At 50.9% G+C, this 116,813-nt stretch overlaps 7 protein-coding genes across 9 annotated transcripts; 6 read left to right on the top strand and 1 right to left on the bottom strand.

The window, feature by feature from the left end:
• Positions 1-5,922: 5,922 nt before the first annotated feature.
• SLC25A1 (solute carrier family 25 member 1) lies at positions 5,923-19,392 on the top strand. 2 transcript variants are annotated; one of them, XM_066331368.1, is made up of 9 exons: positions 5,923-6,078; positions 15,641-15,748; positions 15,865-15,964; positions 16,188-16,326; positions 16,737-16,821; positions 16,956-17,060; positions 17,421-17,536; positions 17,856-17,929; positions 18,025-19,392. In XM_066331368.1, the coding sequence occupies exons 1-9, from the start codon at positions 5,988-5,990 to the stop codon at positions 18,137-18,139; spliced, it is 933 nt and encodes a 310-aa protein (XP_066187465.1). In that variant the 5' UTR covers positions 5,923-5,987; the 3' UTR covers positions 18,140-19,392. The 2 variants fall into 2 exon arrangements, with proteins under 2 accessions (XP_066187465.1, XP_066187466.1); XM_066331369.1 differs by lacking the exon at positions 5,923-6,078 and adding an exon at positions 12,472-12,764.
• A 355-nt stretch (positions 19,393-19,747) lies between these two features.
• On the top strand, positions 19,748-22,114 carry LOC136368904 (somatomedin-B and thrombospondin type-1 domain-containing protein-like). Its single transcript, XM_066331371.1, has 5 exons — positions 19,748-19,980; positions 20,692-20,874; positions 20,965-21,070; positions 21,452-21,625; positions 22,009-22,114. Exons 1-5 carry the CDS (start codon positions 19,773-19,775, stop codon positions 22,112-22,114), a joined length of 777 nt encoding a protein of 258 aa, XP_066187468.1. The 5' UTR covers positions 19,748-19,772.
• Positions 21,945-35,988, bottom strand: LOC136368903 (tRNA (32-2'-O)-methyltransferase regulator THADA-like). Its single transcript, XM_066331370.1, has 31 exons — positions 35,885-35,988; positions 35,264-35,441; positions 35,004-35,090; positions 34,729-34,756; positions 34,264-34,412; positions 33,975-34,097; positions 33,617-33,737; positions 33,222-33,373; positions 32,648-32,732; positions 32,207-32,343; positions 31,723-31,920; positions 30,669-31,359; positions 30,430-30,582; positions 30,230-30,339; positions 29,974-30,134; positions 29,589-29,755; positions 29,128-29,313; positions 28,522-28,673; positions 28,037-28,180; positions 27,649-27,753; positions 27,247-27,447; positions 26,877-27,027; positions 26,529-26,763; positions 26,147-26,386; positions 25,808-26,033; positions 25,480-25,686; positions 25,051-25,289; positions 24,666-24,848; positions 23,942-24,208; positions 23,644-23,849; positions 21,945-23,529 (listed from the first exon to the last, which is right to left on the bottom strand). Exons 1-31 carry the CDS (start codon positions 35,986-35,988, stop codon positions 23,237-23,239), a joined length of 5,679 nt encoding a protein of 1,892 aa, XP_066187467.1. The 3' UTR covers positions 21,945-23,236.
• Positions 35,989-41,397: 5,409 nt separating this feature from the next.
• On the top strand, positions 41,398-43,448 carry GSC2 (goosecoid homeobox 2). Its single transcript, XM_066331083.1, has 3 exons — positions 41,398-41,707; positions 42,555-42,802; positions 43,347-43,448. The coding sequence occupies exons 1-3, from the start codon at positions 41,398-41,400 to the stop codon at positions 43,446-43,448; spliced, it is 660 nt and encodes a 219-aa protein (XP_066187180.1).
• A 901-nt stretch (positions 43,449-44,349) lies between these two features.
• On the top strand, positions 44,350-51,543 carry ESS2 (ess-2 splicing factor homolog). Its single transcript, XM_066331367.1, has 10 exons — positions 44,350-44,543; positions 44,848-45,016; positions 45,936-46,031; positions 46,346-46,512; positions 47,307-47,424; positions 47,881-48,014; positions 48,149-48,251; positions 49,234-49,343; positions 50,258-50,373; positions 50,922-51,543. The coding sequence occupies exons 1-10, from the start codon at positions 44,397-44,399 to the stop codon at positions 51,205-51,207; spliced, it is 1,446 nt and encodes a 481-aa protein (XP_066187464.1). The 5' UTR covers positions 44,350-44,396; the 3' UTR covers positions 51,208-51,543.
• A 4,972-nt stretch (positions 51,544-56,515) lies between these two features.
• Positions 56,516-99,204, top strand: DGCR2 (DiGeorge syndrome critical region gene 2). Of its 2 annotated transcripts, XM_066331366.1 has the most exons (11): positions 56,516-56,855; positions 76,892-77,014; positions 84,724-84,766; positions 84,839-84,849; positions 85,981-86,191; positions 87,169-87,245; positions 89,127-89,303; positions 90,659-90,862; positions 95,203-95,355; positions 95,796-96,032; positions 96,825-99,204. In XM_066331366.1, exons 1-11 carry the CDS (start codon positions 56,777-56,779, stop codon positions 97,064-97,066), a joined length of 1,557 nt encoding a protein of 518 aa, XP_066187463.1. In that variant the 5' UTR covers positions 56,516-56,776; the 3' UTR covers positions 97,067-99,204. The 2 variants fall into 2 exon arrangements, with proteins under 2 accessions (XP_066187463.1, XP_066187462.1); XM_066331365.1 differs by having other exon boundaries at positions 84,724-84,849.
• Positions 99,205-105,476: 6,272 nt separating this feature from the next.
• Positions 105,477-111,979, top strand: LOC136368719 (carbonic anhydrase 15-like). The gene is made up of 8 exons (XM_066331082.1): positions 105,477-105,744; positions 107,265-107,300; positions 108,966-109,136; positions 109,326-109,486; positions 110,139-110,231; positions 110,503-110,569; positions 110,771-110,937; positions 111,534-111,979. The coding sequence occupies exons 1-8, from the start codon at positions 105,678-105,680 to the stop codon at positions 111,750-111,752; spliced, it is 981 nt and encodes a 326-aa protein (XP_066187179.1). The 5' UTR covers positions 105,477-105,677; the 3' UTR covers positions 111,753-111,979.
• The last annotated feature ends 4,834 nt before the right edge of the window (positions 111,980-116,813 follow it).

Genomic DNA, 116,813 nt, shown 5'->3' with positions numbered 1-116,813 from the left:
GCGTGTTTTCTTCTTGGTCACCACACTATGACAGCAGTGACCAAGGTATGCAGTTCCTCCTTCCTGATGCATGCCAGAATGCCCAAGTGTTGCTGTAACAAACTAACCTCAGCTTTGTACTGCTCAGCACTCACGGCTCAGCTTGAAATGCTGAGCAGCTAATGAGTTCAGGTAAATCTCCACTCTGCCCAGACTTACTCATTGCAGGAGTTAGCCAGGTAGCTTGCCATATTCCAGGAAAATAGTACTTCTATGTTGTAACCAGTTCCTTGTCAGATGAAATAAATTGGGTGAATCAGCTGGGACTGAAGACCAGCTCTAGTACTAGTATGACTCTAGGACTTTCCATCCTGGCAATTTAAAAACAGGCTCTGGCTTTATAGCAGCAAGTGCAAGCTGATGGTGAAACACAGTGAAGTGCTAGATCAAATACTGGAACAGCTCCTGACTGTAGAGAATTGATCAAATACTGGAACAGCTCCTGACTGTAGAGAATTGAAGGTAGCCTGGGGATCCTTAATAGCCTCAGTCTAGAAATCTAATTACAGGAGTGACTGAGTTCTCAAGGAAAGCAAAACTGCCAGCTCTGATCAGCAGTCTTGCTTTAGTTGCTCTCCTGGTATTTAAGCTCTTGCTGAGTAAAATGGCTTTTATAAATTATGTGATCTTGCATTCTAACATGCATTCAAAACAGGCTTCCTGCCAATACAGTGCGTGTGCACCTAAAATGTGGAACAAACTTGTATACCAAGGTACTTCTCTGCTTTTCTGAAACTGAAGTCATTCACACCAGGAAATAACAACCCCTATTTCAGGTGAAGAATTTACTTCATTTCATGAATTTGTAATGTCCAAGTTTTTGAAAACTTGGATAAGATCATTTTGCAGAGAATCTGCTTTAAAACTAAGCTTCTTGCTAGTTCCCACCCCAGGGACACAGGACTGGTGCTGTCCTGTAGAATGATGTGCTCATGGAGAACCTGCTGCAGCGTGCAGCATTTGGAGACCAACATCCAGGCTTATGTCAGAGGGTAAATTGCTTGAGACTACACATGGGCTTTTACTGCCTCATGGTTTTCTGTGAGAAACAAGAGTATGGATCTCCTTCTGTGTAATGGCTCTTGCTATTTGTCAGACCTTAGGGAAATCTTCCCTGGTCTGTCAGACTTTGAGCACATACAGATCTGGCATCAGAGAAGACAAGCATTTCTCAAGGGGAATTCAGGAGGAATGCATCACTGGGGTAAGTCCTGTTTCTTATTTCATGTAATGGTATGGTATTTTATGAGGCTTCCATTTCCCTTCCCCCCTCTTTAGGACTCTATCATTTAATGGTAGTGTAGCAGAAGGAAATAATCTGAAGTAACTTAGGTCCTTAAAAAATAGATTCTAGGCAAATGAAGTCTGTTGAAGTTTGTGGAAACAATAGGCATGATACAGGAAAGACAGTAGTAATGGTAGGGTCAAAAGTCTAATTCTGATTTAACAGTCTCTTAGCAGCTGCAGTGCTGAGTGCTGGCTCTTAGAGCACAACATGGATCCATAACTGGGCTGTGAGAAACAAGGAACAACTTTTTTTTTTCTCCCCCCCCCCCCCCCAGCAAATCCAGCAGCAGTTACTCAGAAATTTCCTTGGTTTTTGAACACTAAAACTGACAAACAAACCTTGTCAGATGCCCAGTTAAATGAGTGTGAGTAACTTTAGTACTTTGGCAAAGCTGACTGTCAACTGCTTGTAATGAATCCTTATGCTTGGATGTGTGATATCCTAATTGGCAGGCTAGGACTTGGCCTCTGAGAAATTCCTAGTGGGACTGAATCAACATGACAGTTTTTCAATCTGCTGAAAAAAAATGAGGTGACAACTCTTGCAAATCTTGGGACAGGTAGCACTGGATGTGCCAGGTTCTTGTAACAAGCAGTTTATCAACTGTATGTATTACCTTATGACTGTGTTATTTCTCATCTGTAAAGCTTCTTGCAGTCTTTCTGGGTCCCTTCTGTTCTATAATGGTTTGGCTTTGCAGTTGGTTCCAAGCAGACTGTATTTCCTTCTTTGCAGAGTAACCCAAGACTGCTTCAATCTCATTTGTTTCCAGATAAGGACATAAGGCTGAAAAATGCTTGACAACACCGGAGAGCTTTGTGACAGTCATGTGTATTTAGGTTGTGATTTGCCAAGTGAATGAGCCTTGCTATAGCAACCTGCAGGTGCACCAGTCCAGTTTAATGGATCTGGAGTCATTATTGTGCACCATCTCCTGCTTCAGCAGGTGTCCAACCTCCAGAGAGTTTGTCACTAAGCTGGCTTTCTCATTTTCCAATACTGTGCATTTTCTGTGGGCACCTTTCCAAACGTATTGTCAGATCCTGATTCATGTTGTACTAACAAAACACTGCAAAATTCTTAGCATGGGTATGTATTTCAGTTTGTCTGGAGCCTTTGCAATCTTTCAAAAAGGCAACAACATCCATCTGTTTTCTTCCAAGCTAATAGAAAGTTGACAGCTTTTAAGCTTAAGATGAATTTGAAAACGCAGTCAGTAAAGTCCTGTTTTTTGTGTCAGAATTTAAAAATCCTGAGTCAGGTTCTGAGCTTATTCAGTTATGCATTTCCTGTGTGGTTCAATGACTCAAGATTTTTTTTTTTTTTTTTTTTAATCAAGACTGTAAAATTTGTTTGCCTAAAAATCTCCATTTCTTCCTTCCCCCCCAGTGGTTATGAAAGGATTACAAAGTCTTCTGGTATGTTGTTTTCCACAGCACTGAGTTCTCCAATATTATGCAGAGCACAAATTCCCCAAGTACTGCTTATCCAGATGGGGAGCTAGAGGTGAGTTTGGGAAACGATGCTTAATAAATCTTTGAATTGCTCTCCTTTTGTAAGGTACTTTTTTTTTTCACTTAGGGGGTGGGGAAATGGCCTCATCAACTGCTGATAAGAGTTTGTCAGCTGGAGTTGCTTTGTTGAGTAATACTTCATACTGTGAGGGATTCATGACCATGGCCAAGTAGCAGAATGATAATGGTGCGTGGACTGTGTACATGGTACACAGACCTCACTCTCTCCTGGGATGAGTCAGGCCACGCAGATGTGAACGTAACAGGGACTTGTGTGGTGCTCATGAGAGGCTCAGTCCTGGTAATCCCAGTGAATAACCATCAGCAGCAACAGGAGCTCTTTCTGCACGTGGGAATTATCATCCTCAAGTGGGAATTATGTTGTTTGGAATAGCATCATCTTTCTTACAGTAGCTCCTGCTGCACACACTTCAAAGCTCGGGAAATGCTGACTCAAATCTGCAGCACTTTCACTTCTTGAAGCCAGTTATGTGCATGATCTGTTTTGCATAAAGGAATTGTTTGGTCTTGATAGGCAACCTGAGAGAAAATGAGTTTTCTTACTTTATCATAAGACCGCAAATGATTGGAGATTAATAATGCATGAAAAGGTTGTAGTAGTTGATGAGTTGTAACAATTGTGAAAATACATCTGTTAATTCAGTGAAATGAAGAGGTTCCCTCATCCCAGGATATATAATAGGAAGTTGTGAGCCCCATACTGACCACTCATTGTCTCTGAAACCACGGTGTGCTGTCTAGTGCCAATTAAATAAAAGTAATAATAATCATTTTAGGGAGGGGCAAGGCAGGAGTAAGTTCGAACTAAGTGTCATCATGTAAGCGTGTGCTTCTAAGGCTCCAGAAAATCCTGTCTGCAATTGCTGTTTGTGTTTGAAAAAATAAATTGTGGAAGTTGTTTTCATTTTCAATAGCTCTCTTTAATTCTCATTATTAGGGCCTGGAGAGGTGCCATGAGGCACACAGGCTGCAGCAGCACTTGACTACATATTTCACAATTCTTGTGTCTTTGTTTGCCAGCAGAAACAAGCACCAGCCACCAACACGGAAAATGAGTTCAAATTGTCAGAGGGTTGCTTCCATGAAAATTCCTGAAGCGAGGGCAGTAACACAGTGGGTTTGATGTTGTGTCTGTAACAGTAGTTGCTCTTCTATGCATTTCTTAGGAGATGCTCTTGACCCTGTGAGCCTGGTCAAGTATTTACTTTCACACAAGTAATGGGATTTAAAACATCCTCTTGCAGCCCCTGGTATTTCAGGGATTGTTTATCTTGCTCCACTGTTTCTCCTTCAGGCTTTCTGCTGACAAGAGGGGTTAGCAGGTCCTTGGAGGTCAGGTCCTTGCAGAAGATGGCTTGCAATCTGCATGTGATTAAATATTAATAATCCTTGCCCTGTTCAGCAAGGTAAGCACTGCTGTAAATCCCACTGAGGCTGATGTGAATTAAGCATGTGGTGTGGTACGTTCTTGGACAGGATGAGGTTGTGCACAGGCCTTGATGACTGGGGGATCTGCAAGAGCCAGTGTTTGTTGTGAAGGTAATCATGCCCCCACAGCACAGGGTGTCTCTGTCTGCAGGCAGATGTAAAAGCCACGATAATTTGATGGAAAAGTATGAGGAGTTGCAGAGGTTAATCAGAAATCCAAATGCATTTATTTGCCATGTTTATCTTATCTTTACCATTCTAATAATGCTAACCTGAACAGGAGTAGCTGCTCTGCATTTGTGACTGGGACTGTTTCTTCCTTCCCTTCACGTGTTAATTCCTCCCCCTACTTTACCTCCCGTGTTAGAGGAGGGGGGGCCTTAGACTTGGCATGAGACCACTCTGTGCCTATTTTAACTCTGTTGTGAAACCACATACAGCTCTGATCTCACCTGGGGGCGAGTTCTGCAATGCAAGTTTGTTTGCTTTTAACCCTGGCAGAATAAAGGTGCTTCAGTTTCCCAAAGGGTTTTTCTGCCAGTGGTTCAGCCATGAAGCCAGGGCTGTGCAGCTGCAGAGTGAGCTTTTGGATGGGGCTGGCAGCTGCCGGATTGCTGGGTCTCGTTAAGCAAAAACCACGTCACAAGGCACACAGAGAGCAAGTCTGGACAGGAGCATGTTTTATGCATAGCTGGCGGTGACTTCTTGCACAAAATGTTCACTCTTTTGAGTAATGTGGCCGCTCCAGGTGTAAGGCAGACCACAGTTCTGGAGAACATCTCCAGTGTTCCCTGGTTTCTGTGAAATCCTGGATAGAAATTACAAGAGTGTTGGTTTCTTTCCCTGCATCCTGTAAATACAGCTTTTGGACATCAACTAGAGCATAGCAGTCTTCCTCTGCGGATAAAGCAAAACCACATCCTGGTGCAATTTGCACAGCCCAATTATTGAGGAGCAATAGCCAATACACCCCCCCACCCCAAAAAAAACCAACAACACACCAACAAAAAAAACCCACAAAAACAAAAACACCAAACCAGAACAATCAACAACCAAGCCCCACCAACAACACAAGCACCAACCAACTCTGGCTAAGCCCGGAAGCCCGGAGTGTCATTGCACTCACAGCAGCCTTTTACTTTGAGAATGTTTTTGTTTCTCTTCCGCCTGCACTGGGCGTTCACATGCACTTCCTACCCCCGGAGTTCCTGGTCTCCGTTCCTCACGGGAACAGAAAGGATTCACGCCAAGGGCCCGAGAGGAGCAAACCCTCCCCTCGGACGGCCGTGACCGCGCAGGAGCGCGCTGCTGTCTCCTCGCTGGCCGACGCCTCTGGGGCGTTCAGAGCCTGGCCTAGGCGTGCCCGGAGGTGCCGATGCTGCTCAGAGAGGAGACGCTGCTGTCCACGTCTCTCCTCCGGCCGGCAGCTCTCCGAGCCCACGGGAGGCTTTTCCCGCGGGCTCCCGGGCGCGGGCTGAGGACCCGCATTCCCGCAGCACCGGAGGCCGGGCCGGGTCGCCCCGCCGCCCGTCTCCAGCCCCGCCGCTCCCCGCAGAGCCGCCCGGCGGGTCCCCACGGGCCGCCCCCGCCCCGCCCCGGCGAGGATGTGACGCCACGGGGCCGCCCCTCGCGGGCGCGGCTCTGAAATAGGGCTCGGCCGCCGCCGCCGGGCAGCGGAGCCGCGGAGCAGCGCGGCCATGCCCGTCCCCGCCGCGCCCCGCAGCCTGGCCGCCGCCGCCCCCGCCGGCAAGGCCAAGCTCACGCACCCCGGCAAGGCCATCCTGGCAGGTAAGGGGCTCCCGCGGCTCTCCTGGGGACCGCCGCTGCCAGCGTGGGCATCCGGCTGGGCGGGGGCTGCCGGACCCGCCCTGGGGCGGCGGCGCTCCCGCAGGTGATGCTCCGTCCCGGGACTGCCGCCCCTGTCCCGCTGCCCGCGGAAGGCGATCCCGCCGGACCGGGGTTTCCCTTCAGCTACAGCCGAAGAGCTCCCGCAGCTGCATCCCGGGCAGTGGACGCTGGCTCCGGAGCTCCCGCTGCCCGCGGACAGCCCAGCACCTTGCCGGGCTGTTTCTGTACCCGGTGGTGCAGACGGGAAGGTGCCGGTGGGCTCGGACATGACGCGGGGCGAGCGGCGCTCGATGGTTCGGCAGGAGGGAGCGGAACTGATGGGAGAGGCTGGTGGCAACAGGGGCCCCACATGCTCACCCGCGGGTGTAATGGGACAGGGCTGAAGCAACAGCAGTCAGTTGTCCTTGCCCCAGCTGTGTCCCAGATGCTGCGCTGGTAGTGCTTCTCTCAAGGCTGCTCGGTCACTCCTTTGTGCCTGAGCATCAGTCGCTATGGATCTGGGCGTGTTTTCCCGTCCGGTCCTGACCACTTCCATGGGATGAAAGCAGGCTCCGGGTGCAGCAGTAACGGCAGAGTTAACGGTCTGCCTCCTGCTTGTGCCTGTTTCGAGCTCCGAGCTGAATGGAGTCCAAGACAGTCGCAGGCTTGTTAAACTCCTTTGTAGCTGTTCATTAGCTCCCTGTTTTCTCCTGCCAGTCGCAGGACGATTCCCAGAGTGGAGATTAGCGTCTTTGTTTTGAAATGAGCCATCGAAGCCTCGACATGATCGGCATGTTTAGAGCTTTTGTGTTTTCCAGCTAATTCCCCCTCCTACGATCGTGCCTTTGTTTGTCTGTCCGACTCCCTGCTCCCCTCCAGGGGCAGAGCTGCGGGCTCCGGCCGCGGCCCCGGGGAGCAGCGGGCTGTGGCCGCTCGGGCCGTGCCCCCGCAGCCGAGAGCCGCCGGCGGTGGGTGCCGAGGGCTCCAGGGCCCGTGTCCGGGAGGGGACTGTGCTAGCACTCGGCTGCCTGGCCCAAGGGCTGCGGCACAAAGCAGGAGGGCAGCCTCCTACCAGAGGGAGCCTTCTCGCTCAACTGAGCCCTTCGGTGAGACCGGGCTCCCTCCGAGCTCTGTGTCCCTCTCAAAATTGGTTGGCTTTTTTCAGGCCTTTTGACTTAAAGATCTTTTAAATAGGATTTAGTCCAATGTTAAGATGGGAAGGACAGGATGCTTCCTTCTTGTCCATCCTTCTCAGTCTTCCCCAGCTTGCTGTCCATGTACAGTGAATGCATTAGGTTGTGACTGCCTCGACCATTGTACCAGGATACTGCCACAGATCTTGTGTAGATCCGTAATCAGGATCATCATCTTACCAGAGTCACCTTCCTGTGAGAGAGGATGCAGCAGACTTGCTCTGCTCTCCCTGCCAGAAGAGTTGCTGTGGGTATCCCTGGAAGCTGTCCCGGTGTAAACAAAGGGACATGGTGCTTGTGGCCTTTGCCAGGTGCCAGGCTGGGCAATACAGCCCAAAGCTGTATGTGCACCTGCCCGGGGGGGCCTTCTGGGCTTATGTGAAGCTGCAGAGGTAGAAGAAAAACCCTATTGAGATGCTGGTCTTCTCCTCAGAGGCCGTAATCAGAGTAATTGGTTAATGGGCAGAAGTCCAGCCGAGCCTCTGTGGCATCTAATTGTATTAGAGAACCACAGAAATGGGAGAAAGCTGCTGTTAACTCCCTGTACCCTGGTCTGCTCAGCTCTCCAGCCCCTCGCTGGGGGATGCAGTGCTGTTTGTGGCTGTCTCTGCTGACTTCAGGGGGTTTGCTGATGCCCTCAGACTTTCTCATCTGACATCTGTCTGCACAACAGGGGTATGTGCTTCAAAGCTCCATGTTCTGGAGAGCTGGAGGTGTTAAGATGGAACATTCCTGCTGTGCCTGTGCTGGTGGAGTTAAATAAGCCATCATCCCACCCTGGGTGCGTATCTGCTCCCAGACCCTGTGTGTAATTGGGATCCTCTGCCAGGGAGGCACAGCTCCCTGGGCTGCCCAGACCTCAACTGGCTGGGGTTGGCTCTCTTCTGAAGAGATGCAAGTGAAGTTCTGTCTGCCAAGAGCTCTTCTCCTTCAGTTGTCGCAACAGACAAAACACAAGGTTAAAAATTAATTTGCTAATGGGCTCTCCTTTGTCCAAGCAGCTGTTGTGTGCCAAGGCAGCACTTCACCTTGCAGTGACAATGCTGCTGTGGCCATGTGTGGCCTGAGCACATGAAGGCAGCTCGGCCTATTCTGCTGAGTAACAACCTGTTAGCAGGCAGGCCAGGAGGCCAGCCCTGTCTCCAGCCTCCCACAGCCAGCTTCCCCATTTTGTGCCATGGTTTCCAAACAGCCCACCAGACTCCTGTCCCTCCCACAGCATCCTGAAGGGCTGGGTGCTGCTGTGCTCCTAGCAAAGGGCCACACTCCAGTGGGGAGCTTGAAATAAAGGTGGTTAAGTGGTGAGACAGGAATGCTGGTGGCAGGGCTGGTGGGACAGCCATCAGTCACCTCTGGGATTCCTGAGAGTGCTCCTTCCGTGGGTTTTTAGATGCCACGTTGGGTCAGCTCGAGTCTTCCTGCAGTGTAGGCTATTTCCTGCCCAGCACAAATGTCTTTGCCATTTGCAGGCAAACCCTTGCACCCCTGCCCTCCTCTTGAGGACTTCGCTCGTGGTTAGCAGTGCTCATTTGATGAAAGGCTCTGCCTGCCCTTGCCAGGGTTAAGTACAGCCTTATTCTGTTTTTAGCCAGCTTTAAATGCTGGGGTCTGCTCCCTCCCACAGAGAACTCCCAGCTGCCTTGCTCTCTGCATGGTATCTCTGCTCACCCGGGGGCTGTTGCACAGTTGCTGTTTCTACCTACACCTAATCCTGCCTGGCCAGGGAGGCAGGACGCCTGGATGCTGTCCTACACAGTGCTGGATTTGGAAAGAGCACACAGGGGCCGTGGCTGCCACCCTGGTGTTGGGTACCACTGGCAAATGGCAGTGATGGGCACCAGAGTCCTAGGGGGAGCATGGGCAGGGAGAGGGATTCAGGGAGAGAGAAGGGCCTGAAGAGAGGGTAGGGCATGAGGAGGGTTCAGCAAGGGAGCCCAGGCTCCTGAACAAAGCAGTAATTGGAGCTTCAGTTTCCTCTTCTTTGTTAATCCTTGATATTATCTTTCTTAGGAAAAGCTGTACCTGCAGAGGAGAGGAGTCACTGGGTGTGAAAGCTGAGACTTGCCTCTTGCAGAGCAGGTCTCCTTTGCCCAAAGTCCCAAGTCCATCTGGATTTCCAGGGCCTTTGCTCTCAGGAGACAGTGTGAGGGAGGTTATGGTGCTGTGAATGGCTGTGATCCAGCACACTCCCTGATTTTGAGATAGATGCCTGGTGCTCACAGCAGAGGGGGGGATGTTTCCCCCTTCATGCTGAGCCGGGTGGAGGCTAAGTGCAACCAGGGGGAAAGATTGGTGAGCATGGAGGGAACCAGTCCTGCCAGGTCTGCTGGCCCTCAGCACATCACTCCTGCAGTGGTTTCTCCTGCAGTTGCCTCCTGTGGCTGTCATCTGTTTGGGGCACAAGGACCGTGGTAGCCTTGGGTGAGTCCCTGGCTGCCTGGGAGCCCTCATGGGCTGCAGAGGAAAACTGCAAGAGCCCCAATGTCCTTCATGGGAGGGGGATGTCAGCCCCAGGGGTGTCCCTTCGGTCTGAGTGGATTCTGTATGAGCTGGGGTTGACCCTGGGCTCTGAAATGTGAGTTTCTGAGATTTTCACATACCTGATGCTCTGCTTGACATTCTGCAGGCAACCATTTTCTCTGGGCTGATGTAAATGATGGGAAGGAGTCGTCCGTCTTCCCCAGACAATGAGCACCATGAGCTGACAGCTTGGGGATGTTGCAGCATCTCTCAGCTCTGACAGCCTTGTGTGGTGCATGCCAATGCAGCCTCCCTGCTCCTGCTTGTGCCCTGAGGTCTCAGGTCATCTCTTGACAGCAGGGATTGATTTTTGGCCATCTCTTCTCTCACCCTGTGCTCCAGTGCTCGGTGACAGCAGTCACTTCCCTGTGCTGGGGGCTGGGAGATCAGAGCCTGTCCCCAGGGAAATCTCAGTCCTGGCAGTGGCTCCTTCATCCAGCTACAGGGCTGTGCTCGGGGTGCCATCCAACAGCCTTGGGCTCTGGCATCAGCTCCCTGGTGTGTGTCTTAAGAGAGTTTTTGACACTTGAAAAGTTGGTGTTAAGGGGGGAGATGGCCAGGAGGCAGCTCATGGTGACAAACATGAAGTCTTGAGGTGTGCAGGGCAATGGGGAGAAGGTGACTTGAGCAGGACAAAGAACCTGGCAATCCCCAAAGGTGGAATCGACACCAAAGGCAGAGGATGCTGTGACTGCAAGCACAGGGAAATGGCTTCTGCCGTCATACTCCCAGTTTAAAATGTAGTAATGATTAATTGTCGTATTAAGAAATAAATGCAAAGAGGTGAAGAATGGGTGAGTTGTGAAAGGGCAGCCTGTTCAAACAGGACAGTTCCAGTAAGACTCAGGACAGATGATTTCATGCCATCCGTCGCGTTATCTGCCGCGCTGTTTGCACGGGGCTGTTTACCCACCGTGGCACAGGGTACAGGGGCACCTCTCATGTTTGCCATCCTGTATCCCGGGGGGGTCAGACTGCCGCCAGCCTGCCTGCAGCACGCTCCCGTCACCAAAGCAGCAGTGAGTGTGTGTTTAGTGCTGGACATGCTGAACCCCTGGCCTTGCCCCTGTCAGACAGAGACCTTCCTAACCCCAGCAGGGACAGACACCCTCTGAGCCTGCTGACCTGTTGCAGGACACGTTTTTTCCCTTCTAACCAAAACACAGGTAAAACTTCTGGCAGCCTGGTTTGGGGAAGCAGCCTTCCCCATCTCAGCACCGAGTCAGACTTTTGGTGGCAGAGCTGCCCCCGTGGTGGTTTTCCAGAAGGATGTGGCTGCGGATGGGTGGTGAAGGACTGTCCGTGGCCGGAGGGAGGACGGCAGTGCTGGAGCTGTGCCCGGAGCCAGCTGTCCTGGAGAGCTGCAGCCCCAGCGAGGCTCTCACAAGATGGCCCGTGCTGGAAGTGCCGGGCGGGTGGAGCTGTTGAACCCGTTTCCCCGCCGCAGGCAGGCAGGGCAGGATTGCTCCACGGCCGTGGATGGGTGAAGAGCAGCCTGGATGGCTGCCAGGGGGGTTGGTCCCTCGGTGTGGGGAGCAGAGACCTGTCACAAGCTGCTGGTGGGTGTTTCTGCCTTCCTGGTTCATAGCAGCCTGATGGTCTTTGGTTCTTGGGGCTTTTTTTTCCCTTATTTCCCCATGTCTAAAAGCTGTGTTGGCTAATGGGAAAGGGCACCAAGTCCCCTTGTGAGAGCAGTGCACGCTGTAAGCACAGCACCCAGGAGCTGGGCAGGATTGCACCCGTGTGTGCTCCGTGTCAGCTGCTCACATGGTCAGCTGCTCTGCTCACCCCGTCCTGCTGCACGTGGGCTGGGAGCCCCCAAAATGGGGAACTCAGGGCTCAGCTTCCACTGAGAGCCTGTTCATGCCTTCCCACCGTCCTGAGCTGCCCAGCTGACAGAGCTGAGAAACTTCAGGAATGGGCCCTGGGAGAGCTCTGCTGCTTAGCTTCCAGACCCTTAGGAATAATTCCCTGTGGCCTGAAAGCATCCTAACGAATCTGAAGTTAAAAGGTGCTTTTTATATGGAAATCAGGTGCTGGTATGTCAGCATGTGAAATTACTCTTAAAATGGAGAGACTGAAATTGCTCTCCAGGTGCTCACTTCTCATCAAAGCTGCACAGCGACCTGCTGCTCCATCACTGCAGGAGCAGGATGCTTTTGCAGGCACAGCCACTTGCAGGAGTGGCAGAGGGGCCAGTGCCACCTCCTGCCCCTCTGTGGCTCCCAGACCGGGCAGAGTGTGTTCATTGGGGCACTTGTCTCTGGGTAGGAGTTTGCAGTGCCAGTCCTGAGGTTTGTGTCAGTGCTGGGGCTCTGCTTGTCTTCCCCATCGCAGCTGCATCCTCCTGCCTTCAGCACTGGTCTGGAGCTGGGGTCCCTGGGTCGGGGTCAGTGGTGTCCCAGAAGCTGGACCTGCGTGTGCTAATGCCATCACGTGTTGTGTGAGCTTTGCAGGGGCAACACCCTGCCACTGTCCCCAAAAAACCCTCTTCTCCCTCCTGCCAGCTCTCCCCAGTTGTGCCCAAGGGCTGCAGGCGTGTCGTCAAAGGACAGCCTCCTCGGGCCTCTCCGCTGGGGAGAGATAAACCTTTTCTGTGAAAACTGCCAGGGTATTTTCCCTTCTCTCCCTTCCCGCTGAGCCTGCAATATCAGGATGGCTGGCAGCTGGAACTCCTGCAGGCTTGCTGCAGGCAGGGAGCCATTCCTGCTGCTGGGAGTGGGATCCCCCCGCCGGGGGCAGCTTCCCTGGGGCCGGGCAGAGCGACCTTCCCTGAAGGACATTCCCTGTCCTCCGGCTCTGCTGCATCCAGCGAACAGCCAGAGCCTTGGCCCGGCGTCTCAGCTGCCCCGTGTGCTCTTTCACCTCCTGAGTGCTGCTGTCCCTGCTGACTCCGCGGTGTTGCAAGAGCTGGAGCTGCTGTTTAAAGTCCGGGTAAACAGGTTGCAAAGTCCCCGAGCCCTGGAGAGGGAGGGGATTGGACAAAGCTGCCGCTCATGAGCAGTGGAGTGATTTATTTGCACAGAGTGAGGTTTCTTTCTGCCGGGGTAAAACTGTGTGGGGAGAGGAGATGACAGCAGAGCAGGACCTCTGATGGGTCTTGCTTCCAGGAGGCTGCAGGGCGGGTGGCCTGTGCCTGTGGGCAAAAGAAAAGGGATTAAAATTGCCACAAGTCATGGAGTGTGTCCAGTGTCTCTGCTCTGTGCACCTTCCCATGGGATTTGAGGCCAGAACAACACTGGGGAATAGGGAGGGGACCTGGCAGCATGGGTGCCCTGTTCCTTCATCCTTGGCTAGGGCAGCCTCATTGCCCTGGAGGCTGCCAGTTCCCAGGAACAACGTGCTGTTCCTTAGCTGGCCTCCTGTGGATGGCTTTACCCGTGGGATGCTGGGCAGAGGCTCTGCCTCCCCTGCACCCAAGTGTGGCTGCTGGGCTGAGCAGGTTGCAGGAGGTGCAGCGTCTCTCCCTGTAGCGTTTGGTGTGGCTGCCATGAGCTGAGGTGCTGCTTGCCCCAGGACTGCTGCTTGTCCTGGGTGCTTCCCTGCTGTGTGGCTCCTGGTTGTGCTGGGGCACCGAGAGAGAAAAGATATTTATGGTGCTTAAAATGCCCAGCATTTCAGTTCTGCAGTGTAGGAGGGAGGGCAGTGGCCTTGGCAGCACCTGGGGCGTTGATGTGGCTGTGGTGGCGTGAGGCTGGTGACACAGTGGTGTGTGGAGAGGTGCCAGCTGTTGCTCAGTTTTTTAGGGACTGTTGCACCCATCTGGAAGACATTATTGCTCATGGAGCTGCTCTCTGCTCCTGCAGGAGAAATTAGTGTTCAGGTCTCTCCTGCCGTGGGACCAGCAGTGTGTGCCACTCTGACAGACACGCCAAGGGCAGGAGAGCGTGGAGGGGGCAGCAGGGGTGCTCTGGGGGCTGGTGGCTGTCCTGCTGTGATGCCCCAGGGGAGCTGTTGGCTGGCTGCAGTGCAGTGGGCTGGCCCAGAGCAGCGGGTGCTGCGGAGGCTCAGGGCCAGCAGTGGGCACCCAGCCCTGCCTCCTGACAACTGCCCGCCTGGGCTGGGCCGGGCAGCTCCAGCCCCCTGCGAGCACAGTGGGAAACAAGGAGCCTTTGTTTGCTGTGGCAGAGCTGGGCTGGCCTCGTTCCCTGTCCCCACGGGGCCGGGATGCTGCCTGGCTGGGCTGGCGTGTCCTGCCTTGGGTACTCAGTGTCACGGTGTCCCCATCCGTGCCGTGCCAGTGGGAGGAGTGGGATGCTCTTTGAGCACGAAGCTGAGCTCTGAGCTTTGCATTGCCTCGGTGCTGTCGAGGCTGGCCTGGCTTCTTGGCTCTCTGGGTAAGACGGTGCAGCCTGGTGCTTTTTGTGCCTGGAGGGAAAAGCCAGCTTAAGGCTGTTTTAAGATTGGTGCTGCTCAGCTCTGGAGGAATGTGGGGAGGCTGCTTTTCCCTTTCCCCTAGAAGGGCTGGGCTGAGAGGAGGCAGCAGTGCTCCTGAGGATGCCAGTTACCAGTGGCATTGACAGGGGGCAGCCGGCAACTCCAGAGAGATCTCTTGCACACGTGGAGTGCAGAAGAAATTGGACTTTGTGAGAAAGACTGCTGGTCCAAGGAGTTGGTGCTGCCTGCTGTTGTCACAGGGAGCAGCCATGGGCTGTGGTGTCCCCTATCAGCATCCCGTCATGGGGGTGCTGATAAGCAGAGCTGTGCCACGTGGCAGCAGCCTGTGCTTCACTGCAGAGCAGGATAACAACCGCTCACCCAGTCCCAGCCTCTCCTACAGAGGCAGTGTGTTCCTTGCTGGGGTGTCCCCTGGGCCGTGGTGGGGCTGCAAGCCTGGCAGTGGGGGCCACAGACCTGCTGAGTCACACCCAGGACACGGCCAGGCTGGAGGAACCACTGGAGGCTGTACAGGGCACTGGGAGCTGGCAGCCCACCTGACCACACACAGCTCCTGTGGGCTGCAGCACGATTCACCTTCCCTGGGCAAGGAGCAGGGGTGGGCTGCTCACAACACCGCTCAGGGTGGTGTTGACCCCAGTGACAGTGCCCTGTCCTGGGCTGGGCAGGGTTGGCCCTGTGTGACCTGAGGGAGCTCAAAGGGCCCCTGCTGCTGGGCGGGAGCTGGGCACACTTTGATGTGAGGAAGTGCTCTGTGATCCATCCTGGCCGGATGGGCTGAGCTCAGCTCCCCCAGCACAGCTGGGTCCGGCCATGCTGAGGGGAGCCCCAGAGCTGAGAGCCAGCGTCCCTTGCTGCCCAGGCCATCAGGAAAGGCTGCAGACGGTGTAATCAGTGCCCAGCAGCTGCCACTGCAGGAGCCCGGGGCAGCCAGACAGGCTTGATGGTAATTGTGCTTCCTGCCAGCACAGCCAGGTCTGCAGATGGGCTCCTGCTGGTGTGGGAGCGGTGCTGAGCTGCTGCAGCACTGCTGGGTTTGTACATCCCAGTGCTGGCAGCTCACCTGGAGGTGCAAGGCTCCAGGGAAGGAGAGGTACCTTTGAGGGACACCACACGAAATGGGCAGCCGTGTGTGCGGTGTTTTGCCCTGTTTTCCCACCCCTTTGCCCAGACTCCTTGACAGCCCTTGCCACGGTAGGGCAGTGACACCCATGAAAGGCACCAGGTTGGCACAGGGTCCTGCTGCTGTGTGGAGTCCTCGGGGTTTTGGTGAGGACAGGGATATCGTGTCCCAGCCCAGACGTGGCTGCCAGAGGTCCCAGGCCCAGCTATCATGGAGCTGAGAGCAGCCATGTGGCACTGAAAGGGCACAGTGCTGCTCCTGCCTCAGTGTCCCTTCCTCTCCCGTGCAGGTGGCCTGGCTGGAGGGATTGAGATCTGCATCACATTCCCTACGGAGTATGTGAAGACACAGCTGCAGCTGGATGAGAAGGCAAACCCTCCCCGCTACAAGGGCATTGGTGAGAGCCCCTCTCTGGCTTTGGGCCTCCTGGGGAGCCTGGCTGGTGCCGGCGGGGCGGTGTTGGGTGTCCCCTGGCGTGGCGGGTGACAGCGGCCCCGCTGTGCTCTGCCGCAGGGGACTGTGTGAAGCAGACTGTCCGTGACCATGGCATCCGGGGGCTGTACCGGGGGCTCAGCTCGCTGCTGTACGGCTCCATCCCCAAGGCTGCCGTCAGGTACGTGCCCCCAGGGCAAGGGGTGAGTGTGGGGACAGCAGCAAACAAGGGGGTGGCTCTGCCCTTGGTGTTTCCATTGGCATTTTACCAAAACCGTGTGGCTTCCCGTGCAGGGAGGGTCCTCTCACAGGGTGTGCAGCTGCTCCTGGAGACAGACCCAGAGCCAGGGGGATGCCCACCCCCATCTGGGGGCCCAGGGGTTGGCACAGTGGCTCCTTTGCAGGTTCGGGATGTTCGAGTTCCTCAGCAACCAGATGAGAGACGAGCAGGGGCGGCTGGACAGCACGCGGGGCCTCATCTGCGGGCTGGGGGCTGGCGTGGCTGAGGCTGTGGCCGTGGTCTGCCCCATGGAGACTGTGAAGGTGGGTGGGTGTGGCTGCCACTGTCCCCTGCCTTGGCACCCCTCGCTGGGCTGGGCTGGGAGGGGGCAAAACCCAGGGATGCCCGACTTCTGGGGACCTGAGGGCTGCACGCATTTGCCCAAGACAGTTTTGTAGGGGAGGATGTGATGCTGGAAAACCCTGTGGAGGTCAAGTCAGGTGGCCCTGATCCCTTCCCCACTCCAGGGAGGAGCCCCACATGGCTGCTTTCAGCGCCAGTTTCCCAGGTTTGGGACAGGCTTTCCCCATGATCTCTCCCAGAGCTGCCTGGCTCCACGGGTCGGCTCTGGTCTTGGGACCGTCCCTGGAACAAGGCAGGAGGTGGCTGACAGCCCTTGGGGCCATCACATCTGCATTACCTCAGCCAGGACAAGTGCATCATCTCCTTGTAGGTGAAGTTTATCCATGACCAGACCTCTCCCAACCCCAAATACCGTGGTTTCTTCCATGGCGTCCGGGAGATCGTTCGGGAACAGGGTGAGTCCCAGGAAAGTGGCGCCCTGACTCCCTGAGTACTGCCATGCTGTGGGGACAGGGTGGGACACGTGGCCTGGGGAGATTTTTCTCTGCCACTTGAGGCTGATCTCCTCTCCAACACTCTCTTCTTGCAGGACTGAGGGGGACCTACCAGGGTTTGACTGCGACTGTCCTCAAGCAAGGATCAAACCAGGCCATCCGCTTCTTCGTCATGACCTCCCTGAGGAACTGGTACAAAGGTACGGTTCCCTTGGCCCCCCAGGCCACCCTGCCTGTGCCTCTGGCTCCCTAACCCTTGGGAGCCATCTACACATCCCGTTTCTCATGGCGCAGTTGTTTTGGGGGAAAATGAATACCAGGGCGGGGTGGCACAAACTTGTGGGGCTGACAGGTCCTAGTGCTGGAGCATTTCACTTTGACACCCACCCTAAGCCCTGTGGGGCAGCGTGGGCTGTGTGGGGCAGGTGCTGCTGGATGGATCCCACCTCAGCACTGCACCCTGACCACAAGCAGCCAGACCTGGCACCTTCCTTGCAGGCTCCCTTGGAGCCTGTGGAAATCCCACCACCACTCTGCCCTCAACCTCTCTTCCTTCCCAGGGGACAATCCCAACAAGGTCATGAACCCCTTCATAACAGGGGTGTTTGGAGCCCTTGCTGGAGCTGCGAGTGTCTTTGGCAACACCCCCTTGGATGTGGTGAAGACCAGGATGCAGGTACAGTGCCAGGGCCTGGTGTGGGACTGTCCTGTCTGCAGCAGCCTGGGGGCACCCCCTGCCTGGGGGCTGTTCTGTGCAGTCCCTGGGGCAGGCACACAATGCCTGCGAGATTTGTTTGGGGAGATGTCTGGGATTGCTCCTGAGCCATGGGGAGTGTTTGCATGGAGGTGGGGACATCCCTGTGGGCTCTGATGTTCTGCAGCAGTGGAAAGAGATCAGTTCCTTATGGCATACCCGCAGCTCTCTACCTCCCCCCCAAAGTGCTCCAGATGCAGCCCTGGCTCTGGCCTCTGATCCTGCTTTTCCCTTCCCACAGGGGCTGGAAGCGCACAAGTACAAGAACACCTGGGACTGCGCCTACCAGATCATGAAACATGAAGGGCCCCTGGCGTAAGCTCTGCGGTGGGGGTGGCTGGTGGGGCACATGGGCAGGGAAGGGGCTGTGAGAGAACCCAGCCCCACCGCCCCCTCTCTGTCCCTGGCAGGTTTTACAAGGGTACAGTGCCTCGCTTGGGCCGTGTGTGTCTTGACGTGGCCATCGTCTTCATCATCTACGATGAGGTGGTCAAATTCCTCAACAAGGTGTGGAAAACAGACTGAGGGGCTGGGCCAGGCAGCCCCCGCCTCCTGTGCTCTGCAGGGCTTCAGCTGGAGAGCAGAGACCAAACCCACACCCACCTGTGGCGCTGCTGGGGCCAGGTCTGCCCGGCACACCCCAAACCTGGCCACCTTTATCTTTAGGAACAGGCTCCGGAGCAGGTTAATTACTAGTTGTGTGCTGAAAGGAGCAGGGAGGGAGCAGCATTCCACCATCCCAACCCCCACCATCCCAGTCATGCCCGTCCCAATCTGCTGGTGACAGTTTTCCCCAGCCCCACATCAGCTGTGTGTGCTGGTTAAGCAGGCTGAGATGTCCCTTGGATAGTGGCCTTGGGGCCCCCAGCAGCCAGGAGCTCTTGACTGCCTGGGGAGCAGCTCTTTTGGGGGTGCTGAGAGCCCCCTTGAGCCATATGAGTGCAATGCCAAGCTGACAGTGTACATCACAAGCTGACAATGGGGCTGATGCCACTGGCAGGGTCACAGCAGCTCCTGGAGGGGGCCCAACAGCCCTGCACCCCCTGGGATGGGAGGGCAGTGACCCCCTGGTGTGACCCAAGCTCCTTCCTCCCTCCCTGCCAGCACCAAGACCACCGGTGTACAACATCCCATCCCATCCCATCCCATCCCATCCCATCCCATCCCATCCCAGGGATCCTGCTCAGCCCCGGGCTGCTGAGCAGCGGTTGCCCAGAGTTGCACATACAGCCAGGCCTTTAGTTCTGCTCACTGTGGGCTGGGGTTGGGGTGAGCCGGGTGCCCCCTCACCTGCCGTTTACAGCCGAGGCGTGTGCGAGCCGGGGCCAGGAGCTGCAGCCCCACGCCAGGCTCAGCCCCTCGGCCAGGGGTGCAAACCCCTTTCTTCTGCCACATTCCCCGCATCTGCCCTCCTGCCGCATCTCTGTGGTGCCGTAGGTGATCTCGTAGCTTTTGGAGCTTCACGCTGACTCACTAACACACGTGGCTGTGGGGCTGGAGCCCTGCCCTGCCCGTGCCAGGCTGGCCCCACTGGATTTGTGCCAAATTTCTCCCTGAGGGAGCTGGGGATGCAGGAGCCAGGGCTGAACCCATCCCTCCTCCCTCTTGAAGCCAGCGATGAGCTCAGCCTTAACACAGGAGGGTGAAGGAGGAAAGCCTGGGCACGGTTTACCTGCGGCTTTCGGCTCTGAAGCCAGTGAGGGTTGCATTAGGTGTTTTTTTTTTTTATTATTATTCTGTTTTACATTCGCAATTTGAATAAAATCAGTCTGGCTTTAGCAGCTGTGTTGGCGTCTGGGCTGTGCTGAGTGGGCAGAGTGGCTCCTGCCCTGTGGGTGGGGGACACAGCTCCCCGTCATGCCAAGATGGTGCTCCTGGGGCAGCATCCGCTCCAGCCCAGCAGTGCCCAATGCTCCCAGGCAGGGCTGTGCTGTCTCATGCACAGTGCTTTATTCATTACCCTGGTTAGCTGTATGAAGTCCTTGCCCTGCCACGGAGCCGAGGGGCGGTGGAGCAGAAGAGAACGGGCTTTGTCCCCCCGCCCAGCCCGGGGGCGGTGCGGCACGGCCGGAGCTCCCCCCGGCTCAGCCCCCGCTCTTCATCCCTCGGCCGGTGCGAAGCAGAGCCTCGTCCCGCGGGCTCGCCGGCTGCCGGGGCCATGCAGGGCCCGCTGCTCTGGGCGGGATGGCTGCTGGCCACCGGCTGCCTGGTTTGTGCCACGGGCAGCTGCCGGCACCGCTGCTGCCCCGGCAGGAACAACGCCTGCTGGGCCCCCGGGACCCGCCGGGCTCACTGCTACTGCGACTCGTACTGCCAGAGGACGGGAGACTGCTGCCAGGACTACCTCGCCACGTGTCGCCGTGCCGGTGAGTGGCGGAGGGGGTGGCACTGGGGACACCAGCCTGTGCTGCTGGGCTCGGTGGCGAGTGTTTGCTGTTACCTGTTAGCCCCGTAGTTTGAGTGGTAACAGGATGTGCCTGGGGATGCCGGCTGGGGTGGATTTGTAGCAGTGTCCCAGCTGTCCCCTTTTCCCCATGCTGAATGTCTGGCTGGCCCCAGCGCAATGAGAGAGCCCGGAGCGGTGGCCTCTGGTCTGCAGCTGACGGTAGCGCTGTCACTGCAAGCCTGAGCGCTCAGTGTGAGACAAGTGCCGGTGTCATCTCTGCTGCTGTCACAGGCAGCGCCGTGCACAGGGACAGGGGAACCGGGGGCTGCACTGAAGGTGCCAAACAGGGCTCATGGGCTTGGGGAGTGCAGAACCAGCCTGCCCTGGGGACCCGAATCTGGGCAGGCAGGCGCCTGCCGCGGCCCCCCGGACAACTGCAGCGGTCAGCCCTTCCTAATCTCCGGGGAGATTAGCAGGGTCCCAGCTCAGCGCGATGCACACAGGGATAAAGTCCTGCGGAAGCAGCTCACAATGCCCCTGCACTGGCAGGGGTCGGGGGAGAGGGGCTGCTGGGCTCACCCTGCCCCTGCCCTTCCTCCCCTCTCCCCGTCCCCTTTGCTGCATCTCCCCTGCTCTGCTCTTCCCAGTGTTCATGCCACTGAAACTCTTCCCTCTCCTCCGTCCCTGGCAGCGGTGGGCTGTGCTGTGGGGCCCTGGGGGCCGTGGAGCGGCTGCAGCTCTCCGTGCGGGGCTGGCAGCAGGGCCCGCAGCCGCCAGGTCACTGTGCCGCCCCGGCACGGCGGCGAGCCCTGTCCCGACCTCAAGCAGCGCCGCGGCTGCCTGGGCCAGCACCCGAGCTGCGGGACGGCCGAAGGTAACGCGGGCTGCCTGCTGCCCTCCTGCCTGGTCTTCCCCGTGTGCTGCCGGCCCGGGGCGTCTCTGATCACCCCCGTGCCCCTCACAGCTGCTCTTCTGCCAGAGGTAGCCAAGATACTCCCCAGCTCCTTCAGCCAGGACTTCCGAGACCCCTGGCGCAGAGCTGGGCTGCCGCTGCCGGAGGAGCCCTCTGGGTATGTGGAGCCGGGCCCCTCTGAAACGCCCGTCCCCAAAGCCGGGCCCCTCCTGCAGCCCCCTGCGGTCACGGCCTCTTTGCACCCCCCCAGACCCACGGCCTTTTTGTTTCCCCCAGGCATTCCTTTTCTCCCTGCCCCAAACCATGGCCCTTTGCACGCCCCACAGAGGCACCATCCTTCTCACCCTCCAAACCCGGATCCCTCTGCACCGCCCCAGCGCCATTACCCTTCTCACCTCCCCAGCCGAGGCCCCTCTGCCAGCCCCCAAACCCGCATCCCCTTTATACCCAAATCCACCAAAAACCCCACCACAACCTCTGCCCTACCTTCCGACCACCGTTTCCCCTCTTTTCTCCTCCCATTTTCCCCTTTCCCCAGCTCTCCCCTCCCCGGCCACTGCGGCTATTTCCGCCTGACGCAGGTGGGCCCCCGGTGCCGCGGGCGAGCCTGGAGCCGCCGCCTGCACCGGGACAAGCAGGTGTGTGTGCAGTGCTGGGGACACCTGTCCCACCGCCGTCCCCACTGCACCGGCCACGGCCTGCAAGGAGCCAGGTAGGTGCTCGGTTCTGGCATCCCCGCCCTGAGATCTCTCCTAAGGAACATCTCTCCCTGCCTCTAAGGCATTGTCCTTTTATGCTGTAATTATAATATTTGTATACAAAACTATAATTATGTTAAAATATGCCACAACATTATAGCGTACCATCATATTATTTAAATGAATTAATAATACATTCTATAAACAAGGTTATAATATAAAAATAAACATATTTAAATAGAGTAGAATATCTCTGTTGGAAGGGACATACAGTGATCATCCAAGTCCAACTGCTATTATTTTATATATATAATATAAACCCATATATATATATTTGATTTTTAAAAATTGTATTTATTAATGGCACACCCCAGTTCTCACTGATTTTCCCTTCCAGGACGTTTTGGGTGGCTGCTTCCGTGGTGGGGTGCCAGGGCTCGTGGGTGCAGGAGGGCCTGCAGGAGGGCTGTGTCTGCTCCCCACCAGCTCTCATCTTTGTGTAGGATCACCCTGGGAAGGTGAGCTGAGCCTCCCCATGGCACCACTCCTTGCTAGGGAGGTGGGGAATGAAATAAATACGTGGTCTCTTTCATAATTTCACCCTTCTGCAGGTTTGCTGCTCGCCCTTGGTGCCAGCTCCCTCTGTTTTCCATTAAATATTTTGCTGAAGAATGGAATAACCCTTCTTATAAAGGCTAAAAATAAGGGAATTGCTGAAGTGCAGTGAATAATGGTAAAAGAACAGCATGATGAGGTTAAGTCTGGGTGAGAGATGATGTGGTGGTGACATGGTGTGATGATGTCACACTCAGCCATGACATCATACTTTCAATGAGCTGCAACTGGCAAACGACGTGAGGATGGAGGCAGCATCCTTCCTCTTGTCTGAGCTCACTCACTGCAGGATCAGGGCAGCTCATCCCTGCTGGGCTGTGCAGACAGAAATTAAACAGACACCCAAACTCTGTGCGTGGGCGACGGTGCCGGTGCCCAGTTCCAGCCGTGGGGCTCGGCAGCCTGCACTGGAAGGAATGAGGCTGGGCTGGGTGCTGCTGCCCTTCCCCTCTCCTCACCCAGCACGACATCACCTTGCTGGTGGGGTCTCTGCTCCAGCTTTGGGTGGTGGTACCACAGCCTGTGGTTGGAGCACGTGCCGTGCCAGGGCTGGATCTTGCTCCACTGCAGCCAGTGGCTGCTGCCTGTTTGCTGCCCCAGAACAGGTTTGGCTCCTGCAGCCCACTCCCACACCACCCTCCTGGGCAGGGGAATTAAAAGGCTTCAACACTGGGAATGTTCTTGGCCTCTTTATTTGGGATAAAAGCCCAGGTTGGCCAAGGACCAAAGTGCTGGCTAAAAAAACAGGTGGTGGGAATTGAACACGAGGGGGTGTGAGAGGTCTGGAGCACAGGTCCCCTCCTGTCAGCCAGACAAGGAAACCGTGGACATGGGCCAAAGCCATGCTGCACTGGAGTTGTCAGCTGGAGAGTTACAAACCGGGAACAAAAGTGAGCGTGTCTCACACTGTGAGTGAGGTTCCCCTGAGTTACACCAGCAAACCTGCAGGCCTGGCTGCTGGTCAGAGAGAGCATCCTGGAAGTGGAGAAAGATGGCTGCAGGATTTTGTGTCACACTGCTGCATGCCTGGAGCTGTCAGTCCCTGACAGCGGTCCCAGCTCTCCCGGAGCATTGTCCTGATTTGGCACAGGGGCCAGCCCGTGCTGCACCAGCAGCCCCTGGACCAGCTCCAGCTCCTGCTCCAACTCCTGAGTGCCATAGCCCAGGTCTGGCATGGTGGTGGCACCTTCTCCCAGCACCTGCAGCACCTGTGCCGCCAGCCGGGCCCTCACCAGCAGCACGGCCAGGGCTGTGTGGAGCTTGGCACAGCCCAGCGCCTTCATCCCCCAGTGGGCAGCAGTCCCTGTGGAGAGAGTGGGCGAAGGAGCCGTGAGTGTGGCTGGTTGCCTCTGGGCAGAGCTGGCCTGGGGAACAAGGACACTGTCTGCTCATCCCAGGCACTCCACGCTTGCCATACCTTGGCTCCAGCAGTGTTTGCAGTACTGCAAGTCCCTCAGCACACCGGGGCCTTTGGCTTCCAGCCACTGCAGAGCTGAGGCACGGAGTGGGCTGCCAGAGGGAGCCTTCTGCAGGAGCTGCACCAGGACAGGGAGCAGCTGCTGTGCCAGGACAGCTGGCTCCGCAAAAACGTTGGGTTCGTCCTCCTTGTACAGGCTGGCAGGTCTGGGGGGAAAGCAGAGGTGTGAGTGAAGCCAAGGGCTGGCCCCTTGGGACCCCACACTCCCTCATGTCAGTCCACAGGTCCAGCAACTCACTTGTTGGCCTCCAGCTCCTCCACAACACTCCTGAGATCTAAGATGGGGATGTGCTGAAGTAGTGAATTGAAGGTCTCAGGGTGCTCCCCAAACTCTCCCAGAAGGAGCCCCAGGAGGCTCTGGAGCCCCACATTGTCCTGCACAAAGATGCAGCCGTCTTGGAGCAGCTCCCCTGGGCTCTGCCGCAGGAGGCTGGCGAAACCTGAGGCCTCATGCCGGACCTCTCGCTCCTCATCTTGTAGAAGGTGAATGGCCATGTTTATCAGCCTGAGGAAAGGGAAGAGAAGGGAAAGGAAGCATACTGCAAGCCCCAAAGCATCCCAGCCTGCTTGGATGGGAGGGAAGGATGAGACTTCAGAAGAATGCTTCTCTGAGGGACTTTTCTCCTGGAGTGTGAAAGACTCAGCCACCACCCAAGAGCTTGGAGCCTTGGGGAGGTCAGGGGCTGTGCCAGAGATTGAGGGACTCAGCAGTGCCATCTGCTGCTCGTAAAGGACTGGCTGCTTATATTAAAATGCCACCCACACATATTTTTGTAGGCTGTGAGCTCCTGCGTGCTAGTGATTTTTGAATGAGTGGGGTTTTCTTCAACAGCCTTGAGTTTCTGCAGAGGACACCTTTCACAGAGTCCATTAACCTGCAGCAGGCTGGGGCCGCAGGGAGCAGTGCTGTTGGGAAGTGGCTGCAAGCACAGCCATCCCCAGAGATGGGCTCAGTGACCTACCGCAGAGCCACGGGGACGAGCGAGGGCGGGGCAGCACGCAGCGATCTCCGCACCACGCCGGGCCCCGCCGTCTGCAGGCAGCGGGCAGCCGCCAGCCGCAGCACCTCCGACCACCTGCACCGGCTGCACTCCTCCACAGCCGCACACCAGCGCTCCACCAGCGCGCCATCCTCGTCCCCAGACCTGCCAGGGGACAGGCAAGGAGAGAGAATTCAAGTGAATTCACCTTTCTGCTCCATTAGGGGACCAAAGGCCACCAGCTGCCCAGAGATCACAGGAGCCAAGGTGATTTATGAGAGAGAAGTCATGGCTCTGTTTCTAGTAAGGACTAAGGAAGGATCTGCTGGAAGAGTTGGGCAGCCCTCCAGCAGCAGCAGGGACCTACTGGTGGGCGAGCAGCAGGCTGGCAGCACACAGTGCCTGGAAGAGGAGATCAGGCCCAGGACACTCAGCCTCCACCATGTGCAGCAGCATCTCCAGGCATGATGCTGAGGAGCCCTGGAGCTTACTGGAAGCTTCCTGGGACCATGACGAGGGATCTCTGTAAAGATGCAGCAAAGCCTCAAGGTACAATCTCAGGAACTCTTTGTCCCTTCTCTCTTGCAGCACCGACCGCAAGTTCTCCTAGTTGACAGCGGGAAAGAAGGTACATGGTTAGTGGTCGTAGCACTGCAGGACCAGGCAAGTGCCCTGCACCCATGCACCCTCAGCCTGGGGACCACCAAGCTTCTCAGCAGTGGGATCTCAGGGGTCCCATCTGTGTGGTGCACTGGGGCCCCCCTGCTTTACTTGGTGACTTTTGAGCCCATCATACCAGTAATGTCAGCCCAAGGGCGTTCTCCACCTCCTTGCACGTTCCTCCCTCCCCAGCGATCACCCAGCTCAGGATGGCAAGCTGGATGTCATGGCTGGGCTGCTGGAGAAGTGAGCAGACGGCAGCAATCCGCTCGCTGTCCGCCAGCCGGGCTGCCTCGCTGCACATGAACTGGGCCATGGTTTGGTGGAGGATGGCTGAGCCCACCTGCAGGAAAAAAACAGGATTCTCCTTCCAGTGCTCAGCCTGCAGCATTGGGTCACCGTGTCCCTGCCCAGGCTCACTGCCAGCTGGGCATGGCCACGGTTTTCCTGGCAGGAAGCGGTACCTGTGGCTCAGCACAGCCTGACATTCCCTGCAGCGGGAGGCTGCCCAGCGTGGTGCTGATGGTGTCACGGATGTACTGGGCGAAGCCGGGGCTGAAGGATGTGGGCAGGAGGGCGAGCACCTGGAGGAAGGCGGCACGGACGAGGGGGCAGCGCTGGGCAGGGGTGAGCAGCCAGCCCCGCGCCTCCAGCTGCAGAGCCACGGGGTGCAGTGCCTCGGCCGACAGCCTGCGTGGAGACACAGCCTTACCACGGGGCACAGCAGATGGGCTCCCTTCTATGGCCAAAGGCTGCGTTTGGCACAGTGACCCCAGCTGGGGAGACAGCACGGCAACACTCACCCCCTGGTGCCCGTGGCGGCGGCCAGCAGTGCCCGCAGCTGCAGCAGGTGCCCGTGGACAGTGTTGTGTGAGAGGATCTGTCCGGGTGCCGCAGGGAGCTGCTGGGCCAGCTGCAGGAGGAGCCTGCAGCGCTGGGGAGGGGGGACAACAGGCACCAGAGCCTTGGCAGCCATCGCTCGTACGGCGTAGATGGGGCTCTCTGCCAGTCCCAGCAGCGGCCCCAGGAAGGGAGCAGAGGCACTGTGGAGTAAAAAGGGCACTGTGGTGATGCTCTGGCTGGAGCAAAATCCCACAAGAGCCAGGGCCAGCCTCAGCATCCTGGGAAAACCTTCCCACTGCAGGAGCCCTTGGCTGAGGCATGGCACCCCCACTGCCCCCATACCTGCCAGGACTGTCCGCGCCAGGCTGCAGCTGGGCCAAGAGGGTGAGGATGGCATGGAGTGCAGGGTGCAGGCGGGGCCCCCCTGATGTGGGTGCTGTGGCCACCTTGAGCTCTCCGAGCAGCACAGCACCCAGCTTTGGGTGCTGCCCGAGGAAGGCATGCAGGCTCAGCCCCTCTGATGGGCAGCCATCCCTGTGGCTCCATGGCTGTCCCAGCAGCCGGGACGTGAGGGCACCTGCAGGGACAGAGAAGGCAGTGTCAGGTCCTATCCAACCCCGCCAACCCCCTGCACTTCACCCCACGCAGGCTCCAAACCCTGGGTGATGTGGGATCTCTGTCAGTACTCACTGAAGAGCTGGATGGCCGCGTTCCTCATGGCCCAGCAGGGCGAGCCCAGGCCCCGCAGTGCCAGGGCCATCATGGGTGTGGCATGGCACAGCACTGCCCCACCCAGCCCCGCCCCGCGGACCAGCGTCTGCAGCACGTGGAGGGCACACACCTGGGGAGAGCACACGGGGCTCAGCGACACCACATCAGGGCAGGAGGGTGGGAAAACCCAGGGGAGCCAAGAGGCATCAGCTCTGAGGCTGCTGGGCTGGACAGCACGACCAGAGCTGTGGGTTTTTGCTCACTCTGAGTTCTCATGGTCTCACGCTGGGTACCTGGCACAGAGCACTGTTCCCTAAGGGGCTCCCGCAGCCGGGAGTGCCGCACTCACCTGCGGGAGGTCGAGGGTCTGGTCCCAGTCCTGTGGCAGTGCTGTGGCAGCCAAGGTCAGCAGTGTCTGGATGCAGTGGGTCAGGAGGGGCCGTGCCTGTGCCGGGGGCTCCCCGCTGACGATGCAGAGGAAGAGCATGGGGAAGCCGGCAGCACGGCGTGTGATCGAGCTGCTCCGGGGCCCACTCAGCGCTTCCAAGCCCTGACAGAGAAACAAAACCCACCTGAGATGTGCCTGGAAACCTGTCACTTGGAACCTGCAGCTGCCCTGCCAGGTGGGCACCAGCTCGCACCAACATCTCAGCTGCCAGGAGGTGCTTGCCCCAGGGAGTGGGGACACTGAGAAACGACCCTGGTGCTCCCTGGGGCACATAGGAAACAAGGGCCATGATGAGTACTGTACCTGCTCCAGTACAGCCCGTGGGATGGCCTGCAGCTCTGGATCTGGGTGGTTCAGCAGAGCAGCACAGAATTTGGTGAAGCCCATGCTGCAGCCCTCCACTGCTCCCTGGGGCAGAGTAGTGTCAGGCCCAGCACCCCAAAGGCTGCACCTACCAGATCCCCATGGCCCCAGAAAACTCTTTTTGAAGGGGAAGAGCAAATGAGATGACATGACAGTGTGGGGATGTGATAGGGTCTGGCACTGGGATCCCAGCCAGGGGACTTCCAGCCATCCCCGTGTCCTGCCCCAGAGCTGACCTTGCCCCACTGCACTCGCCCTTCCTCCACCCCAGTATGCCAGGGCAGCGCCAGGGCTGGAGGGATGGTGCAGGGCTCAGATCTGTTCTTACCCAGTGCCGGCACCGCAGCAGGATTTCCTGGAACACCCTGGTGGCCATCTGCAGCGTGGGGAGTGGCAGGAGGGGCCCCAACTCAGCAGGCAGTGCTGGGGATAGCAGCAGCTCAGCCAGGCCCCCCAGGAGCAGCCCAATCTCCTGGGAAGAAGAGGAGGGTAAGCAAGACTGCCAGGGAGGAGGAGAAGCTGGGGTGGGTGTTAGCAGGGCTGCAGGCCTGGCTCTGCCACAGCAGGGGACTATCAGTGTCTGGGAAGGAGCTGGGCTCCATAAGGGCAGGCAGGGAGGGGCTGCTTTTGGGGAGCCTGGTAGCTGCATCCTTCCTGGAAGGGGGTGAGGATGTGTGAGAGCACTGAGGTAAGGACAGAAATTCCCCCATATTCATCCCCAGAAGGGATGAATGACGCGAGGGGAGGTGAAGCAGCAACTGGGGTAGACTGGATGATGAATGCCATGCTCCCAGTGCCATGAGGAGTCCTCACCTTCACTGACACCCAGCAGCACGTCAGGATCAGGCTGTGCTCCTCTGACAGCAGGACTGAATCCCCCTCCTCCTCCTCTTGCCCTTGGCCCTTCCCCAGCATGATGAGGGAGCCAATGGCGTTCCCCATCTCTGCAAATGATGGGGCAGCAGCTGCAGAAGGAAAAGCCAGGTCTGAGCAGGGTGGTGCAGGGCAGTGGGAGGGGGGTGCTGCTGCGGTTTGGGAGGACCTTCAGTCCTGTCAAAATGCACACAAATGGCAATGGCTCCTGCTCTGCCTCGTGCCCCACTCAGGAATGCAGCTGCATTTTTCCCACTGCTCTTTCCAAGGCCTCTAAGGGCTTTGCCAGCCCCTCCTTTCCCAAGTGTTCTCATCTGGCAGATGCCTCACTACTTGTGGAAGGCTTTTGCTTCCAGTGCTGCTCTCCAGGGAGCCAAAGCCAGGCCCAGCTCCACCATTGTCTCCTGCTAGAGGCACTGAGCCCAAAGCCAAGTGCATTCCCTTTGGGCTGGAGGGCTGCTGGCCAGGAGTGACTGTGATGGAGTTGCCAGTGGCTCCCAAGGCTGGTTCCCAGGGCTGGTTCTGCCCCCATGGGGACACGCTCACCTTGCTCATCAGCACTGGGGCCTTGCTGGCTCTGCAGAGCACCCAGGAGAAGGGAGGTGATGTCTCTCACTGTGGTCACGAGGCGAGTGAGGAGCTCCTGCCAGCTCTGCACTAACTCTGCTGCCCGCATGGAGACGGCCACCTCTGGCACCTGGAGCAGGCAGCGGCGCAGGGCTGCGATGGCTCCTGCAGAACAGCCACCTCTGCTCACTGTGGTGTCAGCACAGCCCTGGCTCTCCTGCCTGGGCCCACAGCTGACAGGGTTCAGGGGCAGGGGAATGAACAGGGCCCTGGGTGAAGGGTGTGCAAGGCAGGGAGAGTGCCAGAACAGGGAAACCCAAGGCAAGGATGTGGCACCAGCAATGAGCTGTGGCCTGAGTCCTGCCATGGTTCTGGCCTGCTCCAGTTCCCAGGCAGCTGCTGCAGGAGCTGCTCCCTGCCCTGCCCAGCTGGGGCCGTACCATGCATTGGTGCAGTGGCTGCTGCCCGCAGCAGGTCCTGGCATGCCACCTTGTACTGGGCTTGCAGCATGTGGAGAAGGTGCTGGGCGAAGCACAGCCCTCGGCTGGGCAGTGTCAGGGCTGCCTCAGCCTCCAGGGACAGGCTCTTCATGGTGCCACTGTCGGACCTGAGGCAACAGGCAGATCCTGCCGTGAGTACAGGGAATTTCCTGCCCATCCTGTGCTACACAGACTCCTGTACCTCAACCCTCCCCAGCTTCCCACTGCTAGGCTATTGCAAACCCCATCGATGACCACAGACTGGTGAGGCACCAGTGCTGCCAACACACTCTGGAGGGTCCTGTGCCACTGCAGAGAGAGGGTGGGGGATGCCAGAAGTTCATACTTCTGCAGAATGGTCTTCATCAGCACAGCTCCAGCTTCAGCCTCCTGCACTCGGGGGCTGCACAGAGTGTCCTGGGCCAGCTGGAAGAGGGCCAGGGCAATGGGCTCGGGGAATGTGGCAGGGAAGTAGCGGACAAGCAGCTCCGAGGCCAAGTCTCTGATCTGCCAGGAGAGAGAAGACATGGGGAAAAGTGGGACATGGGAGAATGGGAAGAATGGTGAGCTTCCCAGCTGAGCTTTGGCTTTATGAGGCTCACCTCATTGGTGCTGTCCTGCAGGCAGCTCAGCAGTGCCAACAAATTGGGCTGGGAGAAGAAGTCCCAGCAGCCGTCCTGCCTGGCGTAGCTCAGCAGTGTGGCCATGGTCCCTGTGATGGGGACACAGGATGGTGGGATGGGATTGGCTGGGAGTATCCCACAGCTGCAGGTGATACTCCAGGTAGCTTGCCTCTACTCACGTGGGGGCTGGCCCTTCTTCCTGTCGGGGCTCCAGGTGTCTGTGCAGGTCTCCAGAACAGTGGCCAGGAGGAGCAGAGCCGTCTTCTTCCTCTGGTAGTTGGAGCCTGGGCTGAGCGAGGCGATGCTGAGCTGCAGCAGCCATTCCACAAAGCCTGTGGGCAGAGAGCACGGCAGCAAGGGATGCCGAGCACACTGGATCTCCCAGGGCTGTGGTGAAGGTGCTGGGTGGCCGCCTCACCTACAGCCCGGGCCAGGTGCTCAGCTCCCTGGGCCGGCCCGGAGCGTCGCGGCACCTTCCCCCGCAGCCGGGCCAGCGAGCTGTCCCGCAGCCGCACCAGCGCCTTCCGCACCGCCGCCTGCAGCAGCTGCCGGAACGAGGAGGAGTCGCAGTTGAGGTTGAGGGGCAGGAACTCCCGCAGCAGCTGCACCTCGGTGCCCGAGAGGGGCTGGTTGGTGTTGGGGCTGCAGCAGAGCAGACCGAGGGCTGCCAGCCGAACGCCCTCCTCGCGGGTGCCCAGGCAGAGGGAGAGCCGCTCCAGCTCCTCACCCCCCAGCGGCAGAGCCCCTGTCACACTCTTCTGTGCCTTCAGCAGTGACACCCAAGCCCGGAGTGACGTTGTGTCACTAAACTGAGCGGCCAGCAGTGCCTGGGTGGCTGGGAGCTGCCGCAGGGTCCAGGTGAGGAGGTGGTTGGCAGCGTTGCTCTGCAGGATGGGCAGGGGAGAGCAGAGGGCCTGGGAGAGCAGGGGGAGCCAGCACAGCGCCCAGTGCTCTGCCAGGGCCACCTCTGTGCCCCGCTGCCCATCGCGCCACTCGCTGCACTGCTGCCGCACCAGGACCTTGTACACCTCGGCAGCAGCGGGACACAGGTGGTTGGTGGAGAGGCAGCTCAGGAGATGCTGTGGCAGGTCCGGGTAGGCATCCAGCACCTGGGAGAAAAGCAGGTGACCCTCATCTCCCTGTCGGGCTGAAAGCTGCATTTGGGGGAAGGAGAGATGGGTACAGGACGCACTGCAGTCACCCCTGGCACTGAGCATCTCTGGGAGCTCAAAGCTGCTTTTGGCTAACTTTTGCTGGGCACAGACAGGCAAAGCTTCCCTTCCCACTGGCACCCCTCAGGGATGCCCTGCTGTAGCTCACTACCCCAGGGATGCTAAAATAGTCCCTCCGGGTGAGAAGGCTTCCTGCCCAATTGAGCTGGGTAGAAGGTGACAGGAAGTGGACAGAGGCTGTGCCACCTCAGCAGCAGAGCCAGCTGACACCAAGACTTGCCATACCCCTGCCTTCCCTACCTGCTGGCTGCCCACGTAGGGGACGATGGCACACAGGGGCACATATCTTGCTTTGATCTGCCATGGCATTGAGACCACCCTCTGCAGCATCTGTTGGTAGAGAGATCTCTCCTGGTCTTGGAAGTGCTGGCACTCCAGGTGGTAGATCTCCAGGAGCAATCGGAAGGAGCTGTGGATGAACTCAGACACACCTTCCACCTGAGGACAGCAAACAGGGGGTTAGAGTGGGCTCCCTCTCATGTCTTGCTGTCCCATGGCAGGTGGAGCACCGGGACAAGGCCCTTTAAAGCCTGTGTGTGACAAATGCCACCACCTCAGCAGTGTGACTGCCCCTGCCCTGGCAGCTGCAGGCAAGGGAGTGTATTTTGCTGATGGAGCTGAAGCAGGCAGGGATGTGTTATGGGCTGGGGACAGCAGCTGAGCCAGGTGAAGGAAGAGCTGTTCCTGGCTGCCACATTAGGGCCCTTTGTCACCGTGTCCTTACCGGGGTCTCTGCGTTGTTCCACAGCAGCTGGGTGACCTCCTGCAGCAGCTCAGAGTCCTGGGCCAGGATGCGGGTCCCCGTCAGGTGCCAGAGAGCAGCCAGGCCCTCCTGCAGGCGCTGCAGCCACAGCGCACAGGCTGCCAAAACAGAGAGCTCTGCTGCAGCCCTCGCCCCAGACTCACCTGCACCAGAGCCAGCACAGGCTGGGGGCTTAAGGACCCTGTGTGCAGGAGCAGCAGTTCCCCTGTTAGGCACACAAGACCCCAGGAGGGTAAGTGTCCATTGGGCTGGAACAGAAATTAATACCAGTTTCCAAACCAGTGACCAAGACCCAGAAAAGCATCTTCCCTGGGACAAGCTGAAGCACATAGGGACTCTGTCCATCACGAGCACAGTGAACCTTTCAACCCTCCTCACCATGGCATGGTCACAGTCTCCTACCTTGGAAGCAGTAGTAGTGGCAGTCCTTCTGCTCCCTGGTCAGGGCACACACAGCAGGAAAGACCATGTCCAGCAGCAGGCAGGCCTGCAGGGGCACAGTGGCTCAGGGAGTGGGCAGCACAGGATTTCCAGGGAGAAAACCCTGCCGTGAGACAGGCAAGGAGAGTGCTGCCTAGTTCTCCTGCTCTTACAGAGCTCTGCTTCCTGCCTGGAAGTCCTCAGCTCGTGAGGACTTGGGAGAGGCTAGAGGTGGGCAGAGCTGAGGCTGTGCTCTGCAGGGAAAGCCCCAGGTTTATGCCATGAGAACACAGGGTGAACACTGCTTTGCTTGTGTTGGGGCTTTTGGCGTCACCGTGTTTCCCAGTCCCCCAGGAAAGAGAAATCCCTGCTTGGATGTGTTTGGAAAATGCAGGCTCCTTGGCTAACTGGCTGTGCTCAGTGGGATGCATGGAGCTGCTGGTGTGGAGGGGTTCAGCCTGGTTTCATTCCCCAAGGATCCACAGGCCCACAGGCAGCTACCAGCCCTCTCCAAGGGCTTCCTCAAGCCCTGTCTGCAAGGTTTGAGCTCTCCTACCTTGTGGGGGAGGCCCTCCAGCTGGCAGCTGAGGATGTCCATCTTGCAGCATGTCAGCAAGCCTCTGGTGAGCACCAGTTTCTCCAGCCCGTCTGGTTCCAGGACAGAGGGCACTTCCACCACCAGCTCCCCAAACTTCAGCTTGCCAGTGCCTGTCGGAAAATGCTGCACTGGATGGAAGGAAGATGGCGAAACCAAACACTGTTCTAAGAGCAACTGCCATGGCTCATTCCAGAGTGTCCATGGGAGACAGCTGGAGACAGCTGGACTCCCAGACCCCGAGAGACAGGCACAGCAGCAGGGCCCAGCTTGGCACCAGCCTCTGTCCCTTCACATCCAAACATGCCTGTCACCCTTTGCCAGAGGTTGTTCCCAGCTCAGGATGGAGCACGCACCTTGGCCGGAGAGCTGGAACAGGGTCAGCACAGCACTGGCCCCATACTGGGGCTGGGGGGCCGTGTTCACCAACATGCTCAGGGCTGTGCCTGCCAGCAGCCTCGTGTCCTTGTTCAGGGCCTGGACTCACAGGGAGGCAAAGGCACAACTCAAAATGCCATTTAAACTCCAAACACATTTAACTGCCCCTGCAAGCAGCTACATGGGGTCTCTCAGCCACTGAGTGGTCTCTCAGCAGACACCGGGCTGCCCCTGCAGGCTTGCCTTGGGGAGGAGAATGGGGAAAGCACCCGGGAAGGACAGCACTGCTCTGCTCCTTGGGACAGGCAGCTCCATCCCTCCCAGGGCTGTACGCACCTTCCCCCAAGTCACCTCCAGCAGCAGTCCCAAAAGCCTCTGCAGGGTCTCACTCTTTCCTGATGTGCTCCACACCATGGGGGCCACGTCCTTTGGCAGCGCCTGGAAGACCTGGAGGCAGGCCTGGAGGAGCAGGAGGTGCCACAGGGATGATCAGTATTCCTTACCTCCGAAAAAGCAGCAATGCCCCAAGAACAGGCACTCAAGGCAGCTCAGTGAACATCCCTGTGGTGCCCAGCCAGTCCTCGCAGGTACTGATCCTTCCCCGGCTCCCCAGAGTGGCTCTCACCTTGATGACCAGGTATCCCCAGGTGCTCCCGGGTGCAGGCTGGCCCTGCAGCACCCAGTGCAGGGTGCTGGCCAGGCGCTGCAGCAGCAGGGCCAGGTTCTGCCGCCAGTGCTGCCGGCCCAGGCTGCTCTCCTCCAGGAACATGGACACTGCAGGAAAGGGGAGCATCAGCCCCCAGCCCTCCTACAGCCAGCCCTGCTCCCAGCTCAGCCAAGGGCTGCCCTGTTGGTAAGTGAGGTAAGAACGGGGCTGGGATGCAGGGCATGCTTTGGCTTGTCTGGTTTCCAGCTGTGGGTGGGCAGAGCTGGGTGCTGCTGGGACCTCTGTAGAGGTCACATGGATCTGGCTGATCCCCGCTCCCCTCCCATGAGCACAGAGGACCCAGTTTGGGTTGGCAGGAAGTGTTCTGTGCATTGATGGTGTGAGCTGGGAGAAAACCCCGGAAGGTAAGGAATAGAGGCTGACCTGACTGAAGGTCCCCAGGAGACAGCACCTGCAGGGACAGAAGGATAGTTTGTCCTGTGTGACAACATGCTGGGGTTCAGTCCCCAGGGATGAGCAAAGGGCTGGTGTGATAGGCAGCCACATGTTGCCAGCTGCAAGCAAGGGCAAATCCCCAGAATGGTGGGAAGTGAAGTGAAGGACTGGAGGCAGCCCAAACCAGGAGGTCCCTGTCACACATGGTCTCCAGCCAAATCGCTGTGAAAGCCAGTGCCACTGCACCGCCAGGGTTCTCTCACCTCTCCCTGCAGTGCCAGGCCAGCCAGCAGCGTGTCCACCTCCTGGGCCAACAGGGCTTCCTTCCCCACTGCCAGCTGGGTCACCATCTGCCGAGAGACACCCCAAGTCAGCTGCTCTGCCCAGACCCCTGGGAGACACCAGCTGCCAAGTGCTACTGGAGCAGCCTGCAGCACCCCTGAGCCACTTTGCTGGTAAGGATGCCAGAAAGCTCCAGAGCTGTGCCAGGAGTGGGCAAAGCCCAGCCGATTGCCTTACAGACCTGTTCCAGTTTCTGGAAGGAGCTGGAGCTGCTGGTTGCCTCCATTTGGAAAGCCAGGACACAGCGGAGCAGGGGTCGTGCCTCTGCCTCACCCAGCGCCTGCAGACCCTCGCTCAGCACCCGTGTCAGCTGGAGAGCCTCCTCCAGGTGCTTCTCTTTGCATCTCTTGGCAGTACTCCTGGAACAGGACAAGGAGAGGGGTGAGGATACCTGGCTCGGTGAAGTTTGTAGTGGGGGAACACCCCGACTCAGCGGGATCTGGGATTGGGGTGCCCCAGCTTGCGGTGCTCCTCTCTCCCAGCTGCACTCAGCATCGCACTGGAGCGGCGGCGGCGAGAGCTACACGAAATCCTCAAAGCTTGCATGCATGGCCTTGGTGGGGCAGAAGTGCCCGAAAAAACCTAAACCCTGCAGCCCTGCTGCTGCTGGGCAGGCCGGAGGGGAACGGGGGGGCACATGAGCTCGAACCCCTCGCCGGGTATCGATCTTCGGACACGCTCTCCCCTCCTCCCTCCGGACCCGCGCCCGGGGCACGCACGGGCGCTCCACGCCGGGGCTTTTCCCGATGCACCGGCCACCGGGGGATACCCGGAGCTCCGTCCCCGGCGCCCGAGCCCTTACCCCGCGAAGTGCCGCAGGCAGCGCAGGCAGGCCAGCACCGTGGGGGCGAGGCCCCGTGTGCCGTAGAAGGCGGCGCAGGCCCGCGCCTCCCGCTCGGCGCCCATGGCGGCGGCACCACGGCGCCCGGCCGCTCCGCGCTCCCGGCGCCCCCTGCCGCCGCCCGGCACAGCACCGCCTCAGCGGCCCCGCCCGCCGGGAGCCGGCATCCATCCTGCCTCCATCCCGCCGGGAGCCGGCATCCATCCCGCCTCCATCCCGCCGGGAGCCGGGATCCATCCTGCCTCCATCCCGCCGGGAGCCGGCATCCATCCTGCCTCCATCCCGCCGGGAGCCGGCATCCATCCCGCCTCCATCCCGCCGGGAGCCGGGATCCATCCTGCCTCCATCCCGCCGGGAACCGGGATCCATCCTGCCTCCATCCCGCCGGGAGCCGGCATCCATCCTGCCTCCATCCCGCCGGGAACCGGGAACCGGGATCCATCCTGCCTCCATCCCGCCGGGAGCCGGCATCCATCCTGCCTCCATCCCGCCGGGAACCGGCATCCATCCTGCCTCCATCCCGCCGGGAGCCGGCATCCATCCTGCCTCCATCCCGCCCGCCGGGAGCCGGCATCCATCCTGCCTCCATCCCGCCGGGAACCGGCATCCATCCTGCCTCCATCCCGCCGGGAGCCGGGATCCATCCTGCCTCCATCCCGCCGGGAGCCGGGATCCATCCTGCCTCCATCCCGCCGGGAACCGGGATCCATCCTGCCTCCATCCCGCCGGGAACCGGCATCCATCCTGCCTCCACCCCGGCCGGGAACCGGCATCCATCCTGCCTCCATCCCGCCGGGAGCCGGCATCCATCCTGCCTCCATCCCGCCGGGAGCCGGCATCCATCCTGCCTCCATCCCGCCGGGAGCCGGCATCCATCCTGCCTCTATCCCGGAGGGAACCGGGATCCATCCTGCCTCCATCCCGCCGGGAGCCGGCATCCATCCTGCCTTCACCCCGGCCGGGAACCGGGATCCATCCTGCCTCTATCCCGGCGGGAACCGGGATCCATCCTGCCTCCATCCCGGCCGGGAACCGGGATCCATCCTGCCTCCAACCCGGCCGGGAACCGGGATCCATCCTGCCTCCAACCCGGCGGGAACCGGGATCCATCCTGCCTCCATCCCGGCGGGAACCGGGATCCATCCTGCCTCCATCCCGGCCGGGAACCGGGATCCATCCTGCCTCCATCCCGGCCGGGAACCGGGATCCATCCTGCCTCCATCCCGGCCGGGAACCGGGATCCATCCTGCCTTCACCCCGGCCAGGAACCGGGATCCATCCTGCCTTCACCCCGGCCGGGAACCGGGATCCATCCATCCCCCATCCCGGCCGGGAACCGGGATCCATCCTGCCTTCACCCCGGCCGGGAACCCCGATCCATCCATCCCCCATCCCGGCCGGGAGCCACGATCCTTCCTTTACCCCAGCCAGGGACCCCCGCCATCATCACAAGCTGTTTCTGTAGTCGGTAAAAAGCACGATAACCAAAAACTTCCAAAACCTGTGTGCTCTCTGCCGAGCACAGAGGGATTTGGACAGAATGGGGCAGTGTAAGATCTCTGAAATGCCAACTGGAATGTTTCAGGGTGAAGCAGTTGTCTGGTTCCATCGTGGTTCATCACAGAAGAGGAAGCTTGGCACCCCCCAGTCCTCCTGCTACACCACAGACACCCCATCTCTGACTGCCAGCACCACTATTGGTGGCATCCCTACTAGTAATATCACTAACAACACTACTACCCAGTGGAGAAATTCCACTTCTTCCTATGGAATGAAATGGCCTTTGGGGAGAGAGACGGATTTATTGTAATTACCATCAAATCAAAATGAGTTTATTAGAGTTCTTAATGTTGGTTGGTAAAGGGTTGAACAATTTTAATAGGCATGATTTTAAGATCATCTTTAAAGGTCTCTTTCAATCCAAACCATCCAATGATTTCCCCATTTCTGTTTTTTTATTAAACAGAGTTTTAACACCTGATTGGCACATCCCACTGAATTTCAGCTACACAGAAAATGCTTCTTGTTTTTGATCTTGAAGGATTGTTTTTACCCTGGGTTGTTTCTCACTGTGGCTCTGGAGAGCGTGATGGGCATGATTCATGGCACAGGCAGCCCAGGAAAACACAGCTGGCATGCACCAGTGCCTGCACTGAGTGGCCAGGAGGACCCTGAGGTGTGGACCATGGCCTGAGCACTTCCCTTGGGGATGGAAAGCCCCCAGACTGTAGTTTGTGGCAACATTTGTCAGCAGCCTCCATCCCTGTTCTGCTTGAGAACTCAGCCTGGAAACCCAAATCCAGCCAGGGGTCCAGGTTTGTCCTGACTGTTGTCAATGTCAATGAGGGAAAAAGCCCAGGATTTGTCCCAGGTAAAGCAGAGGAGTGCAGGAGGATGGTTCAGGTCTGATCCTCCATTTCCTCAGCATCACAGCCATCCCACACAGGTGATAGGGAGTGGGGAGAAGCAGAGCCAAAGGGGAGCTCCCACAGGTGCCAGCACACAGGCAGGGGCAAGGCAGAGGGGAGTGCTGCCATGCTGTAGGGTTTCCAGTGTTCCTGTTCCCATCACCTTGTGCTGCCTGCAGAAGGGAGGGGCAGAGGAGGTAAAGGGGGATTTTTTTCTTGTTTCACCATAGGAAGGATTTTCAAACCCTATAAATTCACTTTTGACAAGTGAACAGCTAAAGCAGATTAACCTTTTTGCTAATCCTCTATAATGGCTTTGGAATCTCCTTAACCAATAAGAAAATGATAAGAGCCTGTTTCTTTTCTTTTTATCTATATCTATATTGTCCTCTCTTGTCTGCATGTTTTTTCTTTCTTGTTTTATTTTCCATTCCTTTTCTAGTATGAAATAGTCCAGCGATCCTATCTCCCAAAGGCTCAGTAAACAGAGCATCAGAAATCCCTTTCCTTTATTCCTCTCTGGTAACAGGGTACAGAGAAGTGTCTGCCAATTGGGATTTGATTACCAGCAGCTATCAAAAGTCTCTTTGTACAATCTGGGTCCTAAATCCCATAATTCTTTGATAAAAGCAGTATTACCAGTCCATTTTCTGTAGTGAAAGGTACGGGAGAAATGAAAGAAAGCAATCAGTGGAGATCCTAATAGGCTAAGTGCATGTGTGGTGGGAAGGCAGGGCTGGGACAGGATGCCCAGGGAAAGGCACCCTTTGTTAAGGATGGGGAAGGAGAATTAATCTACTTCAGGCATATGAACAGAACTGGTCAGATCCTGCACCTGCCCATGGCACGTCCCAGCTCACCACCCCTATGGCCCCTCTGGACCAGCACAGTGCAGAGAGCTGAACCTGGCCCCACATCCACCTCTTGTGTCAGTGTTTGGGTACATGCACAAAAGCTGGGAGCAGTTTTCAGTGATCTCTGGAATCAGGGCATCCCCAGTGCCTCTCTGGAGCACTGAGACCTTGGCAGGGCAGCAGTGAACATGTCCAGACCGAGCAGCTACAAAGGTGTCTTTATCTCAAAAGATAAAGGTTTGCAGAGCTTAGTTACAATCCATGTTACACCACTGGAGCAGCTGAAGGAGAGGAAAATAAAGGGATAGAAGGAAAAACAGCAGTTTGGTTTTAACTGAGTCACAAGTAGAATGGCAATGGGGAATCTCTTCCTAGCACAGAGGGACCCACAGGTGAGGAAGGGCAGGCAGTGAGCAAGGATGAGGGGAGAAGGGAGCTGAGAGAGGCTCTCCTGGGGACTGGCTGTAAGTTTTGCAGGGTGCTGGAGGCATTGCTGGGCTGTCCAGTGTGAGGATCTTTGCTGTGCACTGGTTTCACAGCACTCACCTGTGTGTCTCCTTGGTGTGCCATGATTGCTATCTTCACTCCCCTGCAAGGAAACGCCAGGTTCCCCACGTGAGCTCCTGAGGCCTTGCCACTCACCTTGGCTTAAATCACACCGAGGGCAAGAGGACTTGGGTTTAAACCTTGCTAAGCAACCTGATCTCAACCACACCTTCTCTAGTTTATTCCCAGCTACTCATGTCAGTTAAAAAAACAGGATCTAAGATGTTCTCTCTCCTCCTGGGGATCACAGCTGCCAGGACTTGCTGTCTGCCCTTGGGAGGAGCAGAGCCAGGCTTCCCTTCCTGTCCCAAGTCTTGGCCATGGCCTCTCTCCAGTTTCTCTGGCTGGGCAGGAGTTAGGAATTGACATGGCTTTGGGAAAGCTTGGCTGTGGCACTGAGTCCACACTCCTGCCTGGGTGGCTGTGGGGCCTCACTGAGAGCACATAGAGGCAGCAGCAGCAACAATCCTTCCCTTCCCTTCCCTTCCCTTCCCTTCCCTTCCCTTCCCTTCCCTTCCCTTCCCTTCCCTTCCCTTCCCTTCCCTTCCCTTCCCTTCCCTTCCCTTCCCTTCCCTTCCCTTCCCTTCCCTTCCCTTCCCTTCCCTTCCCTTCCCTTCCCTTCCCTTCCCTTCCCTTCCCTTCCCTTCCCTTCCCTTCCCTTCCCTTCCCTTCCCTTCCCTTCCCTTCCCTTCCCTTCCCTTCCCTTCCCTTCCCTTCCCTTCCCTTCCCTTCCCTTCCCTTCCCTTCCCTTCCCTTCCCCACACAGAGCACGGCTCAGCTGCACTGGACGTGGTTACATGCCACTAAGCTGTGGTGCAGAGCTGCTGCAAGCAGCCAGTAATCTAATTTAGTAAGGGCTTTGAATCCTTACAAAGAGTATGTTGGATACATGCAAAGCATCTGCATTTTTACAGTGATTAGGGCAGCAAAGATGGGGGAAAGGGGAAGGAGGGAAAATACAATTTCTCTGCTTTCAGCAGAAAATAAATCAACTTTCACAGAGAATTCTGGCAAAGCCAAAGGCTGTGCTGTCATTAAAAAATGATTTTTTATTAAGCTGAACTCTCTCTTCTCTCATATTGTATGATATGACAGCTCTCTTTTGATGGGAAAGCTTTCATTTGGCCAGAGAAAGGGATAATTTGCTTCTTTTAAGGAGTTAATCCTCTGGTCCATTTCCGGGCTGGGAACAGCTATCCTCCCCCTTCCTTGGATAGGAGGCTGCAGCACAATGGAGATCATAACCACCTCAAATCTACACCCGAGATGGAGAAATCAGATTTCCTTCTCCAGTCATTTTTGTGGGATTAGCTAAATCTTAGATCCACACTAACCCTTCACAAAGCTGCCAAGATTAGTTAGAATTTATTTTATTTGCAGGGGGGTTTACGGTTTTCTTTCCAAAGGGATTATATCTCTCTCTATATATATATTTAGAGTGGCTTCAGTCATAACACAGCTAGGTCAGAGGGAGGAAAAGAGTATGTGTGTGTATAAAATAAAAACTCAGCTGCAAGAATGACAGTTACTTGAAACGCCAAGACAAAGCAGTGGTTCTGAATGGCTTTGCCAGTCCATTTTAAAAGCCACATAAGCTGTCCTTTCCCCAGCAAAACCCCTCAGCTGAGCTGCCTGTTTCCCCAGCCACAGCTGCTGCTGGCACAGGATGTCTTCAGAGCCAGTGTCAGGTTCTGAGGCCGGCAGGAGAAGCCTGAAGAAGCCACGTCCGTTCAGCATCGAGGACATCCTCTCCAGCCCCGCGGAGAAGAGCCCCCAGGTCTTGGTGCCACTGTGCCTACGGAACATCTTGGACTGCACACCCAAGCGGCTGTGTGAGCTGGAGGCCATCCCAGCCAGCTCCCTGCAGGAGGAGGAGGAGGAGGAAGAGGAGGAAGAGCTGGAAGGGGCAGGCTGCAACTGCTGCTGCTGTTCTCACATGAGCGCCCGTTCCCTGCAGGACCTGCCAGGTTGGCTGGGTGAGTGTTGGGCTGGGTGAGTGTTGGGCTGGGTGAGAGTTTGGGTTTGATTCGGCTGTGGGGCTTGCAGAGAGACTGGTGACAGTGCTGTGGGTGGGGGAAAACCTGGGTGTTAAGTGACAATATGGAATCTGGCCACGGTGCTCTTGGGCCCCAGGCCCAGCAAACCGAGCTCTGTTCTCAGCAGGGGTCCTAAGAGTGGGCACTTCCACCTGCAATGCTACCAGGGTTTGAAAAGCAGAAGGGGCTGACTATTACTGCATATTATTGGTTTAGTGTGAAACTCTTGAGAGAATGACAATTCTAGGGATGCAAACTCTCTTGGAGAGTGGGGCCCCACAGTCATGCTGCCCATGAGCAGAGCTGTGCCTGTGCTTCCTGACAACACCAACCCCGGGGAACCTCACTTATCCTTTAAGGAAAAGAGCTTTGGCTATGTCTAGCAAAATTACTGGGGGGGGGGGAGGGGGGGGGGGAGTAACAAGGCCTTAAAAATGCAGTTCAACAGCATCCTGAAAGTTCAGAATTCCCTTGTGTCTGGGCTAAAACAACAATCTTTGCTGGGCTCTGAGTTTGCAGTTATTTTCTGGAGCTGGCCATAGTGCAACTGGTAAGTGAATAAAGAAAACCCAGCTAGTGCTCACCACCTGCATCCTTCTCCCAGAGTCATGCCCTAAACTCTTCTCCCACTTGGACAGCGACCACTCAGCTTGCCACTCACTCCAGGTGACTGGCTGCCTCCTTCCAAACAGTAGCAGGGATGCAACTCGTGCCTGAGCTGCCTTGAGCATGACGAGTGTTTCAGCCCCACACCTCTAATGCTGCTGCCGTCCCTGCCCCCTCGCAGATGCCCGGTTCCCCTGGCCCATGCGGCTCTTCCACCCCGCAGTCAGGGTCTGTAAGAGCTCCCAGGAGAAGCCAAGGGAGCTGCAGACCTTCCACCAGATCCAGCGCCGCACACGCCGGCACCGCACCATATTCACCGAGGAGCAGCTGCAGGCCCTGGAGACGCTCTTCCACCAGAACCAGTACCCCGACGTGGTCACTCGCGAGCACCTGGCTAACCGCATTCACCTGAAGGAGGAGAGGGTGGAGGTGAGATTCTGCCACTTGATGAAGGGCTGCTGGCTGCGGTCCCCCAGGAACACAGACTGGGGCATTGTGCTGTCTTTTCTGGGGGAGCTGCAGACCCATGGCCTCATTTTAAAATCCATCCTTGTGCATTTGACCAAAGAGAGTTTAAGTTTGGCAAGCAATGGAGGAATATAAACCGTTTCAGCTGGGCCAGTTTGTACTGTGGGCATCCAGTCCCACAGACTCACACGGCTCCTCTCTCCCAGAATCACCTATGGCACACAGACATGCCCAGCTCAGCTGCTCACCCCCTGCACCAGGCGTGTATTCCTCACCTGAGTGATGTGTGTGACTTCTGAGTTTGTCATGGTGGGGTCCCAGCTCCCTCCTGCCCCTCACACGTATCTGAGCAAGCACATATCAAGCAGCAAGGGACTGATTACATTTTGCATCACGCCTTTATATTACAGTACCTTACAGCCCACACAGTACAGGCCAGGATGGCTGTCCCCCTGCCAGTAACATGTGACATGCAAAAGCCCTTTTCTTGTTTTGCACTTTCCAGGTTTGGTTTAAAAATCGTCGGGCGAAGTGGCGGCATCAGAAGAGGGTGACCGCCTCAGCGCTGCTCCTGCAGCCCAAGCAGCCCCCCGAGGAGAGCTGTTAGTGCTCTCCTTGCAGAGGAGCACCGAGAGCACACACTGCCCCTGGCTGACGGGCTCAGGGGGTAACCCGAGGGGGCTCAGACAGCAAAAGGGAATCTCTGTGATTCACACAGGAGGAGGACAGGTAAAAACAGACATGGCACTTGCACAAGCCTCTTCCAAACCTGATTCACGTGGCAAGTAACTCGGCAGGAAGGATGCGCGGGGGACAGAGCTGTACCGGTGTAAATGTGTGTGCTTTAGCAGAAGGGCAGACTCCCCTTCTTGTCTTCGCTCCGTGCACGTAGTATTTGTGCTTGTTTTATTGATGTAGATTTGCAAAATACCCTGCAAATGAATGTTTCCTGTTTGCAGCACCTCAGTGGCATCTAGAGTTGCTTTTGGGGTCGAACTCGCTGGACAAGCGATTAGTTCCATAACAAAGACACACGGGTTTCTCCCCAGAGCCCCGGGGAGAGGGGATGAACCTGCTGTGCTGAGAGGGCTGGCACAGGCGGCGTTCGCCTTCACCCCTGCTGCCAGCCAGTCCCTGTCACAGCGAGCCGTGCCCGCCTTCCCGGCGGGGACAAGGAGAACCCACGGGCCGGAAAGCAGCGAGATCAATAAAACTGCCCCGTCACCCCGCCCGAGCAGCTAGCCGGGCTCCCGCTCCCCGGGAAGCCCGGGGTGTTCCTGAGGAGGTCTGCAGAGACGGTGGGGACACTGTGGGGATCCGCCCGGCGCCCATCCCATGCCCCATCCCGATTCCCATCCCGGTTCCCAGCCCGGCCCTCAGGCCGAGGTGCCGCCGCGGACACGGCGCGGGCCCGCCCGGGTCCTCCGCGCCGGCAGGGGGCGCACACGGACCCGCACGTCTCCCGGGGCGGGCGTTCCGCTCCCCGCGGCGCGGAAATGTGACGTCAGGGGCCGTCGCGCTGCCGGAGGCGGAGGAGCGGGGTTGTTGTGACGCCATGGAGGCGATACCGGTGCCCCCGGCCTCTCCCGCCGCACTGGTGCCGGCTACCGCCGCGGGCCCCGTCGCCGTGACGGGGAAGGAGGTGGTGTCGCCGGCCCCGAGGCACTCGAAGAAGATCCTGGATGAGGACGCCTATATCGAGGTAAGGCGGCGGGCCCGGGCCTAAGCCCGGGAGGTTCCGCTCCGCCGGTGCTTGAGCCGAGCGCTTCCAGCGCGGCGGGGCTCGGCTGGGATCCACCGGCAGGGTCGGCCCGCTGCAGTCCGAGGAGTGCTGCGGCGGCCCCTCGGGCTCCCGGCCCTCCTGCGGTGACAGCTGTCAGCGCTCTGCCACCGGCGCTGGGCCCCGGGGCTGCTCGGCCTGGCCGTGGCTTTGGACTGCTGGCCCCGAGCCGAGCCGGCACTCCAGGGGTCTCAGCGGGGCATTGCAGTTGTCTCTCTGATTGCAGAGCTTAGAGAAAATCATCCAGCGAGACTTTTTTCCCGATGTGGAGAAGTTGCGAGCGCAGAAGGACTATCTGGAGGCTGAGGAAAACGGCGACTTGGAGAAAATGAGACAAATTGCTATCAAGTTTGGCTCTTCCTTGAGCAAATCGTTGAGGGACACACCTGCGCCTTGTAAGAACTGGCTCTGTGGGGCATGAGGGCTTTGTGTCTGATATTGCTACTCTGCTTTATCTAACTTTGTGCAGGCTAACACTTACCTTAAAGATTCGAGGTTGATGTTGCATGAAAGCTAAGTGTACCAGTTTGAGCAGTAGCCAGTGGCTCATGCTGAATTTCGCTTTGATGGTGTCTTTGGAAAAAGCAGCCTTCTAATAACCATTCCTTATAGGGATATTTTGCCAAGTTTCTGCTCCTTTGGGAATATTACATGTTCTCTACTATGAGAAATTGTAAGCTTTTTGTTTTGAATCCTTATTTTAGTTTGTAGTTTTAGGGGTTCTTGTTGTATCTATAGACATTTGAGATTTTCATGTATTAGCAACAGGTGTGGTGAGGCTCGTGGTTATCAGAGGTTCCCACAGCAGGTATCCAATGTTCTGTTTTATGTTTTCTTTCACTTCTAGTTCAGGTGTTTCTTAAAGCCCAACCCCTGCAGTGGGGTTTGGGTAAGTGGCTTTCTTGTGACAAAGGGCACGTGTCACCAGGTGGTGTCCCTTCCTCCCCTACTGCAGGTGCTGGCCCTGGCCTGGGCTCAGTTTGATCTGCTGCTGTTTTTGTTAGCAAAAGCAGGGTGTAGAGTGACAAATATACTGGGCTGTGGCTCTCCTGGGAATTTCCTTCAATTTACTAAATACACTCCTTTTACAGCAATTTTCAAGGAGAAAAACATTTTAGATGAGGCCAAAATCTTGTTTGGAGGTTGAGACAGAATTGAATAGACCATTTTGGAGTTTTTTTCTCAAGTTTTTAATTTAATTGTTTTTCTGTTGATATGCCCTCTGTAACTCGTTTGGTACATGATTTTTACAGCAAATCCTGTTTTGTGCTCCATTAACGTGGTGAACTTTTTTTTTTTTTTTTTTTGTGGCAGATGTTACCCCAGCCACGTTTGAAACCCCAGAAGTGCACCCAGGTGGCCTTGCAGCAGGAAGTAAACCTAAAGCTGGCATCAAGACTGCAGAGGAAGGTAGGAAAATTATGTTCCTCTAGCTGAATTCTTCTAAAAATAAATTGTCCGTCAGCAGCTGGCCACTTGTACATTTCACCTTTAAAATCAATTGCTATAAATGCCATAAAAGGGTTTATTGAAAGTTGGTTGCATGTATTCCAAACCTGATTTTTTACTGCACCACTCTGTGTGGATCTGTTCCTTTGAGCAAGCTTGGTGTTAGTTATTGGTGTGTCTGTGGAGGGCTTGCTGCCAGGAGGGTCCAGAGGTAGCTACAGTGCTCTCATAGAAAGGCATTAACCTTCCTCAGGTTTCTTCCCTTCTCTTGTTAGGAGAAGCAGAAAAAGATGATAAAGATGCTCTTCCCAGCCTGGACACCTTCTTGGCAAAGCACACGAGTGAGGATAATGCTTCCTTTGAGCAGATCATGGAAGTGGCCAAAGAGAAGGAGAAAGTGAAGCATGCCTGGCTGTACAACGCAGAGGAGGAGTACACCCGGGTAGGGAATTGCCTCTGCTCTGGCTCTGCTCTTCCACAGAGACACTGCAGGAAATACCATTGCACTGTGTTTCTGCTAAATTTCCTGGGTCCTGTGACTGTTCTTTGCTTCCTTGTGCAGTCCTGTTTTTCCCCTTTTGTCACACAAGAACACTGCTGACTTAGACTTGCTGAGGCTTTGTTTCTTCTGAAAGCTCTGAGACTGCAAAGCACTGCACAGAGTGCAGGTACTGCTGTCCTTGGCAGCCTCTTCTGTAAGCAGCAACACCAGGGAGAGCAGCTGAGCACAGTTCCTCTTGTTTGTCCATCAGCCCTTCATTATTTGCAGTTCAATTGTTTGTCTTATTTCAGTTTTCAGTTTCTGTGATCAGTAATAACCCACTCATCTGCTGTAGCACAGAATTTCATGAGCATGGCCGGGTGTGCTGCCTTCTCAGCTACCTGCAGGGGAGGTCCAAGAGCTGTTCTGGGCCTGCCTTGTCAGCCTTTAACCATCAGCAGTGAGCAGCTGGCATAGATATGTCATTGATGGATGTGGGATGCAATGCCTTTTAATGAAGTTTGGCTCTGACATATGGGGTTTTGCTGCTGTTATTTTGAGGGAGTGTTATTTTTTTATCCCAACCATCTCTCAGTGTCTGTAACATACCTTATGCAGAGTGTTCTAGGGCAGGTGGCTGAGCTTGTGACTGAGCTCTCCAAGTTGTGTCTGCCTAAATAAAAGGTTGCGGGAGGCTGCATCAGACTTTTTTTGATTTTTCACCTTTTAAAATTTTTTTTCTGTTGCCCTTTCAGCGACAGAATGAAAACCTGGCACTTCCTTCAGCCGAGCAGCAAGCTCTGGAGAACGTGAAGGCTGGGCTGGATACCTGGGAATACACAGCTCGAAACACCCTCATGTATTATCCAACAGGTGAGGCAGGCATTGCTTCTGCATGGCTTGGCTCCAAACAGTGCTTACAGCATTTCTGTATGAGACTGAGCAGCTCTTACAGGTAATGCTGTGCTTTTTTATTTTGGAAAGTTGTTTTTAAGAAGTGAAGTTTTTTTCCTTTTTTTCCTTGGCCTCTGATTCCAAAGTTTGGTTATGTTCTATTTGCCACTGAAAAGCTTGTCTGCATTATGGAAGTACTTGTTTTCAGCAGCCAAAGCTCTTTCCTGGTCTGTCTTCTTTATGAGCACTTGTCATCTTCATTCATTGTTTTCTTCTACTCTTGGACTTGGTAGTTTTGTTTGTTGCTATAACATATATATATTTTTGTAAATGTAGGGGGTTTTTTTTCTGGCTATAAATGTACAGTTGATAATTTCTGTGAACCAGTGAAGTAGAGAAATGAGCCCTTTTTTAAAAGATATTTGATTTTTCAAGGTGTACCTGAAGAAAGTGATGTCTTTAAGAAGCCCAGGGAAGTTGTGCATCGAAACACTCGTTTTGTGAAGGATCCTTTTAGCCAAGCTGTGAGCAAATCACAGCTCCAACAAGCTGCAGCCCTCAATGCTCAGGTTGGATAATTTTACTTCTTATTCAAGCCTGGTTAGGCTTTGCCCTCTGGTGTGGTTCATCCCCCAGGAGAACAGTGTGTGTGTGCTGGATACAGCTGACTCTCACCTTTCTCCACATTTCTTTTTTATTTCAGTACAAACAGGGCAAAGTGGGACCCGATGGGAAAGAACTGATACCCCAAGATTCTCCAAAAGTCAACGGGTATGGTTTTGTGGCTACCCCCTCTCCTGCCCCAGGTAAGAGGGTTTCCTTATTTCTTCTGCCTTAAGAGGACTATGACTGAACTTACTTTGAAGCTCTGTTCGACACTAGGGTGTCATTACAGGGTTCGATGAGGAGGTAGAATCTCGTGCCAGCTGGATGCAGGGCTTAAATCCTAGTCCAGTACACTGGTAGGAGAAGTCACACTGCACCAAGAGGCTGTGATTCCTGTGCCATTGCTCAGGAATCATTTAGCTGTAGGGTACTTTCGGTTAGAACAAACTGATTATTTTTCTTTGAGTTGGAAAATGGTATCTGAATTTGTAGCTGTTCTGCAACAGCCATGCTGCTTCCCTGTTTTATGTGGTTATGGCAACACCTGAACCTACTGTGGCTTTCCCTCTGGAAAACCTGTAGGTGGCGTTTGGAGCACCTCTTTTCTCCATCATAAATGCCTTTTCCAAACCCTGGACAGTGGGATTTTCCAGCCAGAGACTTAATCGAGCTCTTAGAATCCTTTTTACACCTGTTAGACAAGGTGCAGTCAGTGTTTGGTACAGGCTGCCCCTGAGGTGATTAGAGGGTACAGTTGTCTATTACATGTTCCTTTAAGTCCTCTGCCTGTTTTCTTACTTTTAAAGAGTTTCCTGTGCTGAAGGAGTTTTCATACAGCAGCAGAGGGGAGGACTAGTACCGTAGAGGGAAAAATTAAAGCATCACTAGTCAAAAGCTTAGCAAATGGAAAAATAAAGACATGGGAAGGGTGGTGCTTGGTCGTTGTAACTGAGAGGGTGACACAGCTACAGGCAATCTCTTTTAATGGGAGCCACATATTACCACTATTCACCATTGGCTGTGATTCCCTCTGCAGTGGAGGGGCTCCTTTTTAATGAGTTTGCTGCCTTTCCTAATGTGCTTCTCTCTCTCTCTTTTTTTTTTTTTTTTTTTTGGTGGTGAATGAATAGTCAGATTAGTCAAATGTCTTGCATGGGCATAACTTGTTTGGTTTGTTTTTAGGTGTGAACGAGTCACCTTTCATGACATGGGGTGAAATTGAAAGCACCCCTTTGCGTCTGGAAGGGTCAGAAAGACCTTATGTGGACAGAACACCTGGACCAGCCTTCAAGGTATTTCATGTCAGCAAGTCAGCATGACATTCTTTTCTGGGGGGAAGAGCTGAGAAGGGAAAGGCAGGTGGGTAAGTGATAGATTAACATGGAGTGTGACACATCACTGGGTGGTGTTCCCAGTCCTGGAAACTAATCAGCTAGTTTGTGCTTGGAGGGTGGAGGTGAGCATGGATCCACATGAAATCTTCTTGGTGGAGCTACCTGAGGTGGCATACACGCTGCTGACAGGACAATGAGATTCTGCATTTGGTGGTGGGCACAGACAGAGGGGCTTTAAGAGGAAGCTGAAGACATGCTCAATTTTTCTGATTTTAATGTGTGAATAGGTGGAATTTTTAGCATTTTCTTCTGTCTTTATCTTCTGTCTGTTGCAGCCTGAGGCAGGTATACCAGTTGAGAGTAGAAAAGACATTCTGGCTTTGCTAATGGCACCTAACCCTGCATGCTACTTGTCTCCTGCTGGTGCCTTTGAATGTGAGCTGTCTGAGGCTCTTAGTTTAAGAAAGGTGTAATTTGATGTATGTGCCTCTGTTTTGTCAGACTCCAAAGGCCTTGACTGGTTCTCCTGCTGTTTAGCAATGTCTGTGTGTGCCTGAGAGCTGGCTGGCTACAGGCCAGGCAAGACACAGGTGACATTGTTTGTCTAGGAGAAACAGCAGGAGGAAATGCCAGAGGTAATGGCTGCTTCCTTGACTGGACTGGTTTTACAATTTTTGTTACTTGCTAAGGCAGGCTGAAGGTCTCTGTGTCCTCTCTGGGTTTTGTGCAGCAGCAGAGAGGTGCGAGCTGACCCCACTTCTCCCTGCTTTAGACCCCTGTACACTGGGATCCAGCTTTGAAGGTGCTTTGACTCATTTTCTCAGCACTCTTGAACTTCCAGCTGGCAAATGAACTGTGTGATGCATTTATAGATCCTGGAGCCCGGGCGCCGTGAGAGGTTAGGACTCAAGATGGCCAATGAAGCAGCAGCTAAAAACAGGGCCAAGAAGCAGGAGGCCCTTCGAAAAGTGACAGAAAACTTGGCCAGGTGAGACTTCTGTTTTGACAGCAGAACTGGGGGTGGATATTATCTGATGAGATGTAAATCAGCACATATAGAAAGGGAGGAATGATGGTAAGGAAGGACACTGGAAGCAGGGAGAGGTGTGTTTGGGCTGTAACTCTTTAGAAATGAAAAAAATTAGAATTTAAAAAACTTAATTCCTGAGGGAAAGTGGCTGGTGGCTGTCCCTGACACTCTTTGTCAGCATTACTGCTCTGCCCTACAGCCACCCAGTGATTCCTCTGGATTAGTGTCTTGCCTCATTGCAAAGAGGAGACACGATAAGAGTTGCTTGGGGGAGTCACAGGAAGGACAGAATGAGCTCAAAGGAAATGTCTGGCAGTGCCCCTCAGGTTTGGGAGGGATGTAGGAGGTTTTTCTGTCACTTGTTTCTCTAGAGGGACAGGCTGCATTTACCTGCAGGCAGAACGACTTCTGTGGGGGGGATCTCATGTAGGGAGGCAGTATTGCTTTTCCTGATAAAGGCAGGTCTGTTACTGTAAAATCTCTTAAAACTGTTTATTCTATTTCAGCCTTACTCCAAAAGGACTAAGCCCAGCAATGTCACCAGCTTTGCAGAGACTTGTAAACAGGACTGCAAGTAAATACACTGACAAAGCCCTGCGAGCCAGCTACACCCCCTCCCCAGCCCACACAGGAACTCCTGGTTACAAGACTCCAGCCAGTGGGCCTCAAACCCCACAGAGCACCCCACAGTCCAGGACAGTATCTCAGACACCAGTATCTCAGGATACTACATCCATCACGGACAATTTACTGCAGCTTCCCAAAAGAAGAAAGGTGTCTGATTTCTTTTGAACATTCCAATCACCACCAAGGTGATAGTGATCTGGCTGTGCTCAGTGAGCTGTGGACTGGTTACTGGAAACTGGGAAAATGGTGATAATTTCTTAAAGATATATTTCTGTTTTTAAGAGAGACGTGCATTTAAATTTGTTTCTGTACAGCCATGTCTGTTTCTTAAGTGGGGTAAGCCTTTTGAAAAGGCTGAACTGGACTTGACTCCAGCTTGTCAAACCTGTTTGAGTTTGTAGTTTGCAGAAGAGGGGACACAACCATATGTATACTGAGGCATGACACAGAATTTTAGAGTTTCTCTAACTTGAATTTAAACTAATGCACAAGTTTGACTAACTTTGTGATCTTGTTAAAACCAGCGTTCTTTAAGAGGACCCCGTTTCCTCCTTCACTTCTTACACTTTGCAGAATGGGATCTGCCTTGCTGCTTTTGCTCAGGCTTTTCTTCTGCAGGTTTTGGGCTTGCCCTGTTCTGCAGAGAAAAGGGATCAGATTTATTTTATGGCTGCTCTGTGAGTGACTCCAGAGAATTGATGATCACAATGCAGGGGCCAGAGACAGTCCTGTGTCATCTACCAGGATGACAGTGCCATTCTGAAGGACAGAAGTGATACTTCTGATAGCCGCACTGGGGCTTTTGTTTGGTGTTTTCCTCCCATTCTTTGAAACTTTTGGCTTTAGTTTTTATAATTGGCCAAGAAATGAAAAGCAGTTTTAACCATACATAGCCTGCACTCAGTGCTGTGGTTAGTGCATATGAGCTGACCTTTGTGTGTGGGATGAGCCCTTGTGTGGTGTGATCCAGCCTGGGCAAGCACCGTGCACCCTTTAGGAGGAAGCAGGTGTAGCCAGATGTGGTGCACTTCTTGCACCACACCTGAGTACAAGACATATGTGTAACACTTGGCAGTGTTGGCATTTGCTATAGTCAGGTGATGTTTTACTGAGGGAACATCCTTGGAAAGTTTTACCCAGCAACTTGGAGTGTCTGCAGCCTTCTCTGAGGTCTGGGGTGTTGGGTGCTGTGTTTGTCTTGGTGGAGAGCTTCCTTTTGTGTGGTTTCCTCTGCCACTTCCAAAACTCGTGTCTCTGACTGTGAACAACCCTTCCTAGGGACTGAGTTTTTATAGTGCGCCTTGTGAAAATAAATTGTTCAACATAGTGTTGCTAGGAATCATCACTCAAAATCTAGTAATTTTTACCTTTTTAGTCCAGTAATACTTTTGAAGGCTCTTTTGTTTCTTTAAGCAAAAAAAAAAAAATATTCTCAGGTGCTTATGAATTAATGTAAAAGGAGTGCATTTAGTAAAGTTTTCATGCTTTCAGAATTGTTCTTTAGGGACTAATTGTGAACCAAGTTCTTAGGTAATTTCAAATACTAATTATTTATTTCACAGTGAAATGGTTGTCTCCATTGAGCATAGGACCTCTCTGTTAGGTACCCAGGCAGATGGTCAGACCCTGGCCTACAGTTTGGGTCACGAAAGGGACCAGGAGCAAGGAGTGGATGTGGGATTCCTGTCCGTTTGTGGATGCAGGAGCTCCTCTGGGTGTGGGATGCACAGAAAAGCTGAGCATCATTCAAGGGACTGGATGGGGTGTACACATGGATCAGGAGTGGGATGTGACATCTCTCTGCCACAACATTTCAAACTGGCTGTGCTCGTACCAAAGTGTAGCTGGAATAATAGGAGAATGTGATAACTGAGGATGGTTAGTTCCACGTTGTGCAGTTCATGCTTAAAAGCAGACCGCATTAAATATCCTGTGGATGGTGTTGGTTTTGTATTTGCCCTCAAGTGAGTTAACCTAGACAGCCACACTAAAATCACAGTCTTCATTCTGCCACGCTGATGGGCCTTCACATGTTTGTTGGAAATGGAACTTATTTTCAGTTATGTGCTGTAAAGCTGGATCTGTTGAAAGGGCTGTAGTGCTCTTCAGATTGGCTGTTTCTGTAATGCCGGCTGTAATGTCTGTTCTCTGCTTCCTGCTGCAGTTCAGCCCCTGCTATCTGTAATTAGTGAATCAGTAAATTCTTCATTGCCAGATATTTTGTGCTGCTGTAGCAGTGGCAGATAATGTGCCTTACAGGCCAAATCCAGTGTGAAAAACCATCTTGGTTCTTGATGATGGGTGGTTTTTTTCCCCTCACATTTTCAGCAGGTTATTTTTCTTTTGCTGTTGCAATATGTCTGCATTTTCCTATGTGCAAGCCCAAGCACACTTGCTCCCTCAGCCATTATAGCACCTGGAGCTCTCCTGATGCTGCAGAGGTGGCCCCAGGCCTCTCCTGGGTGGCCAGGCTGGCTGTGGTGTGTTACTGGGTGCTTGGGAGTCTTGGTGGACCTGTGTCCACTTGGTGTGAGCACCATCACATCTAGAGGTTCTGGGGGCTTGCTGTGTGCAGCCTGGGCCTTGGCTCTTTGTCCCAGGCAGGAAAGAAAATGAGAGACCACAGGAGATCCTTGTAAGTCTAATCACTGAGCCCCAAGTCTAATCTGAGCCGTCCACCTTCAGGGCCAGGAGCCTCTCCCTGGCCCAGGGGTAACCATCTCTGCCGTGGTGCAGGGCCTGCAGCTTTTCACCCACCCAAAAGCAGGTTCCAGTAAGGGAACTGATTATTTAGGTCAAAAGGGAAGCTGTGGTTGGAGCTACTTTGTTGTTTTGGAGGATTGGGCTATTTCTCTGCAAAAATAAAGGAAATGGGTGCACTCTCTCAGGGGAGAGGGAAATGGAGCAATTCTCACTTCCCCATATTTGCATGTGTTGCCTCGCTCCCAGCTCCCAGCTGGTGCCTTAACAGCAGCTGGTTATGAGCTCCAGCTCAGAGTCAGGCCAGGGCCAGAGGTGGGTTCAACCACCCTCACCGTGAGCCCCTGTCCCCCACCTCTCTGACCTGGCACAATCTGGGGCAGCTGTCACCCTTCCTTTGGTGTGCTGGGCCCTTCATTGCCCCTTTGCTCAGGGGTGCTGAGGGGCTGCCAGGCACACGGCTGTGCTCCAGAACCCCCTTTGTTCAGAGCTGGGGGTGCTGTGGCACCTGGCATGGGGGAAATGAGGTCTGCCTTGCCTTGGGACAGAAGGCAGGGAGCGGCCTGTGCCTTGCTCATACAGTGGAGGCATCAGAGGATGTTTATTTATGCATCACCCTGCATGGTGTAATGCCCAGGCCCTGGGGTGAATAAGGATAACCTGGAGGAGTCTGGGGTTGGCCTATGAGGCTGTGCTGCAGGAAGCCAGACTCAGAACAGGCTGTCCCCACAGCATCCCATGGGAGGAGCAAAGCTGGGGAATCTGATGTGCACATTTTGTGCTGGAGAATGTTGTCATACTTGAGGTCCCCACAGGCTCTTGGATCGGGACAGTGTTTGGCAGCACATGAGACTGAGAAAGTGGGTTTTGGCCTAAATGTTCAGGCACTGCCCTGCTGCTTGTGACGCACTCCAGTGGGTCCCCAGGCACATTCCTGGCCACACAGTGCCCCTGAGGCCTCCAGGGCTCACAGCTCCAAGCTCACACTTGCTCATACCCCAGCTCCGGGAAACTCTTGACAGACACCAATTTCCTCTCCCATGTTAAACTGCACGTTTAGGTTTGGAAGAAGCACCTCCCTGGAGCTACTGACCTGAGCACAGCTCGAGAAATCCCACAGAAGCCCCTGTACCCTGCCTGCAGGTTGGCAGCTGACCTGAAGGGGTGCAGGAGCCAGGAGAGAGCAGATAGTAGCTGTACATCCATCAAGAAACCCCTGGAGAAAAGTTTGCTGCTGGGTGTACTGAGTAATTTGTTTTAACTTGGAAACAAGCAGTTGGTAAAATTGGGTCAAAATGGTTCTTATTGGAATTGCAATTTTTTATTTGACAGCTACAAGTTGTAGCAAAAGAGAAGAAATCACCTCATTGTAAATATTAAAAATATATAAACATTTCCAAGGCAGCTTCCCAAGTTTGGACTTTGAATAGGTTATGCTAAAAAGCTGGAATTCCCTGCAGAGGGAAGTGACAGCTCCCTGCTGACTGTGGGTCAACCATTGTGCCTGGCCCCTGGCTGAGCCTTTGTCCTAGTGCTGCCCAAAACACCCCCTTCTGAGTGGAAACTCCAGATGAATTTGGGAAGTGGCTGAAACCGCCTTTTGATCCCAAAAGCCACCTGGGCTGCCCTCCATCCAGCACCAGGAGCGTTGTGGCACTGGGGCTCCAGCCAGGGACAGCCACCACTCTGCCCGTCTGACGTGCAGCAACACCCCGGGTCAAATTCCTGCAAATTCCTACAGGCACCTGTCACGGGTAGGGCCACTAACAATGACCTGAGCCACACGGTCCGTTTTCTTTATGCATTTTCCCTCTATCTGGGCCCGAGAACCGGGACTGGAACGTTTCCAGGAGCTGTGGAAACACCCGGCTGGCTCTGGCAGTGCGGGGTCTGGCTGTGGCCATGTCCCAGCCGCGGGTGCTGCTTGTCCGTGCCGCCCTGCAGAAATGAGAACAGGGACTGTCTCATCCCGCTGTGGGCAGGGGGGACAGAGTGAGGAAGAAAAGGATGGTCAACCTGGGAAAGACCAGAGCTTGGTGCCTTTTTGCGGGCCAGGCAAGGTGGTGGCACTGGGAAGTCCCTGCAGAGGCCGGGAAAGGCTGTCGCAGCAGGGATGGAGGGGACCTGGAAAGGCTGTCCCGGGTACAGAGGAAGCTGGTTGGGGCAGCCCCAGCGGGAATGGGAAAGGCTGTCGGGGGGTGATAGAGGTGAGCAGGAAAGGACACTCCAGCTGGGGCCAGGGAAATGCTGTTCTGAGGGGAGGAGGGGACCGATAGAGGCTGTCCTGGGGAGGTGGAGCGAACTGAGCAAGCCTGTCCGAGGGGAATGGGGCTTCCACTGGTGAGGACTGAGGGGCCGATAGAGGCTGTCCTGGGGGATTGTGGAGGCCATCCCCGGCCATCCCGCGGGGCCCAAGGGGCCGGAGCGGAGTCCCGGGGATGGCGGGGTGCCCGGGGCCGCCCCGTCCCCGCCCCGTCCCCGCCCCGTCCCCGCCCCGTCCCCGCCCCGTCCCCGCCCCGTCCCCGCCCCGTCCCCGCCCCGTCCCCGCCCCGTCACCGCCCCGTCACCGCCCCGTCCCCGCCCCGTCCCCGCCCCGTCCCCGCCCCGTCCCCGCCCCCTGCCGGCGGCCCCGGCCCCTCCCGGCGCGCCCACCGCTGTGGGCGGGGCGTGCGCCGATCCGCGCGCTAGGCCCCGCCCCCCGAGTGCCGATTGGGCGGGCGGCGCGCGGCGGGAGGGGGCGTGGCGGCGCGGGCACGGCGGCGGGGAGGCGCGGCCGCCATCTTGTGCGCCGGCGGAGCCTTGCGAGCCGCCCCAGCGCGGCCGCCCGACCCGCGCCGCTCCCGCCGCTCCCGCCGCAGCCGAGACCGCCGGCTCCGCCCGGGGCGGCGGCGAACGGCGTAGGGAGGGCAAAGGAAAAGCTCCGTGCGGACCGGGGCCCCCCGCGGGCCCGGCGGCGGCCCCTCCTCCCGCCGCTCCGCGCGTCCCTCCCCGCGGGTTTGTGGCGCTGTGCCGGGGGAGGATGAACGGAGGATAAATGGTGCCCAAGGCGGACAGCGGCACCTTCCTCTTCCTCTTCCTCCTGGTGCTGAGCATCACCGAGCCGCTGCGGCCAGGTAGGGGCGGCGGCGGGGCCGGGGGAGCCGGGCCCGGGCTGTGGGCAGGGTGAGCCCCGGGGTGCCGGGGCAGCGCGGATCGGGGTCCCTGCGGCGGGCTTCGGGCTGTGCTGCTGCTTTGTGCCTTTAAACAGAGCGGGACGCGGCCGAGCATCGGTCCCCTGTGCCGGCTGCCTGGATCCGAGAGAGCCTGGATTTACCCGCGGAGTCAGGGTAAAACGTTCGTGTCAAAGTGTGAAGGCTTGGCTAGAAATCTGCGTAGCCCTACGGGTAATGAGTGCAGAAAATGTGGTGACTAAGTTTTCAGGTGCTTGTTACTTACCTGCTTTTATGCTGTGGGCCTTGGATGCCTACACAGCCAGACAAAACGCTTGCTTTCGAAGTGCCATTTAATCCTGCCAGAAATAGAAAAAAACCTGCTGCACCTGGTTCGCCTTTCTGGTTCTGTTTGTGCTTCTTTTAGGGAAATAATTCAGCGACGGAGTTTGTTTGCTAGCTGCTAGGCATAGTGCTTAGAATCTTAAGATGATTAACTTAGGAGAAATGGTCGGGTTTTGGGGGTAGAAAACTGTAGTTTTTCTAGGTGTATCTCTCAGCTGGGGTTTCTTTTTGGGCGCTCTCTTGGAGCTTGGCAAAGCCCTCGGGTATCATGGGCAGCTCTTGCCAAAAAGCATCAGTAGCCAAAGCGTGAGGCTGCCCGGGGTGGCTTTGCAGGTTTGGAAATCGCCCTCCCAGAGCCAAGCCACTGTTCCTGGGTGATACGTGCTCCTGGTAAATAGGAGAGTAAGACCCGTGGTGTACTTTGAAACCCCCTTGTTCTTTCTCCTCGAAATAACTTTTATGATCCAGACTAATAAAACGTAACAGTATTAATGAACTGTGTCTAAGTGAGTTCCCAGCAGAGCTGAAACACAATTGGGTCAGTGTAGGCAGAGTTATTGGAATAACTAACTTGGGTGTTGAAACGTCTCTGTGTCTGCCTTGTTTTGTTTTAGCTTGTTTTTTTGGCAGTGCAGTGGATGTACAGGGCTTATGATATGCACTTAAGCAGCCAAAAAACTCTTGTTGTGTTGGTAGCCTTGTATTATTACAGCTAGAGGCTTTTATGGCTGAGAAGGTACTATATAAAACTGATCTCAAGCAGCTCCTTTTTGCTGGCACTAAGTGCTAAAGGCTGCTGGATTGCTGGGTGAAAAGGTTCCGCTTATTCGGAGCTCTCTCTGTGCTTTTACAGGTGGATAGACTTGACCCTGAACTCTGTTGGTGTTGAGCATTGTAGCCGCCTAGAAATTCAAAAAATAGCATTTTTCATATTGTGTCACATTTGTCACTCCAGTTTGATATTGTACCTCTGTCAGCAGCTGATGCTTGATGGATGAACACAAGTTTTTCACTTAGATTTGCTTCGTTAAAGATGAATGATACTTTTCCACTGGTGCTCTAATGTACCTGCTTTAGAGATTTGTGGTGCTGTAGCCTTGCTGGCAGAAGTGTCCTTGTGAGCAAACCTTAACTCGTCTGCTCTGGTTCTACACCACTGGCTTTGAAACTTGTAGTGTTAGCATTCCCCTGTGGCAGCTCCATAAGCATTCCATGAATTTTGCTCAAACCATATGTATTCCTGAACTTGAGGTGAAGTAATGCAGCTGGATATAGTGTTGCAGCTGGAATTCCTGGCTGTGTGAGGAGTTTCTGAGTTCCATTTGGAATATACTCATCCATCCTGTTTAGGTGGTGGCTGGGGTTGAGTGCGGTGGCTGAGCTGTCCATGGTGATGCCTCTCCCTCCTCCTCAGAGGAGAGCCCATCACTTCTGGGTGGCCTTACAGCTCTTGGCCAATGTCATCTGGGTTTTTTTTTTGTTTGTTCAGTTAGTATCTTGAATTTGTCTCAAACAAATCAGCCATTTGATAGATTAATAGCACATGGTTTGATCTGAAACGTGAGGTGCAACTCAGGAGAGCCTGGCTCATGCAAGTACAGAGGCCATACAGCACTTATCACTTTAATCAGCGATGAAGAAGTCTCCCTAGTCTTCTCTGGGGAGGGACAGCAGAAAGAGAACAGGACTTGGACTTAGAATTTATTTCCCAGGTGGTGTTTGCTTTACTTTTTACTTGCTTAAACCTGTGTGTTGTAGCAACTGTCTTTTTGGTTTAGGAAGGACGCCTGCAGCTTGCTTAGCTTAAATCCGTACTTGGAACTCTCAGATGAGTGCTGCAGAGTGCTGGGAGGTTTTATGTACTCGGAGATGAATGTGTAGTCCCTTCACAATTCAGTCCCGGCGGATCAGGCATCTCTTTGTATTTCCATGTTAATTTGACACTAGCTTTGTATCCATGTTCTTGCTGTGCTCTTCAGACAAATAAAACCTTCTTTTAAGCCTCCTCAACTGTAGTATCTTTTCATGCAATCTGAAAGGCAGCGATTTTACATGGGCCTATTTTTTTTTCTGCATTTAGGGTGAGGTGGGCTTTAGTAAATTACGGAGAAATTAATTAAAACTTCTTTTTTTCCCCCTTTTTTTCTCTCTTGATGACATGAGTCTGTTTTGTGCTACTGCCATCACTAATGGCACGAGGTGCTTTCCACATACCATGACATTGGCCCCAGCTGTGCAGACCTGAGTTCCTGAAGGCACTGTGGGCAGTTGGATTTTTCTGAGCCTGTGGACTTGTAATGGTAATTTTGAGCCCTTGAGAATTACCACTTGGATTTTTTGTCCCAGTGTTTCTGTCTTTCCTGTTCTGTTTTGACCATATTCTTTTTGTTTTGACTAGTTGCCTGCTTTGTAGTGCATTTTAAAAAGAGTTGGTTTTTTTTTTTTTTGTTTTGTTTTTTTTTTTCCAAAGTAGGGCATTTCTTCTTGAGCTGTGTTACTCATTGTTGGAATCTGCTAATGTGAATTTAAGCTGAATGTATCAAACTCTTCCAACTATATGGGTGTAGAGTGAAGGGCTAACTTAATATTTCCTTTAAACACTTGCTGATTTTAATCTATCTGTTGCTTTTTGGGGGTATTTACCATAGTAGAGTTTAATTTAATAAAATCTTTTCCAGGACAAGTCAAACCCATCTGCTTCAGGTTATCTGAGTAGCTGGCTGAGAGAGCTGTTGTCTTTGTGTAGGAAATATTTCAGTGGTGTGTTAACTTTGAGTTGCAATAAACTGTTCTGGTACTAGCTTAGATTTTGTCTGAGTTTCTGAACCAGTGCAATTCTGTTGGTTGTTGGAAAAACATCAGAGATGTAAATTGTTATGAATTCAGTTTTTCACAGCTTGAGAGCATTTAAAAAGTTTCTTTTTCTGTTAACATCCCAATGCATCCCACTGAGAAGTGGAGGTTTTGGTGTCTTTGTGTAGCATTGGGAGCTTAAGCAATCCGGAATGACCACACTGACATGTTTCAGAATAGTATTTAGAGGATTAATTAAGATCATCATCACTAAAGACAATAACATGTTTTCATATTTCTCTAACAAGATACTGCTGCTTGCTAATGAAAAACACTTAAACATGGTCAGGCTTTATATTGGATTTTGTAATAATGGTTTAGTACAGAGCCTTGTGAATGTAGGTCATCGGGCTTTCTTATTAGAGCACTTGCCAGGCAGCTAAAAGCCAATTGAGTTCTTGTTCTTGCAGCGTTTTTTCTCCACTTCAAAGCCAGCTAGAGGAAGTAATTTTATTACCCAAGTTCTGTTTCAAAAAAAAAAACATTGCACAACATACTTAATCTGCAATGCTTAGAAAGACTTGCCAGTGCAAGTGGTCTGGTTAAAACCCCACACTCCAGCTCACAGTTGGAACTTCCCACACGCTTTGGAGCTTGCTGGCAGCTGTGGTTATGCTCTTACAGGTGGGCTCTTGGTGTTTTGACACAAAACAACTGACAAGCGTGTTCCAATTGCTAACTCTTTCTTATCATTCAGTCAAGAGGTTATGGTCTTATGAGCAAGGCAGAACTCACCAGAGTAGAGGTCTAAGCAAACCCATGATCAGCATAGTTTCAAGGTGATCCACTGGTGTGCTGTGACTGGATGGGTCTGGTTTTGTCCAGTTGAAGTGTATGGATGAATTCAAATGGAGACCCAAATATATCGGTCATAAAATTTGCTCTGGCCGGTGTTCCTCTGCTCTGGGGAGACTTTGTTGGTAGGCAAATACCAACCCTTATTTTGTTCTTTGTTCACTGTCTCCACCTTAGTGAGAGCTGTTGGTGAATGATATTTATTCAGGTTCGTGTCACTGATAGCTGCAGTTCCTGTCTGTGTATTTAGGTGAATTCCCAAGTGGAAGGTTCTAGGAGTGAGGGGTAGAAGGGTTTTTATCACACCTCCTCAGTTAATTTTGCTGAAAGTAGGGCTTGGCCTGTCTTCCACTCTGGTGTTTTTCCTCCTCATCCCTTTGCTTCTTAATCTATTGGTTTTAAGTTTTATTTTTCTTCCTACTGTTACCTGTTATTGAGTTCTCATCCTGATGTTCCTTGCTCTGCTATTTGCTGTTTGTACAGCTGCAAAGCGAGGCTGATGGATGTGAAAAAGCTTTTTTGTGGCTGGTCTCAGTGTAGCAGAGAGACAAAGCAGAAGGCATCAGATCTTATTAGCAGGTCTGATACTTTAAGACTGGTAATTCCTGATGTTAATTATAAAGCAAAATTTTTGAGGTGCAAGTAGATTTGCTGCTAGCTGTGGCTACTAAGTAAAAGGAGAAAAAAGGAGTCAGTAGGCAGGGCTGTTTGCATTGCTTTGGCTCTGAGAAGTAATAAACCAGGGGGGCACTTTGGGGGTTTGCACACGCCACTTCTGTGTCCCTACAGTTGGTTTGGGGGCAGGGGAAGGTTGGTCCAGAACAGAAGTGATGGAGAATAGAGCATTGCTTCTCTCTGCAGCAGGAGGAGGCCAGTTGTGCTTCTTTCTTGGTACATGAGGGGAAAGGCACAGCTGGACTGAAGAGAGAGGAATTTTAGATACTAAGTATGAAAGATAGAAAATCCCCATGTGAATGTCAGAAAACCAGTCAAGACTTCAATGAATCATTCTGTCCCCTGGCATTACCTTTGTTAGGGCTGGTGTTGATGTTGAATTGTAATGCAAGCATGGTGGCTATCTCTGTGGTCCATCTTTGAGTAGTGCCTGGGTCTCTGGGTTTTTACGCGGTGATTTCTTGCAACTTTTATAACTTCTTGTTTGATTCTGTGAGGTGCATATGAATAACAACTTCTGTGATTAGCAGAACTTCCCATTGTGCAGTGCAGACCTATGTACCCTAAATGGAGCTTTTGATACCTGAAAGTTCTGTCTGGAGCAGAACCGAGAAGGAACTGGGTGGAATCACAGCTCCTGCCCTTCAGGGATTAATGTGTGTGGTCAGGGTTGTTTTGTATTTTGAAGTGGACATGTGCATCGTGTTCTTGCAGTGATAGCCTGGACAAGGAACAGCTTAGATAAAAAGGCAACAGAGCACAGCTAATGAGAGGCAATGCAGATCTTTGCCTGGGTGATCTGAAGGGTTAACCTGTGATGGGAAGAGCCTTTTGCTAATCTTTTATTCTGTGTAGGCTGATAGAAAGTTATGGCTAGAAGGAGTATAAGAGACTGGATCGTCCATCTTCCTGTCCCCAAAGAAAACCTGGCAAACCCAGACAACTCCTGAAGGTGTTTGTCAGGCACATTGTTAATGATTTCCTGTAACAGACCCCAAACACCAGATTCTTTCTGTAACTCTAGTTGCCAGTCTGTTTGTTGTGCAGTTATAGCTTATTATTTGTATAAATGCAGTCTAATGCCCGGGTCCCTCATAAGCTGCAGTTTTAAAGAACAGATTCACAGTTTTCCAGGACAGTTCAGGTGTCAGTTTTTCTGTGGCACTGAGTGTGGTGGGTGTGTGTCAGAGCCCAATCCTTCCTGGCTTTCCACTCTCTGGGAGGGTTTTTGTTTCATGCTGGGTCCTTGCATGGCAGGCTCATGTGTTCTCACTGCAGTTCCACGGTGGTTTTTTAGAGGACCCTCAGTCCAGGAGGAATCATGGATCACTTGGTGAAGTCATTGATTTGCTGTAGCAGGACTTGAGCAACTTAGTTGCTTAAAACATGAGTTTGGGATTAACCTTTAATCCATATTCCCTGAACTGTGAAATCCTCTGGCATCTTGTGGTTTCCTGTGAAACTTTAATTTTTTTTCTTTGTTTTAAAGGGTCAGCCTTCTAATTCTGGGTTTCATGAACAGCGTTTTAATGGTATGTGCTATATGGAACTCCTAAGAAAGTTATTAGTAGTGTTTACCTGCCATTCAGATAATTTAGTAATACAGTTTTAAAAGTAATGTCAATTGGTAGTTACTTCATTACCTATAGCTAAACTAAATAACATCCAACTTCCTACTTAAATAAAATTAAAATTGCTTGGTCTAACATTATATTTAGCTTCTGTTCTGTTTATTGATTATTGTGCTTGAGAATTATCAGCCAGCTCAGGAGGTGGGAATATAGAAGTAGCTTTAGGTGACTGCTCTTTGAATATGCTCTGCTCTTTTGTCCTTTAACTGATTTTTCTTTGTCATATTTTGGTTTGTGTTACCCATTTGTCTTGTTTGTGTTGCCTTCTCTTTCATACATGACCTCTGTTGTGCTTCCTCATACCTTTCCCACTATAGGACCAGTTACTTGGGAGGCCCAGTAGAATTATTTGAAAGTCAGAGTGAGTAGAAAAATGGGATTAAGTGCCATTTCTAGTAGAACGCTGCTGAGTGTTCTGGGCTGGCTGCAAAACTGAGTTAATGTTGTCCCTTAGTATTTCTATGTTTGCTCTGTGTTAATATTTCTTTAGCAATGTAAATAAAAAGATTTTTTGGGGCTTAAAAGTAACTTATCCTCTTTTATACACTTTGAAAGAAAACAAATAATCCTGCTTCTAACACCTGCTGGGTTTGAGTTTGTGTACAAGTGGCATTTTCCCCTGTATATGTTAAACCTCTAAAACTTACTGCAGCTTGCTTTAATATAGGGAAGGTCAAAACTGCATTTGTGTTTTCTCTCTTTTGAATTTGTGGAATTATTGGATACACTTAAATTACTCTTCACTGTTTAAAATCAGTGATGTAAGAGTAGTCTGTTAATGAGATCTGGGAAAATCTTCATGAAATACTGGGAATCTTGCAAGAGGGGGATCAGAGACTTAAGCAGAAGCATCGTGCCACCTCAATTCTGGCAGTAAGCAGGTTGGAGGAAATGATTCAGGAATGCTGTAGGGCCCATCTTTGTCTTTCTGAGCAGCGATGGAATTGAATGTAGTTTTTCTATGAATGTTAAAATGGCAAAGATCAGGTTTTGTGGCATAGTACTGGCATAATAGGTGTTGAAGAGTGCTGGCAGTAGTTGAGTTGTTAGAAGGTGTGGGAGATGAGAAAACTACGCTCAGAGGGTTACATGGCTTTTTGCAGTTGGGTTGGATCCATATTTGCTGACTTCTGGTAGGACTATTAACATTGGGAGCTCAATATGAGGAGTTTCTGCTCAGGTGTTTGTTTTGCTGGGGAAGAGGGAAGCACAGGATCTCATCCAGACTGGACTGATGTAGCTGTGGCTGACACTGGCCACATTCCTGCCGTGTTCAGCCTCAGTGGAGCAGGGGAATGCTATTCAAAGCACCAGCCTTTGCTCCAGTCCACAGCAGGCACTGCACCAGCTCCTGTGCAAAGGGTAAAAACTGGGTTTCTGTATTTGAGGTCATTATATTTCTGTGTGTTGAATTTACGCTCTTAAGTGTTCGAGGTGCTTGCTCATCGAGTCTTGTACAAGATGTGAAGAACAAAATTGAAACAGGAGCAAAAGCTTTTTTTGGTGTGACCTGCATTTGAGTAGTGCTCAGGCCCAGCTTTCTTGTCTCTCTGAATTGGTAGATTCTTGTTTAAGATGAACCTTCGTAGGGCCCTGAAGAGAACTTTTTCCATGTTTATTTGGTTTTAAAATTAAAAAATGATGTTAGTTTTTGGAGAGTGGCATAGTTAAAAAACACCTGATTTCATAGGTAGAACTTTGTCACGTATTTGCTTTAAAGACTACTGCAATTCCTCATATTTTAGTTCAGCAAAGTTTTTAAAGTACATACTTAGCTTTAAATTTTATATTTTCATTAGATTTGCTAGGATTGCTCATGTGCTGAAAGTTTATATGCTTAAATACTGCTGAATCGTGAACTAAAAAAAAAAAAAAGATGAGATAGGAACTTTTTTGTTTTCCTGCAAAGAAGGAACATGTGTTGTCTTGCTGAAAGTAAATGGGCTTGCTAAGTCATACTGCTGAAATCTGGCAATTCCTACTTTCAATTTAATGGTGGCTACAAATTAGCCTTGATTGCTCTGACAGTTCTTGAATTGCTGTTATCATGTTTCATCTGGGTTCTCTTCTTGTTGAAACGTGATCTAAAGAAAATACTAATTCAGTTCATGTAAAATTTTGGATTTGAATTTTTTCCTCTGAGGAAAATGAGTTTCTGTAGAGTATTTGTTAGCTTTTAGTTGTGTGGTTGGGGTTTTTTTGTGGGCTTGGGGTTTGTGTTGGTTTTGTTTATTTGTTTGGGGTTTTTGGTTTTTTTGTACACCTACAGTTTATTTGGTCAAAGGGAATACAGCCTCTTCCTCTGCGGATTCTTAGTTAAACTGTTTTGTGTATGAACAAATACTGATCCAAACTGACTTGGTAGGATGTACTAACCTTGAGAATACGGGGAGAGGAGAGGAACCATCTTGTGTGCCTAGATTTTTTGGGGACTAGTTCTGGGTGGGCAGCTACCAGGTAATAACTTCAGATATAGAAGTACTTTGAGCTGTGGTACCCAGGTCGTTGAAGGATTTGTGGTGTGGGATAATCTATCTGCCCTGCCCTGGGATATGGAGTGTAGGGAGAAAGCACTGTTGTGGATGGTGCCCTTTTCTGGACACATTCTGACTGACTTGATGAGTATATCGTGGCTGATGTTGTTCTTAATGGACTTTCTCTCTGTTACTTTGTTTCTTGGCAGAATTAGTATGGTGTGTGTGTGGCTGTATTTAAATTCTGTCTGAGGAATAGTGCTGTTTACTTTGCACTGTTTCCTGTGAGCATGTTTCATAAGCGGTGGGGTTTAATGAAACCTGGATTCCAGTGGGCCTGTGTGTGTCCCTGTACCTCCTCTGCTGTGGTACCCTTGCCTGACACTGATTTAATAAGGCCATATCTTTCCTGTGTCCCTCTGCCTATCCACAATATGTGCTCTGGCATGGAAAAGCTGGGTGTCCTGCAGGGTCCCTGCAAAGGTTCAGTTACCCCAGCTCACCGCTTCCCTCCGCTGCCAGCTGGGAAACCACCCCCGGTGGGGACAGTGTGACACCCAGGTGTCCTGGTGGGCTGGCACCTGCTGAACAGTGCAAGCCACGTGGGGGTCTCCTGCCCTCTGAAGCTCAAGAATAATTTCCTTCCCTTGTGGAAGCTCTGGAAAGACATACACTGTCTGTTCCTGCTCTTGGCTTCTCTCAAGTTTGCTCGAAATTCTTTAGTGATTTTGTGAGGTGTGATTGACACTTTCACTCACTAGATTTCTTTAGGGAAAGGGTTAAAAATTCGGTGCTGCAGAGGTTTAAGTCACTTTAAGTCACTGTTGTACTAAAACACTGAAATCCTGCCTAAGGCTGTACAGAACACTCGAAGTCCTGAGCAAGGTTGTTAGTATGGAGGAGCAGTAGGCTTTAATTTTGAGCCGTGTTAGAGGTTTCTCAAGTACCAGTGGCTTTGGTTTTGTTTATACTGACTGCTCTTTGTGCCTGTGCTGTATTTTGCTTTTCCCTTTTGCCTCTTTACTTATTATCATAATATAACAGTTTCTTGGGGGGGCAGAAGCGCAAGACTGTTGCTTAGCTTGGTATTCTCACGATGAAAATAAACTGGTTTTCAGTCTGGAATGCTGCATTGCCTAATTCACAGTGTTCTTTCCACTTAGTTCCAAGTAGCAAGTTTTGTTTTCTCTTTGGTTTTAGTGGTGCCCGCGAATAGGGAAATACATTTTTTCTGTTTCAGTCTTAGGAATAAGTCAGCTTCACTTTTGAAGTGAAGCTCGAAGTCTTTATTTTCTAAGTCTTAAAAAATTATAGCCAGGATTCCCATTCAAGAAGCTCTGATGTTGTTGCTTTGGCTGAATGCCGTGTCTCTTCCCTGCCTTTGCTTTTTTATTTTTTGTAGTTATTTCTCTTTCTCTTTTCCATCCTTCCTGGCCCTGAGTTTGCCCTCCAGACAAAGAGCAGACAATGAATTGCAGTGAATGACACTTGTGAGCAAGGAAAAACTGGGTCAGTTCCAAGCTCGTGCAGGGTGTAGGTATAATAAATATAGAATCTTAGGATCATTTCAGTTGGAACAGACCTTTGAGACTATCTAGTCCAAGCATTAACCCAGCATTGCCAAGTCCACCAGTAAAATGTGTCCCAAAGTGCCACATCTACACCTCTTTTACATACCTCTAGAGATCGTGACTCCATTTCTCTGGGCAGCCTCTTCCAAGGCTTGACAGCCCTTTTGGTGAAGAAATTTTTCCTAATGTCCAATCTAAACCTCCTTTGATGTAATTTAAGGCAAATTTCTCTTGTTGCTTGTTACTTGGGAGAAGAGGCTGATCCCTACCTTGCTACCACCTGACTCCAGATAGTTGTAGAAGGTGGTAATGTCTCTCCTGGGCTCTGCTATCTGGGAAGTTTTTAACCGAGTGCGGAGGATACCCTCTGAACCATGAGCAGCCAGTTTATCCAGGAGAATGCTGTGGCAAGTGGTGTCAAAGATATACTAAAATCTACCAGGTGAATGACATCCACAGCCTTTCCCTGGACCACTAAGTGGGTCACCTTGTCCTAGGAGGAGATCAGGTTAGTCAAGCAGGACCTGCCTTTCATAAACCCACGCTGGCTGGGCCCGATCACCTGCTTGTCCTGTGCGTGCCGTTCGTGAAGGATGATCTGCTCCATAACCTTCCCTGGCACTGAGCTCAGACTGACCAGCCTGAAGTTCCCCAGATCCACCTTATGACCCTTCTTGTAGCTGCTGGCTGTCATACTTGCTGATTTCCAGTCAGCTGGGACCGAGTTAGCCAGGAGTGCTGGTAAATTAGAGAAAGTGGCTCAGTGAGCGCTTCCACCAGCTCCCTCAGTGTCCTTGGGTGGATCCTGTCCAGCCCTAGACTTGTGTGTGTCTGAGTGGCCACAGCAGGTCACTGAACATCTCCCCATGGATTATGGGGGTTTCATTCTGTTCCCTGTCCCTGTCTCCCAGCTCTGGGGAGTGGGTACCTGGAGAACAAATATGAGAGAGTGAGGGGAAGGAGACTGCTGCCATTCCTTACTGTGCTGTAAAATCTCTTGATGGATGTTGAGGTGATCTAGCATAACTTACTGTGACAGAACACTGAGTAATACTGAATGTTGATGAGTGTTATACATTAAGGATTTACAGTTTTCAGCTGGAATGCTGTCACAGTTTTAATTACTTCATGAAACAGCATGCTGAGGTCATGCAGAAAATGCCAATGCCTCTAACATGTATTGTTTATTTATTTTTGGAACTGATACATTCTTATTTAATGGGATTATAACTTCAGAATCTCTAATTTTCAGGAGCTGGAATTAGATTTGAGAACAGATGTAAGCTGTGTTCTGGCTATGAGCATATTGTGTGGCTTTTTCCCTCCCCCTCGACTGTGTTAGTAGGTGCTGTTGTGCTTTCATCCTCTCCTGCACATGCTTGGCCATGGTGAACCAAAGCTACGTGATCTAAGGGTACTTTCTAAGCATGTTTTCAGTGTCACGGGTGAATGGCCAAACATTTTATCTCCTGTGGAACTGGACATGAAAATGGAATCCTCTGTTTTTCTCTAGCTTTTATTTCTTCTGAAGATTTTTAATTATTCTATAGGCATTGAATTTGAAGGACAGTAAATGGAACCAGTTTTATTGAGAAACTTTAATAATAAACTATCCATAAAATGGATAACTGATGGTGACACATGAGCCTCACAAATAGTTTTCTTCTGTGGAAGAAGGTGGTGTTATAGTCTGCTTTCCTCCTACTGTGACTTAGTTGTAAAGTACTGTGTGTATTTATTTATTCTGCTACACTGAATGCAGCAGTGGGTGGTATAATGATAAACTCAGAAATACGTAATGGATGTCAGATCCACCAAGAGACACAAAGACCTGCTGGGAAATGAATGGTCAGTGAAAACTTCTCTGAGAACTGGAGCTGAGGGAAATACCATTTACGTATGGCTTCTCTCCCCTGAGAGCAGAGCCCCTTCTATGGGCTTGGGGGTACCTCAAAGACAGGTTAAAACCAAGAAAACCTGTTTGAAGACTGAGTCCAGAACATGCTCCAGTGCAGTTGGTCGTGAGCTCCTCTGTCCCTGAGAAGTGTTCAGTAACTGGTGTTGGCCCCTGCGAGCAGAGGCGGGGCAGGACTGCCCTGCTGCTTACAGGCTGGCAGATTTTCAGGAATTTTGTGAGAGATACACTGTACCTGCTCCAGTGAGCTTCACCTGTGCACTTGGGAGACATCCAAGTTAGGGAAACTGCTTTTTAAGTACGGAGGATTACCTTAAGGACAGTTTTTTTCATGTATCAGCTGAGGACTACATTATGATAACCATCGTGATATTGTTGTGTCGGAAGTATTGAGAGTATTTGAAAGTTTATGTTACTGCAGTAAATAGCAGTCTAGAGCAATATTGATTGTGTTATGCTTCCTCTTGAGCATAAATATTAGATATAGAGCTGTGTGTGTTTGTTTGATGGTGGTGGGTGTGGTGTTCCTTCTGTTGTTTTTGTTTCTGGTGCTTGTTTGCAGGCATTTGGTGAGCACTGGTGTTCAGCAGAATCCCCAGGAGTGAAGGACTTGGGGAGTTGGCTTCTTGCAGGCAGGGACTGGGATCCGATCATACTCATGCAGTGTAGCATGGCTTAGGTTATATAGAAACTGTGAATTAAGAAAAAAAATCAATTTTAGTAAACTTGTTCCTAAATGTGTTAAAATATGAAAGGATAGTGCAACATGTAGGTACAGGTCTTAAGTATGTAGGTTGACTATTATAAAACATAAGAAAGACCTGTTGGACAAGTTAAAATCTGAATAAGAAGAGTTACTGGTCTAAGCACTTGTAGTTAGTTTTTGTTAATGCTTAATCAGCTTTTGATGACTGTAATTGCCTCCTGAAATCTGAACAGAATATTCCTTCACAGGTTGGTTCATCCAATCCGGGACAATGAGTGACTTACACTGAGAAAGGAGGAAGTATTTTTGTCTTTTGTTTTCCTTTGGTCTGTAAATAAAAATGATGCCAGAGGATCTACCATGTCCAACCTTGAGAAATGTGATCAAAATAAGCAAAGTAAGTTTGATGTACACAAAAACCTGCCATTGGTCATTAAAAGCTTGCGTATAAAACAAAACCATGTACTTCAAGTACAGTACAAGCTTCTCTCTTCCAGTACATTAATTTCACAGTAATAGCTTATAATTGAAATAACATTAAATGCTGGGTGTACATTTAATCAAATCTCAATTTCCATACAAATGAAGCTCAGCAGACAAGAACAATTAGTGTAGCAAATAAAAAAATGACATTTCTTTGTATTAAAATCTGAAATAGATTCAAATTTATATTTGCTGTGTAAACATTAACATCTAGCACATCTGTAGCCTTAGCTACTAAAAGACTATCTTGATGTATCAGACTGTATTAGCTGGTGAATCCTTTAACGAAGAAAATTTCAGTATTTGCAGCCAGAAGAGCCCAAATTTTTGTTATCAGTGACTGTAGTCGCTAAGTTTAATTTCTGTATCAAAGCAGTTGAATCAAGAGGTATATTTAGAAGGCTTTAGTTTCAGCCTCTAATTCTCTGAATTTGTGAATTGCTGTGATATCAAGGTTTTTGTGCTGCTGGAGGTTTGTTTATATGTTAAAGCTAGGGACATAGGGGAGGGGAATGTTCTGTTTGCCAGGGATACATTTCTGCTTAGGATCTAGTGCTCCTTTTTCCACAATTAATCTTCAGTGTCTTGAAAATATAAGGTTGAGATTTAGATTTGGAGAACTTTAATGTGTTCACTTAATGCTTTAGAGTAGATGCTTATTACATGTGCCCAAAACAGAGCCTGTGTCATTTTTATTGGATGTAACATTTCTTCCAGCTGAATTTCTTTTGTAACTCTGTTTTCAATTGAAGGAGTATAGATAATCCTGCTAAGAGAGTATCGAAGTTTTCTCATTTACCCAGCAGCTTATCTTTGCAGGAAGTGTGTACAGCTGCTGGCTTTTGCCCATTGCCACGAGCTCTTTCCAGCCCTGCTCCTTCTCTCACCCCAGAGTGTGTGACCTGTACCAGCCTTTTGTGCCCCAGAGCTGCCACCCTGGTCCTCACCTGAGGCTTTTCTTATGCTGTGGGGGTGAAGGTCCCAACTTTTTAAATGTTTCTATTAGAACAAATATTTAAAATGGTAGACACGTGAGTAGATGTTCTGTCTTTGGTGGCAGACAACTATTATGATGCCCCAATTCCACATTAATGCATACAGGATTTGTACAGCTGTATTCCTGCTGAATTAGCTGGAGCATGCAATCTTTCTGGTTGCAAGGGGACTAACCAGACCTGATCTGACTTAATGTGGGCAGACAGTAGCTAATTTGATCTAAAGCTTGCTGTTTCAAAGCCAACTGATCACATTCATTTAGGAAACTGAACCAGCAAGGTGAACTTGTTTTGAATCAACACTTTGTCTCATGTGTCTGTTACAGCCTTGCTCTGGTATTGGAAGCTCTAGGATGTGATGTACTGTGTTGAAGAAGTAGTTTCACATACTGCATATGGATCCTCCCTGCCTTTCTTTCAAATAAAACAATTGTTTTGAATAACCATTCATCTCTTATGTCTTGCATAAAAAAGGGGGAAAATTAATAAAAAATTAGTTGCAGTTTAGATGTGAGCAGGAGGTGTCTTAGTCCAAATGAGCCTCAAAAGTCTTGAAAAATGATGCAGAAAATACAGGTTTCAGGTAGTGTAATGCTCAGGGCAGCTCATTGACCAGTTACATCTGCTGCAGGAAGGATGCACTGCAGCTTCTTAGCACTTGGGCTCCAGGAGGAAAATGTTCTCAATTACACAGAGGGAGTATATGAGATTGTTAAACCTGAAAGGGCTTCCTGGATCATTTTATAGTGGCCAAAATGTTTGTTTTGTGAAACACATGAAGCTGGCTGGAAATTAGAGGGAGCAGGTGTGCGTGTGTGTTTTATTCATCTATCATGAAGTCCTTCCTGTGGATAATGCTTCTAGTAAATGGGGTTTTTTTTTGGTGTACTTAGCAGAAAATCAGGAAATTATCCTGCTGTAAAGAAAATTCAAAAAGCTAGTTGACCCCTGTGTTGAAATACACGATGAGTTCTGTGAAACAGCTGGCATTCAACATGCAGTGGGCAAAATCTTCAGAACAAAAGCTCTCTGTGAGCATGTAAGCAACCACCTTGAAAGATTAGATTTTTCCTATATGAAACCTCAGTTTTCCTGTTAGTCAAAAATCTTGTTGGTTTTGCTGCTGGCTAACTTAGAAAAATATGTGACAGCTAATGCAGATGAAGGCCTCTTGTTTGTATGGCACTGTCTAAATTGATTTATAATCTTGTCATTGCTGGTTTGATGAAGTAAATTTCCAGCTGTTTTGTAAGTTTTCTTTTAAATTTCAAATTACAGGTCCACAACTAGCCTTGGTAAGACTTCTTTCAGATGAGTGACTTGTGGCCAGGTTGTATTATCTAATAACATGTCCCAGCAAGTTGGTATTGTTTTTCCTTTTGGCCTTCACTTGACAGTAGGTTTTATCTTGGGTTCTATATTTAGCTTGTAGGATTGATGGTCTGAATCTGATTTCATTTTTTCTGCTCTTTTTGTATCAAGTTAAGGAGCGTCTTGTTTTCTGTACCCAATTTATAGCAGAGAAACAGGTGAAATATTACCAGGGAACATATACACTGTTATTTCTTAATATTTCTGACAGACATTTGTTCAGGTACAGGTGTGCTGGTGAAAAGCATAGAGCCAGCAGTCAGGACAGCTGACTTCCTACAGGTTCATCTTGTCTGTAGCCTTTGGTAAACTCTCGAATTTTTCTGTACTTCATTGTAACCATGGCAGGAGGATGCACTGGTTGGTGAGATTGTTGAGGGTTAATGTTGTAGAAGTGCTTTGAGATAATCTCTCCATTTCACTATCATGACACCTCACTGCCTCAAGTGTTTTCGTGTTCTCACACTGCCTGAATTTCGTGATGTTTTGCAAGTTTATACTCTGTATAGTGCAAAAACTACAATTGTTGCTGTTTTCAGTGTTTTTGTTGTCTCCTTTCTTACCAGAAAATGCCAGATGAATTTAATTGCTCTGCAATAAGATTTCAGTGTACTGAATTTCATCCTGTAGCATAGCAAAGGCTGCATTTAAAACAAAAAGAAGCCTTTTATGTTAGAATCACGCTTGTGAATCATAATACTGCTGATGTCACTCGTCACATTGTACGTGAACACTGGGGGAGGTTACATTTCCACATTGTCACTTTGAGGCAATTGTTGATGCCCTTGGCTTAATGTTGTGTTGTGCTTCTGCTCCAACAGCTGCTTGCTCTTAGCTGAACTTGTGCCATTATGTATTTACTAATGATTTTGAAAATATGGAATGTTTCTGCATTTAACAGCTGGTGGAAAGTATGGCTTTAGTGCTGTGAGGAGGTGATAGTTTAAGGTACTGTCTTCTTCCTTTCTTGCTGTGAGTTACCATCAACAGCTGAGAACTGTGAGAGATATCTGGCTTTAAGGACAGAAATGGACTGATCTTTTTGAAGCCTTTACTATTCTTCAAAAGAACTGAAAATATATGGGTGAAGAAACAGTTTTTGTTTACCACACTGCTGGAAAGTACAAAGTCTGACCGTGTGTTAAGTGATTACTTGCATTCCAGGAAAGATGGATGGTCACATAATATTGTACTGTTTGGTACTGCTCATACATCTTCCTAACTCTTGTCCTGCTGCTGGCAGCGTGACTTGCCTTTTCTGTGGTAGAGATGGGCTTGAGATGTTTTCATTTATCAGCTGTTTTAACTTAAAATTAGGCTACTGATAGGAAATATTTCACAGAGTTCTGGAGACCAGCACATGCCTTGTGATTCCTTGCCTCTCCCAAATATTTCCTTTCCTCAGCTAAGTATCTTACAGCTTTGTATAGACCTCCATCTGTTTTTATGTCTGTATCCTACTGCTGATGGCTCTGGGTTGGGATGGCTCAGTAGGGCTTATTGACAGAGATTTTAATTTCACAGTATTTCTTTGTGTCACATTTCCCCCCTCCGCAGCCGAATTGCGTAGCTGTTCATGTTCCTTAGTCTGAAATAATTAGTGCATCTGACAGCATGATCTCCACTGGGAACAATGGTACAGCTGGTCTGAAAGGTGTTTTAATAGAAATGTTTTGTACTCTACCATGTATCCACATTCTTCAGAGAGGAGTGTCTCTAATGCACAGGAAGTAATGACATTACAACATGTAGCTGGCATTTTTTTAATGCCCATAATACTGAGATGGAGTCATCCTTTTAGCTGAGCCAGTCCTATGTAATTGTACATAAAATAGTAATAGCATGTATGAAATTGCAGACAGGCCAAAGTATTCGTGACTGTTTTTCTCATGTGCAGGTTGGCATTCCTGGTGGATGCTGCCTGTGAAGCCAGAAGGCTGCAGAATAACTGTTCACAGCCTGTGCGTGTGAATTCCACTGAGATCAAGCAGTAAAAGAAAAAAATCAAGTTTATTTTCAAGTATTGAATTTTGTCATAACTACAGGTGGATGCAGTGGAAAGCAGGAGCTGGGCTGTGAATAGTCTTTGATGTGTTAAAAGATCTACCACAGGCCCCGGTGTAAATTCTGAAACTGTAGTAGCAAGACTTTCTAAGGAACCTCCCACTGTGTCCTGACCTTGTGCAGAAGTGGGGAAAGAAGCTGCAATGATTTACCAAATGCTGCTTTTCTGTGGGCTTGAAATCTGAATGCCTTTATTTCAGCTTGAGGTTTTGTATTTGATTGATTTGGTGGCTTGTGTGTTGTTGGGTTTTTTCCTCTAAGTTAGAAGGAGATTTAATTAACTCATAGAGATTAGATTTGAAATTATTTAGCTTAAAGATAGATTTAAAATTTTCTCTCTTGCTGTATTGGGCAAGAGAAGCTTTTCCTCCATTTCTTACCCTTCCTCCCCACACTCCCCCAACTGTTTTATGCCCTTTTCACTCCAGGCTAAATGAATGACTTCCTATTTTATTCTGAGAGAGAAGTCATTATGACTTGGAACTGCATCTTTTTTTTCCCGTTTCCCCTGTGCTCATTCTCTGTTAGCTGTTTGGGCTCAGTAAAGCTCTAAATGGGTGAGAACACTCGAGTGCTGTCAGGTCTGTTGTTGCCGTCAATAGTCTGGCAGGTCCGTGTGAGTTCTTAGCATCTTGTGACCTGAATGTTTGCTCTGAGTAGGTGGTTGCTAAGAGGATGTGCCTGCTTTTATTTTTCTAGAAGAGCAGGTCTGTGCTTTATAGAGGAACCAGTAGTAGGACTGGATTTTAGTCTAACGTGGAATTAGAAGCCTGTTATCAATATGTTATACCAATTGCTAGGTGTACGTGTACAGCTTTTATTGAGAGTGCCTGATGACTGGGGTTATTATGCCCAGTCATGTTGTTTGAACACTTAAAAGTGACCTCTGTCTTGATTTAGCTTAGACATGTGTTTCAAGAAGTAACAACAGCAATTACAGTCTGTTCTTACATTTTAAGCTGTGGATGAGAGAATGCATACCTGTATTTTAAATTCTCTTTTAGTGATTTCCTTCTGCAAGACAGTTACCTACTGGATCCGTTCAAAATCAGTGTGTTTTAGATATAAACATCTTTTTTCTTGTTTAAAAAAGTGCTCATTCTTTAGACATAAATTACCTGGGATTAGTGGAGCTCACTGAGAGGAAAATGTGCTAAATTGCTCAAAAATAGTTGGAAAATTGACAGCCACTGTCAAGAAGAAAGATGGACAGTGATGGTCAAGTGCAAAAGTGAACCTGTGGATGGTGTTGGCACTGGCAGACCGGCTGTGAACAAGCTTAGAATTGTTCACTTTTTTAGACAGACCTTTTTCTTCCCTGCAAAATGTTTTGAGGGACATAAAATGAAGCTGAGTTATTAGGTTCTGGCATTTGATAGATAGAAGTGAAAAAAAAAAAAAGGTTTTAAAAAAGCTGTACTTTTTATAATGCTAATTAGGTGTGACAGTGCAATGATAGCAAGTAGGCAGTGAACTCACCGAAACAGGAGCTACATGTTTGCAGATAGTGACAGTTTCTAGTAAAGGATATGTTCACATAGAGAAATTCTACAAAAGAGCTGAAACTAGAAAGTGAAAACAGGTTCATAGATATAGATACTGTTTTGCAAGTAGGTCTGTGAAATGTCTGTAAATCAGACTGGACATTTGTGCGAGTCTAGTGGGTTCTGGCATACACAGTGATTAGAATGGAAATAGGATTCTGACTGAGGCTGTTGCATAATGTAGCACTTAACTATCGAAACATATTTTTGTTGAACTTCAGCTCAGAGAAAATTGAGCAAGCCCTCCTCAGTGCCCCACAAGAAGTAAATGGGTAATGCTGTGGTAATAGCTGCTCACAGGCTGTCTTTATCAGGAAGATTTTACTGTGGATGTCTTGAGAGAATTATTTCCCATACCCTTCTGTCTGTTAAAACCACAAACATGCTGTTTAGGACATGAAGTGATCCGAAGGAGTTTTTAACCGGCCGAATTAACCAGAGATTTTTTTTTTTTACCGTTACGCTTCAGTGCTCCATTACACCACAGATGATTAATATACGTATAAATTTGCAAGAAGAAATAACATTTCAAACAAAGCACAATTTTTTTTTTTGTTTTTTATTTTCTTCTTTGCCAGAGCTCCGCTGCACCCCGGGGCAGTTTGCGTGTCGGAGTGGTACCATTCAGTGCATCCCTTCCAACTGGCAGTGTGATGGATGGCCCACCTGCGAGGACGAGAGCGATGAGGTTGACTGTCCAGGCAAGTGAATCGAAGAGAGTGCCCAGCCCTGTGCTGGCTTACTTTGCAGCAGTACTATGACTCTTTCAGGTTGTTTGGTTGGTTTTATTTGAAATTGGTGATTGTTTGGTAGAACTGTAGCTGTTATTAACAAAGGTTGAGTTGGTTTCTCTTCATTTTGAGCAGCTAATGCCACAAACAGTTTTTTGCTTGTCTGAATTATCTTTCCATTCTTACGGTTAGAGCAAGTATCCTGAAGGTGAGGAGAGTTTGTGGTCTAAAAAGAGACTGTCCTGACAAGGAGAAAATATTGCAATTAAACTGAAATGACACATAAGCCTGTGGTTAAATTTAGAATTACTGATTTGGTTGTATATCACTCAGACAGTGCTGGGTGACGTTGCTGGACTTGGGGTAGAGAGCTTGTTTTATTGCTCCCTGTTCTGATTATGCTTCTTGTGCTTAAGTGGAGAACTTTGTTCTGCCAGACAAGCTGGTGTATTTGCACTTCATAAGCTTCTATGACCATATGCCTTGAGGAGCCTGTCACCAGCAGTGGGTCTCTGCTAATGCTGCTGGATACTGAGCTGTGCTTAAAAATAAGCAAAGAGACATTGTGACTGTGCAATCACAATTTTGAACATTTTCAGTTGTTTAGTTTTTCTTGAAAAACAGGCTAGTGCAGGTCTTTCTGTGTGTCTTAAAAGCAAAGTGGCCTGTAATTTTTTTTCTGTTAAGAACAATGAAACAGGTATTTGAAAGCATAAATTCAACTGTGGCACAATTCAAAACGTTTTTTCTTTACAGCATGACTAAATTACGTTCAGAAACTGTTTTAAGAAGTTCTTTGCCAGTGAACTACTTAATTTTCTTGGCAGAGAATCACATGAACTCTGTGGCATTGCCGTAACAGCCTTCAGTCTGTCATCATTCTGAGTTCTCAGCTATTTTAGAGGTGCTACAAAATTGTAACATTGATCTTTTATAGCAACAAACTCTTTTAATATTCATATTAGCTAAAGGAATTAGATTTATTTCTCTAACACTCAAACTTTGAAACTGTGCTGGAGTTAGCCATCTCCCTAGTGTGTACTACGGAAAAATAATTAAAAGAACGTCAGTGCTCTTGTAAGAAAACTTTTTGTTAGTCTGTGTGTGTGAATGTGCAGCAGAGGGGAAAAACATTCGGTAGTTTCTTTTGACACTGAAAATTAAGCTGTGCCATTGATATTCTTTTTAAGGATATTCTTTAGAAGGTGGATGTCCTAAAGAAAATTGCTTTTATAGCTGTGCTGTTGTTCTTCCTTTTTAGCTAACTTGGGCCAAATGTGAAAATGCTATGGACCTAATAAAATTCTGGAATATAATGGAATTCAGTGGCTAAGGGAAGGCAGAGTCGTTTGGATTTACTCAAAAAGCTCTGAAGACTTTGCTTGTGGGAACATTTGAACTTCCACATTAGTAGAAAACTATTTTTATCTTCTACTGCTCCTGATGTATTAGTCAGCAACTTCAGTTGTTGCCTGGAGTATTCACCAGGATGGTGTTAGCTAAGGACTGGAGTTCCAAAGAATGTTTGGTGTATGGATAGGAGGAGGATTTTATGGGAGTTACATTTCTCAATACACAGGTTCTGGTGTTGTGTTTGGGGTGCAGGTTTCGCTGGATTGTCCAGCCTGACATGATGAGAAGAACTTGAAGGTTTAACAAATGAAATGTGGGAGAGACTTGATTCACCACTATGTCTGTGTGCAGGAGGAGAAGAATAACATCTGTAGATACCAGAGGGGAAAATGTTGGACAGCAGAGAGAAGGAAAGTATTCCACTTGATGAGAGAAGTAATTAGATAAGTAATTGGTGAAAAGGCTGTGCTCAGTAAAACAGTCAGAAAGCAGGTGTGGTGTTTGTGAAAGAACTGAGATATTTGCACAGTAACCGAGGAGTGCAGCCAGCAAACCAGAGGAACAAGAACTACTGGTGTAGGATGTGAAAACTATTCTGCTTGTAACAAAAAACTTGGTGGGATTACATCCTGACCTGCAAAGGGTGTTGAAGGGCAGGTGTTATTCAGAGCTGTCAAGAATAAGGAGAGGTTGGTGTGCATGGGGTTGCTGTGCTGGAGCATAAAGAGAAGTAGCACCAGTGAAAGTAAACCTGAGGACAGAATCACTTTGGAAGAGCACAGCGTGCCTGTGTTGAGGGAAGTGGTACATACGTGACGAGTCACAGGAGACTGTCTTGGGACACTGATTGGGGAGCTAATGCTACTAATAATAGTAACAGAGTCATACTCAGGAGTGGCAACTTTCTTCTTTGGCCACTGAATTAACAAGAAATGATGCAGCTTTAAATTTAGAAAATACCTTTGGATTAGATGAGCAGTTGTGTGATGATTCAGCTTAATGTAAATACTTTAATTAAAAAGTTCTTCCCTTCAATAAAGGCAGGCTGAACACTAAAAGAGCTACTTAGTGAAGCCACCTGGACTTGTGAAACTTGGAGAATTACAATATCTTTAAATTAAAAGGCATGGAAACTCTCTGAAGCATGAAAAGAAAGCATGCAAGAAAGGGCCCTGAATCTAGTTGGGAAGCTTGTTAATCTTCAGCCTTTGAGCCACACTAATGGGACACTCCAACATGAGCAACTAGGAAGGGTCAATGGCAGTGAATTATGGTTTTGTGGTGGTGTTAAAAGTGTATTTCAATGGCTACTTAGTCATGTTGGTGTTTCAAAAGGTTTATTACAAAGCCATTGAAAGTTGTTTGCCGCTGTCGGTTCACCTTTTTTAGGTCTAATTTCATTTGTGTTAGTAACAAAGGTCCTATTAAAAAAAGAGGATCCATAATTAATAAATTAGTTTGGTAATCATGTATTGGCTGAAGTAGAAAAAACATTCCAAATTGTAAAACTTTTTGTTTGAATTTCTTCTGGCAATTTTTTCAGAACACAATTAAGACATTTAATTCATTGACAATCTGAATAAGTACATGAGATGCCTATTTTTTGATATATTTCTCTGAAGATTGTCATTAAAGCTTTTTTATTCTTACTGTCTCTTATCACAATGACCATTTTCCGTTAAAACATGGAATTCCTTTCAGTCCCAAATTTCTCATATGCAAAGTGCTGTTCCCCCTGCCCTTCCCACTAGGCACCCATGTGTCAGTGGAATCTGCAGCAGTGACTACCCTCAATTCATCTCTCTGATAGAATAAAACCAGTGGCTGCTTGCTCTTGTGAGCAATACTAAAAATTGCTGGGAGGGTTTATTATGTAGCATGTGCCTGTGACTCGCTTCTGCATAAGCAGTGAAGCTTCAAGAAATTTGTGGACTCTTCCATGTCAACAGTAATTGATCTAAATATAGTTTATCCCAAAGTGATGTTTTCTATGAAATGGTAGAAAAAGGCATTAGTATCTTAAACAAGGACTTTTACATGTGGGAATTTATTGTTTCTGATCACTTTCTTTCATGTTTCTACACAAGCAATCAAAGTAGAAATGAAACTTTTTCACCTTTATAAAAGTTCTGTATTTAAACCTGTAAGAGGGAAGGGATCTGCAGTTTACCTTTTACTGCTTATTGGATTTCCAGCTTTGCTTCTACCAGAATATCAGATCAGCTTCTGCAGATATCCTACCTTCTTTGCAGGCCTTCTGGTCTAACTCATTTTCAGGAGGCCAAGCAGAGCAGCATTTAGCATAACTCTGGCTGTTTCCCAAACTGCAGGCTTGATGATGTTTTTTTTCTGTTGCCTCTGAATGAAAACAGATGTCTTAAATTCTAGTGCCCTTCATAAATCCTATCCCTATCAGTTTTACATCTTTCCCTTCTGATGAAGCAGCAGCTGCAGCAACATGTTTTGAAGTGATCAAAAACAACTTTGTGTTTTGTTTCACCAAGGATATTTTGTATGGTTGAAGTGACTCTTGACATTTATGCCCATTTTAGTACATCTCCTTTTTAAAAGCTAGGTATTAATGATAAAAACCTCTGAGCATTTCCACACCTTTCCTGAGCTCTTGCTGAACTCTATTTTTTTACCCTACCTTGTGGTGTTTTAATCATAAGCTGTTTTCTGCCAGTCCATTACCTTAAACTGCACTCAGCCCAACAGGATGCTGTTCTTGCCTGGCATTGATGTCCTAGCACAGTAGAGTTGATAACACACAGCGTGGAGCTGCTTGATCTGAGAAGAATCACTCCTCTCTAGGAGCTTCTGAACTGTATTTCCAAACACTGAGGCACGAAACTGGACTTAATCTTGAAGTTCTCTCAACTCTTAAATTACCAGATGGAATTAGAAGCTTTCTAAGCTTTCAGTAGGTAATATGCCGGACAGAAAATCTGAAGCTTAGGGGACAAGGCAGTTTTTATGTAAATTTAGAGAATCTGTGTGTTTAATTAGGAGCAACTCAAATCTTGGAACTAATAAGACATGGCAAGACGTGGTTGCTTCACAAGCAGTTTAATTTTGACATCATTTGACAAAGTACATCCATCCTTATGAAGGGTTTTACTTGAGTGACTTGACATCTTTGACAGAGAAGTTTTCCAAAAGGTAAAAGATGCCATCAGCATGGCAAAGTTCCATTCTGAATTGGTAGCTTCAAGTTTTAAACAAATGAAAATAGCCACAGAATCACCACTGTTGGACAACTTTCTCTTGATGTATAACCCTATACTTAGACTATAATTGTGCTGGAGTGAATTAGATAGCAACTGTAAATTGGAAGAAGCTGGGTGAATACTAATTGTGACTCGATCCATTGGGAAACAGATTGAGGGTTCACCACACTAATATTCAAAGGGTGAAAAAAATAGTGCCCCACCAGTTTTTCCTTCAACCCATTTTTTCATTTTCTGCACCAGCTAGCCAGCAAATGACATTTCTGGACTAATTATATAAAGTCAGAGAAACAGATCTGTGTCTGTCTTGGCTAGTAAAAATACCACTGTGGCTCTTACTGCTTGTGGTTGTAGTATTTAGAAGAATAAAGATCTTGGAAAATAACTGATCTTCCAAAATTTCATTGTTTTCAGGATATGAAGTGTGCATGTAAACATTGAAAATGATGGCCTTTTCTTTGTGTAACACTCAAACATGGCTGGGTTCTGATCTTTTGAATTGTTATCTAAAGATGAGTCCAGGGCACTGTATTTTTAAAGATAAAATTATTTGTAAAAAGGACGTAGGAACAGCAAAGTACATGGAAAATTCTTCCACAGAGTATTGTAAAAGTAAAATAGAAAACCAGTCCAATTACACCTTTGCCACCAGAATCTGCAGCAGCTTTTCATGGCAGTCAAGTGACTTAGAGGCTTGTTAGCATCTCTTTATTGCCCTGGAAAAAGTTGCAATCGTTGCTTTTCTTAGGAGACAGATATTCAGGTCAAATAGAAGCAATTTAATATTTGAGAAGCACCAGTTTATTAAGCAGCTGACAGTGTTGGGCTTGAAGAAGTGACTTGTGGTGGCTGTTTTGTGCCACCTCAGTCCTGGTTTCAGCAGTGAATCTGCTGACAAGGGCAGATGCTGAGGAAGGAGCGAGTTCCTGTTCCTGGGTGCGGACTGATGGAATTCTTTCTCCCTGAGATCTGTGTAGCTATTTTTCAAAGCATCTGGCATAAATTCTGTTGATTTGGGATGTTAGCCTGTGTAACCCTTCCTTAACCTTGCATGTTCAAACCTGTGAACTTTTGTTTTATTCCTGGGGAGATAAATTGTTAAGTCCTCGTGGGCGTTGTGTTTAGCTGCGGAGGGTCAGCCATATGGTGCTGCATCTGCTCTCACTTCTGAAAGGGAGCTGATTCTTCATGTGTTTGGTTCTGACTGGTTCTTTGGGTTTAGCTGTTACCATTTAATGCCATGGGAAAATAGAGCTCCCCATGCTGAGCTCAGTAGAATTTGATAAAGCATTCTACATTAGTTAGTGTTAAAGTCCTGCTATAACTGAAGATTTGCTTTTTGTGTCTTAGTATCACTCTGAAAATCATAGTGTAAATAGTTCTACTGAACCGTTAGGATTAAAACAAGATTCTAAAACTAAAAATAGATTAGCCTTTAAAGTAATAAAAAAATCAGTAATCTTCACTGTCAAATTATTTTACCATTTTGTTTCCTTTGAAATGTACACTGTCTGAATTTCTTGGCACTGACTTCTTGCTTGTGATAGATAGCATATTCTAATACTGAACAGTAGAATTGCTGCTTTATTCCTCTAAGGCCATGCGTGTGTATTATGCACAGCCATTCCTTAATGGGTGATCTCTGTAGACATGTAATTCCTAGGATAACGTGATAATTAAATAGCCCTTGCTTATCCCATTAACCCGGGGCAAACTCAGTATGCTAGAGCCAGATGAATGCAAAATGACTCTGCTGTTCCTGGGCTCCAGCTAGGGATTTTTTTTTTTGCTCATCAGTGCCTACATTTGTTCCAAGGAGCGCACTGTTTGATGTTGGGTCTTGTGGAGGTTTTTCCCCCAGGTAATTCACTGAACAGCCTGCGACTGGGGTTTAAATTACCATGGAATTGCTGTGGACCTCTTGCTTTCCAAAGATAGTGTGAAAAGAGAAAGTTTTATTGACATGGTTTCATATTTATTTCAAACAGATGTAGTTAAACCTGTTGAAGAGGACTGTGTAGCTTTTCTTTATTTGGGATCATGACTTAGTTTGTTTGGTTTAGCGAGGCTAAATGGAGCTAATCAGCTTTAAAGGAAAATAAGCAGATTTTTTTATATAGAAATGAATGTCTGCATAGCTCTGTGCTGGTTAAACCCTATTACCTTCAATAACATTTGGTAGTATTAAATGACATACAAGCAGATATTTATAATGCTTATATTCTCGGGCTTTTAATTTTTCACTTTTTTAGGTTAATCCCTTGTTTCCATATGAATCTTTCTTGGTGCCTGTCTCCATCTTTCTCTAACGTTTCTCTCCACCACTGTGCCAGCCTTCCTGCTTAGGAACCTGCTAGTTTTCCTGGCTATGGCCCACCCTGCAGTGTCTCCACCTGAACTGCGTGTTCCTTATTTATTCCTGGTAGTCACATGGGGCCTTCCAGTCCCTTTTCTTGAGTAATATCTTACACTGTGTTCTTCCTGAGTTACTGAATCCGGTTGTCATGTACACCTGTTAACCCTGACACTGAGATGAGGGAATGTGGGGCTTTATTTCAGAAGTCATCCACTAACTTTTCCTTTAGAAGCTTGAGAGCGGATTAAAAAGCCTCGTTCTTCTGGCTGAAGATAGGTCTCCTCCTTTAATTACATCCTACATCTCTGAGCATGTGTTGGAAAATGTATTGGAGAAGTTGTCTTCTGTCCTTGAACACACAGCTAAGGAACAAAGCAGCTGGAGAGTGGGTAGTTCTGTGAACAGGAACAGATACAATGCGCCGAGGATGATGCATTTGCTGCAGCAGTTGAAATGATGAGCAGCAAGCCCTGTGTGCAATTGCAGGCTGGTGAGAATCTGCCAAGATAGTTTACCCTGCACAACTCATGTAATGGCTTGTTGGTTCTTTTCAATTGAAGGTATTTCAGTTACCTGCTGAGTAAAATGGCCAAGCTGTTATTGCAGGGACCTGCCATCCTTGCTTACCTGAGTCATGAATCACATACGTCTTGAATTAAAACCCGGAGAAAGTTTAATAAAATGAAATCTACCTTTGCTTGCATCTTTCACTAGTACTAACTGTTCCTCCTGGTCCCCAGGCTTGACAGGGGACCAGAGAACTTACCATGGGAAGGAGAATGTGGACTCGAGGCACAGTCGAGGGAGAGGAGGAGAGACCACCCGCTTCCACACCGTCAACGTGGCACAGCCTGTCCGCTTTAGCAGTAAGTTGCAGACTGGGAAATCTGGGCCATCCTTCTGCTAATTAATTTAGAAGTTTAGGCTATTTTTAAATGAAAAGGTAATAGTCTTTTCTCTTTCATAGCTTTTTGATCAAACTTTGACATGCAATGCTATTTCAAGTATTTGTGCATTTCTTTTATATCTGTCCTGCATGGTTTATATAGCAGACCAGTACATGCATCGAATGCCACGTCCCTGTTAATCCTCTTTTTGTGAAACCAGAGTTGCAATTTTCTGTTACAACTCATTGCAGTTACAGAAAACAGAATAAAGAGGCTTGAGAACAGAACTGTGAATTGCGATGAACAGAAAACAGTTTCTGAATTTAAAGTTTCTTAGGTAATGCAAAATGCATAGTGCAGATGCTAAAATCATACTTCACATCTATTTTAAATGTCATCCTCCTGTGCTGTGATTCTCTCTACTAGTAACCCATCACCTCCAAGAATGTCAGTCAAAAGCCCATGGGCCTGTTTCATCCACAAATGCCTCAAGGCTTTATTTCAGGATCCCTCAGTTGAGTTAATTGAGAGAAAGCAGAGACAGCATTTCACACCATCCATTGCCTTCTTGCTTCCTAAAAATCTGCTTTACAGTGAGGTTTTTACCAAAGCAACCAAGAGTTTCTCCGGAACTCCTATTGTCTTTAATGATTGATTCTGGGAGCAGGATTATGTGAATTCTATTGAGACTGTAAGAGTAGCTTGAAAACTTCACAGCAAGTTGCATGTATTGTTAATCACCTAATAGAAAGACACAGTCATTAAAATGGCCACCTCTGGGGTTTTTGTGTGGCTTGTTTTTGCTTGGATTGATCAAATTTATTTGTTTTATAAAGATGTGCAGGGAAATATCTTCCACAGTAGATGGTTAGTCTTAATTAAAGATTTTAAAGGCTGTGACAGTGTGATGGAACTTTACTAGAAGCTTCATCTTTTTTAAAACATTTATCAGAAACTGTAGTAAAGTACATCTTCAGGGATCTGTGGTGTGTACACGTCCTCCTGCAGAGGTGAAGTGTGCACGCTGTTATGCTTATTGATTAAGATGCATTATCTTAAAGATCCTAATTTGGGGGGAATGGTTTCCCTTCTATTCTTCATGTTTCCTAGGAAAGTGCCCAACAGGATGGCACCACTATGAGGGCACAGCCAGCTGTTACAGGGTGTATTTAAATGGGGAGAACTACTGGGACGCTGTGCAGACATGTCAGCGGGTGAACGGATCCCTCGCCACCTTCACTGCAGACCAGGAGCTGAGGTTCATCCTGGCACAGGAGTGGGACTTGGAAGAAAAAACATTTGTCAGGAAGGACCAACGAAGGTGAGCAGGAAGAAAAGGACTCTCATCTTACAGAGAGTGTGGTACAGATACTGATGGTTCAGTTTGTGGAGAAAATCTCATGATAAAATTGACATCAGGTGAAGAAGCTAGTGTGAAGGTGCTGGTTGGCTGTTTGGCAGTGCCCCATCTGCAGTGTATGTTTTAATTAATATTAACAGATAATTCAATTCAGCAGAGTCTTTTTATCAGCAGAGTCTTCTTATCTTCAGGTTGTCTTAGCAATGTACAATGTATTCTTGAACTGCGTCAGAGAAGGTGAGTTTAACAATGACTGCTGCTGCACTACCTTGTATAGAAATAACTATTTAAAATTTTCAACAAGATTTTGATTCCCGTGAAGTACCAGTAGCTCAAACAAAGAGCAACTTTGAGATAGGAATGAAGTGAAAAGGCATTTTGAGTTGCAACTACCATGTCTGGGTAGCTTTGGATATTTCATTCTGTTAGTTCACAATACACAATTCCTTCTTTTTCTGCGTGTGGGTTTTTTGTCACTCATGGGCTGCTGTGACAGATCACCAGGAGTGGCTGAGTAATGGTGTATTTCTGTCTCTGGAGAGTTAAATGGTTTGATCCAGAACAGTCTGACCTAAGTTGTTTATGTTCAGGAGTACTTGACTTCTGGATGCTGCTGTGTGATTTTTGGGTTTGAAGTACTCAAGTGCTGCCATGGCAACAGAATAAGGTGCTGCTTATGAGTAGAAATAAAAGACAAAGTCAGTTATAATTTGTAAACCTAGAAAACTCCTAAGTATTCTATCAAGTATTTTCTTCTGTTCCTCAACTGTAGTCTCACTATATTGCCAATGTATGGGCCAGAAAGATAAGGAAAAAGTCATCAGAATATTTTGAAAATTAGTTGGTACATTTGAAGTCATTTGAAGGTTCCGTGTAATTTAATTTGTTACTGTGTTTTTGGTCTGTATCTTTAGAATGTAACTTAATTTGTTTTGCAGGTTCTGGGTGGGATATCAGTATGTGATCACCAATCGAAATCACTCTCTAGAAGGTCACTGGGAAGTAGCTTATAAAGGTGAGTCTCTGAAATTACTGCTTAATTCAGTGTCCATGGAAACTCTGTTAAAGCATGAATATCATTTGCAAGAACAACATGACTTCTTTCACTGATAGTGTTGAAATAGTATAGGTGAACTGCTTCCCTTTACAGGGTAGAAGTGGAAGAATTTAATACTCAACACACATCTTATTTTAAAGGTTAAGAAGTTTTATGGGTTTTCACGCTGGCATAGAAACAACATGTGTTGGTTTATTTGGGCTTTCCCCTTGATTAAGATGAGAGAAAGGAAACTACTCTGTAATTTCTCATTCTTTGTGGTAAACATTTAGATGAACTGCTGATTCCTGCTTCTAGTATTTGCAGACTAGTGTGGCATGTTTTGAGGCTTTAGCTTTTTCAAAATTGGTAGAATGTTATATAGTAAAACAACACACTTGAATTTTGCAGAATTTACACAGATTTTTTTCTTTTTGAAATATTTCAGGTATTTTACTTAAACCATGTCAGAATTTGCATAATCCCATAAATATATCTCATTTTATATGAAAAACTGAACATTAATTTGATGGGCATCACTGGCTAAACCCTTTCACTTGCAAAACAAGCAGCTCCCTCTGCTGAAAATGCAAAGTTATGCTTCTACACCTTTTTTTTTTTTTTTTGTAGCTAAGTCAGTCAAGAGGTAGTCGAGAGATTAGTTAAAGTCGTAATATATGTACAATTGCATATCTAATTCCTGTACTGGTTTAGGTAATGGAAAATTTATAACAAAGCTGTTGTTTTTAAGCATCAGCACTGTGAATTCCAGTGTAGCATTTGAAAACCAATCTGAATATTTTTTTTTCTAATGCATAGTTTTCAGTATCCATGGAAAATCTGGAAGGAAAACTTCCCTTTAGGTACAGACACATAATTATGATCAGAATTTTCAAACAGTTGGGTCTTGAAAAATACTTCCTTTGGCACATGAATACAAAGATTCTCCTTAAAAGGACCTTTCTTTGCTCTTTGGAAAGCTGACTGCACTGCCATCTGCTGACAGAGTGGTCACAACAGGGAGGCACGAATTGCAGAAAAATCATTGTAACTTTATCATTGGTTTTATTTAATTTGATGCATTATATGAATTTAAACCGTCTCAAGATCATATAATCTTCTGTTTTCAAGCTTTATATTTAAAAAAGAGATGCCTCTATGGAATAAAATACATAGTAAAATTCAGTGGTTTGTGAGAAACTTTTCTTAGGCTTGTATTGAGGCAGACTCTGAATTCCTAATACCTGTTTGAAAAGTGATTTAGGGTTCTATAGCTTGAAAATTTTGATTTATTGTTGTGACATGGGGACATAAGCCTTTTTGTACTGTTTGGAGCCTGTCAGGATGCTGTTTCATGAGTTGAAAGGATCAAACTATGGATGCCCTGGTGCATCCCCTCAAACATGGAACAGCTCTGTGGGGGCTGCACAGGTGGATGCACATCTCTGGAAGCACTGGTGGGTGCATGGAGTGCCAGGCACAAGATTGCTGTGTGGGCTCTTGCTCCACTGGTAGCAGCTGTGACCAAACTCAGCGTGGTTTGAGGAGGTGTATAACTATTGTCAGGCAAACCCCATGGGGCTCTGTGAAGCAGCACTCGTGGAGATGGTGGAGTATCACTTCTCCTGGTTCAGAGTGATGGAATTACCCAGCACTTTGAAAGCAGCAGCCTCTTTTCTGTGTGAGTCACCCCTTCCCTCCCAGCTGTTTGCCTTCCCCCAGAGCAGGGCTGCTAACGGGAGCTAAAGCTGGAGGACTCTTTGTATTGGAGTTGGTGTGCATGAAGTGAGTGATGTTACAGAGCCTCTCTAAAGCTTTACATATCCCACAGGCTGCTTATGCCAATGTGTCTTGTTCCAGGCTCTTCAGAAGTGTTTTTACCCCCTGACCCTATCTTTGGTACGGCTATGTCTGAAAAGGAAAACGTTCTTTGTGCCCAGCTCCAGTGTTTCCATTTTCCTACCCTCCGGCACCACGGGTTACACAGCTGGTTTGCTGAAAACTGCTATGAGAAATCTTCATTCCTCTGCAAAAGGAGTAAGTTGGGCTCAGTTCAGTGTTAACTGTGTTGTGTGTTTAAATATGCATATAATAAGTAGCTGGAAATGGTTTCATTACCCATTCTAATTTTTGCCCAGTGAATTAGGAAAAAAAAGGGTCAAGTTATATTTCTGCTTGATTTTAATAAATAAGTGCATCATAAAGTGTGGCTGTCATACAGTATGGAGTTTTACTAAAAAATCATTAGGCCAGCAGTATCAGCCCCAAAATAAACTTGGGCAAAAAAAAGTTTTTTGGGTTTGTTGGGGATTTTTTAAAATACCTTATTAGTAAATACTGCTCTTAAGTTATTAATGTAACAATAAAATGAGGAAGCACTTATTTCTGCTTTATTTAGAGTATAGCAAATTCTACTAAATTATTTCCAGCCAATTTTAGAACTGGAAAGGAAAGATAAGTGGAGCTCACTAACTTGAGGTTTTTGTTCTCTATCTTGCATTCCTGTAGTCCAAAAGCCTTGATACCAACAGAGGTATTTGCACTATTATCAGGTAATCTTAAACGTTACCTGATCTAGATGGTGCTTTTTTGCAAGGAGAAAAGTTGTTTAACTTGAGGGTCATAAAGGGTGCAATTGACTACCAGGGAAGTTATGCAGCCTCTGTCTTCAGACGTTTTTATGATCAGATTAGATAAAACCCTAAGCAACCTATTGGGATGTCGTGGCTGACTCTGCTTTGATCAGAGATTGAGCTGGAGACCTCCTCAGCTCTCTTCCAGTCTTACCTTCCCTGTGGAGCCTGCCAGCTGCTCTGTGCACAGGGTGGAGGGGACAGGCCATCCTCCCTGAGCAGCCATTCCAGCTGCCAGGTCCCAGCGCCGTTTTCTCTCTCTGGTTTTGGCACCTGCCTTTAGGTCAGTGGGCAAAAGGCAGCTCAACCTGCCCTGCTGGGCAGGGATCAGGATGCTGCTAGGATAGTGGAAGTACTGTTTCCTGGCTCTCTTTTTAAGTCCTAGCCTGTTCAAAGGTTGTCAAATTTGGTCCAGAAAAGATGCAGCTGTTCCTAATACCAGGAAAGAGGAAGGGAGCTGCAGCAGGCTTTGGCAGTGAAGGTTAAGCTCCTCAGACCACTTGCTTTCCTCTGTCTTGGAGATGATGCTGGGAAGTCTGTCAGTTTAAATACCTAAAATTCACCTTGTCAATGAGTTGAAAATCATCTCTGTGTCCCTGGAGACCATCTGTTATCTTTCCCACTGCCTAGAGATCCCTTTTCAAAGTTCTTTAATGTGAAAGCCTGGATTTTAACTGGTTGTCTGCTTGTGTATACAAATCACTTAATGCAACAAATTAAGCTGGATTCCATGGATATTGTCGTGCCTTTCTGTTCTAGGCCAGACTTGTGTTGACATCAAAGACAACATTGTCGATGAAGGCTACTATTTCACTCCCAAAGGGAATGATCCCTGTTTGAGCTGCACATGTCACAACGGGGAGCCTGAGATGTGTGTGGCAGCTCTGTGTGAGCGGCCCCAGGGGTGTCAGCAGTATCGTAAGGACCCCAAGGAGTGCTGCAAATTTACCTGTTTAGACCCAGGTAAGGCTCTATTGCTACAGGTTTGTCAGTAAAAATCAGTTGAGTGCTCAACTTGGATATGTTCAGGAATAGCTTTGTTGGAAACAACACATCTTTGCAGTGCTGCTACATGGCTGGGTACAACCACTCCATGGAGAAGGGTCTCAAATCATGGGAAACACTTCAGGCTGTGGCTGGAAATGCTGCTTAGAAAGGAGAAGCAATAGTTTATTTTCAGTTTGGAGAGGGACAGTACTGTGGGTTTTTAGTAGAGCATCTGGTACGTTTCCTTTGTCATGTTTAGTTGTCACGAAAACAAAACACTTTTCTCTTGAGCACTAATTAAGCATCTTTTTCTGGTCATGAGCATATTTATGTGTGTGGAAATTTTCACACGGGGACCATGTGGGAAGCAGAGTTTTTAAATTATAGGGAGTTTCAATAATAATCAGGACCTGCAACCTCAGTTACTGGATTTGGTGTGTCATTGCAAGTTTTTGGTTTGGATCATTAAAGTCAGTGAAGTGACTTTGAAGTGTTTGTCAGTGCAGATTTTGTTTTGGGGTGGATCTTGTTATTTTTTTGTACAGAAAGGCATGTAGCTTACTTGGAGTTCACTGTGAGGGTGGTAAGATACTGGAGCAGATTGTTTGTGAAATCTCTTTCTGTGCAGATATGCAGTGCCTGATTGGACTCTGTCCTGGTCAACCTGCTCTAGCTGATGCTGCTTGAACAGAGGTTGGACTAGGTGACCTCAGGATGTTCCCTTTAACCTCAACCATTCTGTGATACTGGTTTTTTTTGTATTTTAAAAGAACCTAATCTTATCTGAGTGCATTAAGAAACTATTGTTCTGAACTCCAGTGGAAAAGACAGAAGGTCAGCTCTTCCCATCAGAGGCTTCTATTTCAAACTATTACAAATAAAGGGGTGCTTATTGGCTTCCAAATTTGCAGTCTTACTGGTCCTAACTAGAGAAATTAATCATTAAAGGACACTGGCTCTCCTTGTGCCCCATTTGTTTTGAGGGTTTAGCTTAACAGATGTTTGCAGCTAGTGTGGCAGGTCTGTCAGTGAAAGAGTGGGGGGAAAGCAGAAGTCTTCCTCCCACTCTTATCAGCTGAGTTGAGACTTTGGCTTCACTTTTTTTATCTTCAGGAACAGTGTCAGCAAAGCATCATCCAGCAGACAGGATAAGATGACCTGGGATAACCTCATGTCGTGTTCTTTAATCCTTGCTTGTTGCTGTGGGTCTTAACTATTTCATGAATACTGATTTGAAGAGTGTTTTTTACCACATCCTTTCTCATCCTTAAGCTCTTCTTCTGTATTGATGCTAAATGAGACTTTCATTATACTTTTGCTTGAAGTGTTCTGCTGGAATTTTGAGTAACTTAGTTTTTTAGAGAGGAATTATCATGCAGTCACCCAACTTCTTTCATCATGAAGTTACTTCAGCTAGTGATAAACACTGAAAAATTTAAATTAAACATTTCAGTTTTCCTTCTGGGTGGTTATAAATGACTATTCCAGATGACAGAAATTAATGAATTACTTTCTTTAATCAGCATGTATTTATCTTTGTCCAACTCTTTCATGTATCTTCCCTAAGTTCTGTTGCAAAGGAAAGAAACCAGTTTACTAATCAACAGTAAGTAAATTAATCACCCAAGGAGAGACCTGGGGAAATAAATCCTGCTGTTGGGTTGGCAGGTAATCAGCTCTTGCAGCATGAGTGGGTGAGCAATGATTACAAGTGGTAACAAATATTACTGAGGGACTTGGTAGTAGGGGGATTTTTCAGTGGTAGGAGTAAGCTGAGCAATCACAGCTATACTCACTTAAAAGATGCTTCTCCTCATTTAGCCAAAGATAAATAGCAGAGGAATATTTTGAAACCAAGGTAGTCTGTCTGTTGCTGCTCCATGTTGTGGTGGAAAATAATTTTTCTGTTGTGGCTCTTGTTTAGACAGACCTGCAACTGTGAAAAGGTAGTAGAAGAAATAGAATACTTGGAAAGAACTGATGTGACAAAGCTGTTCTAGTGACTGAACTGGTGCAGTTATAGGGCACTGCTATACTGAGGGTGAAAACAAGTTTTCTGAAAGAATTAATTTTGTATTTATGTGTATCAGGTGTCTTTGGTGGTCTCAGTCCCACCCTAGAGTCCATGCCCACTTCCTGCCACTCATTCCTGCGCCTGCACTGTACTGTGGTATGGTTCTTTCTCACAGAAAAGTGCTGCCCTGTCTCCACCTGGCCCCTCTTCTCTAGACAGATCTTGTTCTTTCTCATGGCATGTTAACACCAACAGTCCTTGGTTGTTAACAACAATTCTCATCTGTTATTACTAACAGTCCTTGGTTGGCTCCACAGCCACCTGGTTGTTGGTGTTTGAGACATACACATGAGCTCCTTATCTGGGAGTTTAGAGATCAGAAGGATCTCACTTTGGCCTCCTGTTTATAGGGTCACAAGAGAATGGGCTCTAGTTGTAGTAATTTTCTATCCTGGCTACAGTTTAAGTCAGGAACTGTCTTTGAAGGTGCAATAACAAAAATACCACTCCAAGTGGATTGTTACTCAGGCAAGAAAAATAAGTTTCCAAGGCTGTTCATTAAAAAAACAGATGTTCATTAGACACCTGTTAGTTCCTGGGAACATACAGTGTTTCTGATAAGCTCAAGAGGGTTTAGTCCAAGTGCAGTTCATCAAAGCCTAGGTTCTAATGAGCATTTCTCAGATGATAGTGCAGCCTGCAGAGGAGGGATGCACCACCAGAATCCATCCCACTACTAAAGTCAGCTTCTCTGGGCCTCTGCCCCATGTGTATATTTTACTAAAGGCACTTCAGTGCTACTGACAGCCTTGACTCTTCTGCAGTGATCATGGTGGCATCACCACAAGCTGGAGGAGGAGCAGGGGCAGGTGTGTGGTGTTCAGGGGGCTGTGCTGGCTGGGAGGTGTGTGACTGCATCAGTGGAAGCTCTGTCAGTGATAGCTGCTAAAAGGTTTGACAGCACCCAGGCTTTTGTGCTGCACAGCCGGATCTGAGAGGGTGTAATGTTCGAGTTTTATGCCTAGTGCACTATTAAATGAATTTCTTGCTGCCAAGAAGGCGTTGCATAATAAATGCCAGCCTGTTAGCCATGTGCTGGAATGATAGAAATTAGGTGGATTTTTCTGTTACTAGCATGTGTAGCAAACTAATACTTAAATTTTTTGTGAGGCTTTTAGCCTGGTTTTATAAGGAATCTTTGATAAAACTTCAGTTGCTGTCAGTGAAAGGAAAAGTATGGAGGGAGCTGTTGTGACTGGAGTGGATGTGGGAAAGGAGAGGTGGCCAGGATCTGGGTGGTTCCCCTGGGATGTGGCCCTGCAGTGACTGGGACAAGGGGCTATCCCTGCTAGTGCTTGTGTCCTGCAGCAGCAGGTGACCGTGTTGTGAGGCCATCTCATCTATTTCTTACCCACCCTAAGGTGGGTGTATTTCTCATTCAGAACTTTTTAATGGGAAGTTGGTGCAAAGAACACAGTACATCATCTGTAGGTCATTTTTCTTTGAGTAGAGTACCTGTGTGTGTGTGTGTGCTGCTTAGGCATAACCAAGTGTGATTAGTTGAATTGTGAAAAATTAATGTCTCTTGTGCCTGGTGCTGGGAGTACAGTGGTAGTTTGTTCACAACAGCCTTCCCAGTGTGGATCTGGAGCTCTCCAACCTCTGAGCTCCTGGGTCTGTTTCTTGTTCTGCCACTTGCTTTTGGTATGACTCTAGGAAAAGGTTCAATTCCCATTCACCTTAATCTCTTCAGTTCCTGAGTGATGATTACCGTGCTCCTATGACTTAGTGCTGCTAACCAATGTACTGGTATCATGTGGAATTTAGATAGCCACGTTTGGGTGACAGCGACAATGGTCAGAGATTTTTTTTTTAGTGGAAATGGAAGGGTTAGGGTGCTATGTAGTGTATAGATATTCCAGTTATCAAGCCTTTCCCTCTTTAATATAATAATTAATTTTTAGTATAATATCATCAGCCCTGCAAGGGAAACAAGTGGATGTGCAGAATGCCATTAACCTTTCTTTTTTTTCTTTCCAATTTTTGGAGGCCAGAAGCCTTCAACGTTTTGCCCCTTTTCCTGAGGAAGATATTCTTAGAAACTTTCAGATCTCCTTGCAGTAAAAAGATAAATCACCTGATGATTCATGATTTTCTTATATATTTGAAATATGGAGAAGTGTTAAATGAGGCTAATGAATCTCCACTCTACGTTTCTGTCTCCGTTACTGACAGAAGAACATCAAGAAAAATGAATCTTGAGCAAAAATAGCAGGCTATTTTTGTATGTTTTATGTAACAGATGGCAACAGCCTGTTTGACTCGATGGCCAGTGGAATGCGCCTGATCGTGAGCTGCATCTCCTCCTTCCTCATCCTCTCTCTGCTGCTCTTCATGGTCCACCGGCTGCGCCAGAGGCGGAGAGAGCGCATAGAGTCCTTGATTGGAGCAAATTGTGAGTGCCAGCTCTCCCCTTGTGCTTGTTACTGCACACTGGTGTGTGTAAAGGGGAGAAATGTCGTCGTCTTGCTTGGCTCTGCCTGTGTCTTGGTGGGTTCTTCAAACTTGAACTTTCGTAGTGGATGCTGGAAATCTTTTTTTGTTTGTGTGTGGTCCAAATCTGAAATGCCTTCTGTGTGAACAATAGTTGGTAGTTTGAAGAGGTTAGAGTCAAATTTAGATGTGATGCAGGACAAACAGACTTGGAGCAGGTGGGCCTGGGTATTGTGTAATTGCAGCAAGTTGACTTGAATGGGTTATGTAGACTTTTCTAGGTCTTCAGGAGACACGCGTTCCTGGGGTGTGAAAAGTGGAAAAAAGTGTTGAGATCTGACTTAAACTGAAGAAGACAGCACGAGATAAAGTCACTCATTCCTTTTTCTTCTCTTGAAACAGTGCACCATTTCAACTTGGGTCGCAGGATGCCTGGTTTTGATTATGGTCCTGATGGTTTTGGAACTGGCCTTACTCCACTGCATCTTTCTGACGATGGGGAAGGTGGAGCATTTCATTTTCACGATCCCCCTCCACCCTATACTGCTTACAAGTACCCAGATATTCAACATCCTGATGACCCTCCTCCTCCTTATGAGGCTTCTGTCAATCCAGACAGCATCCTTTGTTCCACTCCAGGTACGCAGGCAATAATTTCTCTTTTCTCCCATGTTTTCATTTTGGCTAGAGGAATTTTTTTTTTTTTTTTGTAACCTATAATAACGTGTTGTAGCAATCATGATGGGGAAAGACAGTTTACAAAAACATCTCCAATTTCTGTGATGGAAAAGTCTTTTGTTAAAATGTGTCATTAAGTTTGGTTTTTCTCGAAGGTTCTTTGAATCACCTAAATTAGCAGTGGAATCCAATCTGTAAGCAGTTTACCTCTTAAACCTTACCTAGTTTTGAGCCTTACCTTGGATGGATTAGCTGGTTACCTTTTTTCTACCATGCTGGTACCATTTTTGGCCTTTTGAAGATATGTTGATAGAGTTTGGTATTAAGAAGTAGAACAAATGTCAAGTAGGAGAGATTTTGGATAAAATGTATCCAGCCTTTTCTCTCCTCCCTGCTTCCCCCACCCACGCCCCCCAAAAATTGACCAAAAATACCACTTTCTAATGATTCACCCAGTGCTCTTCAGTTTTGCAGCTGTGATATTCACATACTGTAGAAATCATTCCAATTTGGGATTTTATGGCAGCATATTTCACAAGATAAGTGAGCCTGATTAGTGCAAGCATCATATTTATATGTCAAAGTTTTATTTTTGTTACACAATTTTCCTCTTTTGCAGTCTCATCTTGTTGTGCATTAGCACAAAAACAGGAGAAACTCAGAGCTTCCAGAAACACAGGTCATAAACCTGTTTGGGAACAGAAAATGATAAACTTCACGTTTTGATTCTGCTTATTTTTTTGTCCTTTGCAGATGGAGTTCTTTCTCAGGCTGTGCAAAGCAGTCCTCCATCACTAGGAAACTGTGATGTATCCCCACAGCTTACAGAGGGATCTCTTCCTCCCTCGGTTGGTCCTTCTCCAGTGGAGCTGGAAGACTCTGCTGACAGCAGCACCTTTCTTGTCCCTCCTGACACACCCATAAATGAAAACACCCCAGCAGAAACTTTGACAGGCAGCCGCCACAGCCACTGTTCCCTCAACACCATTGTATAGAGGAGTGAAACGCCCAGCACCGCTCAGAGTTCTAGCAACTGTTTGCACAAACACTAATCCGTGGCTTGAACTTCAGAAGGAATCTCCACTTTGTTTTTCAAACACTGCTTTTATGTTCTAGATTAGGATTGTGCCTCTCGTTTTTTGGCTGTCGTTATTCCTTCACTAATCAGTTTGTCCTGTAAATATGGATTGTACAACTGCTCTTTTTTTCCATTGGCTATGGAAAGGAGAGCAGAGAATTCCTTTGACTTCTGAGGAGGTGAGAAGTATGGGTAGTTTTGGGTTGGTTTTTTTTCTTATCCTGAGAGGAGTCAAAACCTACATCAGAGAAAAAGCTGCTTGGATTTGGTTGGATACCACTGGACCCAGGAAAAAGACAATGGAAAAGAAGGGTGGGGGCAATCACTGTTCAAGCAGAGAAGATGGAGCTGCAGGGGAGGGAGCTGGGGGCCTGTTTTATGGAGTGGGACACATGCCATCAAGAGTTACACTGTGTAAAACACTCGGGGTTTTGATCTGCCTGGATCAGAACACCAGAGGAACTGGAGGAGGAATGGTCTACGCAATATGTGACAAGTGGGTACTGAGAAAACTGGGATTTGCAATTACAATTATTTGTTGTTGGTAGCTGCAAAACCTCATACTGTTGGTTAAGCTTCTGGCCCATGAAGAAAACTGGGTCTGTTTGTGTGATGTCCCTTTGGTAGAACCCTCACATGTGTTAGGAAGTATTTTAGTGAAGAGATGGGGAGCAATTAACTTTAATGCAGCCTGAGTTCACTGTATGAAGCCCCTGTTTGTTCTAATCCCATAAGAAAGACTGAGGTATTTTCTTTCTAGTTTAACTTCTTTACGGTGAATGGTTGCACAAAACTGGCCTGGATAAAAAGACCACTGTTCTTGCTTTTCTTATTGCATGCTATATTTAGCATGTGTGTTCCCTCCTCTTCATTTCACTTCTTTACAGTTCTACAAATACCACTTAAAAATGGTTATCAACATGTACGAAAGGTGATGTTTAATTCTAATTGGACACCTGTTCCTTATCTCAGTCCCATAAATAGCCAACCCTGTTCTAGAGATTTCCCTTGTGCCCCCCAAACCATTTATCCAGGTCCCACAAGGGGTTATAATGAGGTTAGTGTACTTAAATCAATAAAGCAGTTTGCTTCAGTCTGATATGTCATCTTAAATTTCCCCCTCGTATTGAACTCTTTACGCTAAGTTAATTTACAGATGGCAAAGATTCATTCAATCCCTCACGAAACCCAAAGTCAAGCACTGTTGGTTTTGATAATGAGTACAAAATAATCTTTACAGGCAATTTTAAATTTAAGTTTGGATTTCAGTGTACAAATAATTTACTCTTTTCTCCCATCCTCCCATTGCCTCTGCTTCTCCTTGACTTACTGTAACAGTCAGCAGATGAGATGAATTTTAAGAGATTTGTAAAGAATGCCTCTTGTGAGTGGTCTCCTGTTACCTTATGAAGGGTACAAGCCTAGAGGGACAGGAAGAAAACACTGCATGGGGGTGTGTATGTGATCTATTTTTCTAGTAATGATGAGAAATCATACTTGTATGACAAATCCTAACCTACTGTTGTGGATTCCCAGTGCAGCTGACTCTTTCCCCATGGAATATGCTGCTACTTTCTATTCCCTGTCATGCCTATAGGCTTATACTGTACTTGGGGATTGGTCTTGACAATTCAACTCGTTTTGCACAGAAAACTGTGAGTTTGGTTATTGAGGTCGTATCTGGTGTCTCGACATGCAGACACTTGCAGACAGCCCCGACTCCATCGGAGAGCGTGAATCACAGTTCTGGGGAGCGCTGCTGGCACACGAGTGGGAGGAAGCACTGGTTGGTAGGAAGCCTCTCCACCTGGAGCCGTTCCACCAGCCCGTCCTGCTCTCTGCCCTGCCTGGCTCCAGCAGCAGTGGTACGAAACGAGAGGAGCAGTTCTCCGCCCTGTGCGATCTCTGACCGAGTCCTCCTCCGAGTTCCAAGTCCTGGTCTAATGAAGTGGATGGATAGCAGTAGTCAGAACCATGCATACAAATTATTGAGCATTTCTGAAGTATGAAAATAAAGCGGGTTTTGTGCGTTTTTGAGCACATTCATACGTTTTATACATTGTATGTACTGATTTTTCTTTAGTTTTATAGGTACGAGTGCGTGTGTGCGTGTGTGTGTTTCTGGGTGGTGATATATATATATACACACACATATATATATATATATATCTCTACACATACTGTAGACAGTAACCTTTGTGCTGCGTCCAGCTAGGTGAAGCTAAGCACTGAGATAGAAATTAGGCTTTAGGGTTAATACTTCTCTCAAGCTGGCTGCACTCTCTTGTAGGACAGGCTGTGATAGTGTACACTTAAGTAGGATGCAAAGTCTATGCTACTACAATCTGTTCCTGAAAAATACTTTGTTAGCAGTGCAAAATAGAAAATTTCCAATTTCTTTTGAAGCCAGATGGAATATTTGTTCTTTGTAGTATCCTAGCGCAATAACAAAAAGCCTTTTGGCTTGGTTCAGTCTCTGAAGCTGTATTTTGTGGCTGAGGTGAACAGATACCTTACCTCACACTTCTCCTAACACTGCAGGAATCTGTTCTATGTTTTTGTATTTTACTTTTGGTTCTGTGGTGAATTTTATTTACAAATAAGCTCTGTTACAACTGGCAACTTCATTGTGGCTCCCGGTTGTAGCTATTCCAAATGAAGGCTTCTTTGTAGAAGCCTCAGTGTGATATTTTCCCCATTGCTTCTGAGCCTTTCCCACTTGTACATTGGCAGGAAACTGCTATTTTCTGTTTTCCCCTATCCTTCTTCATCTTAACTGTAAACAAGGGAAATTCTGCCTTGAATGGAGCAGCTCACTAAGTACAGCTCATTTACCTCTCAGTGAGCTTCTAATTTGGCAATAAAATTGTCTTCTTTTTTTTTTTTTTTTTCCCTTTTAATGTAGCTTTTTCACATTGAGTATTTTCTCTTGGAGTAAGAGCCTTTGTAGCAGGAAATGTCCCAACTACTCAGACTGCTGGACTAACTGGGGAAGAGTTAAGCTTTCTTGACAACAATGGACTCCTCAGCAAACCTTCCTTGCCCTTGGCAAGGTGACTGGTGGGCAGTTTGTTCTGAGTGCCAATGACAGAGGGTTGGTGCTTGCCCAAGGAAAACCTCTCTGGTTTGATTGCCATTAGATTGATGAGATCTTTGGAGTTACTTTCTGCATTGATTTTTTTTCCCCACTGTCATTCACATCCCTGGATGTTTTTCTTAACAACTGGTGCATCCTAAATGCCCCTGCAGCCTCAGCAGGGAGATGGCATTGTCACATGGTTTCCAGCAGCCTGTGTGAGCCCAGAGTGTGTTTTTCTCAGGATGCCCTTGACCACAGTTGCTGTCAGGTCCCAGCACTTGGGGCTGGGCTGGGCTTGTCCCACTGTGGCCTTGGACCAAGCTGCTCCTCAGCTTCCCATGCTGTGGTGCCATTTTGAGGTCTCTGCTGTTCCCAGAGCAGCCCCAGACACTCTGGTTTGCCAGTGATGTCCACCCATGGTCTCACAGCAGCCTCTGGCTCTGTACTGGGTGAGTTGAGAGTTAAAATGTTACAGGGGGAGGTGGGCTCTATTGTGCAGGATCAGCACCATCATCCAGGTGTGTGAGGAGCTTGTCTGTAATGTTCAGTCCTGTTTAGTTTGAGCCTCTGACTGTTCCTTTAGCCATGCACAGCAGGACACTGATCTAGATGAAGAATGAAGTAGGTGGACATTTTTTTCTGAAGGCTGAATCTTAGAGCTGGTGGGTGCTCTGCCTCCACAGGTGCCGTGGGGTGATGGCCTGTTTCAGTACTTGGGAAGAAAATGGTTTTTTGTGACAGTAGTTATTACCATTCTTTTCCCATCTCATGTTAAATAAATTTGAACCTGATACTTAAAGATGTTTTTATCTTTCAGATGTGACTTCTCAGTGGCACAACACTGATGTTTTAATGTTGCCTCATACAATCCTTGATGTGCATCTCCTTTTTTCAGTTGCTGAAACGTCTTCTTTTCTCTCTAGCTAAGGAACATGTAATATGCAGAAATTTCTTTTTAATTTCCCTTGCAAGTTGGGAGCTGGACCGTTAAATTAGAGTAGTTGAGTGTAGAGGAGGTGAATCAAAGTTCATGTTTGCTTCTCATGTTCCCCAGTCCCAAGTGAAGTCGGTGTTTCCTTGGAATAGACGCTTTCAGTGATGAAGATGCGCTTCCCCCTAACAACAGTCAGCGTTGCCTGCCTGCTACGGTACCACATAGCTTTAATTTTCTAGTCTGTGCCCCTCGAGTGTTGAGTGGGTCAGGGTTGATGCCAGCAGAGGTGGCTGGGCTGTGCCATCCCTGTGTGTTGGGCTGAGGGCGCCTGGGAGGCTGCGAGAGAATGAGACACTGCTTTTGACCTTCCTCTGGAGAATCATTTTAGCCAGCGCTGCACTTGCAGGCTTCTCCTGTGTAGTTGGTTTGTGACTGGACTTAACTGTGGCAGTGTATAAAAGATTTTGATATTCTGTGAAATACCATGTAGAATTTAAATTTGATACTATAATAATTGAGTCCCTGTGACACTGGTTTTTGTTTTAACTTCTTTGGGGTTGGCACTAATCTCTTTTTTTTTTTTTTTCAAGATGCTGTGAGAAACATTTCATCCAAATGCCAAATAAATTGTGTTCTGTAAGACAAATGTGTTCCAGTGTCTCCTGATTTCTGCGTCAATGTGGTTGCCCGGCGTTGTGAAGGAGGTTTTGTTAAATCACACTTCTGAGCTGTGATCTCGCAAAAGGATCAATAGATGCATTTAACTTCGAGCAGGTAGTCTGCAAGAAGTTCCTGTGTGTACAGATTCCAGTGGGATTTACCTAAATTAATGTAATTTTAGGAAAGCCTTGGGTTTATACCAAGAAGATGAAGTGCAGCGTATTCCTGCTGCCGTCCCCAAACCGCTGGGACGCTGCTGAGTGCAGGGGCCGGCGGTTCTGCGGGATGGAGCGGCCAGTGCAGACTCCCAGCTCTGTTTCTGCAGGAGGCGCCGGGCCCGCAGTGTCTGCAGTGTTTGTTTGCAGTGTCTGCAGTGTTTGTTTGCAGTGTCTGCAGTGTTTGTTTGCAGTGTTTGCAGTGTCTGCAGTGTCTGCAGTGTTTGCAGTGGGCGCTGCGGGGCGTTCATTGCTGAGCGGCGTCCAGCGGCCACTGTCGCCGTGGGGCCGGGGAGGGTCCCTGTCCCCGCGCAGCCGCTCCCTGGCTGTGAAGAGCGCAGCTCCAGAGCTCCGTGTCGGCTCCAGAGCTCCGTGTCGGCTCCAGCCGGCTGATGCTGGCTCAGTGAGGGCGATGGGGCGCAGCCCTTCCTCCGCTGCTGCTCCTGGGGGACACACATCTCTGCCGCTGTCGCCCAGCTCTTGGAGGGGCGCGGTCTGGCCTGGGACCCCGTGGGGCTCTGCTGCTGTTGGGAGATCCCGTGCAGCCACTACCTGCCCTTGCCTCCTGCCCCTTGCTCGGGGACAGGGCTGTTCCTGTAGGGAGCAGCACGGGTTGTCCGGAGCACAGCCCCGGCTCTCGGGGCTCCCCACGCTGCCCCGGGGACACGCGTGGCCAGAGGCGGCTGTCTGTGTTGACCCTCGGGTGCTGAGGCTGGGCATCCTCCTGCTGTAAACCCTTAGCAGCTTAAACCGCTTTTTTTTCGGAGAGGGTGATGAGCAGCTGTGCTCGGCACGGCGTGTCCGGGGCGCTCAGGCTCTGGGAGAGAGCCAGCGCTGGGGAGCGTGTCCGAGCCGCGCCGGGGCCGTGTGCTGGCAGTGTCCCCGGGGTGCCAGGCCGTGGGCAGGGAGATGTCGCTGACCCCGGCGGCGGCGGGAGCGTGGGATGAATGAAGGGGCTGTGCAGCGGCGTGCGGCCAGAGCGCATCTGCCGGCCACAGTGCCTCCTTTGTGCCGGCTCCTGCTGCGCTCCCCGCCTCGCTCCCCGCCTTGCTTTCTGGGCTAGCACCAGCTTATTACGGGGATCAAAGATCAGGGTATTTACTGCCTGTCAGCTTTGCCTCTGTGGATGCCCTCCTCTCCTCGTGCACCCATCCCTGTGTGATGTGAACCACGCTCCGGAGGCTCAAGTCTTGGTCTTGTCGCTGTCCCTGTCAGCCCGGGTCCCCGGCCAGGCGCCCGGGTGGCAGGATTTACATCCAGGAGCTGCTGGCACCTCTGCTGTGTGCTGGCACAGGGCTTGCTGACGGCGCACGTGGTGGGGGTTCCCACCAAGGTGGCACCGTGCCCACGACCAATCGATGGCTGCAGCTTAAGTAGCTATTTTTATCTTTCAGTGGTATTTTTCCCATTATCATGGCTCTTGCCCTTGATGCTGTGACTACGCGTGTCTGCGGGGACCTCGCCACCTCCTGGATCGGTGGCAGCAGGCTGATGGACGTGGTGTCGCCCTATGAGGACGGCACAAAGCTGCAGGATCAGCTGTGACCTCATCACCATCACCACGTCAGCAAGGCCGGCAATTTCAAGGCTTGATCTGGTTCCTATAGAAACTGGAGGTTGCTCCTGCCTGGCACGGGTTCCAGCAGCCAGTCATACACCCCAGGGAGCAGCGCAGTGGGGATGGGTGGGAGCAGGGCACGGCACAGTGCTGCGGTGCTGCCTTTCCACACGCCTTCTGGACCCCACTGCTTCCTCACTCTGCTCCTGCTTCTTGCCGGGGCTGTGCCCCACACCCTGCTCTTGCCCCTCTTGCTAAAAATCACCACTACGGCAGCCTGAAAACTTAAAAAAATGCCCACGGGACAATGAGTCCCGCCTTCTGACCCCAAGAGTCTTGGGCTTCTCCCCCATTCCTGGCAATATGGGCTGTCCTGCTGTGGGCGTGTAGGAAGAGGGATCACTTGGTGGGCTCCTGTTTCCAAGGGAGGTGTTGACACCACGACTGCCTCCTCTCTTCCCCGGCAGCAATCGGCAGCAGGCTGCAGCGCTGGTGCGACCCTCTGCGGCACCTGCCGGCCCTTCGCGGCTCTCTCCGGAAGGATGACCGCAGCCCTCTGCAGACTACCTCATCCCTGGGGCAGGGGCCAAGTGTCAGCCACGGCACAGATCCAGCCCAGCCCAGGGGACACCTGTGCTGCCGCCCCGCTCTGTGCCCTGCTCCGAGGCCCAAAGTGGCGCAGTGCTGCCCGGGTACTGCCGGGGGCTGCTGCTGCCTGGGTGTGAGGAAGAGGGTGCCCCAAAGAATCCCTGCTGAGGATGAGCCCGTTGTAGCACACGGCAGCCAAGCGGCTCTGCTGAGCCAGAGCCCATCCCTGGCCAAGCCGGCAGCAGGAGGCTGCCTCCCCCTGCCCGTGTGCTGCTGCCGGGTTTGTTCATCCTGGCAGTGACTCGCCGGTGCTCCCGGTCGGGGCCAAGTCCCGCTGAGGGGAGCTGCGGGCCGGGCCCCTTGGCCTCCTTTCCTCTGCTGCGTGAAGATGGCACGGATATTTAAGGAGAACGTGATAACACCGTGCTCCTGTGTTCTCACCCCCTTCCTACCTATCTACCTACTTGCTGAGCTCCTGGCTGCTGTGGGATCTGCCTGGACAGGTGCAATGGGATGGCCATATGCTCACTCTGTGCCGAGGAGCTGCCTCCAGCAGCACTGGGCTCCGGGGCTGCTCGGATGGGTGCGCAAGGCTTCAGCCCCAGCACTGCCCCCTGCACTGGCCAGCCAATGCCCCATGGCTGTGAGAGCATGAGCACTGCAGCCTTGTTCCCGCTGGGGAGGAGAGGGCTGGACCCTGCCCCAGCACTGCGCGGCTCCTTGGTGACTGCAGGGACTGAGGGGCCCCCATGGCACGGCTGTGAAGGCCGCCCGGGCCCCGAAGGTGGGGATTCCAAGAGGTGCTCGCTGGGCTTTGTCCAGAGAGGGGCCTGTGCTTGCAGGCATGAGTTGGGTTTTGTCTGCGGGTCCCCATGGCACCGCCTGCCCCTCATCAGGTGGGAACCACCACGCTCAGACATGGGAGATGCAGGACCCGCTGCTGGCTGGGGAGTTCCCGGAGCTGGGGGGAGGGTATGTCCGACAGCCTGTGTCTGCAAGGAATGGGGAGGGGACGGGCCAAAGCTGCTGTCCCCAGCCCGGTCCGCCTCCTGGCAGGCCCCTGAAGTCCATCTGTAGTCCCACACGCTGTGCGGGGGCGGGATGGGGCACAGCGGGGACGCTGCCGACCTCCAGCTTTGGGGATGGAGAGCGGGATGGTACCGGGCGGGGAGCGGGGCGGGGAGCGCAGCGCCCGTGGGCTCCGCCAGCCCCCGCTCCCCGCCTGTCCCTGTCACCGCGGGCAGGGACCAGCGGGCGCGGGGGGCTGGCCGGGGGCCGGGCTCTCCCCGCTCCCTCCTAGCAGCCGAGGAGTTAAAAACTCAGCCCGGGTGATGAATATGTAAGAGCAGAGCCCAGGCTGGAGCTGAGCATCTCCCGGGCTGCGGGCGCTGCCAGCGCTGCCGCCCGCCCCAGCCCAGTACCGGGCGCACTGCGGAGGGACGGGACGGGACGGGACGGGGAGGTGCGGGGGTCCCCCCGCTGCCCCCCGCCGCCATGGGCCTCACCGGGCTCGGCATAACTTTCCTGACACTGCCCCTCGTCGTGCGAGCGGCCGCGGGAGGTGAGCTGCGCCCGGGGCGGCGGGGCCGGGGATCGGCGGGTGGAGAGGACGGGGCTGGGGGTCTTGGGGGGCGCCGCTTATCCATTCCCTTCCCACGTGTCGAGGGGTGATGCGGGCTGGGGGGTCGGTAACAGGGACTGGGGGACCTAGTCTGTTCCAGGAGCCCTCTCCTGCCCTCCCACCACCCCCTCCCCGCTGCTGGATGGCCCTGAGCGCCGCCGGGCTCGGGAGGTCTCACCCTCCTGCGGCTCTCTGTGCTGGCTGGAGGTGGTGGGGCCAGGGTCCCCTTGGAACAGTGGGGTCTTGGGCTTCAGCCCATCCACCCCACAGACCGGCACCGCCGGGAAACACCAGTGAGGGCGAAACCTCTGAGCGAACGGGCGCTGCCGTCCCGGGCCGAGGCGCTGGGTGCTCACCTGCCTCCGGGCCGGGCTGGGGGTGCGCAGGGCGGCCTCGGCTCCTGCCGGAGGATGCTCGAGAGCTGCTGCGTCCCGGTCTGAGGATTTCTCAGGAGTTCTGCTTGCCCTTGGACCCCAAGATCCCTGCTCTAGGGACCGTCGGAGTCCTGCCTGCACTGTCCCGCTCCCAGCTCTCCTCCGGGGCTGGTGTCTCCTGCACCACTGTAGCGAGACTTGGGATGCAGTGCCGCAGGCTGGGGCCTTGAGCAGCACAGGTGGAGGCCGGCAGGGCTGCCTCTGTCCTGCTGGTCCGAGCGGCTGTGGCTGGCACGGCCCCTCGGCCATCAGCGGGCACCATTCACGTGGGCTGGGCCCGGGCAGCGCCGGCTCGTTCCGTGCCTCCTGCCAGGAGCTGAGGAGGGTCGGGGTGCACTCCCCAGCTCCCTCTGCAGAGCTGATGGCCCTGGGTGAATGTGCGGCCAGCAGAGCAGGAGCGGGGCGCCAGCTTTCTCGGCACCCCCTCGGTGTCCCTGCACCTGCTGCACCGGCACTTGTCATGGAGCCCGTGGTACCCACAGCCAGCCGAGAGCTGGTGGGAGCTCGGCAGCTCTGGCTGAGGTGGCCCTGAGTGACGAGACCGACCACCATCCCCACAGCGTGGGCTGGGGCCTGCCCACCGCCCTCCTGCCGCTGCCAGCCCGGCCCCGGGACAGCGGGGACAGCGGGGACAGGGGGACAGCGGGGACAGCGGGCAAGGCTGCGGCGGCTCCCCCGGACCCCACCTGCTGGGGACGCTGCTGTGGGGTGACGGGCTGCCTTGGCTCCCCAGGATGAGGGGGGATGGCCCCACTGGAGCTGGGGAAGGAGCACAGTGAGCAGTGAGGTTTGGCTGCCTTGGAGCAGCGATGCTGGGGGAGGTTTCCCTGTGAAGCGCCTGGGGGAGGCAGGGAGGGTGCGAAAACACTAGCGCCAAAAATAACCGTGATGAACACAAGTGTTGGCGGGACCCCGGGCTGCACTGGGGGATGTCCTCATTGTCGGGGGGCTGGGCACGGCCATAGGTGGGTTTGGGGAAGGGTGCCTGTCTCCATCACCTGCCCTGAGCTCTCCTTTCTCCCGCAGGGCAGTGGTGTTATGACTCACAGGACCCCCAATGCGGTGAGTGGGGCCAAGTGTGGGTGCACTGGGGCTGTGCAGAGCTCAAACCCTTGTGTGCCCCCACAGTGCCCAGCTGAGAGCACCTTGGGCAGCATCAGCAAGGCCCAGTGGGGAGTGTGTCACGGAAAGGGGCAAAGCCCCCTGTGTCACACAAACATGGGAATGGTTAGAGCAGCTTCACTCTCGGAGGTGTTGCTGTAGAGACTTGACAAACACCTGAGCCCCTCGAGCAAAGCCAGCCCCACCTTCCACCTCAGCCAGGTCCGGGTGCTCCTGGGCCAGCGTCAGCTTTCCCTCTTCCACCTGAAACAAATTAACTCCAGGTTTTAAAATACGCTATTAGAAACCCTGTGCCATGCAGTCAGCAAGGGGGACTGGGAATCCAGGAGCCCTACTGAGGAGGGACCGCTCCCTTTGAGCAGGCAGCAGCCTTGCCTGGATGGGGAGGGAAGCATGGCTGGGGGCACTTTGTCTCAAAACATACAAATACAAATTACAAATAGCTTGTAAAAGGTTAATTAAAGATCATCAAGCATTTAATCAGCTGTTACGGCCCAGCTGTTTTATAGCTCTTGGGTTTACATGCCCTGTGGCTTGTGAGTGTGGATTGCTGGGCTCCGCTCATCCCTGTCGGAGCCAGGCTCGGTCTCACCCGGTTTCAGTCGCCGGGCTGGCAGTGAGGGCAGGTTTTGGCAGGGCAGAGGGGCCGGTGGGAAGCAGCTGGAGCAGCGTGGAGCCGGCTGTGTGCCCTCAGCAGAGCCATGTGGAATGGCCCCTTATGGAAGGCGTCTGGGCCAGGAATGGTAGATGGCGGCACAGCCAGGCTACAGCTGCCTGGGCTTCTAGGCACAAAATTGCCTGAAGTAATGAGAACATAAAGGGTAAGGGCTGAGCCCAGGGAGGCAGGAGGTGGGATACAGCCCACAAGTGTCTGTGGTTTGTCTGCCCAAGAGGAAGGGAAATGTCAGAGCTGAGCCATGGGGCACTGCTGGGGGAACAGTGGTTGCAAGAAGAGATAATGCTGGGGCGATGGGGACAAGCCACCTATACGGGTTGGTTGTGTGGTCTGGCCATGGTGGCAGCCACGGGGACCCTGCTCACAGCCCCCAGACAGCACTGTGGGTTTGCAGTGGGTCCAGCTGGCCACCAGCACTGGCCTGTCCTCACCCAGCTCCTGCCATGGTGACCCCCCCCCCCACCCCAGGAGCTGCTGATGGGCATCGTGTGGTCACTCTGGAACCTGTGTAAGATTTGCCCCAGGATGAATTGTGTGGCCAGGTTGCACTCTCACCTGCCACAGCTGGACAGAACCGGTGTGAGTAGGTTAAACACGCCAAAACCCGGGAATGGGCAGAAGGGGCAGGGAGAAAAGCCTGCCCTTCACCAGTGTCAATGTGGACGCTGCTGCCAGGCTAAATATAGCCCCCGGCCCCTCGAGGAAATCCTGCTGAATTATGGATGAGGCTGCAATAAGCCCCTGCTCATCAATAGGAAGGAAACTTAGCCGGGCAGGAGAGCAGTTCCCACGGGATGCAAGAGAGCACGGCTGGGCTGGCAGGGACAGCAGGGCTGGTTGGGGACAGAGCCACCCGTGCCCTTGTGTCCCCCTCTGGGGGCAGCGGTGGTTCGGTGGCTGCCCGCGGTGCCCCTGCTCCTCCTCTGCAGGGCCCAGCCACTGGAAGGAGCTGAAAGCCACGTGCGGTGGCAACAAGCAGTCCCCTGTGAACATCGACAGGCGCCGGCTGCAGCGGGATGGTGGCCTCGGGGACATCCTCTTCGAGGGTTACGACCAGGCGCCCCCTGGCAAGTGGAGGCTGACAAACAACGGGCACACAGGTGCGTGCTGCAGCTGGGCACCTTCCCCTGTCCCAGTCCCTCAGTCACCATCCTGGCTGGGGCTTGGCTCTGGTGCCACTCCCAGGTGCAGATTAATGTTAGTGCTGGGATGATCCGGGGGAGAAGGAGCTGTGTCTGGGCTCTTCCCCATCCTAAGCCTGCCCTCTCCCTGTCCTGCTGCCCTTGCAGTGATGCTGAGCCTGGCGAGTGAGTCAGCCTCTGAGCACATCAGCATCAGTGGCGGGGGCCTCCCCGGCAGGTACAGCGCCATCCAGCTCCACTTCCACTGGGGCAGCCTGGCTGGGAACGGCTCTGAGCACACCCTCGATGGGCGCCAGCTCCCCATGGAGGTAGTGAGGAAAAGCCCCCATCACGTTCTGGGTCACCCAAACCCTTGGGGTGGTGGGAAGGGGCACCCCAAGGCTGTCATGCAGCAGGTGACTGGGCTCTGTGGCTCTGCACTGTGGGTTCAACTGTGCTCCTGCACAGGCACCCGGGTGGTGTAAAAGCAGCTGACTTGAGGTGTTTCTTTACCCTGCATGGGCCACGCTGCTTCATCCAAGGCACTCAGTGGGGTTTTGGGGGGCTCTGTGCCCTGCTGGGACCATGCACTGAGCTAGTGAATGTAAGTGAGAGCAAGCAGGAGCATGCTGTGCCAAGCACATTGGGATACTTCTGGATGAAAGAGGCTTTGCGCCTTTAAAATATTCATGATCTGCCAGAGGAAAGCAGAATTTATGTTCTGTGTCTGGTGAGCACCCCGGGACCACTGGCCCCCTTTTGCACACCCTTCAAAGGATGCTTGCTTCGTTGGGGTGCTTTGATCCTTGGAGCACCCACCGCACAGAAGTGCCAATGGGACCAGAAGGGCTTTATTGGGAGAGGCTGGCTCAGAGTCTGGCCATCCCAAGCTGGCTGGAAGGATCCACAGGAGGATGTCCTGCTGCCAGGGTGTTGGCTGGGGACAGCTGTGCACACCTGACTCCTCTGTGCTCTCCTCAGATGCACATCGTTCACATGAATGTCAAGTACCAGACACTGGCAGAGGCCAAGGGGCATCCCAATGGGCTGGCTGTCCTCGGCTTCTTCTTCCAGGTGGGTCTGCAGGGGTCCCCCAGGAACTGGGTGCTGGTGGTGCAGCTGGGTGAGCGCTGTATGGGTGTGCTGAGGGAGTGGGAAGGGGCAGGAAGGCTGGAGAACCCACTGATTGTGCAAGAGAGGGCTGGCTGGGAACCCTTCCCCTCCGCTCTGCAACAATATGAGGCTGGGCTGGCTCTGCCTGTGGTTGTTTGGCAGGACAGGATGACCCAGCCCTGCCCTGCTCAGGCTCTGCCTGACTTCAACCACTTATTCTCCCCATACACAGGTCTCTGAAACCACTAACAGCAACTACAACACCATCGTGGCGGGGCTGAGGAATGTCTCCCACGCTGGTGAGTCCCCTCCTCATCAGGGCAGGGCAGGAAAGGGGAGACCCCGCAGTGGGAGGGCAGGGATGGACCCCAGTGGGTTGGGTGGGTGAACCGGCTGGTCTCTGGGTTTGTCTGCTGAGGGGACATCGATGGGGGTGGCCTTGCTGTCCCCACCACATCCTTGGCAGGGGACAGGCTGAGCGGCCCTGTCTTGCCCCGCAGGGGACTCTGTGGATTTGGCCTCCACCTTCCGCCTGAGCACTCTGCTGCCGCATGCTGGCCGGCTCTCGGGCTACTACCGCTACCAGGGCTCCCTCACCACCCCCGACTGCAGCGAGGCCGTGGTCTGGACTGTTTTCGAGGAGCCAGTGGAGATCGGCCGGGAGCAGGTACATGTACAGCCCCATGAGCCAGCACCTGAAAGGCTGGATCCCCAGGGTGACCTCTCTCCTTGTCCTTCCTGACCCTTGAGCAAGAGCACAGGGAAAGTCATCTCTATAATAATGCTCCTGGCAACTTGGCAAGTAATTAATTTTATGAAGGTTAAGTAATGGAGATGTGGCCACCTGCCAGTGGGGAGAAATCCCATCCATACTGCTCTCCCGCCCAGCCTTGGCACTCAGAAAGAGAAATGGGAATGAATGCATTGAAGCTCAGTAGAGGCTCCAAGGATGGATGGATGGATGGAATTCTCCTCTGCTGCTCAAGCATCTTAGTAGATGTATTTTCTTGAGGGAGCCATGGGCCAGCCACTCTCTAAGTGCTCTCAATATTGTCACCAAAACACAATTAGCTCCTTTAAAACTCAAGACCTGATCCTTGTAGGGACCTGCCTCTGTGCTTACCTATGGACCTGGCTTCAGGAGAGCACTGGGGGTGATGGAAGGACACCAAGGCAGGGGGGCAGTATGGGGGGGCTGACCGCGGGCAGGGCCTTGGGGCGCCTGCCAATGCAGCTGCCCACCCTCCCTCTCTCCCTGCACAGCTGAAGGCATTCGTCACCACCCTCCACTTCCCGCACGAGGGATCCACGCTCCTAAAAATGATCAACAACTTCCGCCCGCCGCAGCCCCTCCGCAGCCGCAAGATCTTTGCCTCCCGGGGGGCCACGGCCAGCGCTGGGTCCCTGCACAGGGGCCACCACCAGCTCCTCTTCCCTCTGCTCCTCCTGGCCCTGCTCAGCCTCTTCTCGCCGGCGCCTTAGGGTCCGGCCCTGCTGCAGCGGGGATGGAGGGGATGCATCTTGTTCACGGGAAATGGGAAACAGCGAAAACAAAGCACGTTGAAACCTTGGCCGGGCGAAGGTTTTGTCCACCTGCATCCCCGCAGAGGTGAATCTCTGCAAGCCTGGAGCTGCCCCGGAATGCCTCTGTAGATGGGCAGTGGGAGCTGCCGGCAAGGGAATGCTGGATTGGCTGGAATAAAGCCAAGGTCCTTGTCAGTGGGTTGCTGCCTCTTTTTTGCTGGCTCTGTGTCCCTTCACCATCGGGGGCCGGTGCTGGGGGTGGTGTGTGGGTGGCATTCAGGGATATCCCCTGCGTGGTGCTGCAGGCAGGGAAGAGCCAAATCCCTGGCTCAGGATCCGCACAGTCCCTGTGCTGCAGACGCTGCCCTTCGCTTTCCCCAGGGCTGGGGCTGGCTGTTGGAGGGATGGGGGATGTCACTGGGAACACAGCACCTGCAGTGCCCTTGTTCAGGACACAGGGATCTTTCCACGGAGCTCATTTCGTGCTGGCAGGAATAACTGCAGCTGCCGGCGCTGCCGGGGCAGGGCTGTGTGAGTGGGGTGCTTCATAATTAATGTGCTGGAGCTCCAGGCATGTTTCCCATCTTCTCCTGAATTATGGGTGAAGAGCACAGGCCGTTATCTGGGAGACGAGCGGGCAGGCTGAGGTTTTTCATCCTTTCTGGAGGGAAATGCGGAGGGAACCCCTGCCAGCACCGGGCTCCAGGGCCCCGCGCCGCCGGGTCCTGAGCACCCCGGGCCCTGGGGTGAGGCCGTCGCTGCGAGAGGCTCCCCGTGGGTGGAGGGGCCCCTCGCGGAGCCCCCGATGCCCAGGCCCGGGGGATGTGGCTCCGTGATCCCCCGAGCTCGGGGCTGGGGACACGGGGACACATCGGACACACGGGGGCGCCGCGGGCACGCGCATGGAGAGGTGCCCGCAGCGGCCTGACCGCCGCCAGGGGGCGCCCTCGGCGCGGCGCGGGCACCCGCACGGCCCCGCCACCTGTGCCACGGGTGCCTGTCCCCATCCCTGACACCGCCACCGGTGCCCCCTGTGCCTGAGCCTCGTGTCCCAGTGTCCCTTGTTCTTGTGTCCCCGTCTCTGCCACTGCCACCTGTGTCACGTGTCCGTGTGCCTCTGTCCCTCTGTCCTGCCGTTGCCACCTGTGTCCTCCCGTCCCTGTGCCCCATGTCCTCGGGGCCCTTTCCTTTGTGTCATTTGGCCCCTGTCCCCCAAGTCCTGTGCCCCATCCCCTCGTGTCCTCATTCACTTTCCCCTCTGCCCCTGTTCCCTATGTTCTTGTCCCCTGTGTCCTCATGCCCCTGCGCCCTGTGTTCTGCTGCTGCTGTCCCTTGTGTCTTCATACAACCCTTGTGTCTCCGTGCCCCAGGACCCTGTGTCCCCTGTGCCACAGGCTCCCATGGCCTCTTGCCACTGTCCCCCACGTCCAGATGCCATTGTGCCCTGTGTCTTCATGTCCCTAGCCTCAGTGTTCCTATGCTCTCTCTGCCCTACCACCCTCCCTGCTGTGTCCTCTCTTCCTCCCACATCCCATCATGTCCCCCACTGTGTTCCCTGCCCCTTCATGTTCCCGTGTCCTCCATTCTGTCTTTCCCTCATGTCCATCCATGTCCCACCATTCCTAGCTGCACTCGCCGGCTCCAGCCCCTTGTGCCCAAAGGCAGCTGCCCCATGGACATGCCCAGGCCCAGCCCAGGGTGGGCCCAGCCCCAGCTGGTGAGAGCAGAGGGGCTCAGGCAGCCGTGGTGTCCCAGGTGACTGCAGCCCCCAGTCCACTGCAGTACCAGGCCAGGGCTGAGGGCACCCAGACAGGGACCATGGACAGCACAGGCTGTGCTCCCAAAGGCATCGGGGACCAAAATGTTGGGCAGTAGCTCTGGGAGCAGGCACTCCACAGGGTCCCTATCCCCTGGGGGACCAGTCCTGGCAGGCTGTGGTGTCCCCAGCAGAGGACAGTAGTGGTGCCAGGCAGGACCTGCCAGGGCAGCAGAGACCTTCTGTACAGCTGGGCACCAAAACCACCCCAGAGGCTCAGCACTCTCTGGGCAGCCCTGCTGGGGCCTGAAGTCTCGGGAGGTGCTGTGCCTCTGCTGGGAATGCTGGGCTGCCTGGGAGAGAACATGGCAATGCATCCCCCTCTCACGGGCCATTGCTGACCTGGGGCCAAACCCAGCCTTTCCTGCGTGTGCCCTGCCCGTGGCACGGCCAGGCAGTGGTGCTGCCAGGTGCTGGAAAGTTTGTGCCAAGGCAGCAGAGCATGACGAGGCCAGGGCTATTCCTGGCTCCCAGCTGGTGTTTGGCTGAAGCAGGCTCCTGGTTTTGGCGGGCTCTTGGTTTTGGCGGGCTGTAATTTTAGCAAGGGCTATTTCCAAGCCACGGGGCTGCGGTTGAAGCAGCTGTCTGTGAGTGTGCCTGGCTCAGCTGGGGGCTGTGATGTGCATCAGCACCCCTTGCCCACAGCCAGCCCGGGGGGTCTGGCCAAAAGAGGCCAAAACATGGCAGAAAAGTTTAAACCTGATGGTTTTTCCCCACAGTGGCTGCAGAGGAAGGAGAAAGAGCTCTGGCTGCGGCGTGGGGCTGGCAGCATGTGCACAGGGTGGGGAGCTGTCGGAGGGAAAAGCTGTCTAAGATCATACTGACACTGCCAGGTCCAGCCATGCCCCTGAACACATCTACAGGAGGCAGGGTCCAGCCTCGGGGTGCACCCAATGTTCTCCTCCACTCTCCCTCACGCTCTCTGCTCTGCCCACCCTGGCTGTGGACAGGGAAAAAGGCAAATCTGGATAAAAGTCCTCTCTCACTGAGCCTAATGCTTCTGCTCCCTCCCGAGGGCCTGGTGAGGATCCTTCACCCCCATCACATCCCTCAGCCACCACTGCCACCACCTTGTTGTCACCATGCCACTAACGTGCCCTACCTAGAAATTTCTTAACATTAAACTAAAAAGTCCCGCCTAGGGAGTCATTACAAGGTCTGCAATTCAATGACCACCTTTCTCCAGAGAGGGAGCACCAGCCCTGTGATCAAATCTTTCTCCATCAGCACCTGTTTACCTCAAATATGAGAGAAAACAAGGGTTTGCTGAGGCCCCAGACCAGGCTGAGGCTCTCCTGGGAATTACATGTTAACAGCACAATAAAATTGAAATAATAAATATTTTGAAGCAGTTGAAAGGTGTTTATTTTTGACTTGGTTCAGCTTGTTTACAACCTGCTTACAAGCCCGGGCACTTATCTTCGGGGCTGTTTACTGGGCTCTCCCGCAGGCTCTGGTGTGGTTTCATACACATCTAAATAACCCTCAGAAAGGGGGTACCTTCCTGCCAGCTGCATGCCCTGGCAGTTGTTTTGACACAGCTATGCAAATGATTGCTCTCACCTTCACAAATGGGCTTGAATGCTCAGGTCGTGTTTTCGACCACACCAGCCTGAAACGTTGATTTCTTTCATTTCATTCTCTTTCAGTTGCAGGGCGATAAACCTTGGTCTTGCAATCTCGTGATCTGATCTTCCACAGCACCCTGAGACCTTTCCCCCATCTCAGGGGCTGATGTCCCCCAGCAGGCGGTGACACCCCGAGGTGAGAGCCCAGCGAGGCAGGGACACCGAGCTGCCACCAGCTCAGGGCTGAGCCGACTCAGCTCGGCTGCGTGGTGCTCTCTTGCCTTCACACGTCAGCACCCACTGGAGACGGTTTCGCTTCCTTTTTTGGGGCGCCCGTTTGAATTTCTGATTGGGGGCTGTGCTGGGCGAGGAGTAAATTTAGCCAGGGGATGTCCCACCGCCGCACAGCTGCACAGTGGGGCGGCCTGGGGGGAAACGGGGGCCCAGTGCTGGCGTGGCACAATGTGGGCTCTGCACAGCCTGTCCCCAAGTCCTGCAGAGAGGAGGGCTGTGTGAGCAGTGTCCCAGGATGGGGTGCAGGAACCAGCAGCACCCTCCAGGTGCTCGGGGGCTGCACCCCCCTGGCTCAGGCAGGGCAGAGGCCACGCGTGTCACCTGGGCTTGGCACAGCAGTCGCACCAAAGCGAGGGGACTTGTGCCATCCTCCCACTGCTGTCCCGGTGGGTCTGGCTCTGCCCCACTTCCCCCAGCCTGGGCTGGGGCTATTCTGGGCCCCTGCTCTTGCTTTCGAGTTTCAGCCCTGCTGCCTCCAGGAATGCGGCTGTTTGTGTGGCTGCAGCTGTGCCGGAGCCATCCCGTCCTTTCTGGCTGTGCCACGTCGCCCGTGCCTCTCCACACGAGGTGTTTCATCAGCTCCAGGTGCACTCTCTCCGCTCCTGCCACGTCCCCAGAAAAAGACATCCCACCTCCTCCTGGTATGAGATGTTGGGGCTTGCCTGGCCTGGGGAAATCACCCAGTGATGAACAATTAAAAAAAGCAGGTCAGGGCTGTTTTTTGGGGCACAAATGTGGTCAGAGGTGGTCATTAGGAGGGGACCCAGTGAGGGTTTGGGGACCAGAGTAGAGCTTTGTGCTTGAGGTTTGTGGAGTGGTTTGGGAGACAGGTTGCAAGAGCTCCTATGGTCCCACACTCCTTTGCCGACATTCCTGCATCCCTCACTCTGTTCTCAGCTGTGGGACCCCTCGAAGCCCAAGGTGCCCAAACCCCCAGGGTTTAACAAATGGCCCCCAAAAGCCTTGTTAAGCCCTCACCTGGGAGCCTCAGCCTGGGAGAGCAGTTCCCACCAAGCCCCAACCCTTCATGGGATCCACTGCATCCCTTTGCAGCTAATTAAAGCCTTCCTGAAGCATCTCATTTACTAAATTAGATCCCCCTCATTTTAAAATTACTGGCAAGCTGGGAAAATGAGAAAATAAATGACTGTTAAAATTGCAGTGCAGGAGCCGGCAGAGTGAGAGAGAAGCTGCAGCTGGGGAGGGGAGGGAGGTTTCGGTTCTGCTCAGCACATTTGCTCACCAGACACCCCCAGCGAGGGTGGTGCGGGAGTGGAGCCAGATTGCTCTTCCCAGGCACTGCTTCCCTCCCTGCCAGGGGATGGATCAGGCCCTGCATCC

This window comes from Sylvia atricapilla, chromosome 17 (genome assembly GCF_009819655.1).
Source record: "Sylvia atricapilla isolate bSylAtr1 chromosome 17, bSylAtr1.pri, whole genome shotgun sequence".
Lineage (NCBI taxonomy): Eukaryota > Metazoa > Chordata > Aves > Passeriformes > Sylviidae > Sylvia > Sylvia atricapilla.
The sequence above is the reverse complement of the archived record's forward strand: the minus strand, read 5'-3'. Positions and strand labels throughout refer to the sequence as shown.

What these genes read in the sequence shown, in the direction of transcription:
- SLC25A1 (XM_066331368.1), top strand. Translation starts at nt 5,988, where the DNA reads ATGCCCGTCCCCGCCGCGCCCCGCAGCCTGGCCGCCGCCGCCCCCGCC. An exon ending in TCCCCGCTACAAGGGCATTG is followed by an intron (nt 15,749 to 15,864) that starts GTGAGAGCCCCT and finishes GCTCTGCCGCAG; the next exon opens with GGGACTGTGTGAAGCAGACT. An exon ending in TGGTGAAGACCAGGATGCAG is followed by an intron (nt 17,537 to 17,855) that starts GTACAGTGCCAG and finishes CCCTTCCCACAG; the next exon opens with GGGCTGGAAGCGCACAAGTA.
- LOC136368904 (XM_066331371.1), top strand. Translation starts at nt 19,773, where the DNA reads ATGCAGGGCCCGCTGCTCTGGGCGGGATGGCTGCTGGCCACCGGCTGC. An exon ending in GAGCTGCGGGACGGCCGAAG is followed by an intron (nt 20,875 to 20,964) that starts GTAACGCGGGCT and finishes TGCCCCTCACAG; the next exon opens with CTGCTCTTCTGCCAGAGGTA. An exon ending in CACGGCCTGCAAGGAGCCAG is followed by an intron (nt 21,626 to 22,008) that starts GTAGGTGCTCGG and finishes TTTCCCTTCCAG; the next exon opens with GACGTTTTGGGTGGCTGCTT.
- LOC136368903 (XM_066331370.1), bottom strand. Translation starts at nt 35,988, where the DNA reads ATGGGCGCCGAGCGGGAGGCGCGGGCCTGCGCCGCCTTCTACGGCACA. An exon ending in GCTGCTGGGTGTCAGTGAAG is followed by an intron (nt 28,181 to 28,521) that starts GTGAGGACTCCT and finishes TCTTCTTCCCAG; the next exon opens with GAGATTGGGCTGCTCCTGGG. An exon ending in CACGGGCTGTACTGGAGCAG is followed by an intron (nt 27,448 to 27,648) that starts GTACAGTACTCA and finishes TTTCTCTGTCAG; the next exon opens with GGCTTGGAAGCGCTGAGTGG.
- GSC2 (XM_066331083.1), top strand. Translation starts at nt 41,398, where the DNA reads ATGTCTTCAGAGCCAGTGTCAGGTTCTGAGGCCGGCAGGAGAAGCCTG. An exon ending in GGACCTGCCAGGTTGGCTGG is followed by an intron (nt 41,708 to 42,554) that starts GTGAGTGTTGGG and finishes GCCCCCTCGCAG; the next exon opens with ATGCCCGGTTCCCCTGGCCC. An exon ending in TGAAGGAGGAGAGGGTGGAG is followed by an intron (nt 42,803 to 43,346) that starts GTGAGATTCTGC and finishes TGCACTTTCCAG; the next exon opens with GTTTGGTTTAAAAATCGTCG.
- ESS2 (XM_066331367.1), top strand. Translation starts at nt 44,397, where the DNA reads ATGGAGGCGATACCGGTGCCCCCGGCCTCTCCCGCCGCACTGGTGCCG. An exon ending in CCTCATGTATTATCCAACAG is followed by an intron (nt 47,425 to 47,880) that starts GTGAGGCAGGCA and finishes TGATTTTTCAAG; the next exon opens with GTGTACCTGAAGAAAGTGAT. An exon ending in GTGACAGAAAACTTGGCCAG is followed by an intron (nt 50,374 to 50,921) that starts GTGAGACTTCTG and finishes ATTCTATTTCAG; the next exon opens with CCTTACTCCAAAAGGACTAA.
- DGCR2 (XM_066331365.1), top strand. Translation starts at nt 56,777, where the DNA reads ATGGTGCCCAAGGCGGACAGCGGCACCTTCCTCTTCCTCTTCCTCCTG. An exon ending in CACCGAGCCGCTGCGGCCAG is followed by an intron (nt 56,856 to 76,891) that starts GTAGGGGCGGCG and finishes CTTCTTTGCCAG; the next exon opens with AGCTCCGCTGCACCCCGGGG. An exon ending in ATTTACCTGTTTAGACCCAG is followed by an intron (nt 90,863 to 95,202) that starts GTAAGGCTCTAT and finishes TTTATGTAACAG; the next exon opens with ATGGCAACAGCCTGTTTGAC.
- LOC136368719 (XM_066331082.1), top strand. Translation starts at nt 105,678, where the DNA reads ATGGGCCTCACCGGGCTCGGCATAACTTTCCTGACACTGCCCCTCGTC. An exon ending in CTCACAGGACCCCCAATGCG is followed by an intron (nt 107,301 to 108,965) that starts GTGAGTGGGGCC and finishes CCTCCTCTGCAG; the next exon opens with GGCCCAGCCACTGGAAGGAG. An exon ending in GAGGAATGTCTCCCACGCTG is followed by an intron (nt 110,570 to 110,770) that starts GTGAGTCCCCTC and finishes CTTGCCCCGCAG; the next exon opens with GGGACTCTGTGGATTTGGCC.